Genomic DNA, 144179 nt, shown 5'->3' with positions numbered 1-144179 from the left:
CATTGTTTAATGCATATACTCAGCTCCCAGCTCATGCCAAATCAAACCCCAATCAGACTTCTGAGGGCTTCGGTGTGCTGAAAATGGAAATGCATTCGGCGCTCGCTTCCATTACCCACGCCAGCTGCAGGATATCGCAGGAAACATCAGGCAGCTGTCCCTCAGGTATACAGCACCTAGAGAAGAGCATTCATTCCCCAACAGGTTTTTCACATCATATAAATAGTTTTGCAGCCTTGGGCTTGGAGGCATTAGGTTCAGTGTGGCTTAGGCTCTGCATCATTTTCCCGATGAGAGAAACTCCCCTCCTAGTTTTCTGGCAGAAGTGCCGTGTTTTTATTCAGGCTTGCAGTGTATTGTATGTCAGTCATCTTTCCATAAGGCCTAACCAGCTGCCGAATGGCATCCCCAAACAATGACGCTGCTATCGCCCTGGTTTCTGCAGCCACATGTGATCCAGCTGCTGTGGGGTGTTTGAGTCGGTCCCCACAATCACCTGGAATTCAGGCCAATAAGTTCCACTGTGATCACATCGTACCACACGATTTCCTGCCACAGCTATCCAGTATCTTCTAGCTAACTAGAAACCTCCTCACATAATGAGATGCGTTCTGTCCCGGTCAGGTCTTTTTCCCACACCAGTCTCCTAAGATCCTTTTTTGCGAAACTCCTTTGAGATCATCGATCATGAACAAAGACGCAGCCCTCAGTCATCCGAGTGCAGAGCAATGTCAAACTCGAAACGGCCTCGAAAACTGCTTCCAGTCATTTGAAGAAAAGTGTTTCCATATATTGCTCCGAAGTCTGTGTCAAACTGACAGAGTTAAGCGGCTGCTGTGGGCAGAGCTTCATTACATCAGCCTCTTCCGAAATGTCTCAATTTGCTATAGGAAAATGGAACCACCTAAATAAATGGCACAAAATAATATCTAGGATCCCGGTCTGGAAATAAGTGCTACCTGACATCACTTGGAACAGCTACAAAGGCTTATGAAAGTTACATGAAGCCTGTCTACTTGTAAACCTCAGGTCTTTCCGAAGTCTTGCCTCAGTCTCTCGAGGGTCTTGTACCAAGCTGTGGTATTACTGCAGTCTGGGTTTCTGTGTCCTGCTGTTTTATTATCTGTGAGCTCCAACCTCTGCCTGAACACTGACCCCTGCCTTTGTACCAGTGTTGGGATTTGTAGAATAAACTGTTTTCATGGATCCGACCTGTGCTGCTACAACAACATGTATAACACGGAGAAACCTAGAAAAAGGCCCAGGTCTGCCCTATGGCATCACTTTGAGGGACACACTATGAAATGCTTGTCTCGCCATCACCACCTGACGGTCACAGCACCCTGACTGTTCTGGGGTCAGCACAACACAGTCAGGTGGTCCAGTGGGCCTACCTTCTGTATGTAAACACTGACGAAGGGTTTTTATCCTCACATGTCTATTATTAGATCATTAGTTTTAGCGGTGTTTTAAAATGTTTTGATAAACATTATACTAAGCAGGCACATGAGCAGTGCACCAAAGCTGAGGCATATTTAAAACTAATGCATGTTCAACCTGAATTATGATTTATTACATGCATATTAACACTTCTGCAGGCATCACACGATATGTTTTAATAATAATTTATTACTGGCTTGATTGAGCACCATTCGGCCACTAGATGTCACTGTAGTGCGTTGTTCCAACGTTTTGAAAAATCTAATGTTTTTCTGAATCAAGTGTCCAAATTGTTTCTCTCTCTCAGAATCCTGCCATCACTACTTAATAGCACTGAAGGGGGGTGTTCGCTGTCTTTATCCCAGACGTTTGATTCTCCATAATCCGAGCCTTAACTCAAAGAAACAGCACACTTTCCTCTACCATACATTGGGGGGAGGGAGGGGGGTGTTTGTCCAGATTAATTCAAAGCATGTGATCCATTATTAAGCGATTATATTAATTAACATGGTGTCCATTACCAAACTGTCTAACTTAAAATAGGCTTGCAATTTCAAAGTGTATTAATACTTTTGATGCTTTTAGTTTAATTTTAAATATTTTCTGACAGTTATAGTTAATTGTTTGTTGTACTGATGACTTCCTAAATTATTGGGCAAAAATCTAAATATTATCTAATTCAAATTCAGAATGAATCCCACACAATAAAATAAATGTTTGTGGGCTTTCTTTAACAAACTCTCCAGCTCTAACCCTATAAAACTGTCGACCAAGGATTTACCAAAATGTTTTATTATACAAATAATCCTGTCTATTAAAACATCTGACAGTCATGCAATGAACCATTTTTATAATATCCAGGTGAACAGATGTACTTAATTTAATCAAGCAATGTGTAAACTTTTTGCAGTCTGCATACTGCACTCTGTTTTAAAACTGCTTTACATGTATTGTTTTCAGAACAATGGCGTAATTAAATCCATCCGCCGCCAAATGAGATCCTGTATTTTTTTGCCTCATCTGACAACCTCAGAACACCCCCACAGGGCTTTGCAAATAAATGTGTTGTAATGAATTTCCACTTTCTCCTGGCATCTCATTTTATGGGAGCTACACAGATAAATAAGAACTTTTACGAGTCTCTTTATAACTCTTCTATACGAGCCGACTGTGACTGCGGTTTGAGGGAGAGGCTAGGCTGCCACACGCAGTCCAGTCTGTCTGGGTTGTGGGAAGTGAAATGACCCCCCCCCCCCCCCACATACCCAATGTCCATTTGCATTGACCTCGTGTTGCAGCTGCTGTCCTGCAGTCCATGCGTTATCACCATCTACAGTCAAGCACCCCCATGATCTGGGGGGTGGGGGGGGCAATGTTTTAGCAGAGCTGTAACTAAAGCAGGTGCTTTATTTTTCAAGAAGTGATGTAGCTCTTTCAGATGATTATCATGTCTGATTTGGAATAGAATAGAATAGAATAGAATAGAATAGAATAGTCTTTATTTTCAACAAACATTGAAATTAAAAAATGCCACTCCTGATCGGTGCAAACTCCACAAAAAACCACAGCTACAACACACAACAAATACAAAAATTCATAAAACTCTAAGGTTTCTGCACCGTAACAATGCATTCACATTCATTTATCAAGCTGGCTATTTTATCCAAACCAATGTACAACTAAGAAAACCGGGTCAGCCAGTCCCTGGAGTAACTCGGGTTAGGGGCCTTGCTCGAGGGCCCACTGGTGAAAGGAGCAAATGAATGAATCACTGGTTACATTTACATACCACTTTACAGAACCAATGGGGAGCCACTTGAACCACCACCGTGTGGCCCCCACCTAGACAGCTGCCATTCTGCACCAGTACGTCACCACGCAGTAGTTAAGGTGGTGAAAGGGCAGGAGAGAATTCACCAATGAGATGTAGGGGATGATTAGGAGGCCAAATCTAATACGGCATCACAGTGGGCCATTTTAGCTAGAACATTGGGGTACCATCCCTACTTGTTCGAAAGATATCCAGGGGTATTGTACAGTATGACCCAGTCACTGCTCTGGGGTATTGGGGTCCACACAGACCACAGGATGGGCTAACCTGCTGGCCAGTGCCCCCCAGCACTGCATTGGGGCATTGGGGTCCACATAGACCACAGGATGGGCTAACCTGCTGGCCAGTGCCCCCCAGCACTGCATTGGGGTCCACACAGACTACAGGATGGGCTAACCTGCTGGCCAGTGCCCCCATCACTACACTGGGGCATTGGGGTCCACACAGACTACAGGATGGGCTAACCTGCTGGCCAGTGCCCCCATCACTACACTGGGGCATTGGGGTCCACACAGACTACAGGATGGGCTAACCTGCTGGCCAGTGCCCCCATCACTACACTGGGGCATTGGGGTCCACACAGACTACAGGATGGGCTAACCTGCTGGCCAGTGCCCCCCAGCACTGCATTGGGGCATTGGGGTCCACATAGACCACAGGATGGGCTAACCTGCTGGCCAGTGCCCCCCAGCACTGCATTGGGGCATTGGGGTCCACACAGACTACAGGATGGGCTAACCTGCTGGCCAGTGCCTCCATCACTACACTGGGGCATTGGGGTCCACACAGACTACAGGATGGGCTAATCTGCTGGCCAGTGCCCCCCAGCACTGCATTGGGGCATTGGGGTCCACATAGACCACAGGATGGGCTAACCTGCTGGCCAGTGCCCCCCAGCACTGCATTGGGGCATTGGGGTCCACACAGACCACAGGATGGGCTAACTTGCTGGCCAGTGCCCCCCAGCACTGTATTGGGGCATTGGAGTCCACACAGACCACAGGATGGGCTAACCTGCTGGCCAGTGCCCCCCAGCACTGCACTGCGGCATTGGCGTCCACACTGACCACAGGATGGGCTAATTTGCTGGCCAGTGCCCCCCAGCACTGTATTGGGGCATTGGGGTCCACACAGACCACAGGATGGGCTAACCTGCTGGCCAGTGCCCCCCAGCACTGCACTGGGGCATTGGGGTCCACACTGACCACAGGATGGGCTCCCCTGTCAGCCACACCAGCACCTCCTCCAGCAGCAGCCCAGCTTTCTATACCAGCCAGGCCCAAGCCTGTGTAGCTTCAGATAGACTGCCTGCTCTGAGCTGCAGGCGGTGACTCTCTCTGCCAGCCCTGGCAGTCCCCTGCCCTATGTGCCTGTATTCCAGAAGGCGGGTCCAGCCCTGGTTGGCTGCACGGTGTTTATCAGAGCACCAAAACACTGGTTTTGCACAGAGAATTTTGGACAGGTCCTGCCCTTTTCTCACCAGATGTGTCAGACCTGGTCCAGGAGAACTCTGGTGTATTTACATAACAAGTAGAATTCAGTGTTTGAATAAATAGGATTTGGTAAAAGAGTTTCATCATAAAATGTATCATCACAGACTGGCCAATCACATTGCTAATTATACTGTCTTTATAAGATTTGTAGTGTCACCTGCTGCCTGATACAGTACAATATTGAATTTTTGTTTATGTCTGTAAGCTCTTTACGTATAAGACCATTTCCCCTATGGGCAATGAAGGTCTTCATTCGTAGTTATGTCTTAATTGTTAATCTTAATTGTTCATTTATGCTTTTATTCACATTCCAACACCTCACAACTATTAAACTGATGCACTCGTGATTAATGCTGTGGTTGGCTTTCTGTCCAACATACATTCCATGTACTATAATGCATTTTCCTCACATTCTGGAAAGGGGTGTCAACAAAATGAATGCTTGTAAAGCTGAACTATGTAATGCTGCCATCTCTGATTCTACTGCCTTGTCTTACACCTTATTAAGTTCTGTCTTTTCATCTAAGTGGAGTAATATTTGAAGTCAGTAACGCAGAAAGCACATTACAAAAAAAAATTATACTTGAAAAGTGAGACACCATCAGTTACTGAGATAATATAAATGTAACTGTTCACTACGAAAACAGGAAAAAGCTATTTCCAAGCAGTCAGGGAAGCTTTTATATCCAGAAGACACTGAAGACAGGCAGTGATTCATTTAAGAATTGTAAAGCACAGAATACAAACGTTACCCTCCCTTTTGTCTCGGCTGATGCTTGGGTCCATTTCACACACTGATTTTTTTTTCTTGTGTTAAAGGACACTTGTACTGATTCTAGGCTCAACAAATTGAATGCCACTGGATTTAAAGGGACATTACAAGCAAAACACAGGCTGCCGTACATTCAGGAAAAGGCATAAAGGAAAATACCTCCTGTAAGCTTTGATTGAGCGCTGACAACAAATCAATTCCCTTCACTGCCGTTTGACGGACCTTGGACTTCATGCCAAATGCAATGCGCACTCTTCAGCTTGACTGATCATTTTCCCATCATTTCACACAGCTAATCATTTTAGGATGGTTTATGGTCAGGAACTTTACATAATTTAGAAACAGACTAATGTGCAAATGCGCTCAATTTTTTAAAAATACATTTAGTTCAGAGAAATGAGCACCATCGCCAGTGCTAATGACAGAATATGCGTAAGATGACATTTGGCAGAATTCCAAGCCACTGCACCCAGCCCCACTAAGCAAAATGGCAAATAATCTGCCCCTTTGGCACCTTAATGTTCTGCAGGAGTCCTGTGCCATCACCCTCATTGGCCACATAAAAATTTTATGACAGCAGAACTAATGACCGCTATGGCGTCGGAATGGGACTTTCCTGGGATGCGTCCGCATTCATAGGTCATACTGTGCTAGGGCGAGGTTTATTTATCCATTTATTTCCAAATGCTTTTGTCTCTTACTGGATAAAATGTCATGCTATTGTTATGACCTTGCTACACTATATGGCCAAAAGTATGTGGACATCCTAATTAGTCAGAGGAATTTCCTGCTTAATCCACTGCTGACACAGATGTATAATTAAGCACACAGGTATGCAATCTTCTGCAACAAACATTATCAGCAGAATGGGTGGATGTTATGTTGAATGTGATGTTGGACAAGCTGGTGTCCATATACTTTTGGCCATGTAATGTACTACAGGTGGATATTTCAGATATTTCAGACAAGTATCTGAGGAAAATGACAAAACAGTTTGGCCCAGGAGTCTCCAGGTTTTTACAGTGGGAGGTGGGTGGTAAAAGTTGTCAGCTGGGTTGGGAAAACTACAGTAAAATTCATCAGATTTTTAGACAGTGTGATGCAAACTGCTGGGCTCCTGTTGTCTACTGGTAGATACTATTTTACATGTTGGTGGCCATTGGCTTAGCCACTAAAATACCATCCTTCCCTCTTATAACCACTTATTCTGTCAATCAGGGGTACAGCTCAGGATTGTGTGTCAGTGCCTTGTAGGACATGCACACGACCAATCATACTGTCCAATCACGACCAATCAGCTGCTGTCTACCACCGGGAGCCGCCATACACCACCCGTAGTCACCGTATATCACCTGCAGCTGTCATACACCACTCGGAGTCGCCGTGTACCACCCTAAATCACTGACATCACTACCAAACTAATAATACAGTACAACTAGTGCAGAAGTTTGACTAGTTAAATTATAGGTACCTCTAAACGTTTACCCACCTTCTCAAATTAACAAATACCCTTCGTCAGAGGCAAACAGCCTTCACCTCTGGATTTTACATATGAAGGGTGAGATTTCATTACGCCTCCTGGTAGAGTTCCTCTGATGGCATCCCTTACTGGTTCACATTCTGTATTGTTACACCTGAACCTACACGCAATCCAGTTCAGCTACAGATGAATAGAAGGCTGTGGCATTAAAGGAGGCACACAGCGTGAAGGCTCCAGGCCGCGGGGAGGGACGCAGTAATCGATGCGGGCAGGATGTTTCGGCGATGTCGTGATGGATATCTCACTGGGTCTCAGACGGATGATGCTTTGATCTGCAGCGATGATGAATCTACAGGCCTGACGGGCAACAGATGTGGGTTTAAGCTTCTTGAAACAGAGAAGGAACTCCAGAGACGCCGTTTAATTTAAGAGCGGAGGAGGGGAGATGGAAGTAGAGGAACTGACTCCTTTTATCTCGCCTGGTCTCTGAGATGGAAGCTGAAGAATTTAGGCCCAGGACTCTGTCAGAGTTCCTGACACTGGAAAGTCAAGATCAGAATCGGGTTTATTTGGCCACGTATGTTCACACATACAGGGATTCTGTCTTTGATTATCAGTGCTCACCCACAATAGGTATGAAAAGTTAAGACAAGGGTCACCTACAATTTTGTTGATTGTTCAAAATTAGATCACAGGATGACATCATCATGAATACAGTATAACATCATCTGAATTATACTTTGCCCTTACATGGAATTACAAACTTGTGGTTTCATTATCTCTCTCGTCAGAAAAACTGTGATGTTTGACTAGTTATAACTGAAATATGAAGTTATTTGTCCTGTAGAATTGTACACATTTTTTCTCTCTTTTGTGTACAACTTCTACGAGTTGCACTAACCAAGTGACACAAATATGCCTCTATCCATCTAAAACATGGAAAGTTCTACCCTGTATGCAAAGTAATAAGCATATAAAAGAAGGCAATTGGAATGAGACCTATTGCAGAGATTCATTTATTCACAACCAGTACACCGTTTTATTTCGAAGCAAACCCAGGACTTGCAAATTTGCTCTCCATTCCCTCAAGCTTTAAAAAAATCCCTTTGAAATAGCACCTTGTTATTCAGTCTATAAATTAAACAGTTACAGAACCAGTATGGTGACCTCTATTTAATTTACATCTCTTTAAACATCTCTTTAATTTATAGACTGATGAATTATAAATGTGGGAAGGTATCGGCCCCCCCAGTCAAAGAGAACTTATGAAAGTTTCTGCATGGAGAACTTTTTGCTAGCAGACGAAATATGTTTAGGGTTAGGGTTAGGGTTAGTCAAGGAAGGTGCTGCTTAGCAGGATTATGGAGACTTAGCAAGATAACTTCGATATCCGTTAGAATAAAAGCCAAACAGTTCAGTGCTAGCAGTCCGAGCCTGAGCTAAAACTGCAATAAAGGTTTTATTGTTTATGGGGTAGGTGACCAGATAAAACACGTTAGCTTAATGTTAGCATAAAGGCAAAAGGTGGAACATTGCAGAGAGCTGAAACGCTGACGAGACCAGAGACAGGTCTTCATCAGGGAGCTTCCTGATCATGCAGCCTGGGCTCCAGCAGAGCGGTTCACCCCTGAGGGCTTAGAAACTTGGACCAAAAACATGATGGAAAAATGAAAATGACCATTTACATCCTCATTACCGGCGGTTATAAAACCGACATGGACATCGCGCACATCCAGTTAATCTCACATAAAAAAACCAGTGTAATAGTGTACAAATGGGTACCAAAAAATAACACATTGGGGCTATTCACTTAATGTTCCTTAAAGACAGCCTGGGAACACAATCTTGGAAACGATCACTACTTTTCAAGTTTCATTTATAATTTAATTAACATTTAGAGGAAATGCTGTTCCTGGACCCTCTCTACCACAGCTACGGCTGCTATGTGCTTTAAATATTAACGAAGAAGAGAGGGGACTGGGGCAGATGAAAGAATGAAGTAATCCATCGCTGTGAAGGTACCTGTTATTTTCATCGCATTTCAGCTTAGCTATATGATAAAGTATGCTAATGAGATTGATGTGATTAAGCCGGGGCTGCCCTGCAGGATAGGGACTGGGACGCAGAGACCACACGACATGCCAACACGTGTCTTTTACAACACTAGGAGTGCAGTAGCTGAGTGGTAAGCCCTGTGACCTCACAACATCAGGGTTGTGGGTTTGAGTCCTGCTGTATGTACTGTATAGTTGGTGTCTTCTCATAAGTTGTCCCAGGAGATTCTACATGTGTGTTAGATACATTGGGGGCTCAGAATTAGTACAGGAAGGTAATGAAGCCTCCCACCAACAGGGTTTGGGTTCGGATCCCACCTATGTGCTGTAAATGTTCTTCCTGGATTGCACAGGGTTTCCAAAGCCATAGAAATAGGCATTTCTGTTTGTCTTCTGAATTGGTGTCCTTTTCCAACTGTATCTCTGCTACCTGGAATGGGATTTAGACCCTTCAGGATAAGTCATCAAAGATGGGCGGGTCTTCATGCCCTGTGACGGCCTAGCATCCTATCCAGCATCCAGGCTGCCTTTAGGGAGATTCTTCAGGTTTCTCCAGCACTGGATAAGTGGAAAGGTGGTGCTAAATGGATGGAGGAATACAATTATAGTGTTATAGTTGAAATTGCTACTGTATGGATGTTTTGGTGGCTTTTTTTTGAAAAACCCTGAAAATTAAGCTTGCACATTAAAATAATTATAACATTTATTTTCATTTAAATTAGCAGCAGGCTTTTCAATGGCTTTTGATAATGATGAATCTAATGGTTGGCAGGATCAAATTGTTTGGACAAACAAATATTACTAAGGCCTATAATTACTAAAGTAATTATAGCTGAGAAAGTACTGGTCTGGTGATCAGAGGCCCCCCCGCGAAGAAGCCTGACATTAATGGTTCCTCTACAGCTAAACGACGGAGAGTGTGGCTCCAACTCACTGTACAGCTCAAAGCTGGCGGGGGGTCATGTACCTGACAGATTCAAAATGCCACAAAATTCCAGCAGCACTCAGTATCGCACATCAGCTAAAAATGATAACCACTATTATCTCAGCCATGGTCCCCCAACAGCAGAGACATAATATTACGATTATTAAGTGTCCCAAAACTCTATTTTCAACTGTGTCCATGGCAGAAGTGATTCATTCTGATTGCAAAACATTAAAGGGCACAAACTTTATCAAAGTCAAACATTTTCATAAAAGGACATTTTAATCAACAATTACACATTCTTCGTTCACCCAGAGCCTCTGACGCCATAATTTACCAAAATGAGATGTGATGAGATACCATTAAATGAAAATTGACAAACACAGAAAACTGCTTATATATCATATATAGGCCCTTAAGTTGCTGGCAATAATGGTTTTACTTGTTGCTATTCATGGCTATTCACAAACCAAAGCCGGCAGCGGAGTTCATCTGTCATTCGCTGCAATTCTCAGTGTCACTGCCTTCAGTGAGTTAATTATATATGAAACGCAGATGAGATAATTACTGATAGGGTCTCTTCCTACTGTCTTAATGCTGAAATATTCATTTCCTGTTAAAAGTCCTGCTGCTTTCTTTCAAAACAGCATATGTACAATTTCATTAAAAAAGAACCTTATGTTCTAAGTTGATATGAGGCAGATGAATCTTAACACAAGTATCCAACACATTCCAGTTCCAGATATTTGCTATATTAGTTACATAATGGGATCTTTGTGAGTCTGTATTTCCACTCTGTCATTAAAATCTATAATCAAGTGATAATTAAATAATACATTTCATTCACTAGTTTACTTACACAAAATGTATATAAAAATTCATCCACCCTTCAGCAGTGTTCACTGCTTTTCCAGTTCAGGGTCGTGTGTGGGGCCAAAGAAGCACCGGATAGAAGGTAGTGGAACTCCCTGGACTGGAAGGCAAGTCCCTCGCTGGGGGGCACATACACACACGCACACGCACATACAGACATACCTACACACGGAGCATGCAGACACACACACATGCACACACACACAGAGCATGCAGACACACACACATGCACACACACACAGAGCATGCAGACACACACGCACACATACACACGCACACATACACATGCACACACACACATGCACACACACACACACAGAGCATGCAGACACACACACATGCACACACACACAGAGCATGCAGACACACACGCACACATACACACGCACACATACACATGCACACACACACATGCACACACACACACACAGAGCATGCAGACACACACGCACACATACACACGCACACATACACATGCGCACACACACACACACAGAGTATGCAGACACACACACATACACATGCACACACACACACACAGAGTATGCAGACACACACACATGCAGACACACACACACAGAGCATGCAGACACACACACACAGAGCATGCAGACACACACACATACAAACACACATGCACACACACATAAGACACACACAGACACAGGCATACACACATACAAACACAAATGCGCAGAGCTTGCACACACACTTTCCATCTGTATTGCAAATTAATTAATGTTTAAAAAGCATCAGTGTGGATTAGTGAACACAGTTGCAAATATTTCATGGAGGTAGTGGAGGTCAGCTGGAAAATTTTGTATCACCTTTGACCCTTTTCTACAAATATCGATCTATACCCTGCAAGTGGAGTTTTTCAAACCCGCCTCCCTGACCTGCCGCAGGTCCCTCCTGGGCGGCTGCTTCAGCACAGGCAGTTCCATAGACGCCCGAGTCAGAGAGAGTGATCCAAGGCCTGCCAGTTGGCTGGAAGGCTTTTCATTCCAGCATAGAACAGAGCTTCGCTACCTAATGATGCAGTCTCAGCATGTCTAATTTTTCCCAAAAGCCTTGCAGGGTTTTATCATTCAGACCTGAGATCCATTTCTAAAAGTATTCATGTAAACTGCAACAAAAAGTTGTCTGCGAAATAATAAGGCTTATATAAATATTAACTGCAGACTTTGAGTGAAGCGGGGCATGAGAAAACCACATAAAATGACACAGAAGGATTCTTTAAATTGTGCCATGCCACATTTTTGATTGTGTGCACAAAATTTACAAATATGACCTGAATTTTATTTAGTAGTTTCCATCATGGCCGCTTCCCTTTTGTGCTTTGCTTCATTCCAAAAGAGCAATGAAACAAACTTTGGCTAAAGAAAGATTGAAGATAAGCTAGAATTTACTGCTGGCTGTGTTAAACAGTATCTGTAAATCTGCAGTTCAGGGCACCTAATGGAAATGATAGTAGTTTTTCTGAGAGCTGTCGATGTTCGGAGTGCCCACCCTCCCCACTGGAACAGGCAAATTAAAAGCCTTCAAAGGCGTCTCACTAGAGAAGCACTCCAAGGCATGGAGGCTGGTTCTGCCTGCCGCACACTCCATGTGAAGACACATCGGCATGGAGACTGGCACCGCAAGATAACAGTATCTTCATCCACACTAGTAGCTGCTTTTAGTCTGTGACAACCACCTTGCCAAATTTCTCCTTCCATTATATGCTGGAGAAACCTGGATATAACTTGATGTCTTACTGACACCTTCGACTTCACGGTGTGGGAGACAGTAAATGGCATTATTGGAAGGCTGTTTGTAACACCTTGTTTTTTAGTGAATTATAGTGAAACGACACCAAGGAAACATGCAGAAGTAACACAGCAGAATCCCTCTGCCTATGTCTCAAGCATCGACTGTTCTCCTTTGGAGGGCAGACAGGTAGGACGCTAAGCAACTAGGTGCCTGGGGCAGGTACAGGGGTACTGGCCCCCAGCTGAAAGCTGATTGGCCCTCAGAGTATCCTCTTGCCTGTCACTCAATGATTCAAAACATATAATTGGCTAATGATAAGACTGGTCCCTCCATATGAATTATGGCCTCTGTTATGCCCCCCACCTCAAAAAAAAACCCTGACCGGAGACTCAATGTTTGTGTGTATTGCAGTAGGGGTTAAAGATGCACCGATTGCAGTTTTCTTGGTCAATTGCGATTTCCAGTTTTTATGCAGGTGTTGACCTGCCGATTTCTGCCAATTCCGATTTTCTAAGAACTATAATTAACAGTATGTACAAACAAAAATCTACTTTTCTTCAATGATTTTTTTTCCATATTAAAATAAATTGTTAATCTGTACTTTTCAAAATACTTTTTCTGTAACTGGAAAGAAGTACAAAACAATTAACTGAAAATAAGTTGCTGTACATCCAACTTTCCATCAATCCATTATCTACCGCTTTTCCGGGTCGGGTCGCGGGGGCACCAGTCTAAGCAGGGAAACCCAGACTTCCCTCTCCCCGGTCACTTCATCCAGCTCCTTTGCGGGAATTCCGAGGCATTCTCAGGCCAGCCGGTAGACATAGTCTCTCCAGCGTGTCCTGGGTCTTCCCCAGGGCCTCTTCCCAGTGGGACATGCCCGGAATACCTCACCAGGGAGGCGTCCAGGTGACACCCTGACCAGATGCCCAAGCCACCTCATCTGGCCTCTTTCGATGCGGAGGAGCAGCAGCTCTACTCTGAGTCCCTCCCAAATGACCGAGGTTCTCACCCTATCTCTAAGGCAAAGCCCAGTCGCTTCATACTGCTCCAGTAAGAGCCGAAGGTCACGGTCTGATAAGGCCAACAGATTCATATCATCTGCAAAAAAGCAGAGACCTAATCCTGAGGTCACCAAACCGGACACCTCAACGCCCTGGCTATACCTATAAATTCTGTCCATAAAAGTTATGAACGGAATCGGTGACAAAGGGCAGCCCTGGTGGAGTCCAACCCTCACCGGATACGAGTCCAACTTACTGCCGACAATGCGGACTAAGCTCTGACACTGGTCCTACAGGGACCGAACAGCCCTTATAAGGTAGCCCGGCACCCCATACTCCCAGAGCACTCTCCACAGGACTCCCCGAGGGACGCAACCAAATGCCTTCTCCAAGTCCACATAGCACATGTAGACTGGTTGGGCAAACTCCCACGCACCCTCCAGGACCCTGCCGAGAGTACAGAGCTGGTCCACTGTTCCACGGCCAGGATGGAAACCACACTGCTCCTCCTGAATCCGAGGTTCGACTATCCAACAGACCCTCTTCTCTAGCACCCCTGAATAGACCTTACCAGGGAGGCTGAGGAGTGTGATCCTCCTTCTTAAAGAGGGGGACCACCACCCCGGTCTGCCAATCCGGAGGCACTGCCCCCGATGTCCACGCGATGCTACAGTTGTGTGTCAACCAAGACAGCTCTGCAACATCCAGAGCCTTGAGGAACTCATCCACCCCCAGGGCCCAGCCACCGAGGAGCTTTTTAACCACCTTAGCGACCTCCGCCCCTCTGCTTCCTCATTGGAAGGCATGTTGGTGGGATTGAGGTCTTCGAAGTATTCCTTCCACCGACCCACAATGTCCTGAGCTGAGGTCAGCAGCGCCCCATCCCCACCATAAACAGTGTTGATGTTGCACCGGTTTCCCGCCCTGAGCCGCCGGATGGTGGACCAGAATCCTTTCGAAGCCGTCTGGAAGTCGTTCTCCATGGCCTCACCAAACTCCTCCCATACCCGAGTTTTTGCCTTAATGACCGCTGTGTTCCACTTGACCCGCCGGTTCTCATCAGCTGCCTCTGGAGTCCCACAGGCCAAAAAGGCCAGATAGGATTTCTTCTCAGCTTGACGGCATCCCTCACCATTGGTGTCCACCAGTGGGTTCAGGGATTACCGCCGTGACTTGAACTGACTACCTTATGGCCACAGCTCCGGTCAGCCGCCTCCACAATGGAGGCGCGGAATGTGGCGCATTCGAATCCAATGTCCCCCACCTCCCCTGAGTTGAAGCTCCTTCTGACAGGGAATTCCACCAGACGTTCCCAGCAGATCCGCACTATACGCTTGGGTCTGCCAGGTCTGACCGGCTTCTTCCCCAGGTGGTGATCGATTGACAGCTCCGCCCCTCTCCTCACCCGAGTGTCCAATATGAGTGTCTAATACATGCAGCCACAAGTCTGATGACACAATCACAGTTCGATCATCAAACTGCGGCCTAGGGTGTCCTGGTGCCAAGTGCACATATGGACACTCTTATATGCTTGAACATGGTGTTCATTATGGACAATCGGAAGTTCAATAACAAAACATCGGGTTCAGATCGGGGGCGGGGGGGGCGAATCCTCCCAATCACGCCCCTCCAGGTCTCACTGTCATTGCCCACGTGAAGTCCCCCAGCAGAACAAGAGTCTCCAGGAGGAGCGCTCTCCAACACCTCTTCCAAGGACTCCAAAAAGGGTGGGTATTCTGAGCTGCCGTTTGGCGCATAGGTCAGTCAGGACCCGTCCCCCCACCCGAAGGCGAAGAGAGGCGATAAACCCCAAGGTACAGGTGCCCAGCCAGGGGGCAATAAGTATGCCCACCCCAGCTCGATGCCTCTCCTCGTGAGCAACTCCAGAGTGGAAGAGGGTCCAATCCCCCTCAAGGAGACCGGTTCCAGAGCCCAAGCGGTGCGTTAAGGTGAGCCCGACTATATCTAGTAGGAACCTCACAACCTCGCGCACTAACTCAGGCTCCTTCCCCACCAGAGAGGTGACATTCCATGTCCCTAGAGCTAGCTTCTGCAGCCAAGGATCGGACCGCCAAGGTCCCCGCCTTTGGCCACTGCCCCACTCACACTGCAACTGACCCCTTTGGCCTCTCCTACAGGTGGTGAGCCCATTGAAGGGGTGCAACCAACTTTATCTGACATAATATTCTTTACCAGACAAGAGCAGGTGCAACAGATTTAAATAACAAATGTTATTTACTTGTCTTAAAATAAAAAAGTATAGGTTACAAACTTCCAAATAAAACTGAAGTGTACTATTCTCTTCCAAATAAAGATACTAGATGCAGGGTAGTATTATTAATGCCAACATCACGTTAAGCACATATAATTCTTATATCGCTAAGTTTCCCTAAAACATTTTTGGTGTTATAGGAGAAAGCCTTAGCTAGCTTTGCAATTTTAATGATTATTATTAAATTGACTAAAAGGAATAATCAGTTTACCTCTGATGTTTTACCATGTTTTCATGGTGGTTCCCCCACGGTTTGCCTTTAAAAATTATAAAGTGCAGTCTGTGTCGTCCTCCCTGACCGTGAAGAACTTCTGCGCTAATGACATGTTAGCATGTGTCTGTGATGTGCAGACAACTGTGAAGCTATTGCCGGGGCCGCTGGGTGTGTGACGTATGGCACGTGGGTAAAACAGACCGGTTCGGTATCAGAAATACATGAGATTGACCAGCCGGTCTCTGGTCTGGGCCGATCTATGGGGGGGGGGGATTTCCTGTGGAATATAACAGTGCTGCAGGTTAGTGGTTAGTGTTTAACAGCTCATTAACGATACATAACAATGCAGTACTACCACAGCCCATAAAGGCAATAGGAGCATTTTCATCTCGTTTAAAGCCAGTGCATCTATCCCACATCCTCCTTTCAAAACAGACCAAAAAGCCAATAATAGAGTCTATACTTCATATGGGTCTTATATTGTACATTGAGGTAGAATAGCTTAAAAAGACAGTTGAAGTTTAATAATTTGGATCAGGACAGAATGCACTTTGCGGGCAGGGAAACATGAAAGAGGATTATTGTTATACATTTCTGGTAGGTTGCAGAAAACATCAAGGGAGAGTTTAGTCTGCGATGGTCCTTCTGCTCTTTGCTTTGCACTGGTCGTTTCAGTGGCTGATTGACATTTGGTGCCTTTCCAGAAATAGCTACGTGACTCCAGTGTCTTTGGCAACACACTCATGATTTTACATAGTATAACATCCTAACCCTGATAAATACAATGCCTGCTAGCACAGAATCTTCAGGGATTTGGCGACTCATTTTGGTGACTGAATGCAAGCATTTTAAGGGGTAGCGTTTGTTGTGAGGAGTAGGTAAGTACACTATGAATGTTAAAGCCAAAAGATGATCTGCAGTATATATTGGTATGGCAGTCAAAAGTGGGTGTCATTTAGCCTTTTTTGAGATGCCATTCTCTACAATGGATAATGGAAGAAAAATGTTAGGTAAGCAGAGAGAAGATGCCATGGACTGGGAAGAGCCTGAACTCTACTCCTCAAATTTATCCTCTAAATAGCAACTTCTTAACCATGGTCTAGGTCTTCCAGGCATTCATGGTCTAGGTCTTCCAGAGCTGGGGGGGGGGGACGGGTGCCAAGGGAGCCAGAGCTGGGAGGGGGGGGGGGGGGGGGGGACGGGTGACTTGGGAGCCCCAGACTCCCAAGTGCTGTGGGAGCTCACCTCTGCTGGGGAGGTGGGGCTGATGGCACAACTGAAAGACTCGGAGGCAGTATACTTACGTACAGTATACTTACGTACAGTATACTTATGTACAGTATACTTACGTACAGTATACTTACGTACAGTATACTTATGTACAGTATACTTATGTACAGTATACTTACGTACAGTATACTTACGTACAGTATACTTATGTACAGTATACTTACGTACAGTATACTTACGTACAGTATACTTATGTACAGTATACTTACGTACAGTATACTTATGTACAGTATACTTACGTACAGTATACTTATGCGTAAAGCAGTTCCCTCACTGTGATCTGATTTTGAGGTTAAGTGTAGATTTGCATTACCTATTCGTAAATGTAACAGCTGGCCATGGGACCCTATGTTGGCCAAAGGAATAAACATTCCCACCTGCACAAAGAGATCATTTCCAAGCTTTAAAACCATGCACATGTTCCCCAGTTGAAGGAGGTGGAGTTGGTTTGAGATGCTGGTGAAGCATAAATGAGGTCACTGCAGCCAGATGTTTCCCTGCCTATACCACATTTCTCAACCCTGAATTAATTCAATTGTACTGCATCTGATTAATTAGGCCTATCACTGAATTAGCCCTGAAGGCTTCGAATACAAGCAATTTATTATTTTTAGTTTCTTCAATATAATAAAATAATCCAATTTGACCCTTATATTTATTATATGATAAATAGATGTGACAAAACAATAGAAAATTTATACAAAAAAGTGATGTGGTGTTATGTTGGCATTTGCTCTAGCATTTAACTGTATGTGCTCCCATCTATTTGGGGTTAAAAATCTAATTTACAGTTACACTTTACTTGATAAAATGAATGTTCATACTTGTTTGCAGAATGGTACTGAATGCATCAAACTATCATCTGGAGTTTGCTTTCATGACACTTTAATTATCCTGATAATACAAAACGCCTCATAATCTTACAGCAAATAACACTCCAAAGAAACGCAAAACGAAACCTCCGTTTCACGTTCAAACCTCCGTCTCACGTTCCACGATGTCACCTGTTCAATCCAACTAATGAAACATCTGCTGTGAGTGAAATAGCCTGAGATGTAAACAGTATTGCTGCAGTTTGTACGTATTTCTATGCCAAACAGGAATCTTTAAAAATGCAGACGTCGCACCAAAAGCCTGATTTATGGTTGTGCGTAATATTAACACCCTCGGTAGCTGCGTACCCTACGCCATGGTTGGGGGCACACCTCCCCAGAAACGGAGCCGCACATTGCAGCGATGCAGATGGCATATAGATATAATCCCTCGGTGTAAGCTCTGCGGAGAACCTACACACAACCATCAGTCAGCATGTAGGCCTATTTTCAGGCTATAGGCAAACATTTATATTCCTTTTTCGATTTATTCCATTTATTGTATATTCATATTATTTTCTTTATTTGTAACCTTCCTGACTTTTTGCATCGACAAGGATCATCTCCCACTTTCCTTGTACCTTATGCAATGACAATAAAGGCATTCATTAATTCATATTGATTTAAGGAAGGAGAGACAGCCAGAGCACTGGCCAGGCTTGGACGGTATTATAGTAATACCATTTGTTTACCACTATTTTCAGGACACGGAGCATCTTCTTTGGATGTCAGGGAGCTGTTGTCAATTTGCAGGAGACTCCGGGAACTTTGGGTGAGGTAGGATGTCTGGAAATGGGAAACTGCTACGTACGTATCAGAGCTTTGATTAGCACCTCGTAGCCATGAACTCAGCACGCTAAAGCAGCAATTACGATCAGTGGCTGATCTGCGGCAGTCATTAGCATGTCGGCCTGTTTCGCATTAACGCCACAGACGCTGATCCACCGGGTTTATAGGTGCAGAGAAAGAATTTGCTGAATTCTCACGCTGCTGTACAGGCAACAGAACAAAGGGACATCTGCAAGGCAGGTCTGTTTGTTCTCCACACCTGCAAATGGCAGTCGAACAGCAAAATGATTTGCCAAAGAAATAAATTACAGCCCCCCCAACTGTGAGCAGCAATCAGAGTGAACAACGCAACAACAAATACAGAGGGTTACACAGGGTCAGGTGCTTATATTGCTGGAAAAGTAATTAACTCTAGCAAATCCCCTCTGTGCCAATAAGTGCTCTCCCACTCTCTCTCTCACATAGACACACACACCCACAGACACAGACAGACACAAACTCAACGCTTATGCTTTAGACCGACACTGCTGCTAGGAGAATCTCTTATCATTTCACTGTATGTGCAGAGTATAAACTAACATTCATTTTATAGGTTGGTTAAACCTTTGATGTCACAGATGGAAAGAAGGGTCAGTGAACAGTGTCGGCACGTTTCTCAAACGCAGCACATTTTCAGCCATCCACTGCTACAAAACAGCTGACATTTACCCAAGTCATCTTCGAATGAAATTCAGCCAGAATGAAGTATAAGCTCCAATAATAGCACCCCAACACAGCTCCTGGGAGTGTTTGCATCTCTCAACCTGGGCCAGACATCCTCCTCAAGCCAATTTACCTCAGACTGGACAGCCGAGCATCTCTAAACCCTGGCTGTGTCATAAGCCTCTTAGACCAGCTCATTTTGGTCCCGCCATCTAAGCTGCCATTTCGCTGATAATCACATGATGTAATGGGCTCCGCAGATAAAAACCTTCCTCCTGCACTGCCAGCAAAAGGGTTTTAATTCCACAGTGCGGCCTTAGTGAAGATGAGATGCCATCTCAAAGCCAATCAAGCAGGATGTTGTAGTGAAAGGTGATGTGGGCCAATGAGTGGATGGATGCATATGTATTTCATCTTTTGGGTGACCGACTGGACCGTTCAGGCGTGGGGCACGTAGGGTGTGTCTCCTTTCCATAACGATCGTTCAGCGATGTCCTACCCTACCATACCATACGTAGCTTCACAAGCGCTCTGCGTCTCCTTCATAAAATCCCTGATCATGCTGATGGAAAATCATTTCTCATCGTAAACATGACATCACAGGCATTATTTAAACCATTTCAAGTTTAAAGGTGATGTCGATAACCTGACATGCTTTAACATGTTCATTTCATATCGTTCCCTTTAAAAGTTGTGTATTGACTGTTATTGTATATAGTGGGAGCACCAATCCCTACCTGCCCTGACCTTACACATTTCATTGATTAACACTGTCTAGCATATTACAAATCACAGTCTACCATAACGAAACACAAAGATTTCATGTAAACCACAACTTGTACAGATTTTCCATTTTGCTTCCAGGAAATCCAATTATCCAGACTCCAAAAAAAATTGGTTACTTTACACTGCATTCATTTTTATTTAGCACACAACCAAAGCGAAGCGCTAGTGAGGCGCATTACAAACGGACGTGCTTTCCAGAGTCGACTAGACATAATATCAAACCCTGTGTATTCATAAATATAATATCTGATTAAACACTATATAAATCACCTTATTTGCGTGAAACACCGAACTAAAAGCGTTAGCATTCAATGCAAGGGGAAGTTGCCCGTTTCCTGCATGCTGTGGCACACATATCTTGCAGATGAGGCCCTATTATCATTTTTGTCTTCCAACTCTTTCATAAAGAGTTATTATTACCTTTAAAAAGCTTCCTTAGTGGAGCAAATAAACAAAGACCCGTCATTTCTGATTTCGTCTCTTGTGATATATTTAGGGTTCAGTTAGCATAAGAGCCGGAAACACCATCTAATTATGGCTGATGCATTTGTGCTAAAAGGTGATAAATTCGTGAGCCCGCTTCTGTGTTTGTTTTGTATAATTTCATTTAGAGGCTCTTCAAAGTGTAACTCCGAGACCATATCTTGCATTTTTCAATTTGTCGGAAAGGCTGATGTATATGAGCGGTGCTGGATTGAAAACGTGAGTCACTTTTCCGCATGTTTTGTTGCCATTTATAAGACTAATATCTCTCCCTTCAGGCTCATGACAAAGTCATGGGAAACACAGGACACCTGAAGGAAGGAAATATCTGTATTTTGATTGGATAACTTTCTTAATAGCTACTGATAGCCGTATCTCAGGAAGCACTGGCACCACATTACATTATGCACAGCTGCCACAGGCAAAAACAGCAATATCACTCAAAGCATCACATTTTTCTCATTTGGAACTCATTTTAAATGGAACAGAATGCAACTTGCATCCCAAACCTTTACCACTATCAAATAATAACTATAACATCTAATCTTCATTTTAACTCCCTTTTCAAATCTCCGTTAATAGCCATAACTTAAAGTGACACACAAAACACATTTGCTGTGGGATTCATTTATACGATGTTCATGCCAAATAAATTAAATATCATCGCTGTCCTTATGAAAACCACCACATATGTCCACTTGTGGACCTTTTGCTGTAGACAACCATCCTGCTCTGTCTACTGATAGCGTTTGACATCGAATTGACCAGTGAAAAGATGTTTTTGTCATAGATTTACTAGTATTTATATTTGTACTAGTTAATGTTTATATTCATGATCGGTACTTGTATGGATTACTTTATATCGCCAAGTTTTACAACTTAATGTTGATGGCTAGATAGATGACTAACGGCTTTGTTCAATGTGAATATAAAGCGAGATTAGTTTGTGGCTTGTTGACATTGACATATTTGGCTCTCTGACAGCAGTCCGCGTAAGTCCATTTAAAACAACAATAAACCGTTCACTGATGGCTGCGTAAATACGGTTTTCTATCAGTTTTGTCTCATTACATTGTTTTAGGTTTATTGTTAAAGTAGTTTCTGAGGAAATGCATTTTTTTTCCTGCTCCTGAAATAATGGAGTTTTTTTTTCCAATTGAAGAGCGACGATACGTTAAGCCTTTTAAAATGAATGTATCTGAAGAAACGAACAAGTAGAAGGCGCCGGATACAGACCGGATTCCTGCACAGCTTTAGTGGTTTTGCCTCATTTCCCGAAAAGATTCCGGAGCTGAAGGAACTTGCGGGTCGCGCGGATGGGCCGCGCAGCGCGCGCGAGCTCCCCGTGACACGCAAACGCCTCTGTGAAGTTTCTCTCGCTGACATTTTGCAATCGCACGGCTGCTTGACTCAATCCTTTTACGGAGTGAGCTTAGTATGAAATTTTCAAGTCAAAATCTTGAATTAAGTTTCTTCTTCAAACTGCTCCTCCCAAAGCCTTCAAACTTGTAATTGGGACAGTGCAGTGTTTAAGCAGCATAACAACCTTCCGTCACCCAAGGTAATACTCTTCTCTTCTGTATATGCTTTAAAGTTACACACTTCACAGGCTTAGCATAACGTTTTTTTCCCATAAACTTCTTCTCACAGGAAGACATGACCTGGTACACATATCAACCTACACAAAAAGTATTTTATGGGAAATATCCTTCTTTCCAGTTAAAATGTGATATCAATGCAAATCTAAGCTCTTGTTTTTATACAGTCACAAACAGCTTTGTTTCCTGAGCTGGTAAACAGTCCTTAGTCACTCAATCAGTGACAGGCAAGATCTTCCATTTGCACCAGATTTTGTTCATTCTTCCTCCCTTTTGATAGGAGCACAGTCTATCATGTACCCAGGGACCGTCTGTCGTTGCTTTGACTCAGCTTGTTACCTTGACAGCCTGGAAAACAGAACAAGCCAGAAACAGTCCTTCAGGTAGAGGAACAGGAGGATGGTGCAATGCACGGTCAGTCGGTTTCAAGCACAGGAGCTTCATTGTAGCAAAGTTATAGTCTACAATGCCTTTCCCTCTAAATTCTACATTAACAAAGAAACACATTGATATGTCCAAGGAATGCGTGTCAATGCATAAAATCCAGATCAAAGAGCACTGGAAAATCTAATCTTTTTGTGCAGATAACACTGCAAATCATAAAGACCTGACTCTCTTCAATGACAATGTCTGACAGTCACCTGCTGATTTCACTAGTGAAACGCAAAACAACTACATTTTGTTTTAAGGTCAAACAATTACTTAAAATCAGAAGAAAGCCAAATAAGGGAAAAGGACTGTGCTCTGACTTCAGATGAACTTAAACCCGGGTAGGTAGGAGCTCCAGTCGAGTCGCCATTGTAAATAATGTTTTCTTTGACCAGTAGCTATGGTCACCGCCCATGCTATAAAAATGTTTCATATGGCCATGTTGACTTACTTCTGAATATAACTGGCTGTTGAAATATATATTTTTTGTGATGTCAAGATACTTCAATGTTGATTTGTATTCTCTGTAGTATAATTGAACAACAGGTTGCCTTAATTCTTCCCTAAATGATCATTTAGAGAAGCACACAGACCATATGAAACATCTATAAATGACTCGCTCCCTGGTTCCATGTGAGTTTCCTCCAAAAGGCATGAGGCTTTGTTGGACTGGTGCCTCGAAATTGGCATGACTGTGCCCTGCGATGGACGGGCACGCTTTGCAGAGTGCACGCTGCCGTATGGTGCCTGGACAGGCTCCAAACTGCTCGGTCCTGCATGGGTTCGGCAGTTAGGCCGAGATGGTTGGATTAGGGCTATCCAGGAGCAGAAAATAAAAACCAAGCCAGATGTTCTACAGATGCAAAAAAAAAATCCCAACGTTGCACACAAGTCTTACCTTGCATGTGCGTGGGGCACTGAGCATAAGCCTGGTCTCCAAAAGGTAAAACGAGGCAGCATAACAATCGGGAAATTGCAGGAAGTACATGAGGAAAAGATGTTCACAGTGTTTGATTACGGGCTGGTCAGCATCTCCTTCCTATACCCTAATAACAGCAGCAGACTTAATATGCTTTGGTCACATCAGCCCAAAGTCAGCCACGAGATAGGACTGGGTGGGGGGGGGAGGAATCAGCCATTTGCATTTAGATGATGTGTTTACTCTGTGACATGGGTGTGGGGGGGGTGCACCATTCTCTGCGAGGTTCCCGTCGAGTGGAGGCAGTTGTGGATGGTAATAGCCAACCTCTGTCAGCCCTGATGAAACCACGCAAGCCTGGCCAGTCACTACAGAGAGATACGGCCCAAAGCGCCCGGTGTCTGAGAGGCTCCGCAGAAACACTTAATAGGATTTTAAAGATTTTAAAGAGTGGAGGGATGGTAGGTTATATGTAATTATGTAATTATGAAAAGGAATCGAAAAGAGACTAATCCATTATACTAAGTGAAAATATAGATATACGCAGACTTCTTACAGGAATTTACACAAAGCTGTTGCAGTGACATTAGTGATTTGGCATTTTTTTTAAAAAAAGCGTGAAAAGTTGAATGCCAGAAGTCTGAAAATAGTATGCAGGTCTGCTTTTACTGGGTGACTGTAAGACCCAGGATATTCCAATGTAAGTTCAATAAATATCGAGGTGCAAAATAACAAGCAGCCAATTTTGACAGATTCTGAACATAAAGCTCTCTCTCTTTCCCTCACACACACACACACACACACACAGTTTGTTAAACAGAGTAATGATTTCTCATCAGGTGAGTTTAGAGCAGTAAACCATATTTACGGCTATCATCCTGTTGGTCGATACAGCCAAATTGCTATTCTTCAAACAAATGAGTAAAATATCAGCGCATTAAAACTGAACGCATCACATGAAATATTAGCACTTTGGTAAATGTATTTTATTTGATTAATTGAAGCAGAGAAATTAAATATTGCAAAACCCCCACTAGAGATCAGATTTTTTATACGCAGAGAAAAATAAATGAAGTTTTACATCAAAGGACTTTGTGTGTGCTGTCTGGATCAATGCTCGTGTTTCTGAAGCAGAATACTGCTGGGTAATTCTTCCAGGGAGGTGATGGCCTTCTTGACAGAACCATGAATTTCCACGCTGCCTCTGTGCTGCTAATATCGTCCTTATTTGCTTTTTTTAGCGTTTTCTTATACCGATTTATCAGGGAGGTACATAATGACTCCATTCCTCTCGGTCTAGAAAAACTGAGCGAGGCTACGCATCTGCTCACTATGAAAACAGCAAGCCCAAAGCCATTCACCTGGTGACCTTCCCCCAGGAGGGAGGGGGGCAGAGGGTGTGGGTTGACTTTGGGGAGGCTGATGGAGATTTAATCTAGAGGTACCTTCTTTTGTCTTTTTAACGCAATGCACTTAGCGGACGCTAGCGGGCACCCAGCTCAGTGAAAATGATGAAAAGAAAGAGGTTTAAAGACAAGGACAAACCCGCGACAGCGTGCTCCGGCTGACTCGGCCATGCCTGAAAGAGAAATTCCCCTTTCATATCGGCGCTGATCATGGACACAACCAGCATCACCGTCTCCTTGACTGATTTAGGAAGAGTCAGCGCCTCACTGTTTCATCAACCCCCGCCTGTCTGGTCCTTGGTGTTTAATGGACGGGTTATTCTGCACAAAACAAGACTTTAATACAGCGCGCTCATATTAGAATGACTCCTGTATTTTGTCAGTTACTCAAAAATCCAGCGACAAAATGCAAATGCTCATATCCGGCCTAATGAAGCTCTTTTTCATAATAGGCTGAAGGTGTAATGGTGATTTTCACAGCAGGCATCGGTGTCCTTCCAGGACGTGTGTGAGGCCCGTTCTGAATGACTGCCTGTATGATGGTCATGTGAGCAATGCGACGAACACTGTAATAACAGGTCATTTACTGGTTAATTGGCTTCTCCCCTCAGGAAATAAGGCAGTCGGACAGTTTGATGAGAGAACTCCAGCCACTATTCTTCAGAACTGCCTGGAAGTTAAATCGTGTTAATGTGTTGGGAGGCCTCATCTGGAGGACGGTTCTGTGGAGGAGGAGCAGAAGCTCACAGGCCTGAAGAGGGAGGCAAATTCCTCCCCACCACTATTGGGCACCAAGGCAGATCCATCATGGCCGGCGGCCTCATAGTTTGTTTACATTTGCTGTTGGTTTTCATGTCTTCAGAGGGATTTTTCTCCAAAGGATGGCCCACCTGAGCGCTTCATTTAAGAAAAATGGATGCCTCCTTCAGGCTCCTGGGCAGCAGGACCGAGATGTAACGGCTTGCTGAAGTACTTACATCTGAATTCCTGCTGCTAAAACATACTTCAAAATAATAGAGCCCTGTCTGCTAATACAAAGGAGTGCAGAGATGATTAAGAAACATGAACCCTCTGGAAGCAGCAGCCAAATCAGGAACCATTATGCTCAGACTCCTAACTCCAGAGACCCTCATTGTTCACTACAGACTTACTTAACCCAACCCCAGAAAATTTATATTAACTTACACAGATAAATCATACATTTCAGGTCATAAATTCTGTTTTGCCTGGGATGCCTTCCTGGGCATTCCCTGCCTTGTATGCTGTGCTTTTTGGGATACACACCAGGCTAACTGCCACCCGGTACAAGATACATTATGCATGATGGTTGGATGGATGGAAAATCAAGCGGGTAACAGGAAATTTAAAGGAGAAAATGTGAACGGACTTACATCCATACATCTTCCATTTAGCCTAAATATATTTGGAGAGCGAGAGCAAACCCACACACAATGCCAAGAACCAGGGGCAATTCTGGTATTTGAGGCAGAGAGCATAAGAAGGACCAAAGTTTATACAGAGACCCATGGCGTCACAGTGGAGCATCTACTCCCAGTGCAAGTAACAGGTGAGACACGTGGCATCACAGTGGAGCGCCTACTTCCAGTGTGAGTAACAGGTGAGACACGCGGCATCACAGTGGAGCGCCTACTTCCAGTGCCAGTAACAGGTGAGACACGCGGCATCACGGTTGAGCACCTACTCCCAGTACCAGTGAGATGCACGGTGGAGCGAGTTACATATAATATTGCAAAACAGACACTGTGTTAAATCATGTTTCCTTACTGAAAGAACAAATGCAGTTGAAATACCTTAAAGGATAGGAAATACAGCAAAAAAATCCAGCATTCAAGTAACCAGCACACTTAACTAACTGTAAAATGGGTTAGTAAGGAGCATGCACTGATTACAGTGTGTTTCTGCTCCCATCACATGACAAACCACCTCAGGGATGAGAATATGAGTGCAGACATGCAGCAGGTGACACCTCAGCACCACACTAGTCCAGCTTACCAAATTAAAAATACCGCTGATATGCATGGCGGAGCGCCTACTCCCAGTACCAGTAACAGGAAAGGCACACGGCATCATGGTGGAGCGCCTACTCCCAGTGCCAGTAACAGGTGAGACGCACGGTGGAGCGCCTACTCCCAGTGCCAGTAACAGGTGAGACGCACGGTGGAGCGCCTACTCCCAGTGCCAGTAACAGGTGAGACGTACGGTGGAGCGCCTACTCCCAGTGCTAGGAACAGGTGACATGCATGGTGGAGCGCCTACTCCCAGTGCCAATAACAGGTGAGACGCACGGTGGAGCGCCCACTCCCAGTGCCAGTAACAGGTGAGACGCACGGTGGAGCGCCTACTTCCAGTGCCAGTAACAGGTGAGACGCACGGTGGAGCGCCTACTTCCAGTGCCAGTAACAGGTGAGACGTACGGTGGAGCGCCCACTCCCAGTGCCAGTAACAGGTGAGACGCACGGTGGAGCGCCTACTCCCAGTGCCAGTAACAGGTGAGATGCACGGTGGAGCGCCTACTCCCAGTGCTAGTAACAGGTGAGACGCATGGTGGAGTGCCTACTCCCAGTGCTAGTAACAGGTGAGATGCATGGTGGAGTGCCTACTCCCGGTGCCAGTAACAGGTGAGACATGGCATCGCAGTGGAGCACCTACTCCCAGTGAGAACTGGGGCCTTTGACTCACTCATACCATCCGACTCTTCTCCAGATAGACACATTTACCTAGGCTGGCAGCAGTTATCCTGGGTCCTGAACTGGAGGCCGCCAAGCCCGCATGCCTCCCGCCTGTCTGGGTATCATTTGCTCTGCTGCGCATCACAGAACAGTGTCTGCAGAACATTCATAATGCCCAGGAGATTCCAGCGTCTGCATAATGGTGTGAGGAGGGAGATCGCATTTTCATCTGCAAGTCATCTGCACAGATGCATGCCGAGAATCGCCCAGATAATCTGTACGTCCTGCTGTACTTTCGGAGCTTTAAGGAGTTACATATAATACTGCAGAACACTACGTTAAATCATGCTTCCTTACCGAAAGAATAAACGCAGCTAAAATACATTAAATGATAGGAAATGCAGCAAAGAAAAAAAACCAGCATTCAAGTAACCGGCACAATTAACCAACAGGCACAAGCGTAATATGGCAAAGTAAGGAGCATGCACTTAATTACAGTGTGTAAGGAGCGTGCACTGATTACAGTGCGTAAGGAGCATGCACTGATTACAGTGCGTAAGGAGTATGCACTAAAGTAATTACAGTGTGTAAGGAGTGTGTTGCCACACCCACCACATAAACAACCTCAGGGATGAGAACATGAGTGCAGCCAGGCAGTGGGTGATACCTCAGCACCACTATAGTCCAACTAGACCAAATTAAAAATACCAAAGAAAAGCATTATGCGATACATGTGTTTGCCTACAGAACAGCATGCTTCAGTTGTCTTTCTCTCGTTTCACTGTTGCTTACCTCACTATCTGTTGTGTTGTATTGAGTATCTGTATACATCCAACATTTCAAGAGTAATATTCAACTATCTAGAAAATTCAACCGTCCGCCAGTGCCTGTATCTCGACGTGGCAAGAATTTTTATAACACATTAAGATGGGATGTTAGGGGACCAGCGACATGAAGATACAGCAAGTATGGGAGACAAAGGCGTTATGGCCGGTGTGCAGGCATCAGGAACACTCATATCCCTCCCCTCTGAGCACAGCTGCCGCCAGGTGTTGCGGTCAGCAGCAATGTTCTCCAGATCCCCCGGCTTGATGTTGCACCTCTTTTGTGCTGTTTTCAACTGGTCTTCATAGCACTTCTTTTGACCTCCAGCAGAGCACTGACCATGATCTAGTTGTCCATATAGCACTTTGCGAGGCAGATGATTATTGGGCATCATTATAACATGCCCTAGCCATTGCAGTTGGTGTTGGGTGATAGTTACCTTGATACTCACACAGCCTGTCTTGCTGAGTATCTCTGTATGAGGTACTCGGTCCCTCCAGGCAATCCCCATGATACACTGAAGACAGCGTATGTGGAAATGTTCCATGGCCTTGAAGTGCAAACTGTAAGTGACCCAGGCTTTAATGCAGACAGCTTGGTAGATGCAGATTTTAGTATGGAGATGTACATTTTTGTTCTGAAAGACCTGACGCCTCAGTCTCCCAAAGGCAGGTGATGCCTGATGGATTCGGTTCTGGACTTTGTTGTCAATACTATTTTCATCAGAGAGAATACTCCCTAGGTATCTGAAAGATGGAAGTGCAGACAGTTGTTTGCCAGAGAGAGTAAAGACAGGTAATGTGGATGGGATGTTGGTGCTCTATTGACAGACTACCTCTGTTTTGGCGATGTTCTTGGTCAGCCCTAACCTGCTATATACCTTCACTGCTGCATGAAGGACAGTCTGGAGGTCCTGTGGGGTGTGAGACACAAGAGCACAGTCATCTGCATACTGTAGCTCGAGGACCTTCACTTTGTGGAGCTTGGTGGTTGCTTGCAGCCTCCTTATGTTGAAGAGGTTTCCATCCAGCCTTTAGGCTACTGTTGCCCCACTGTTTTTCCTCAATCTCCTTGTGGAGAAGCAGGGTGATGCATATAAGAAACATGTTAGAGTACAGGTGCTAGAACCCCTGTTCGCACAGGAAAAGGGGCAGACTCTTGTCATCCTATTGTCACCCTAGAGGTCATTCCATCATGAAATCGCCACAGTATACTGACAAATTTGTTGGGGCATCCAATCCGGAAGAGGATGCCCCATAAAAGATCTCTCTGCACAGAGTCGAAGGCCTTGGAGAGGTCGACAAAGGCCATAAAGATGTCTCTGTGTTGTTCCTTCACTTTTCCTGAAGCTGCTGAGCTGTAAAGACCATGTCGACTATGCTCCTGTTCTTTCTAAACTCACACTGTGACTCAGGTAGCATTGAGTCCGTGATGTTGATGATCAGCCTCTGAGCATCACCTTAGCCAGAACCTTGCCGGCCAGAGTGAGGAGTGATACACCCCTGTAATTTTCACAGATGGCCTTGTCACCCCTGTTCTTAAAGATGGTGACGATATTGGCACCTCTAAATCTGCTGGTGGGGTGTTCTTGTCTGCCCAGGCCTTGACAATGTATTGGTGGAGTGCTCTTATGTAGAGGTAACCCCCCCTGCTTTAGCAATTCTGCAGGGATTCAGTCAATGCCAGGAGACTTGTTCTTTTTCAGGGAGTGGACAGCAGTTAGCACCTCCTGGAATGTTGGGGACTGATTGAGGTCGTCGATTTGTGGGTTTTCAGGCAGTTTGCTTAGAATGGTGCGGTCTACATCGGCATCCTGGTGTAGTGCTAAAGCATTCAGCCCACCAGGGAGCAAGGAAACTCATCTCTTGCCCTTGTGTTCTCAAGACGCATACAATCAAGCCGCCTCCCTTTGGGCCCATTTTTCCGCGGGGGGGGGGGGGGCACTTTCAGCTGAACTTTGGACATTATCATACGGATCATTGCATGAGCACATCACTGGTGTCACAGCGTCTCACTATGACGTAATCTGTCAGGTGCCAGTGTTTGGAGCGTGGGTGCATCCATGATGTTTTATACTTAGCCTTCTTCTGGAAGATGGTGTTGGTTATGGTCAGTTTGTGCTCAGAGCAGAGGGCAAGTAACCTCATACCATTTGAGTTGGCCTGACCAATCCCATGTTTGCCAAGCACTCCTTTCCATATCCCACTGTTCTGGCCCACTCGGGCGTTAAAGTCCCCAAGCAGAATGAACTTGTCGCTCCTGAGGATCCTGCGAAGAGCCTCGTCTAGTGGTGCGGAAAATGGACGGATGGATGGATGGATAGGTGTAGCATTATACAGGAGAAAACTGAACTCAATGGAGGTAGACCTCTACTCCCTCATAAAAGTCACACACACACACACACGCACGCACGTGCGCGCACGCACACACACACACACACACACCTCATTTGATCCATCATATGCATTGAGAACGGAGAGGAGAAATAACATCTGTCAATGCCGGGAACCTCTATGCAAATTGCAAATGAAGTTTCCATGAAAGTAGGATGAGGAGGTGAATCCGGGGGGAGCATGCTGGGGGCCGGCTTGGCGGACTGGTAAATAAATGAATTAAATGAAACCAGTGGGGCTATGGGAGGGGGCGGTGTGGGGAGGGGGAGTGCAGACATGACATTTCCACTCGCCCGGATTAATAATGAAGGAGATTAGCGGCACCTCACAAGGTACACAGAGATGAGGCGGAACGCGAAAAGATTATTAAAAGGGTAGCAGCAGATGTCAAACCATACGGAGGCTCAGGCGGCCTTGATGTCTCAGAGTGTCCGATACGAAGGCCTCTCCCTCTTACAACATGTGACAGTTTAAACGGACAAAGCTGTGAGGAGTCCTCTGTGCCCATACAGCTCTAGATTTTCAGGGTGCTGTTACATTACTGGCCTGAAGGGGGCAATGAGCGAAACAAAGCTGGCTTTGTCCCTCTGAGGAGCATGGACACCCTAACAGAATCAGGGGGCCAGGCATTTTAAGAGAAAGAGCCAACCCTATCAGTGGGGGCCCAGGGCGTCATTTTGTCAGGAGGGGCAGGAATTTCTAGTTCCGTTCCTGGCACTGACCATATCTGCCCAAAAAACGTGGCTCACTTGTCAAATCTTGAAATTTGGTTTTATTTTAAAACATTTTCCTTTATCGTTATATGATTTGTAACAACATAACACAAGTTCAGAGATTCTGAGTCTCCAAATCTCAGAGGGCTCCATCTAATTAAACAGCTTCATCCCGCAATCTATGAATAAATTAATTTATATACTTGACATAGAGAACCTTATATAAAAAACCTTAATTCCACATAAACCTGACCAGTTTCAGCTCACCTCCCGGGGGCGTCCTCCAGATCAGGGATTCGGCAAAAGCAAGCTCATTCAGAAAAATCAATTAAGGAAACATAGAATATTGTCAAATTGAAACCTACAGCACAGAAAATGGAGGGAAATGAATAACGGGCACAACCGGCAACAGCAAAAAAATAAATATCAGCTGCAGTGAGTAGAGTGGAAAGCAGTGATTAGCATATGAATGACATCACAGGGAAGAATGGCGGAAGGAGTTTGGAATGAAAGATTATTTAGAGTTTATTTGCACTGTAAACCTCAGTAAGTCGCCCCATCTGTGCACACACGGGTCCACCTGGCATCCACATAACACAGATGGGTTTCTCTACATTCTCGAGTAAGTCACTAGGAGGCGCTGCTGAGCACCAAGGAGATGTAAAGACTGGGGAACTCCCAGTATTAGGGAATAAGTTACATTAGGTTAATTTAAAACAGAAATGGGGGGCATTTTAAGTGTATTATTAGCTGGAAGACAGATTGATAATACAGTTCAGCATTGCTGGCAGAACCTATACCAGGCAGCGTCGGACACAAGGCAAAGGAACACCACGGACAGGATGCCAGTTCGTTACACAAAATGCTCCACAAAGCAGGTGTGAAACAGTGTTGCCCACAATTTAAACCTTGCAGCAAGTTCAAATGGATATTTTCAGAGAAGACCACCAATGTAGCAAAAGCGTGATATGAACAAAAGAGAAAATATCTATGAACACAATGAGCACACCCTCAGTGCGGTGTGCGATCCTGGAATGTTGTCCTAAACAGCCTGCATGAAAGATGCATCGATAGGTGAAGAGTAGATAGACTTATTAGATTTAAGAAAAAAGGCAAATGAGAAACGATTGTGGCTCAATCAATGTTTAAAATGATAGCACCGCATTCTAAAAGTAAAACCTCGTCATTAACCAGCTTCTGTCTGCCTGCTGCCCTTCTGATCTCTGATGCGTTAATCATTACAGTCGCACCTGAGCACTCTCATGTTGAGGAGCACTGGAGTGGCCAGATCAGCGCTTCCCTCCTCCCGACACGTGGGTCTCCTGGTTGTGGCATCACAAGCCATGCACCCCCCCCCCCCCCCCCCCCCCCCAGCTGAGGTCACCTCTCCATGGCGACACCAGTTCAAAGCGATACCCGTTTGTGAGGGCCTCGCCTCTAACAACATATGTGGAACGTGACATGCCTTTCTGAGATGGTCAGGTGATTGACTCTTCATTCCAGCAGACCGCAGTGATGTAGCCTAGCTGCGACTAAGCTGCTCGGCGCTGGGATGACGACTGTACTGGAACAGAGGGCTATTCCATTATGGTACCGGAAATTGTGAGGGTTGATTGATTTTTTTTTGTAGAAATACCATATACCCAGATTTATGTTTGCACTATATGTAAGGATGACCTATTGGTTGCTTTAGGTATTTGAGTATATGGTTTATTTATCCAGACACGAGATGGACATTGCAAAGCATGTGCTTTATGGCGTAAGATCCCTAAACGTTGTTGTCCTGTTTGGATCGCCGTCCCATCCCAGGTCCTCCCTGCCTTCTGTGCTTCCTGGAATGAGGTCCAGACCACAACCCTGCACTGCATAAGCCATTATGGAAAAGAAATGGATGGATAGGAATTCCATCCACGTTGCCTGGCCTCAAACCGAATTTATTAAAGTATGAGGAAATTTAAATGGCTTTGCATTAACACTGCACCTTGACCTCGGTGAGCAGGACCGAAGCCTTCAGCGGAAGGAGCTGCCATGTGATTTCCGCACATCTTATTAAATGTGAAATATTAACGCTGCCGTCACCCTTTCATTGTCGACGGGAGTTTCATTTACTGTATGTCTTTGGATTATTATTATTTTTGAGTGCAACTGCTTGCATGCTAGACAGAGGAGGTATTGGCACTGCATGATCGGAAGAGCTCATCTGAGATAATGGAGAGATGATTAAGGAAATGAGAATCATGAACAAAGCCCATCTTTGTTGAAGTCCGACATGATCATCCAGATTGTCTTATCAGTCAATATTAATGCCCTTTACCGTCCATGACTTTGGGGGGGGGGGAGGGGGCATTCGGATATGAACCACAGCCTATTTCCATTCTATGTTTACTCTCAGACAGACAATCCACAATATCCTACAATTTCCATGATGAGGCCGATTATCAGCACAATGCTACAGACATTAGCCAAACACGATCCAGTGCCATCTGTCTTCCAACACCAGCAAAGGCTTTCCATCCCAGATGTCAGTCCTTACTTAGATTAACTGCCAGGTTAAGGATTACACCAGAACTGCTGCATGTTTTAAGAAAAATAACAACCACCACAAATAAACTAACATGGAAAATACTTTGTAACTGCCTCTGGTCAGAAGTTTCTACAAAGATGACGACACCCACATGAAAGACAATGGCCCTCACATTGCAGTCAAGTTCAAATGCTCAGCACGGAGCACCATTTATAACACAATGCACACTGCAGTCTGTAACGACCAGTCCTTGTACCTGAAACGAATTAGGTCATAGCTCAATGCTTGTCACTGCTCATTTCGATTTGTCTGGGGCAGAATATTATAATACCCACACTTACATAATAAACACATTTAGGAAGAGTTATGACTGACTATGTCAACTGAGTATAGGTCAGATATATACATTTTCAGCAGGATCTACCTCTGTATTTGGTGCTGTCAGGAAAATTGAGACGGTACAGTGTGAATAGCAAGTGTGGCTCTTTGGGGAACAAAATGCAATTTAGGAAGCAATGTTTCCAAGCAAGTCAGTGGGTGTCAAATAAATAAGGTTCATTAAGTATGAGCACATGTGGAGTCTTACATTTTTAACGCTACATAAATAAATGAGTCAGACAAGTGCCATGGATTTACATCTTATTCGCCTGGTTCAATTTCTTTGTGAAACCAGTACCTATGTCAGCTGTTGAACGAGGGATTAGTTAAAATACAGCATGCCTTTTTTTGCCTGATGAGGGCATTCATGGTGGATTTTCCTGGTATACCAATCTGAAACAGAGAGAAAACAGTGGAATACCCTGACAGATGATGAGGAGAAAATTGATGATTATGAAGATGCTATCAGCGTAGACTAAGGTACGGCCGTCATATGGACTTTCAACAGAAATATCTGTACTGGCACGGATTTACCCAACTGCTGTGGCAGATAAGGACATGGACATGACAGATTTCAGATACAGTTTTACTCAAGGCAAAGAGGAGAATGTTTTTTTAGTAAGAGGTAAAAAGCCGTTTTATTCCAGTGTCTAAGAGAAGTAAACATCACATGACTGAGACCTTCTGCCAGTCATATGAGGCAATGTCACCTGTAGACAGCAGGTGACCATTCACTGGCTGTTTACCCGCATCTAAAGGACAAAGACAATCTTCTTTTCTGTCAGACAGCAAGCTTTTGTTAGCTTTGTATCCAAATCACATAAAAGGAATTCATTATTTCAGTTCCCTTCTTTATTAGATTGGTAATGTTATGATCCATTCATAAATAAAAGTGCCTGCACTTAGTCAAATGACAATAATCCCATTTCAGGTCGGCTAGCCTAGAGTTCCTGCGGAATAAGCAGCTGCTGCAGACGATGTCATTTAATGGTGCTGCTTGGGATGTCTTGCATTTTTAGTGGCCGTTGCATGCTAAGCACCTGCAAACGAATACGGGACACAGGAGATGGGAACACGCCACACGATGGGCAGGAAGATTCAAGGCTACCGCAAAAAGGATGGCATGACATTTTGTAATGTTGTCCAACTGAGCCCATAATAAATCCACTTTATGTGCCTTTTCCATCCATAAATCTTCCAACCACTTACCCAGTACAGGATTATGGCGAAGCCTGGAGCCTATCCCGGGATGCACAGAGCACGAGACTGGGAACACCCTGGATGCCATTCCAGTCCATCTTACCTGCCTCTATCTTCCTTTAATTCAACCCACAACACTAGCAGACATGGTTGGATATGCCATTAAATGCCTTTTAAAGTCAATAATACGAATCATAAAGGAGACAAATCGATGTGTGAACAACAGGAACATCCAAGCAATCTTGAGAATGGCCCTATCGTTAATTCTGCAAATGCCCTCCAGGGGGCGCTTTCTTGGAGCACCTTTAACCACTGACTCATTCCACCACAGCGTGCTAACTGCTACTGAGTATGTTTCTTCCTTCTGCCATCAGGCAGTAGAACATGCCCCTCCTCACCCCTAACCATAACACATGCCAGGACAGCCCCTAATCATAACACCAGGGCAGCATTTACAAACAGACAGACACCTGTAGGGCTGTGAGCCTCACATGTACATCCTTTGTTAATTTATATATTTTTTTAATCATAAATTTTCACAACCTTGTTTTCACACTAATCTTGTCACTTATCTGTTTACTTTATGTTCCTCTATTGCTCTCTACAGACCCACATTTTCCCCTTGGATAAAAAAAAAAAAAAAAACTATCATGTCTATTTGTTCATCCATCAATCTATCCATCTTAATCAATGAGTGACTGACATCAGTTCTTGAAGTAGGCCGGTACTCACTTCAATACTAGCACCTCTTTTGTTTCTCTCTTCAGAGAACCTGCACCACTCAATATCTGCTAGTACTGTATAATAAGGAGAGTACCGGCACCTGGTACTGAATAGCAAGGTGAGTACTGGCAACTGGTACTGAATATCAAGGGGAGTTCCATCACCTTTTCCCGAACAACACAGTGAAGTGTTGGCACCCGGTACCGAATTAAATGGGGAGTTCCGGCACCTGTTACCAAATAAAACGGTTCGAGTGCCAGGGCCCAATACCAAGACATAAGGGGAGTTCCAGCATCTGGTACCGAATAGCAAGGGAAGTTCCGGCACCTGTTACCAAATCATATGGTCAAGTTCTACCACCCGGTACCTCATTAGAAGGGGAGTGCCGGCACCTGGTACAAAGTTAGAAGGGGAGTTCCGGCACCCGGTACCTCGTTAGAAGGGGAGTTCCGGCACCCGGTACCTCGTTAGAAGGGGAGTGCCGGCGCCCGGTACTGAGTTAGAAGGGGAGTGCCGGCACCCGGTACCTCGTTAGAAGGGGAGTGTCGGCACCTGGTACCGAGTTAGAAGGGGAGTGCCGGCGCCCGATACCGAGTTAGAAGGGGAGTGCCGGTGCCCGGTACCGAGTTAGAAGGGGAGTGCCGGCGCCCGGTACCGAGTTAGAAGGGGAGTGCCGGCGCCTGGTACCGAGTTAGAAGGGGAGTGCCGGTGCCCGGTACCGAGTTAGAAGGGGAGTGCCGGCGCCCGGTACCGAGTTAGAAGGGGAGTGCCGGCGCCCGGTACCGAGTTAGAAGGGGAGTGCCGGTGCCCGGTACCGAGTTAGAAGGGGAGTGCCGGCGCCCGGTATCGAGTCAGAAGGGGAGTGCCGGCGCCCGATACCGAGTTAGAAGGGGAGTGCCGGTGCCCGGTACCGAGTTAGAAGGGGAGTGCCGGCGCCCAGTACAGAGTTAGAAGGGGAGTGCCGGCGCCCGATACCGAGTTAGAAGGGGAGTGCCGGCGTCCGGTACCGAGTTAGAAGGGGAGTGCCGGGGCCAAGTACCGAGTTAGAAAGGGAGTGTCGGCACCCAGTACAGAGTTAGAAGGGGAGTGCAGGCGCCCGGTACTGAGTTAGAAGGGGAGTGTCGGCGCCCAGTACCGAGTTAGAAAGGGAGTGTCGGCCCCCGTTACCAAATAACATGGTCGATTGCCAGTGCCCGGTACCGAGTTAGAAGGGGAGTGCCGGCGCCTGGTACTGAGTTAGAAGGGGAGTGCCGGCGCCCAGTACCGAGTTAGGAGGAGAGTGCCAGTGCCCGGTACCGAGTTAGAAGGGGAGTGCCGGCGCCCGGTACCGAGTTAGAAGGGGAGTGCCGGCGCCTGGTACCGAGTTAGAAGGGGAGTGCCGGTGCCCGGTACCGAGTTAGAAGGGGAGTGCCGGCGCCCGGTACCGAGTTAGAAGGGGAGTGCCGGCGCCCGGTACCGAGTTAGAAGGGGAGTGCCGGTGCCCGGTACCGAGTTAGAAGGGGAGTGCCGGCGCCCGGTATCGAGTCAGAAGGGGAGTGCCGGCGCCCGATACTGAGTTAGAAGGGGAGTGCCGGCTCCCGGTACCGAGTTAGAAGGGGAGTGCCGGTGCCCGGTACCGAGTTAGAAGGGGAGTGCCGGCGCCCAGTACAGAGTTAGAAGGGGAGTGCCGGCGCCCGATACCGAGTTAGAAGGGGAGTGCCGGCGTCCGGTACCGAGTTAGAAGGGGAGTGCCGGGGCCAAGTACCGAGTTAGAAAGGGAGTGTCGGCACCCAGTACAGAGTTAGAAGGGGAGTGCAGGCGCCCGGTACTGAGTTAGAAGGGGAGTGTCGGCGCCCAGTACCGAGTTAGAAAGGGAGTGTCGGCCCCCGTTACCAAATAACATGGTCGATTGCCAGTGCCCGGTACCGAGTTAGAAGGGGAGTGCCGGCGCCTGGTACTGAGTTAGAAGGGGAGTGCCGGCGCGCAGTACCGAGTTAGGAGGAGAGTGCCAGTGCCCGGTACCAGTTAGAAGGGGAGTGCCGGCGTCCGGTACCGAGTTAGAAGGGGAGTGCCGGCCCCCGTTACCAAATAACATGGTCGATTGCCAGTGCCCGGTACTGAGTTAGAAGGGGAGTGCCGGCGCCTGGTACTGAGTTAGAAGGGGAGTGCCGGCCCCCGTTACCAAATAACATGGTCGATTGCCAGTGCCTGGTACTGAGTTAGAAGGGGAGTGCCGGCGCCTGGTACTGAGTTAGAAGGGGATTGCCGGCGCCCAGTACCGAGTTAGGAGGAGAGTGCCAGTACCCGGTACCGAGTTAGAAGGGGAGTTCCGGCACCCCGTTTTCCTCACTTCAAGCACTTAGTAACAGCACTACAGCAACTTCTCCCATTTACACTGGCAGTCTTCTTAATGGCTGCCACACCTCTATGCCGTTAGTTATCACATCGCTCGTACATTAAGGTACACCACAACATGATATACGGCTGACTACAGACATTTCCAAGGCCACATCTCCTTATGCTACTTTGCATACAAATAAACACGAGACATGACAAAGTCCTGAAGTCCTTTCTGCCTTTCGCTCTGGTGATAAACACCACCTGACACAGTGACGGTTTAATGGAGACATATTTGCACTGCCCTCACACACAATATGTGTCCCTGTAGAAGCAGAACATGGTGGCAGTAACTAACTCTTTGCCAAGGTAAATTAGCGTGCTTAGTTTTCTAATGCACACATTTTCAGATCCCTTTACTGTTTAAGCAAATGCATTTCCAATTTTGGAATTTTGTTAATTTTATTCTCTAAATTCATCTAAACCATAACAGGGATGGCAGAAAAGCCTGAGGACACTGGCACAGATTGTATTTTACCATAAAGCCCATGTCTCCCAGTGTACATTTGTGTAATATGCAATACGCCGTCAGCAAAAACATGCATAATCAAACAGCAGTAATACTGCTGACTTCCTATTGCTTTCCCATAATCAATAGTTTATGAAAAATACCCTGTACTAAAGCAGTTATAATTGTGGCTAATGTTATTTTTATGGTCAAGAAATACAAGCACTTTGCCATAATGGACGTAATGGACGCACCCCATAAAAACCTGCAAAGGCTGGTCATCAACCTGCTATGAATCTTAAGTGTAGGTTGGCCACCCTGTCGTGGATCACAAATGCAGGTCACGAAAGAATGCGTTGGCCAGGAGAGTCACAAGGAAGTAGCGATGTCCCACTTTGGGCTGCTCGCTCAATCCGTTAAAATGAGCGCTTAAGGATGTAATCTGCCCTAACCTGCAGTGGATCCACATATTTTATGGAACTTAAACAGACAAGAGAATCTTTTTGTGAACAAAGAACACAAAGCATTTTTGGAAAAAAAAACTTTTTGTTGTTTGAGAACAAGCTGTTTGTTTCCATCCAGTGGCAGTGTAGAGGTGCAGTTTGCATTTGTTTAATGAACTGCTTCAGGCTACACCATGAGTGCATCCCATAACATTCAGCTCTGAAATCAAACAAGTCTTTCCAAAAGATTTCCCCTACAATGCCAAGTGCTGTGGAATCTGTCACTTAATCAGTCTTTTAACATTTGTACTGGTCACTTTGTACATGGTGCAAAACAAATACGGATGTTGAATATTTCGTGAGCCTGTTTGTTCATATATTTTCCATTTAACATAGTAGAAATGGTCATTCTTTTCGCATGGCTTCCTGAGTACATACAAAGCTTAATTAGGAAAGACCCACCACAATGGCAAGAAACAATTATGGCTCTAACAATAATAAGCATGGCAGCACAGTGGGAATCACCGTTACCCAGTTCAAAGGCAGGGGAATGCATGAAGAGCAGTGACATCAAGAGCAAAGGCACAACTTACATACTGATCAACAGCAGATGCACTGGCACCAAGCAAAGCTAAATGTAAAAAATCAGCCTGTTCATCTTCCATCAAAACATACAGTGAAACGACAACTTAGTCACTTCTGCCTTAAATACCGTTTTCCTTTTTCCCCATAAAAAAGAGGGAAAAACACACCATTTTGTACCAATGACTCCTCATTATACTAACATATTCAAAGCCATTTGTAATATACTAAATTAACAAATTGATGAGGTTTAGAACCATGAAAATCCCAGTTAAGTATGAAATTACATAGTAAAACACATTCTTTCAATAATGGGTTACATGTAAACAAGAACATTATATAACAATTCTTAGCAAACTGCATCCTCTATGCCAATATCATTTAAAAAATGCTTGTGCAATAACAGGGGATGGAAGACGAGATTTTACTCACACTTCATAAGAACTGTTCACTGATCTTAAACCAAAGACTAATAAAGGAAAAACAGGGACCTAACAAATGAACAAATCCACTATTTGATTGGAATGGACTTATCAGGCAAGGGAGACCATAATTGAGAAGGTGACTCACCCAATTTGAGGTTCGGCCATTGCACTGTGGCTATGTGGAACCCAGTTCTTTCCCCAAACGTGGGAATCTTGATCACATGATTTTTGGTGGTGGGGGATTCCATTCAGCCTCACCCACAGTGTACAGCTCAACAGGTTAGGGACCAGTACCTGTGCCCAGAAGGTCATGAGTTTGAATCCTGTGGCCAGCAGAGCAATCACATAACTGGGCCTGTGACCAAGTAATGCTGTGTGTTGGCTGACCCCATGCTCTAACCTCGTAACTCACTCTCACCTGCATATACATGCCTGTCTGTGTCACTCATGAAGAGCAGGGTGGGGTGGGTTTAAAACCAACAAATCCCTACATGCCTGTGCTCTGTAATGAACCGGGTCAAAGTCCAAATACGGAATGATCCATTCATCTAACGGCCAAAAGCACAATCCAAAATCCAGAAACTGTAAAGACAGGTGGGGATTGAAACTGTAGCAAGAAGACATCCAGATAGCAAACCATAATACCCAGTCAGGGAGCACAAGCATGGAGACGACATACACACGCGTGGGGACGTCATACACAAACGTGGAGACGACATACACAAGCTTGGGGACGACATACACAAGCTTGGGGACGACATACACAAGCTTGAGGACGTCATACAGAAGCATGGGGACGACATACAAAAGCTTGGGGACGACATACACAAGCATGGGGACGGCATACACAAGCATGGGGACAGCATACACAAGCATGGGGACGCCATACACAAGCATGGGGACGGCATACACAAGCATGGGGACGGCATACACAAGCATGGGGACAGCATACACAAGCATGGGGACAGCATACACAAGCATGAGGACGCCATACACAAGCATGGGGACGACATACAAAAGCTTGGGGACGGCATACACAAGCGCGGGGACAGCATACACAAGCACAGGGACGGCATACACAAGCATGGGGATGACATACACAAACGTTGGGACGACATACACAAGCGTGGGGATGACATACACAAGCTTGGAGACGACATACACAAGCTTGAGGACGACATACAAAAGCTTGAGGACGGCGTACACAAGCTACATCAGGAATAATCACTTGGGAACCACTTGATACAGATAAACTCAATACCTCACAAAAGGAAACTGGGTTGGAGCAATATTTATGAAACATACCCAAGTGAAATAGTACCTAAGTGTGATTCATTCACAGTAACCAGCTCTGTTTAAGGTGTGCACTGGATTATGGATCTAGAGTTTGATTGGTTGGTGGAACTGACATATTTAAATGACAAATAATTCATTCATTTTAGTTTGATCCATAATCTATGGCTTGAGCAAAGGTATATCTGTGACCAGTGGCACAGATGAAAGGGCTTTTATGTCCCCTGACAATAAAGAATTTAGAATGACATTGATCAGGATGATTGATTAGAAATGGGGGGGGGGGGCAAGTAGGTTTATGTCACTTTTTATTCGGTAATATCCATAACCTATGTAGTATCCAATAACTGGGTACCTGGTGAGTTAAACTCATTAAGTTGTAGTGTAATTTTAGTAGCCAGCAGACAGTATTTTTACCCACAAACAACTAAAACACAAAAATTTGTGGTGAAGTAGTTCTTGCCTTGTTAGCTCTACACAAAGCACATAAAAAGCATATTAGCTGAGCTGGCTTTCTTTAACTCCAATTAAACTCTTTAATTAAAATCCTGATAAACACATACAGTGAATGACTTTACCGAAACCACCCGGAAAGACTAGAACTCATTGTATGGGGACTTTATTGTGATTATTTCTTTAATTATCATTAAAGATTCAGGACCTTTTTGCTTAATTAGCCCCACCGTCATTTATTGTTCCAATTTAAGCTTGAATAAAAGAGAGAGGGGAATTATCAGAGTCTAGGGAAGCTTAAAAGTTGTACACCTTTCCAGAGCACGGGGCTGCTTTCATCGTGGGTCGGCGGTGTTTTCAGCTTGTGACTCCTCTGAATATTTCATGTTGTTTACGTGGCCCTACTGTGGCAGGAGAGTAACTGTATCCTCGACACTTAGCCTGTATTACTAGCGTACAAATAAATTAATTTAATCATATCCCAGGTTAGATATTTCCCCCCATTCGAATAACTCTAGCCAGGGACGCTGTAAAGGGGAGGTAAACGATGACGATTCTCGGGGCCCATGACTGAGAGGGGGCCCAGAGAAGCCCCCAATAAATGTGTTGGGGGCCCTGTCAAGATTCTTTTCATGGGGCCCAAAATCCTTAGCAGCGCCCCTGACTCTAGTGTCACCTCCGAAGCCTTGCTACTCACCTGAAACAGGTCATTAGGTGAGACAATGCCCCAGCATTTCTGCAGCAGCCCTACAAACCCCAGCAACACTAATAGACATCTGCCACTTAACAAGGCAGTAAGTTAAAAAATGTAGCGAATATTTCTTAATGTTACCCGCGCAGGGTAATTAAATTAAGATCAAAGCCGGAGTCTCGACGTCCATAATCCGTTTATCGAGCGACGGTCATGGCTTACTGGGTAACCTGATTACGGCCATTTCTCTGAACAGCCGGCCAGGCGCATCTGTAATTACACATCATCGCCGTCCTGTATAAAGGCTGGGTACCGCAATAAGGAACCTTGAATATGAACATCAGAAATCGGAAAGGTGATAATTATCGCTTGAATGATTTGACTGGATTCACGTCGTGAAAACATTTCGTAATGGAAATTCAGCCGTGATCAAAAAGATAGCCGGGCGATCGCTGACATTTATGTCATGCAGGGCATTAGGAGTATTAGATGAACGCGGAAAAATGTCAATGGTGTCACCGATGTACTTGTTTAATGCGCTTCTGTTGAGTCCTGCGGCGGCATGAACTTAATTACTTGGAAGAGAGAGTTGTGGATCTCCTGGGGCCGAGCATCCAGGGCGGTTTTTAACCAAAGCAGTGTTGATAATATGAATGAACAAATTAATCTAGAAGCCAGATTCCGGCTTGATTTGGTTTGACTGGGGATGAAAATGTGGGCGAGGCCGTATAAAATGCTACTCATTTGTGCTAAATGACACAAAACACCGTTTTCTTTTCCCAGTGAAGCATTAGGGAAAGAGTTTAATTACAAGGGCACCGTCATGCCGGGGCACCGGCGGGCTGCGGGTTTCGCCCACGCTGATCGATCCTCCAAGTCGGGCTATTTTAAAGGAGAGTCAAATGGCTTATTCAGAGATGAACTCTGCGTAATTTTTATGTATGAAGAAGTCCAGTTGATATGAATTAAAACCTTTATACGACCATTTTATGCGCGAAGAAAGATCCATTTAAATGAAGGACCTTATTACAAATGAGGTACATTTATAACGTACTGTATTTGCATAGTAATAAGACGAATTATGGCTATATTAGCATAGAGGACAGAAATAAAGGTTCCGGAATGAAAAAAAAAAATCAAAAGACATCAAACAGTAAAGGTTTTTAGTTTAAGTTGGGTTTCACCTCCTGGCAGCATAGTCGTCTGAAACGATGGTTTATCTGTGCATTTCTCAAAAAGAAAACAGTTCGTATATAGACCTGCTTGAATTCCTATGCCTACAGGTTGTATATGTTCTGGAAAAGAATACGTGAGTCAAACTGAGGAAAATGTATTTTAATTATTATTGTAATGAAAGGAATCGGGGAACAAAATAATGCTCTATTTCACAGCGAGATGTGCTGCCGGACATTAGGTTTTGTATATACAGGAGCCCACATTTTAACCCAAAGAGAAACACAGCATGTGCGCAGTTACTGCCAGAGCACTGTGCCGGTGTTACAGGCAAACAGGCGGCATGACCGGCGGCCGGCGACCGGCAGTTAATCCCCGGGTCCCCTAGCCGTCAGCTGGCCGCTCATGTACGCCTGCATGCTGCAGCATTATTACACGGAACCAAAGCCGCTAAGACTGAAATAATAGGACGTAGGAACTGCATTAACCTCAAGAAATGCACTCTAGAACAAGTCTATGGTGTTTTTCGTATTTTTATTTTAAATTACCACTCCACCATTTTAATTAACTAAAACCCCAATTCCCGATCATTGTCTTTTTAGTACAATGAAGCGTAGCATTAATATCCTTGTGTATTTCACTTGTCATATATCTAACGTGAGAGTCAGTCTTTCCATGACACCAGGCTCACTGAAATGATTTACTGAGAGATACGTTTTAATGAGCTGCAGTCACTCATGTGTGAGGGCATTTTAATTGAAATCTCCTTCTGCTTATGTATGATTAAAACTCATTTAACAAGTTAATGTGAAGAGAAAAGCAGGCGCGCGGCTTCCGGGGAGAATCGCGCCGAACCAAACTTGGGGACGGGGCTTCGTGTTAATGACGTAAAGCCTAATAAAGAGTCACTACAGCGCAAGTGGTGAAAATCGCAGTGTCTCAAAATCCCCAAGCAATTACGTGTTTTCTAGCTGACCCGTGTTTTTAATATAACAACTTAATCAGCATTTTTTAAGCTATCCACCACTGGACACATACATTCCTTTTACCCTGGAGTGCAACTGATGATATTGAAGCAATTCACGTCACACAATAGTGGATATTATTCTCGGTATCAGTCTCCCGACGTGAAATTCCTGCATGCAATCTCAGCGGCGATCATATTCTAATTTATTTAACGAACCTGCACTGCAAAACAAAACTGCTAGGCTAAATTCCACATTGGCATCATTTCTGCATATGCTTTTGTTCATATCACATATAAAGGCAATCACAACAATTTTCATATTCCGTTTAAGATAAACAATAGTTTATTTATATTTCTGATTCACAAATGCTTCTTTATCACAACGACACATTTACTGGCTATAATTTTGCCAACTACATATAATTTCAAATAAGACCATTGACAATTGACTTGGAACAGACACATTTACAAGATTTAGTCTGCAATATATTAATAAAAAACTTTTGCAAAAGAGTATGAACCTGCATATCCCCAAATCTTGAGAAGACATTGAGTACCAGTAGCATTTCACTGCTAAACTGCAATAAAATGCAATGCAATATACTGTTTGGCATTATTAACCAAGAAATAATAAAAAACCAAATCCCACAACCCTCAATGGTAGTTAAAATTTATGAGAATAATTACTGTACAATACATACAAGCATACAATCAATAGCAATATATTTATATAGATGGTAGGAAAAGCTTTTAAAAAAAGCTTCAGTCTTCTGTTCATAAAAATATTGAAAAACTCATAATTGTGAATGTGAAAGAGCATACAAGACAACAGTTGTCAGACGTTCTGGGTACAGAGTGTCCCTTTAAAAGACAATTTGGCACCACAGTTAAAACCAGGGTAGAAAAGAGCCAGACTTTGGGATTCTGCAGCAATACTGCTGTTAGTCATGTCAAGTCATGTGACAAGCAGAGTAACAATCACAGTTTTGTTTTAATTTTACTTTGCACAAAAGCATTTATAAGGCCAAAGAAAAGGAAAACGAGATGGCTGACAAGAAAATAATATTAAAACCTACGAATGCCAGTTAAAAAATTTTGTTTATAAAATGTTACCTGGGTTACAAATTGTTAAAATATCTTTTTCCTCATAAAAATGCCACATTGAACGAGGCAAGTAATTAACACCGCATGTGGTAGAGTGCGTCTCACACAGTGGTGACGGACAGGAAGGCGTTGTGCACCTTCGCCCCATCCGGAGCCTTGGCCCCATGCGTCATCAGTTCCTGGATGGTCATCCAGTTGTCCAGGATTTTCTTGTTACGTCGTTTCATCATCTTCTTGTGGCTGAGCTCGATGATGCTGACCTCATGGCGGGGCTCGGCTGCGGCTTGCGGCGCCTCCCGCAGGCACTCCAGCCGGCTGCGCTGCATGAACTCACGGCGCCGCCGCTGCTCCCGGGCCCGGGCCAGCTGCTGCTTGCGCTCCTCCTTGCTCCAGTAGCGGCCCAGCTTGAGCTCGCTGGCAGCGTCGTCGTCCGTGGTCATGCCGCTGCGCTCCTCGCGGATCTTCAGCGCCCGCTCACGCAGGATACGGTCCCGTGCTGGCCTCTTGGTGATGTACCGAGTGCCGTCACTCCGCACCTTCACCTTCCACTCCATCTTGGGCTCTACGGCCACCAGGCTGAGCTGGCTCTCTGCGTACTCAACAGCAGAACGCTGCTGGACCAGGTGCATGTAGCTCTGGTAGTGCTGGGCATGGGCTGGGATATTCGTGTGCCGGTGCTGGGAGCTGTGGTATGGTGACAGGTGGGCATCCGTTGCTACCTGGGCCTCATCCTGCCCGCAGCCCTCGTCATCTGCTGGTAGGGGCTGGTCAGACTCTGAGGGGTTGCTTGGTTCTGGGCTGCTGGTAGCTGCTGGTCCGGCAGCTGGCTGGCTGTGGCCAGCAGCACGAGTCCTGCTGAGGTTCTTCTGGTTGGTGATCCGGACTCGCCTCTGTAGGGAGTGGTCCGGCGAGCGGTCGACTGAGTGCCACGCATGGTCAGGAGAGCGGTCCATGACTAGGGGTGTGCTGCGGCAGCTTTCTGCCGTGTTGTAGGCACTCGAACTGTCTTTGTCTGACTTCTCAGGGTGCTCGTTGATGTCAGCCAACTTGCCTCTTGGCAGGTTGGTGCATCCTTGGCTCCGGGAAGCCCAGTCATGGTTTGGGTCCCGGATCTTGCGGAGCTGGTGAGCCTGCATGATGTTCTGGCACTCCAGCTCAATGCTCCTCAGCTCTTCGTTGAGGAGCTGTAGCTCCCGGCCCACGCCATCTTGCTCAGATAGGCTGCACTCAATGGTGCTGTGCCGGCTATAGTACAGGCCGTACTCGCCACTGTTCCGGATGTGGCACTTAAGCTCCAGCAGCTGCTGAAAGTGGTCGCACTCCGTTTCCTCATCTTCCTCATCCTCATCGTTCTCCTCTGGTACCTCAGGACAGAGCGAGTTCAGGTGTGCTCCTGACACAAGGGTCTGGACACACTGTGGCCGAGGATTGGACCAGAGCTGATCCTGCTTGTCCTGCACACACTGAGCCAATTTCTTATGGACTTGGGCTAAGATTGCCGGCTTGGAACACCCTTTGTACTGCATACTCTTGTCTGAACGACCCATCCCACTGTCCTGGTTATTGGATGAGCATGTTGCAACATCTGTAGTGATGTCATCTTCCTCCAAACTCTTGGACTACAGAGGAAAAATGTTTAAGTACATTAGATGGTATAAGCATCAATACACCATCTGTCTGTCTTGTTGCATAATAACCACCATATTGATATGAAGCACTCAGCAAGAAATCACTCACATCCATTGTTTATTTAGCCAGTAATACTGAGCATCGTTGCACAGCAGAGCAAACTTTGCATAATCAAGTAACTGGGGGTCTATAATTAAAAAAAGGCTAATTATAGTGAAACAGTCAGCTTTTGTATGTGTGTCCCCATGGCTTACATTGTTTAACTTGCAAATAAATTAATTTACAGTATGCTAATCCATCCATCCATCTTCCAGTGCCTCATCCTGGTGAGGGTCACAGGGGGCCGGCGCTGCCTCCCATGCAGCCCTGGAAGGCATGTGAGTAGAGTACACCAATACCTCGACTAACCATACACCATGAATGAAGCTTTTTTTTGTACTTGTAGAGGGCTATGTAGGTGTGATCCTGTTCCTTTTTTGGTGCATGACCTAAAGCCCTGAATTTAGATCGACTTCTCTAACAATACTGATCAACAGTCAGAAATGAGACATGGAAATGAGACTAAATGCATTTTAACCTGAATGGTTCTCATTGAGCTGCCGTCACATCGCAGTGCTGATGGCCCCTATGAAAAGCTGGGATAACCTTCACTGGACAATCCCCAACACTCATGATGAAGGCCTGAGCGATTAGGGGCTAGCTGACAGTGCGCAAGATCATTATTATTTCCATTATTGCAGAGTCATTAAGGTGATGCAAGGTAGTTTCCAGAAGTCTCACTGTGAAGGCTGGGAGGCTGGGAAGGGCTCCCGCCTTCACGGTGAAGGCCCAAGGCCGGGAAGGGCTCCCGCCTTCACGGTGAAGGCCCAAGGCCGGGAAGGGCTCCCGCCTTCACGGTGAAGGCCAAAGGTCGGGAAGGGGTCCCCCCTTCGCCGTGAAGGCCAAAGGTCGGGAAGGGGTCCCGCTTTCACCATGAAGGCTGAGGTCGGGAAGGGCTCCCGCCTTCACGGTGAAGGCCCAAGGCCGGGAAGGGGTCCCCCCTTCGCCGTGAAGGCCAAAGGTCGGGAAGGGCTCCCGCTTTCACCATGAAGGCTGAGGTCGGGAAGGGCTCCCGCCTTCACCGTAACGGCCCAAGGTCGGGAAGGGCTCCCGCCTTCACGGTGAAGGCCCCAGGTCGGAAAGGGCTCCCGCCTTCACGGTGAAGGCCAAAGGTCGGGAAGGGCTCCCGCCTTCACGGTGAAGGCCAAAGGTCGGGAAGGGCTCCCACCTTCACGGTGAAGGCCCAAGGCCGGGAAGGGGTCCCCCCTTCGCCGTGAAGGCCAAAGGTCGGGAAGGGCTCCTGCTTTCACTATGAAGGCTAAGGTCGGGAAGGGCTCCCGCCTTCACCATAAAGGCTTAGGCGAGGAAGGGCTCCCGCCTTCACTGTGAAGGCCAAAGGTCGGGAAGGGCTCCCGCTTTCACCATGAAGGCTAAGGTCGGGAAGGGCTCCCGCCTTCACGGTGAAGGCCCAAGGCCGGGAAGGGCTCCCACTTTCACCATAAAGGCTTAGGCGAGGAAGGGCTCCCGCCTTCACTGTGAAGGCCAAAGGTCGGGAAGGGCTCCCGCTTTCACCATGAAGGCTGAGGTCGGGAAGGGCTCCCGCCTTCACCGTAACGGCCCAAGGTCGGGAAGGGCTCCCACCTTCACTGTGAAGGCCAAAGATCGGGAAGGGCTCCCGCTTTCACAATAAAGGCTTAGGCGAGGAAGGGCTCATGCCTTCATCGTGAAGGCCCAAGGCTGGGATGGGTTCCCACCTGCTCCACCGAATGCTGCTCCTCCTCCAGCATCTCCCTCTTGAGCTCCTCTAGAAGGTCACTGTGTTCATCATCCAGCCAGACCTCCTCCATCTACTCAGCAGAAGAGGGGAGGAGCTCTGTGCAGTCAGTGCTGGGGTGCGCAGGACCCCATTCATTCCCGATATTTATTCTATTCACCACCAGGACATCTGATTCTGCTAATCTAGGGCTTGGTAAGGTGATTCAGTCAATGAGGCGGGTAGAAAGCTGCCTCTGAAACTGCTAAAGTCCTTAAAGGGATTCAAAACGTGGTACATTTATTTTCTGGAGGAGACACAAGCGTGTCTTGGTTTATCTACAGTGGTGACAGACAGTTATGAACTCTGTGAAAGAAACTTTATTCCTGTTATATTTTTACCTAGGATGGGATTTGATGTTTGCCTCATTATAGATAAAGAGAATCCATTTACACCTATGTCACATGATTCTGACAAAGTCACACTACAAACTGTAACAAAAAAAAAAATTATGCTGCATGACCTGAAGCAAGCATTTCACACAAGACCTACTGTGTCTGTGAAACAGATTTGAAATACTGATACCTATACGAAGTTTCATATAGAGGAACATCTCCAAACTGATTTATGGGCTTGAGTGACTAGTATTTGTCAACCCAGTCCTCGGGGATCCCCCAACAGTCCACATTTTTGCTCCCTCCCAGCACACCTGTACCACATATTCAGTGTTCTTGATTGGCTGGGAGCAAAAATGTGGGTTGACTGTGGGTCCCTGAGGTGTTGAAAATTACTGGTTTAGATTAAACCGACATTCTTAAACCTACTGGACTCCAGTGAACTCACCTGGACGTCTGGCCTGGCAACCAGCAGGATGAGATTCCTGCAGTCCTCACTGGAGAGAGCAGCCACTGCTTCCTGCCGGTCCTGCACGTCACGCCCGTTTATCTGCCAGGCATGCGTGTGGATACACACACACACACACACACACACACACACACACGTTTATATGCATATTGTGCATATTTGTGGGGACTGTCCATTCATTTCTAATGGAAGAACCCTAATCTCAACAATGATAATGTTAACCCCTAACCAGCCCTAACCTTCACCATAAGAGACCAAACAAAATGCAAGATTTACACACGCACAGACACACGCACAGACACACGCACAGACACACACAGGTGAGTGCTTAATCCCCTCATCCTTTGCCCCCCTCCCCCAAACCATAACACCAAAAGAGGCTGGGGGAAATCTAGGCACCCACTGCTACATCTCCAGCTCCAGTAAGCTCCTGAGATAAGCATCACCAGTCCATTATGCCCCTGCAGAGGGGGGTGGAGGCCCCCATTGATTGTGGGGGTGCCAACAGTCGCCGGTGGGAGCGGTCATGTTCATAAAAGCATCCTTCTAGCATACATCTGGCAACACAATTAACTGGTGGCAGACAGCTGCTGTTTGTCTCTGGCCGTGCAGAGTAATGTGGCTGTCACCGGTAGATAATGGTGCCGGATCTCCCGGGTCTGGGAATCTCCGTGCCTAAATCGGTCATGCCGCAGTGTCGCCCTGACGCACACGCGGCGGCTCAGATATCGGCAGCCCCAAACTGTACCTGCGGATCACGCCACCCTGGAAAGCAGCCCTGAGAAATGGCTCCCAGTTAATGAGGGAGGAGCTGCTCTCCAGCGAGGCTGCGGGAGGAGGGATGTCTCACCAGAGACATGAGGTAGAAGACAGAACCCCAAATGCCCCCCCCCCAATGTGTCATCTCCAGTTTGGTGACAGTTGGTGTTCAGTCTGCAACAGCTGAAAGTGTGCAGAAAGGCTGGTAGGAAGACGATGAGGCGCCGTTACCTGTACAATGCGGTCCCCCTCTCTGATGCGGCCGTCCTTGGCGGCAATGCTGTTCGGCCCCACCTGTGCGAGGAAGAGAGGGCAGTGTCAGCAGGGGGCCACGGGGCCTCCAGCCACTGCTCTCTGCGCGCATCTCCCTGGGAGGACGCCGAGAGCGGCCGCTCGGTCGCGGAGGTGCCTGCTCACTGCGACAGGAGAGCTGCTGAAGCCGTCGAGATAACGCAACATCTGCAGCAAATCCCGGAGACGGACGTCCCACTCCATCCCAAACGCTATTTCCATAAAATCCCCGGTATTTAGCTACTGCCATCTTTCACAGCGCATAATTAATTCATCGTACCGCCTGGTGTTTGTGTCCTTAGCAGAGCGGATACCAACGGGCTGTCAGTTACCGGCGACAGCCCACGTTTAAAATTCCTTACATGTTCAGCCGATTGTACCTCGCGGGCCTGAGACGACTTCAAACAAATCTGTGTCGCGGAGGCTTGATGGCGCTTTCTGTGTGTTGCCAACACGTGGCAGAAAAATCACTGTTCCCAGAGGGTACGAGCGCTACAAATCTGCCAACAAAATAAGTTTCCCTAAGACGAGACACGTCTCTGAAATGGGTGGAGAGGGGAGACACTTTCATCGTGATTCTCTGTGAGAAATGGATTTATGCTCATTCCATTTTGCATTTGCTGCATATGTACAGAATGTATATTTTTTCCTGTGAATTCTGCTTTTGCGATTATGCTACAGAAAGGATTGCATTCAACATATAACCAATAATAAGCATATATGTATAAATGTGTGTGTGTGTGTCTATACACACACACACGCACACTTATGTTCACACATTTATATATTGGAAGTAAACACGGATTAATCCATAAATATCTTCCAAATAATCACATAAATAAATATATTTAGAAAGCGTTACCAGGTTTAAGCTGCAAATCATAATGATATCTTATGTTATTCACACTGAATATTAACACGGTATTAACAAATCAAACTGCAAATGCATATTCCACAACAACCAGAGCAGAAACAATGGGGAGAAATAAAACGACAGTTTCTCGCGAGCAGAAATATAAAAGACGCACCTATAATGAGAGACAGCTAACATTCCCTTTGATCGGCTGTCTATAAATATCGCGGTGGGTTTGTTTTGAAAGCCTGATGCTATCCGCCGCTATAGCGGGACAGCTGGGAAGACAGCGATTCCCAGCAGGAGCACCACTCTGCCGCCGAGCGCCCAGACAGCGACGTCGGCGACCTGTTATTGCGAAAATCGTCTGCATATCTGTTTGTGTACATGTGTTGTGCCGTCAGGAATGTTAGTGCGAATACCGGTAATAAGGAACGTTGCCATTTTACACTTTGTAAGAAACGAGAAAGGTGTCAGAGAGACCTAATTAAAACCCACAATTTAAATATGGAGGAGAATATTTCATGATACATCATGGACTTGAATTTCAGTCTGCAAAGGAGAAGTGTTTGGGTATGCAGTCATGATAAAAGTTAACACCTGCAGTAATCCCTTACCAGACTAATCTCTGTCACTAGTTATTTCAAAATAAAAGCTAGTTTGTTGTGGTTTCATCAGCGCCAACCGGAAGCATCCTAATCAGTTTTGGATTCTCTGGACCATGAGTTCAATGCTACTTTGCGAAATGAATCATAATGAAGTACAAGTACCTTTCTTGATGGCGAAAAGCACCACAGCCTTCTGCAGAACTGAACCTGCACACAATATACTGATCATACTGATCAGGCTACTCTGCTAACTGCTTAAATATATATGATTCGACTGCAAAACCAGCAGGATGCCCCTGACAGGTACTCACCTCGCTAACGTAGATGGCCACATCGTCCTCGTCATCGGTCCGATAACAGAGCGTCAAGCCCAGCTTCTCCTGGCTGTTCAGCCGGCAGAGCTCCACTTCCTGTAGAGGTGAGGCCGTAAGGGAAGAGGAGGACCGGTAAACACAAAGCAGGAGGTGAAGGAATCACTGCAAGGGTGCCAATGAGATGCACGAGACACATGTCAATGCTGACTGCTGCCCTCATGCTAACCAACCAAAACGCTGCACTAGGGTTACTTATTACAATGCTTGCATTATTAAATCTTCTGGAATACCTTCAAGACAAATATGAACTTTAATTCATCATTTGAAACTCATTATGAGGCTGAGAATAACAGTTTGGAGTTAGAATATTATTGTGTATGTAAGTCTTTCTTTCACCACTTCTGCAGCCAGCAGTCATGGTGCACGTAAAATATTTATCATGTTCTCCAAGACTGATGAAAGAAACCACAATCTTAGTTTTACCTCGAAATCCTCCATGGGTCCAAACACCCATCACAACTGCCTTAGATTTCAGATTAACAAGCATCAAATTGTTATTTTATTCAGGGCAAAGTGATATTTTTAAAATAGAGCTGCATAAAGAATCCGCCAAGGCTTCATGAGAGATAACATTAATATAAAATAAGGGCGATCTGGACCTCATGGAATAAACATCTTTGATTGCACCCACATGTGTCCAGGCGGATTTTAATTTGTGCGAAAAAGCATTCTGACAAAACAACTGCTGCACTTTGAAAGCACCATACACAAGGATAAAAGGAGCCAAGGGACTGGTGAACTCCGATTTGCATCATCTGTCTAAATAATTAAACCGCAGTGCCTGTAGTTTACCAAAATAATGAAGCAAGTGGAGGCCAGGAAATGTATAGGACCTGACCCAACTCAATAGTGAGGAAACCAAGCAAAGGAAGATCCTAGAGGTCATTTGTTTTTTGACAGCTACTTTAGTTGAACATTCAAGTCAGTCCATGAAAAATGTGTAGGGCTTCCAGCTTAAGGCAGAGGCTTTCCACTACCGACATCCAGTGGCTGTTTCAGAAATGGGGAGATGTTTGTTTGGATGTTCCCTGTCGTACCTCAGAAGCAGATGTGCAAAGCGAAAAGCTCGCACTCCAGATCCATCTGAGAATGACGGATGATGAAGCACCCATCACTTAGCAAAGATGAGACCCAGAGTTTTATCCAAATTACTCGAGAGGTGAAGGTGGTTTCCTCATGCTGAAGGCTACTTTACAGGTATACAAGGGAATCCGCAGGGAGGATGTATCACTGAAAGAGCATCATGGACGACGTGGGTAAAATGGCCCAAGTGGACACATGGCTTCGCTTGCAAAGCCAGCAGCAGGCAGTGAAATTAATGGGTTTGAAGTCCCCTGGAAATTTGTTGGAGCCCCTCCTCAAAATTAATGTCTGGCTGCAGGATTCTCCAGCAGGGTGTGAAAACGTGGTATGTAACAGAAGGAATTTGCTTTGCTTCACTCTCTTTTTGGATGTCCTCCCAAAACTAGGAGCAGTGTTGGCCTAATTGTTAAGGAAGTGCACTTTTAATTGAAAGATTGCTGGTTCGAATCCCCAACCAGCAAGGCACCACTGAGGTACCCTGGACAAGGTACCGCCCCCAAGCCCTGCTCCCTGGGTGCTGAGTCCCCTGCTATGTCATGATGTCACATATGGGTTAAATGCAGAGGACACATTTCATTGTTGTACACTGCGAAGTCAATACTGATCACCTAATTTTAAATATAACCCCAACTTGCCATAACCGACTAGCATGTGGCCTCAGGGTTCAACACTGTGTCAAGTCTCCTGTGGCTGGCAGGTTGTATCATTTATACATGTAACATATAATGATAAAAATATATGATCAAAGTACCTGTACGCCTGCAAAGGGTGATAAGACTAAACGGAAACATAAGGTACGACCATGACAGAAAAGTAATGGCTGCTTCTGAAATCTAGGAAAAACCACCGGTAACATGTGTCACGTTCGTCTCCGGTCAGGGACACAGGGGTGCGTCGTGCTCCTGTTTGTCTGAAACGTGAGGCATGACCGTCGCGGAAAGCTACATTTCAATTGAGTTGTCCTTTAAGGAATTAGTGAACGTCACGCAGGCAAATGCCCGCGAGTGAGCTAATTAATCATGTATGCTAGCCTTTTTGGGGAGGCCACAGTGCTCGATGCATCCTGCTGGCCCCGTCCAGGATGCTTTAGTAGGGATGCACATCTCAATCTCCCTGGTTTTACCCATCAGGTTTCCCTGGCCGCCGAAAAGACCGCCGGGAGAGGCCCGTGCTAAATTAGCGTCTGAGGTCTTGTGATTACAGCGGATTAAAGCGCATTTTTGGCTTGCAGCACATACAGTCATAATAATCAGGCCTTTGAGTTTAAGAAACCAAAACAGCGGCTCCTGGGGTCCGCTGGCACGACTGTGGGGTGGGTGGTTACTGTGGTGCAGCTGTGCTGCGAGTGTCACCATTCAGGGCCGCTCATAACAAATAGCAAGAAATGCTGCAAAACTATTTATTTCTGATCAATACAGCGCCACCTGCTGGTTTATTTGCCACACATTTTCTCAAGAAGTTATACTCAAATGCCACTATCACCACCCAGCTGTCCCAATTGTATGGAGACACTGGTTGAATCAGTTAAATGAGTAAAACCAGGTCCTACTAAACAAAAGACCATCCGGCATAGATATTCAAAAGTAGAAAAGAAAAAATCCTTGGCTAAAAGAAACCAGACTAGAAGATTCGGGTTTAGTATACTTGGCCAGTTTGAGTGTCTATGGTGATAAAAAAAAATCACGAGGTTGGTAGAGGCTGTTCTCACCATGGCTGCTGACTGGAGGACAAATGGCCCAGAGCACTTGCCAGGCCGAACGGGCAATCGCACAGCTAGGGGCCAACCGAGCAAACGCACAGCCAGGGGGCGACCGAGCAAACGCACAGCCAGGGGCCCAACGAGCAAACGCACAGCCAGGGGGCGACCGAGCAAAGCACAGCCAGGGGCCCAACGAGCAAACGCACGGCCAGGGGCCCAACGAGCAAACGCACGGCTAGGGGCCCAACGAGCAAACGCACAGCTAGGGGCCCAACGAGCAAACGCACAGCCAGACCGAATGAGCAAACGCACAGCTAGGGGCCCAACGAGCAAACGCACAGCTAGGGGCCCAACGAGCAAACGAACAGCTAGGGGCCCAACGAGCAAACGAACAGCTAGGGGCCCAACGAGCAAACGCACAGCTAGGGGCCCAACGAGCAAACGCACAGCTAGGGGCCCAATGAGCAAACGCACAGCTAGGGGCCCAACGAGCAAACACACAGCTAGGGGCCCAACGAGCAAACGCACAGCTAGGAGCCCAACGAGCAAACGCACAGCCAGACCGAATGAGCAAATGCACAGCTAGGGGCCCAACGAGCAAACAAACAGCTAGGGGCTCAACGAGCAAACGCACAGCTAGGGGCCCAACGAGCAAACGCACAGCCAGGCCAAAGCATTATCCATCACCAGCCTTTGAGTTACCAAGATTTATTCACGATCAAAAGTCCCTCCTTATGAATTACTCAGTCTTTCTATTTGTCCTGTGATTGCACAACAGTGTTGACTCGCCAGTAAATCGTACTAATTTGCACAGCATAGCATTAAGCTGAATAGCACAGGACACCGCTTAGGTGGCCAGTCTGTAAACAGAGCATGAGGACCTGCAGATGAGGTTGGCTTCTCAGAATAACTCCAGGCTTTAATGTCAGAGCCTCTTCGCTTCACATTTTCCTTTTCTGGTCGGTTCTCACCAACGTTCTCTGGCAAATTATCCCACTGAAGCAATAATTAACATTAACAGTATTACTCTCTGTGTCTAATGGATGTAGGTTATTAAGGCCTCCTGTTTAATAGGAAAACATTTATTCCTATGTTCACTTTATGACTTTTCTTTCTGGAAGATGAAAGAATACTTTGATGGAGGTATAAAAGGTAAAGCAAAAGTTCAACCTTCAGTTATGGACTTTTCATAATAAAACAACACAATAAAAAAATGTAAAATAGAATTTATTAAATTAAATGAGGTCTGGAAAATAAACTTCACTGATATTTGCTTAGAATTAACATAGTTTGGCAACACACATGAATATATGAATTATATCTTTGGAGGGGAAAAAAAACACAATTCAGGATTATGGAAAGAAAATGTATATGAAATACGTTCTGTGGGCTGCCACCGTTTGTTCGTCCTGTGAGATGGAGAGAATGCAAGTAGGAGGTATTAAAAGCCAGGCCTGAGCTGTGTGGTGGAGATGATCCCTTATATCTGCAGCAGGATGCTGGAAGGGATCCCTGTGATCTCAGGCTGTCTTAGCGACTTACTCACTGGGATGTGTGGTCTTTGGAGTGTTTGCCACGATCCCTGGAGGCGGAGCCCCTCAAATAGTTCCGGAGGGTTATACGAATCGCTCGTGAATCAACCTCCATTCAAGAGGCAATGATCATTTTTGCTTGAACTACAAAAAGCTTGCAGGGTGACCCAGTTATTCAACCAATCCGTCTCATTCAAGCTAATGTGGAACCTTGCTGTGACCCAAGCATGAATTCATTAAAGGTGAAGATGATAACGGATTGCTGGGTCATCTGGGGGCCCCAGAAACCGGAAAGGCACCTCCTTGTCATTTTGACCATATGCTGTCACCACAGTGGACTGGAAAATGGCACCGTGAGGGCTGAAGGTGAACTAGGGGATTCCGAAGTTAGCCACAGAATGAAAAGAAGAATGAGGTCTTACCTCATACTCAAATTCCTCTGCTCTCTCCCCATCGGGCACCATGTTGGAGAGGTAGTCTGGGCTGCCGTAGCACTCACGGTCCATTGTGTGAAGGGAGTGGCAGCTGAGACGGACAATGGGACACATCACATTATCTCAGAGTTGATTTATTTTGTGCTTTTTTTCTTCAAAAGCCATGCAGGTATCCTACAAATTTATGGATGCCAAGTGGAAAGTCCTTTTCTCAAGGGTACAGCAGCTTCATTGTCTGAGATGTGAACCAGCAAAGATGCACACAAAAAGCAAGTTTACCTTACGCTGCTTGGTCTTCAAGGAGAAGAAACAAAAGTAAACTCCCCGTAAAGCTGGCTGCTTCAAAACAGGGCGTCTGAGAAAAGCCTTTGTTCTAATTAATTACTCCAGCCTCACACACGCTGTTAGCTTCTTATTTAATCTCATCTGCTTTTTATAAATTTAACATCCAGAGGGGAATTCTCCAGCATGTTCGACAGCTAAAAAGAGAAGTTATCTCCATACCATCAAACAAAGGTTTTTGATCTCAGAAGAACACCTCAAGAGACCCCTGGAAGAGAATCTCAGCAGATGATTCAGGACCCAAGATAAAAATAAAAATTAAAACACAAAGCAGTTTTGCAAAAAACAAGAGCAAAACATCTGCAAAATAAGACCCATATACGTTTGTGATGACATTGGGTCCAAAATTTAAACGAAAACTCATTAGATCCCGTACTTAATTAGCAGAGAAAATTCCACGGCCAATGAATAAATTTGCAAAATCATTTGAAGAAGAGGTTTAAGCAAAAGAAGCCATTAGGATGATAACACTGTCACAGTAAATGTCAGCGAGGGCGAGTGTTTCGTGCCTCATCCTGCATTTTAACTCTCCCCAATATGAAATGGAAAACACAAATTTTATGGTTTTTCTTGAGATAAGGGCTAAAAAGCAAAATCAGTAAAATCTGCCAATCATTCGCTTGGCACTTCCCCTACTTCCCCAGTCTTTTATCCTGAGCCTAATTCCCTATTCTGCTACTTCAAGTCTATCGAAAATGAAAGGGTTAATATGCATCTTGACACACGGGTACTTATGTCTGAAAGAACACAATTTAATTTGTAATTCATGCCCTCATAAATCAACATATAAATTTAGAATAGCTGAATAGCTAAGAATAGTTTTTTTGCACAGGATGATCCTTGTTTTTCTATAATTAATCATATATATCAGTAAGAAAGATGACAAATATTCTATCCAATGAGCTCTTGTATTGATTTGCTGAGTTGTAAGAAATTCTAGTTTTGGTTTTGATGGAACCGGTTTCCCCAGCCTGCTTCCTCAGCCTGCTTCCTCAGCCTGCTTCCCCAGCCTGCTTCCTGAGCCTGCTTCCTGAGCCTGCTTCCCCAGCCCGTTTCCCCGGCCTTTTGCCTGAGCTAGCTTCCTCAGTTTCCTGATCCTACTTCTGCAGCCTGCCTCCTCAGTCCATTTTCCGAGCCTGCTTCCTGAGCCTGCTTTCTCAGCTTGTCTCCTGATCCCATTTCCACAGCCTGCTTCCTTAACCTGTTTCCTGAGCCAGCTTCCTCAGGCTTCTTCCTTAGCCTGTTTCCCGAGCCAGCTTCCCCAGCCTGAATCCTAAACCTACTTCCCCAGCCTTTTTTCCTGAGCTTCTTCAGCCTGCTCCTGCACACACTCCATACCTGTCAGAGAGCAGGAAGGGACAGATGTCAGGCACCGGCGGGGTCAGAGGTCGCAGCTTGGCCAGGGCCATGATGTGCTCGAATGTGATGTCTGTCTGCGTGCACACGTCCACCACGTGGACTTCCTGAGAGGTGCCATTGCCCCTGGCGATGGGACTCCGGCGTAGCACCTGGACCACGATGGGGTCCTTGGCAGAGTGGAACATCTCCGCGGACTCATCATGACTGCCCTTGGAGAGGTCCTTCCCATTCACCTTTGTGGAGAAATCACACATCATATCAACATACAAGGATTATTAAACTGTAGCTAAATGCAAAAAACCAATGGAGAACTGAGATCTTTGAATATTCTTTAAATGCACAATCAGAACTGATGTGTGAATGTTGGTATGCGAGTGTGATTATGTGTTGCTTTGCAGGTAGGTCGTCTGTATTTGTGTTTGATTGTCATTTGAGTGACTGCATTGTTTATTTCAGCTGTGCATTAGTGAGCGAATGGTGCCATGGGAACAAATCACTGTGCAGCTAAGTGCATGTTTGACCAGAAAGAAACTGAAGGAAGAATGAAGATTGAAATTGTGAAAGCAATGTTAAGGACAGTACATTCAGAATGTAACAAAATGCAGTTACAATTCTTAGTACAAGTTCTTACGAGTGCTGAGATTCCATCTGCAGAATATCAAGGATTACCAGCAACTACTCAAGGATTACCAGCAACTACTGCTAAATGTTAACAGGAAAGCACTCGCACATGGAGCTACTGGAAAGAATCCCATTGGCTGTCGGTTCCTAAGGAAGATACTGGAGACTCGTAAGCTGCCATAGGCATCCCCTGCCAGTGCGTTGCCTGGCAATTGCAGGGCAATCACGGCTGGTCCTGAAGGAACGGGCAGATAGGTCATCCAGATCCACGCCGGGATCTTTCAGGGCAGGCGTCCAGCAATAAATAAGCGCTAATTCCCTGTGCTCAGGTGTAAAGGTGACCTTTGCGAGAGGGATGTCGCATTAATCACCAGCCAGGGGCGCCGTCCGGAGCACCGGCAGCACGCCGTGGCGGGGAAGCGACAAATAGAGCAGGTGCCACAGAAACAAGCAAACAGACACGTGAGCAGACTTCCTACACTGGGGCTCTCTGAGCACCGTCTGTGGCTGGACCCTGACGGAACATCTTAAAGGGGAAAAGCAAAAACTGAAAAATTAAAGAGATTCTCTAAGCCCTTTAAAGACAAAAAACAGGGAAAACAAGCCTATAAATGTAGAAATTGCAGATCAAAAAAAAAAGATCATAGATTATTGAAGTCTCTTGATCATGGCTGAATTAGATGGAGGGTCTTGCCATCACCATTTTTGTACTAAACATTATTAGACTAAGCTAATTGGTCATTACTCTGAACTCCTTTCAGCAAACAGAAATCTAAAGTTAAATACACTGACCCTCCTGTGCTATGTCTCTTGTCTGCAGAACCCAATCCTGACACAGAGAGATTGGAAACAAAGAAGCTGGATCTGATAAAGGAGCCTGTCCACAGCTGAAGACGCTCTCAGAAAACAAAGGCTTATAAGAAACATGGAGTGGGAGAAGAGTCCAAACCAGCACCATCTGGAATAAAGAGCCTGCCATGAATAATGGGCTGGTAGACTGACGCTAAGACGGGCACTCGCTAGTAGACCGAGGCTAAGACGGGCGCACGCTAGTAGACCGACGCTAAGACGGGCGCTCGCTAGTAGACCGACGCTAAGACGGGCGCTCGCTAGTAGACCGACGCTAAGACGGGCGCTCGCTAGTAGACCGACGCTAAGACGGGCGCTCGCTAGTAGACCGACGCTAAGACGGGCGCTCGCTAGTAGACCGACGCTAAGACGGGCGCTCGCTAGCAGACCGACGCCAAGACGGGCGCACGCTAGCAGACCGACGCCAAGACGGGCGCACGCTAGCAGACCGACGCCAAGACGGGCGCACGCTAGCAGACCGACGCCAAGACGGGCGCACGCTAGCAGACCGACGCCAAGACGGGCGCTCGCTAGCAGACCGACGCTAAGACGGGCGCTCGCTAGCAGACCGACGCTAAGACGGGCGCTCGCTAGCAGACCGACGCTAAGACGGGCGCTCGCTAGCAGACCGAGGCTAAGACGGGCGCTCGCTAGTAGACCGACGCTAAGATAGGCGCTTAGGACCATGGCTGGGGCATGTGCAGGCTGTTGGCAGTTCCACATGACCCACAAATTAATGTCCGCCAGATGGACGTAGCGCAGGGCTCCTCAGATTTGGTCTTGACCAGAAGCTATGGGTCACAGACTAGCATGATTTCACCTGGTAGAGTAAAAGGATAGACCAATAAATGCATTCACTCAAAATCAATGCCTTAACCTGCTCTCAGCAGCATACAGTCATGGGGTTGATGGCGCAGATGCACAGACGCCGGGCGGCACCAACTGGCACCGACCGACCCAGACTGGAACCGACTGCGTCATTAAGACAGAGAACGTCATACAGGCTGCATCCATCCCTGCTCCACCTGCTGGCCGCCCTCCTCGCCGTCTCCCGTGCCAATGTGTACTGGAACAGGTCCCGCTTCTGGTCACCCTACTGTCTCATACCTCTGACCCTGATTCCTCTTATATTCCCCCCAACCCGTGCTCATGCAGAACTGTAACATTCACGCAGACTCTGTGTCTCCAGAATCTCCGTGACCTGATGCCCGTCATTAGTGTGAAGTCCTTGTAGGTGTATCGCTATTGGGCTCACAGACGCTCACAGGTACACAAATACTGACCATATTGGGTACAGTGAGCAAACACAGGTAACATAAATATTTAGGCCAGCAACAGTCAGTCTATCCACTCCTGACAATCTGTCTCCTCTCCCCCGGCTTTGTTTGCAGCAGGCGATCGCCAGAAGAGTTGCTGTATACTTTGGAGACGGCCCAGAGGGGGCCGGGCTCCTGTCCATCCGCTGGCTGTTTGCTGAGCATAGAGGCCACTGGCGTCTGTGCTGTCAACCTGCTTCATCCACAGAAGAAAAGGAAAACGCCTTCTGCCTTTCGTGCACGGCTCAGGAAGTGGTCTCATCCATGTGGCCACTGACTGTGGGCGTTCTGCAATAATGCTGTATGGGGACTCTGGTCAGTCCATTAACATACTACGGGTGCTATTGACTTGACAGGCTGCATCGATTGGACTAGAGTGGAGACTCATCACATTGAAATTTACTTGAATTCTACCCGAAGTGAAGCGGGCAGAAACAGACACACACACAGCAGAGAGCTGGGCCAGCAGCGCATTCAGCCGCTGATTTATAATCGCCTGCAGGTGATTTACGTCCCTCCGTAAGTGGAGATGACTGCGGTGCAATCAAGTCTGGGCAATAGGGTCTAATACACCATTAACTTCTTCATGGTGCAGGATTAACCATGTATGTGGTTTTACAGCCTCTGAGCATTAAAACGTGCACTAATTGAATGTTTTTGTTTATAATCTGGCGGAGGCCACAGCTTACTCCTGTTTTAGCTACTCATAAATGACATGGACCGCAATGCGCCCTTCAAGGTTAATCTACCACAATAAACAAAGCAGAATAAACAAATTGTGTCCCACTGCCCATTGGAATCTGCAGAGGGCAGAAGGTGGGGGCACCGTGGGTAAGATGCCAGTCCAGCAGAGGGCACAAAAACACTCACGGGCTATGAGCAGCTCAGAGATGCCAGTTAGACTAAGCGCATGTCTCCATGGCCTTGGGGAGAACTAGCAAACTCCACACACACAGCAGGATCTGAACCCCCAGACCCGAAGGTGTCCGGCCGACCTACAAAAATATTCCCCCCCTTGCAAGAGGTCTCCCTTTTTAGATTCCGTTAGGCTGTCCTGCCCCCTCCCCGATCCGTCTGCAGTACTGCTGCTAGCTTCCAAACCTCAAAACTGTCAATAAAAAAACATCGTGAAGCAAAACAATTAAATCTGGCCAAAAGTGACTTCATTATATTAATATACACGTTTCCAACCAATAAAAAACATTATCCTGACATAAAATCAATACGATAAAAATAAAAAATATAAACACCTTCATAGTTTTCAGGGTAATTTTAGTCTGAATTTTAGCTAAATTTAAATAAATTAAAATAAAATTAAAAGAAATATACCCCTGAATATATAGCTTCTGTGATGCCACCACCAGTCTTCATCTGCGGATTTCAGCAAGTAGACTGTGCCTACACACGATTCACAGCGTAACGTGTTTGTGTGCTTTAAGCATTTCATTTTAGGACCGATCACTAGCATGATTTTCAAAGAGGGCACAAGATAAAGGGCTAGGAAACATAAGACAGTGTCTCACAAAAGCGTGAATCAACAGGAAACAGGCCAGTGGCCTGTGCTACGATGCGGGGTTACTGGCTTATCGGGGTAACTTGTCGGATTTAAGGTGCCACAGTTTAAATGGACTTCATATTCATTCACTTACATTTTGCCCAGACTCCCTTAAATCTGACAAGTTAAGCCAGTAATCCCACTTCGTAGTACAGGCCCCAGGCTATGGGAAGCCGCTGAAAGAATATTTATATTTATTTTAATATTATTTACTTTCAAAAATAAGTTATTCTTAAAATAACTGAAAACATTCAAGCAAAACTAATTTAAAACATAAAGCTGCAATTTCATGCATCCGTAAAACTAAACTGGCCCCTTATGTAACACTGGTGAAAACACTGGGCTATGGTTGAGACTAATTGTGAATCCTAGTGTAAAGCGACTGCACTACCCAGTGAGCCAGCATGCTGCCCTTGACAAAGCCAAGAGCTGTTTATTGCAATAGCAGAACTACACCAATAAATCTTAAAATGGAATGCAAGCCAGAGTCGACCGCGCTGGAGAGGACGAGTGCCCCTCATCACCATTTCCTAACAGGGGTGCATGTGACCGAAGCTGTGATCGGACGGAAGCGGCTGGGGAAAAGGTGCGGGCTGCAGGAAACGGGGAACGCTAAAGCAAGCTGCGGGACAGCAGAGCGGCATGTCACACACAAGCAGGAGCAAGGACGGCATGTAGGTCAGCCTTCCGTGGGGGTGAGCCATTGAGAGCCATTGAGAGCCACCGGGCACAGCCCCCTCGGGCCCTCCTCGCTAATAAACAGGTGGTACGTGCCGGCGGCGATACGGCCCAGCCGCTGTGAGCGGGGGAACAGGCGGCATCACAGAGATGGGCTGCGAGTCGCAGCAGCTGCTGGCATTGATATGAAATGGGAGGGAAATCGCTAGTAGATCAGGTGAAGGTGTGCGTGTCTGTGCGTGTCTGTGTGTGTGTGTGTGTGTGTGTGTGTGTGTGTGTGTGTGTGTGTGTGTGGGGGGGGGAGGGGGGATAATCAGGGGAGCCCAAGACGGACACAACCCACGCTTGTAGGCTTTGGTCCTGAGGCAGCTCTTTAAGGGACTTACTGAACACACTTCTACAAAACAAACAGTCGCGTCACTCAGCCAACAGTGTGCAAATCTGCATGGAGTCTGGCCCTTGCAGAAGCTCTCCAGCGATCCATGTAGCGCATCTCTCTCCTACCAGTCTATCACATCAGTCGCAGTAACACAGTAAAATGGTCTTACCAGCCTGTAGATACCTCCACATTCTGGCATAGTCAAGATGACAAAAAAGACCCCCGAAAAGAGCAGTACGGCATCCACAGCTGGCATCTACATTTTTACATTTGATGAAGGCAGCTTTGGATCATGCATAGAGCAAGACTGCAATAAGAAGGTGTGAGCCACTGTGTGGCCCAGATGGTCGGAACACTGCGTCTGTGATCAGAAGGTCGCTAGTTCAAACTGCATGACTGACAAAGTGACATCACCTGTGGCCCCTAAGCAAGGCCCTTTAACCCTAATTTTGAATAAAAGTTCCTGCTAAGTAAATGAAAATAATGTGACGATAAATAGGAGTGAATGGAGGCATGAATATTCCAGAAAGGACCTGGGGAGTGAACTGGGGAGAGATGTTTGCATAGGCAGCTAAATGGCCAAAATAATGTCTAATATCTAGGTGAAAAAGGTAAATCCTCAGGCACTGCTGAAGCCAGAAAGTTCATTATGTTGCTAGTTTGCTAAGAAAATCTGCCCGCACAGAAAACTCATTACCCAGATCAGATCATCTACCTCTGATCTGCAGCTTTCTCCTTTTAGAAGACATGTACTTTGGTGAAGGTGGACCGAGTTCATCAATCACTGGCCAGTCAGCGCTGGAGGTTTAACTCAGTCCCAGAGCTTAGAGGTCAGCTGCAGAGACAAGGAGGAGCTGTAAAAATATCAAGCCACCGGGGAAATGTGACAAATCCCACATCTCCACCGGCGAGAAACAGGCACCCTTTAACCTCCTAAAGCATGAAGCTCCTCCGATATACAGCCTCAGGACATTTGTCAAGTTATGATACCGACTCCTACACTGGGGTCGCCATACAGCTTCCACCTCGCATTGTTTTTCACCTTCAGATCACCAAGAATTTACAGCTTGTCATTGCAAATAAATAAAAATTAAACAAATAAAAATCTGCAACACCCTCATTGCAACACCCCCAGAAGGGAATGGGGGAAGGGGGGGGACAAACTCCTCCTCATTTTGCCTCAATCTGTGAGATGAGCACTTTGGATTATCTCACACAGGAATCCACTCAGGAGAGGATTAACTCCATGCAGAGATGGGAATCCATGCCGAGGAATCAATGCACGCCCATATGGGAAAGTGGCATTAGCGGGTGTCCAATGAGTGAGCGAGCAGGCAGCAGTGTTGTTGGTGCAAGCGCTAAACTGCCATTTCACCAGAAAGACATTGCTGAGGAATCATCTGAAGGCAGATGCTTGTTCGAAAGAGGGGCAGGGTTAGGGTTAGTCTTCATATTATGAGTTAAGCAACGTTCATCGCTGCAACATACATGTCCATAAACCTGAAGCGAAGTAAACAACAATATACTTACAATCAAAATATTACAGATGAATTTAAGGGTTTTTGTCAGGTAACTAAAACAGCAACACAAAGCCAAGCTGGAAAGCAAAATACACATAGCGCATAGAGGAGAGCATTTTCAATTCCATATATTATATATATATATATATATATATATATATATATATATATATATATATATATATATATATATATATATATATATATATATTATATATATATATATTTCCTGTGCACAATTGAAAAGCCCTTTCAAAAACATGCTTTCCAACTTCATAAATTATCACCTAGTGTCCAACCACCAGAGAAATGCTATTACAGTGCAAAGGAGTTTCAGAGCATCTGTCAGACACTGCCTGTGTGTTTCGGTCTTTATGTTTGATATGACGGCCAGCAGCAATGGGCAAACCAATTAACTGAAGCTTTGGAGCATGGTTCAGGGCCAGATAATCTTACAAATTGGATTCAAGATGTGGTTACAAGCCCGATTTTGCTCCACTACAATATTTAACAGAAGAAATGATAAAATATAACATTGTGAGTTATATACCGTGAATATGGATGATGGCAGCGAGAGAGCAAGTAAAAATCATGACACAGTCCTCAATGCACCAGTGCATCATGATATTAGACATCATCTGCCTTTCACAAAACATTAGCAGGACGCATATTCCTAAGTGCACAGGCAATACAGACATCTGTGTGTCAGGCAGTTAGGGCTGGGATAGAGATAACTCAGCGAAGGACAGAGGGGCTGGGAATCTTCCGGGAAACATACACCATATGTGGCATGGCGTCGGAGCTCGAAGTAAGATTCCCAGCAGCAGCAGATTTGGCTACAGCAGAGTCTCAAAGCGGGTCTTGCCAGGGTAACTGAAAATACCTAAAACATCACATGATTTATTTTAAACATGGCAGAAATGGTGCCTTGGTGCAATCAGCCAGTAACACGCATGCTGATGCTCAAATTAGCAGAGTACCTGACATCAGATGAGAGACGCTAGCAAAGTTCTGTGAAGAGCAGTGATCCGACCAGCTGGAGGCAGCAGCAGACAGGACTAAGCAGCAATAAAGCACAACGATTAAACACAGGATGGTATCAACCAAGTCCAGACTGTTCAGGAACACAGTGAGAAGTGTGTAGGCAAAGGAAGGAGATTATGGCATCCCCCATATCTATAGCAACCACAGCATGAAGAACAACCTCTGAATCTATCTGGGTCCATCCCATCTGACCCTGCCCTTTGTGTCTCCTCCCCGTTTGGCCAGCAGGTGTTGCTGGCCATCCTGTGCTCCACCCTGTCCCTGTCCCCCCTGCGTGGCTCAATGCGCTGCGTGTACGGGTTTGGTGTCGTGTGTTCAGCCCTCTGTGTTATGACTCCTGGTTCCCAGTTTTGCTGTATGTTAAGGTTCCTTAGTTTCATGCACCTTTAATTGTAATCAGCCCCACTTGTTCCTTGTTGTCCTGAGTCAATTGATGGGTTAATTTGATTATGCTTTGCACCCGTTCCTTGTTTTCCCTTGTGTTCCTGTGTATTTAAGTGCCTGCCTGTGTTCAGTACCCGAGTCAGTCCCTGTGTATTCATGTTGCTGCTTGTTTCATAATCCTGCTCCCTGTGTTACCCTGTTTTCTTGTGATGTTACTTTAGGATTTTTTATTTCGTTCCTGTTTTCCCTGTCTGAGCCCTCCTGGTACTTTTATTTTGTACTTGCCCCAGTGTGTTTCTTTTTGTCCATAACCCCTTTTTTGTCATGGAGCCGCCAGCGGACCGTCACCCTTTTCCTACCTGCCCCATGCCGCGCTGCAACATTGAAACTGGAGCTTAGGGCAGATCTTCCTGATTGCACATATTCTGTATAATTGGAAACCGTTAAGCTTGAAGCAGCTGTTTAAAAGTCATTCTCTCTGGCAAAAAGGAGCAATTAGTATCCCATCTTACATGCCAGGGAAAATAAAGTGCCTGACAGAAGGCTAATAAACCGCAGGTAAAGTGACGAGAAGCAGCTCCAGACAGACCAGCCAGAACCGAACAGAACAATGGGCTCGGATCTCCAACGGCAGCTCTGAGCCGCTACAGACACTCAGAAGGAATTATTCTGGATGTGAAAGCGATAGGATGGAGAAAGAGCGCGAGACAGTGAGAGAGCGAGAGCGTGTGTCTGACGGAGTCAAGTCTTTCAGATGATTGCTTAGGTCTTTGGTAAGATACAGAAGTTTGTGGCAGACAGTGCCACCAAAGCCCCGAGAATGCTTTCTGACTACTCAGAGGACAAGAACTGAGGAGGCCCATCTCCAGGGCCTCCTTCCATATGCTCTTCATAGTATGTTGGGGAGGCTGCACTAGGGAGAGGAGACGACTGGACAGGCTGGTGAGAAAAAGCTAGGTCTGTGGTGGGCATGGAGCTGGAGTCACTGACATCAGGTGCAGGTAGGAGGACCCTGAGGAGACTGCTCTCAATGCTGGACAATGACCGCCTCCCTCTGCACACCACTTCCTCCAAACAGAAGAGCATGTTCAGTGATAGGCTCCTGTCTCTGTCATGCAGAACAGACAGGCTCAGAAGGTCCTTTGTCCCTAGGGCCATATAGTTCTTCAGTGTCACATGCAAGGGGAGGGACTTAAGTGTTCAGGCCTATATAGCACACTGCCCTCCTGTTATTTTCCTTTGTATTGTTGCAGTATGTATGTGTGTGTGAATGTCATAGGCCTGTGTGCCTATGTGTATGTAAACTGTGTATAAGGTACAGGACACCTACATTTCCTTCTGGATAGAGTCTGTCTGTCTATCATTCACATGCGGGTGCTGTGTGGTTCTGTAATCAGAAGGTTGCCGGTTCAAATCCCACGGTGCGCAGAGTGAATTCACTGTTGGACCCCTGAGTGAGACCCTTAACCCCAACTGTTTGCAGGGACTCGAGTATCACTTTGGTTAAAAGCATCTGCTAAATGAAATAAATGCAAAGCATTTCAATATCTGTCAGCTTTTCCGGGCATTTCCATGTTTTAGCTGAACAATCAACCCTTTCCTGTGCTGTAGTTACATTAGGAAACACCCAGAATAAGGCAGCCATTAAAGATACCTGGCAGAACTCAATGGCTGGTGGTCAGATCCGGCTTCTAACCCCAGAAGACTGAACCTGCTCACCATAGACACAGCTGCTCCACCACAGAGAGGCAGCTGGAGCTCCGGTGGCCCCTAACATTAATGACAAAACAAAGCTGAAATAACTAACACAGGGAGAAGGGGGACTTCAGACATGTGGCAAATCACAACATTTTGGCAATAACAACAAAGCATGGTCTGTCAGGATATGACATCGGAAATCTTTGTAATTCATAGTTTCATATCATGAGATTCCTCATAGAGATTAGAAAAAATTAAAACAGTAACTCCTGCTATATGTTTCTGTTGGCCTTGGTGCGGTAAAGATAAAAGCTTATTAGAAAGTGACCGGGCAGATTTTATGAGTGGCTGGGACTGAAACCCAGCTCGCCACTGTCCTGATTAAAAAGACAAAAACACAGGTGAAAAAAGTGCAGCTTGGTCAGTCAAGGACAAAACGTCAGGATTGCATTAATATTGGGGGCATTAGCTGGCCTTGAATGACTGCAAAAACAGTAAGTTAGTTCACTGTGAATCCTCAGCGCACCCTCCTTATGCCATATTATTTACTGTTCACTCAATAGCACCACCTGTAAGCTCACAAACTGTACAATTTACAAACTGCATATAATGTAATGTAGAAACCTGACACCTGTTTTTGCATTTTGGAGTACAGACAGAATAATGAACTGAGAACTAACGCATGTGTCTTTGTGGGGTAATGAGACTTACTGTCACAAATGGGGCCATGGAGCAGTGCTGGCTGAGACTAGCTATGCTAAAATGAAAGCGTTAAAAAAAGTCCGCCCCTTTGCCCCCAAACATTATATTTTGAAATAGGAAACTCGAACAAGATGCATCGTGGCTTCAGGCTCAGTCCATTTAAGCAGACGGCATTTCGAGGAGAGATTCTGACCTCCTTGCAGAGTCATTATTTACGAGCCGCATGTACATATCAACTTTCCGCCATTCGGTAACGAATGGTTGCTATTCCGGTTTGGCTAGTTCACCCAAGGACTTTGTTCAATGAACTCAGTGATGTCCCCGTGCGGGCGGTGAGCTCTCCCGGCCTGGCGCGCGCGGTGCAGGTAAAGGGCTACCACAAGCCACTCATCATCGACACAGTGAGCGGAATACCCCCAGACGACAAATATAAGCTAACGGACATGAATCATCATCAACTGAGGCCAGAACAGCCCTTCAGGGTGGGCATGTCCCACCCGTCAACCTCTAATCGCGTGTGGCACCAAAAAAATAAATAATTATATGGCTGGAGAGTACAAATCAGGCCTTGGTGTTTGAGCAGAGAGAAGTGTGTGTGTGCCCAATGGAGGAGTCTCCATGGACCAAGAGGCCGTCAAAGCAGCTCTTAATCTTGATTATGATTTATGACCTGACTGGTTGACTGATGGCCACCTCCTGTTTGACTCCAGGTCCTATTATCTGACGTGTCGAGACCTACGTTATGGGCTGTTATTTTTTATATGCAATTAAACAGCCAGCCTCGGGAGGCAATGACACACTGCACAGCAAATCTTCATAAAAAGTCGAGTCAAAGAGAAGGGGTGTAATTTTTTATGGGACCAAACGACAGCAGAACTTGGAAACGGTAATAGCTTTGAGTTTTACGTGTATGCAGCAGCCAGTGGTGTGGCAGCTAACAATCACAGCCCGTGACTACAGGTTCAAAACTCACAAACGTCTATCGCTCTCTGGGAGCAAAGAACTGAACACTGAGTACTAAACGCAGAGAGCTTCAGCAGAAATACTGGGAATATCGGTTGTAAATAAAAAATGAATCCCTTGAACTTGCATTATATGGGTACAGCACTGCAGTAAGACTCACTGCATCCAGTAACAGTGGACTTGGAGATGCTTAAGCAAGGAAGAAGACACATTCTCTGATGGAGCAGACTGGTAAACAGACTTCCAGCTATATAGCAAGCTGATATTTCTTACACAGGTCATCAGCCAACTTGATTTTTGGCCATCAAAAGCACTCAATACTGACATCGAGGAATAGCTATAAAAACCCCACTTTAGTGATGGGCAGGTATGGCATAAGTGACCTGCATGGTTGGTTTGTAGTATCACCACTCTGCATTAATCATTTAGCCATCATTTGAGACAAGAGTCACACGGTTTTTACAGGTGCACCTAATTTGCTGAGTTGGCTAATTCTCAACTAGAGGCTAATTTAAAATAATAATTTTCCCCACTGAAAGAATTATTGACTTTCAATCCAGCAAACACATTGAGGCTGACTATCGGGGACACAGCCGTGTGAGCTGCCTGGGGTGTGACTGGCCACCCCTGCTTCATGAGGGAACCCTTCCTCATCCTTGTGATTTACATTGTTTACTGACTTTCGCCAGGAGCTGTGCACCACATGAGGCTGATGTAACACCAGAACTGGGTCAACTGGTCCCCATCCTCAGTCATATGGGCATCTGCTTCACAGTGGCATGGCGTTTTGACCACCGGAACTCAAGAAAAGCTCATCTGGCCCCATAATAGTCTACAGAGCAGCTCCTGGGGATGGCGGGGGCAACATCCCAGAGGCTAAAATGCTTAGCAAACTCAACGGTCATAACTACATGAGCCGTGTGGTGAAGCCTGCATGGTTAAGTGAGGCCTGAATGGATTCCGGGGAACCTGATGTTACCAGAGAAACGGTCTCCATGTTCATGACAAACACAAGGCCTCAAATACAGCTGCTGATACCGGCATGGGAGATCCCACCTACCCACACGAGATAAGATTTCCTGCGCAAAATGAGGCTTCACGCATCAGCAGCTTCTGGCAGCAGTATGGATGAGACCCTAAGAAATGGGGATTGACAAAGATGTTCACAGCCAATGTTTCTAAACACTGAAGTAAATAACGATTATCCCCCAACTGTTTTTTTCTTCATGAATTATTCCGTATGCATATATAATCAATTGTCCAAACTTACTTAGCATTTGTTTGCCTTGAAAAGAATCCACTTGGCCAAGCTCACCAGTGCATGGCTTCTTTCAAATGTGGACTCTATTATAGATCGTAGACTGTAGATTCTGTGCCTGTAAATCTCTTGCTGACCATTCCCAGACAATCCAAGGTGTGCTTATAATAAGTAATGGATTAGTTCTGAAAAACACAGGGTTCTCAAAATGTTTCATGACATAACTGGCATCGCGGTGTCCCTCTCCATTGTGTTCCTGGCAGACAGGACATTTTGCAGACCGCAAACATGTTATAGATCAACTCCAGCAACTGAATCATCCTTACCTAAGGAATACAATATGTCCCAGGCCATCCCTGAGTCTGTGCCACAAAGCGTATTAAATGGCAATGAGTGCCCCCAGAGCAGGAATGCACCATCTGCTGGTCCATGGTCCCGGTGAACTGCATTAAGTCAGACGGCTGGTATGATATGCCTTGACCACCATTTGACTTGCGTGGGGATTGATCTCATCACTACACAATGTTTCAGCTTGACAAGACAGAGATGTGTCACTTCCCCCTGGACCTGCTTGAACGTGTCCGGCTGTAGCCTCAGTTACAGAGACACAGTAATAAACCTCACATGAGGAAGCTTCTTTTTACAGCCCCTGTGAGTGCAGCTCTAGAAATAGACAGTAGCAGAGCTCCAGGGAGATGGGGCACTGAACAGAATTAGTCTCCGGGACTCTTGCTTAGCCTCTGGGTGAGGAATGGAGGGGCAGGTCTGCTTCAGGACGTCACTCAGTTGGGAGGCTCCTTTTCCAAGCCAAAAGGTCATGTCCCCCAGGATTTAAACATAACCACTTTTATCCCCAGAATAATTAAAATAAACTGATAAAAAGTGCTGCCCTCCTAACTCTTCAAAAGCTAATTTGGGGAGAACTTTTTATAGTGTGAATATGCAAGCTCTGAGTTTCCGGTATTGCAATATTATGACAAAATCATAGGTGATAAAATGCAGTGTGTGAGCACTCAATCAGGTACACCCAACGTTCTCCAGAATGGCCTGCTCAGTTGGCGACGGCATCATGGATGCAGACTGTGTTGCGTAAAGCAGGATCGTCAAGCACCTGCTCACCTAACAGAATGTAATTCGGAGGGGAGGGGGAGGGAGGGGGGGGGTGGAGGGAGGGAGGGGGGGCAGCAGCAAAGACTGGAGCCACTCTAAACATGAATTTGGCACCAGGCGCGCTGCTACAAACAAGCCAGAAACAGAACCTCCCGCTTGGCGTTTGCACACACCGTAGCGTGACGGGAATCACCACAGCCAGTGGACATCAATCAAACACCGCGGGCTGCTCACTGGTCAGGCAGACGGAGGCCGATGTCACACATGCAGAATAGCAGACGGGCTACGCTCAGACCAAAGGCTGAACAGGGCCTCTGTGAAACAGGGGAACTCTGCAGCAGATATACCTGAGAAGCACACGTGGACACCTGGGCCGCCGACACCTGGGCCGCCGACAGCGACCAGAAGAATCCCGTGTGACTGCAGGTATGGGCGACAATAATGTCTCCAAAAATAATAATAACTATGATTAAAACCTATTAATAAACAAACCGCTTCCAGGAAGCACACCCAGGAATCTTGGTCTGTGGAAATACGCACTGATGGTGATTGGGTTCAAGTAATAATTGATACAATGGCCAGATGGCAAATGGCGGTCAGGGAGATTCTGGGAGATCAGTAAACACAGGTGTGCGGTTGTATTTTATGATGAGAACATGACATGGCTCACCATCACGTCAACCAAACTGTGGGAATTATTGAATTAAATGTTCAATGTATTTTTTACTTATGGAATAAAAAGAAAAAGTACACTTAGCAGAAACAATGAGCATTTCATGAGATCAAGAGACACTTCAGTGTAATTGACAGAAGGCATTCTCTATTGCTATTGTATAATTCAATACTGCCACTATAATTCATTTTAGCTGCTGAACTCTCATTTGTAGCGATTCAAAGGATCTTTTTAACTAATAAACTGCTTCGGAGTCAAACCTAGGTCAAGAGGCTGAGGGAACAAAATTTCCTGCATTGACGTCATTTCCATGAGATGGGAAGCATGCAAGCTACAAGACCCCAAAAGCTGAGTGAGGCTTTCAGCCACGAGGAGATGCTGATGCTGAGTTAGCCGCTTATCACCTTCTGTGTGCCGGTCCGTCCTGCCAGCCCCCTTCCTCTCCCTCCCTCCACCCTGAACCTGCACCCCCACGGTGGACATCAGGGCCCCATTACTCCCTCCGAGACGCGTATTCCCGCTATCAGCGCTCACAATGGCGACCTCGGCAAGGATCATTTCACGGGAAGCACCTGCTGATAAAAATGTGTCACGGCTGAAACACCTGCTGACGGCTGTGAGGTGACGTTCCGTAACCTTCACACCGCGTTTAGCAGCATTTCCATGCACACTGTGAGCACTGGAAGACAGCAGCTTTATTTGGACAGATTTACCATTTCTAGTTTCCTTTCACAAAAAAAAAATAAAATTATCAAAACATTCTATTCAAAAAAGTGCCCAATGTGGATTAAACTGCCCTTGATCACTCCTTGTTATCAATCACCTGCTGTCTTATCAGGTTTCAGGAAAGCAGCAACACAAGCAACCAGGTCCAGGAATGGAAATCGGGTCGGCTTAAATACTCCAAGCCTCTCCATTTCAACTAAATTAATTAGGAATTCCATTAAGCATTCCAATAAACAATTACTCAATGTCTCATTGTTATTGATTTAAAGTTGCAGGTCTTTTTTCACGAAGTCCCTTCAAGAAACATACAGTATGATGATTCTGTTCCATTTTAAAAGCAAGACATTCACCAAACAGATGCCTCTGTTAAAATTCCCATTTGCTTAGCTAAATGTAGGGCATTTCTCAAAAAATAAGTATTACCGGTTTTTGGTTTGTTCGTTAGAAAAGGCCATGTGTATAATGCATGCACACATGGTGAGTTTCCACAGTGTTTCCTTTCCAGCAATCTTTTACCATATGACTGACAATGCAAATCAACAGTTTGGTGTCCATTTCAATAGCGTAATGACCTCTGTCTACTATCAGGGTGGACAGACCAACCTTATTAGATTGGGGGGTTTTTTTGGCTCATGAAACAGCAGTTAGTCTGAAAATGAGGCTGGCTGAAATATCATTGGTTAATCGCGTGAGCACAGTGACACTCATTATTATTACATGCAGCTCACAATGAGAACTAGGCTTGATCATGACATGTTCTTTAGAAGCATCCAATGTTACAGCTTCAATGGACAGGCATGGGTCAAAATGACACGGTATGAGGAACATGTCACTCTCGGCCTCAGGAATAAACAGCAATCTGACCTCAGGATAATAACACCCAAGGACTCTCTGATTCATACACACCTCTGTTGGTGGGGGGGGGGGGGGGTCAGGCTTGGGTCATCTTCCCATTTCCACTTAAAGGGCGCAACGCACAACTGTGCTGAGCTTGGAAGGTGGAAAGGACGCTACGGAGACGCAGCCCGTCAGTTTGACACCGGACCAGAAAATGCCATCTTAAAAAGCAACGATGAATTAATGAGGACAGCTTCTGGTGCGCCGAGCTAAGCTAATAGGCAGCCTCACGCGTAGCTGCCGACAAATGGCCTTCTGTGTGTGTGTGTGTGTGAGTTTTTCATGGCTCTTTGTCGCTTTGTTTAATCACATGTTCAAAGACTTCACCAAGCTGTTGGAGGCCAGACCCCCACCCGCAGAAAGCTGGGCATTCATTATCCCAAAGCAGAAGAACAAGGAGAAGAGGGAGAATTGGACGTGATAGTCAAATGTTTCACATGCCGGCATATTAACATCATTTCTGCACAAGGATGGTACAATGTGATGACAAGCCCAGTGGGCCTGGCTCCTGTTCTCTTCAGTCTTTCTGTTAAGTTTAAAGATGATAGATTCACTACGATACACCAGCTAAAGACACAGCAGCTCTGGGTGCCTGTGTGGTGTCAGTACCACATCAGATAGGAGCTTCCCAGGATGCACCTGGCTGCTTCCAGCTTGGGGCTGGTTCAGGTACGAAGAACCAGGCACTGAAAGATGCAAAAAAGCTCAGCCACGGATCTCCAGGTACTTATGGGGCAGCCAGAAAAAAGACACACATTCCCAGTGACTGGGCTCCCAACACCTGTCACCAGAGCCTGGAGATGACTGCCATACACTCCACAGGCCTTAAACTCAAGCTGCCAAGCAGAAGACGTGAAAACAAAGCCGCGATGGAGACATCATGCGAGCTGCACTGTCAGGTGCCACTGTCTCCGTGGACGGTACAGTGGCAGGTCATCCCAATAACACGGGCGGCAATCTGAGCACTGAACGGCATCGTCAGGATACTCAGAGCCGAGCCCCTCCTGCTCCAAGGCGGGCAAGAGAGACGTCCTGCTGGAAAAACCCACTCTGGGCCAGGGGGCTGAAGGCACTGGGAACATGACAGAAAAAGGTCAGCTGAGAGCTTTCCGGGCTAAGAAAACATGCAGAAAGGAAAAGGGCAACTCATCAGCTCCTTGCAGCGTCCTCAGAGATTTAACAGACCGCTGCGTCACAACGTTACCACACATCCAGCCTACTCCTGCGGCACCACTTACCATCTCAACAAAACTGTCAGGCTGAAACACTGGCTGGTTTTAGCTGCACCTTGTGTTTACCCCTCATAAGCTTGTCGGTAGTCGGGAATTTGTTTGCTTTCCCTGGAATGGATGCCGAAGCGCAACTTTGGGGTGTTTTTTATAGCAAGCTACCAGAGAGTCTTTGGCTCTGTGATAAAAGCAGAGTGTAACAGAAAAGAACACAGATATCATCAGACATGAGGGATTAGCGGGAGGCTGCCAGGCCAGCACACAAAATGGAAAAATACGCCGCTTAATATCCTAACTGAATATCACAAACGCTCACGCAACAATTCAATATAAAGTGACATCTATTTTCGGAAATACTGAAAAGCGCATGTTGACAGGTCTCGACCCTGATTAAAAGACGGAAGAGGTCTTTGCCATGCCATCCTAATCAAAGGAACGATCTGAAGATGGGAACTCCGGATATTCGCCATGACGGGGGATGTGATTCCATTTAAAAACGACTGCGAAGCCCACATTATATCTCGGGACGATCTCGCTGGTGGACACGAGATCAATCAAGGGACACATTTTTCTTTTTTCTCCCTTTTGTTCTATCCTATCAATTTTAATGGCCGAGGAACATCATTCACAAAAATGTAATAGGACAAGAAGATGGATGGGTACATTTGTAGCTAACAATTGGGGGGAGGGTGGGATTGGGGAGGGATACAGACCAGCAAGAGTTCAGAAGCATTAGTCCACTGAGGCCAGTTCCTCACGCACACAGACAGACAAACACACGCAGCGACATATATACATATATATACACACACAAATACAAACGTACACAGATACATACACACAAACCATCAGCACAGCGGTCCAGCTGCCTGCCCCCCCCCCCCCCCCCCATGGGGGATTAAGAAAGACAGTGACTGGTCGCCAGCCCCCCCGCAGACCCTCTGGGTATCAGCTCCCAGTCCCTGAAGCCCACGAGGCTTCACGCTTACCTCGGGCTGAAATTAATCCCCGCTCCGCCTCCGTGCAGCTCGCTGAGCAGGGCCCCCCCCTGTCCCGCGTGTGAACCGGGAGCGCGCCCCACCCGCAGAACAATGGCCAGATAAATCACTTTGATGTCGGCCGAAATATCTACAATCTGAACTGAGGAGCGTCTGAGCGATTCACTCCCGGAATCACCCTTTGTGAGCCAGAGTGCGACCTGAAGTATGAATCGGGCCCATTTTTCACGTTTTATATATCATTTAATTAGCTGTCGAGGGTGGGGGCTCAGCGGCCTATCAGAAAGACAACCGCCCTGAAGTGCATTCCCACATCCCAGCTGTGACTCCAAGACCCCGGCTGTGACTCCCAGATTTCCAGCTACATGTGGTGCCCACTGGGTGAAACGCCTGATATTTCGGTGTAACTGGGAGATGCCAAACATATGCATGGACAGGTGGCAGAGGCCGAGCTATGAAACACGTGGCAGACAGGAGACAGGAGCTGGCTGTGAGCGCAGTCTAGTGGTCAGGGGGTGACAGGACACATAAAATGCCTTTATTTTCACTGTAACAGGTTACAATGAAACTCAGTACATGCAATTCCCCAGAGATGCTTTGAGGTACATATGAATATTAAGGGCACAAAGATTAAGTATCAAAAATACAAAATATAAAACATGTAGAATGGGTAGAAATAAGTGACTGTGCTTATGGTATATGGCAGCATAGTTGAGAAACATAAATATTACCATATATATATATATATATATATATATATATATAGTATACTGTGCATGTATGTAGTATACATGTAATACATGTAGCATATAGGTCCGTAGTACATACTATATGCATGTAGTATATATGTACATAGTACTACTGGATGAATTATGGATTCTAGGCATGGGAACTTCAGGTCCCCGAACCAGCACGCTTCATGCCCTGTGAGTTTACCGCTAAAGCGTAAGCCGCTCGGCTCGCGTTAATATCCGCTGCTAATTAGCCGCGTTGGAGCGTCCCTGGAGACGGCGGCTCATCGCAGAAGCTCGGCAGAGGCACGCCGAGAGCTCGGGGGGGCCCGAGCCGGTGACAGCGGCATAAATCAGAACGGCAACGTATAACCGGGCGGGAAGTCAGCTGACACACCTGCTCACGGCCACAGACACGCACCGTACATGCGTGTGCAGTGAACATTAGAGGGAAGAGTGAAACAGCACAACATAAAGACTAACTATAAGAAATTTATGTCAGATACCCAAGTATCCATCTCCCAACTGCTTATCTGGTGAGCTGGGAGCGATCCCATGAAGGGGGGGGGGTAGCGATCCCATGAAGGGGGGGGGGCGTGACCTCAGATATCCATGCTGTTATTCCCCTCACATGCATCATCATTTTGAAGTTTCCGAGGCTTATGCAGCAAAACCCCAGGAGCACAATAAGACACCTGAAAAGCGTGTGATCGTGGTTTATTAAGCTCAGGCTGATGATATGGTGCTGATGGTGCGGTGCTGGGGGGGTCAGGCATGCAGCCGGGGACACACCCCCTGCCCGGCAAAAAGGGGGCCAGCAGGCTGATGGTGCGGTGCTGGGGGGGTCAGGCATGCAGCCGGGGACACACCCCCTGCCCGGCAAAAAGGGGGCCAGCAGGCTGATGGTGCGGTGCTGGGGGGGTCAGGCACGCAGCCGGGGACACACCCCCTGCCCGGCAAAAAGGGGGCCAGCAGGCTGATGGTGCGGTGCTGGGGGGGTCAGGCACGCAGCCGGGGACACACCCCCTGCCCGGCAAAAAGGGGGCCAGCAGGCTGATGGTGCGGTGCTGGGGGGGTCAGGCATGCAGCCGGGGACACACCCCCTGCCCGGCAAAAAGGGGGCCAGCAGGCTGATGGTGCGGTGCTGGGGGGGTCAGGCATGCAGCCGGGGACACACCCCCTGCCCGGCCGGGGTACAAGCGTAACTCAAGCCGCACATGAACAGAGACACCAGAGCCCGGGGGTACACCTGGGGAAGAGGACAGGCGGTCAGCATGGGGAGAGATGGCCCTTCTCCCCAAACTCTACTGACCTCCATGTCAGTGAACCCTACTAGTAGCTGGCTGACATGCACAGGGGGGCTGGCTGAGCACCGTGCATTTTGGGACCGTTTACAAACAGGTTCCCCCCGCCGCCGGCCGACCCACTCTCCCTTGGCACTCCCCGATCAGACAGACACACGCACGGCCGGTGAAACCCGCCAGCAGACCGCGGTCCGAGCGCCATGACCCGAAACTCCGTAACCGACCTGAAGCGAAAGCACCGTATTTCATGGACACAAATGCAGCACCGATCCGGGCGGAATCCCGGAGAGAATCAGGCACACAGCGGCTGTCTGAACGTGAGCAAAAGATCAAGTTTGAGTTTAACTTTTATATATTGCAAGTGACTTTAAAATGAAATGTGTACATCCCCAAGTGGAACACAAGACCCGAAAACCACAAACACACCTTTTCTGGCGTTCAATTTAAAACTATGTTATGCCTTAAATGAGTCTCGAGGCTGTATCTGCCGTTTTTTTCCTTTGTGTCAAAGGTTTTCATTATTCTGATGCAAACTGGTCCCAAATTCTTTTCCTTCCTCAATCAGCTCACTAACAGCAAGTTAGTCAGAATGGTCGGCCTTTTATGAGAAGATCCCTCACGTCCCTCCGTCGCCTTCGCCTGTACAGAAGAACACAGACCTAATAACCTGCCCTGGACGGGAAAGCCCCCACGACCAGGTGACGCTCACCTTTCCACTGTACAGCGGACCCAGGGAGAGCAGACATCCACAAACGGTGCGAGAAATAGCGCTTAACACGAAAGGGAGCATCGCAAGGGCTTCTGTTAGCGGACCAGCCGTGACACACGGCTAACAGCGACGTGCCTAACAGAGCCCCCCAGCAAAGCCGCACCGGCAGCGCACGGTCAAGGCGTCTCACTTCCGAGGACGATGGAAGCCGTCGCCAGGTCTCCTGCTGTGGGAAACTTGGCTGCTCCACGGGGGCACCTGCGCGGCGGCGCGCCAACGGGGGCACCTGCGCGGCTCCGGCGCTCGCTCGCTCACTCACCTGCGCGATCTCGTACAGCAGCTTGTAGTGTTCCTCCCGTTTCCGCAAGGAGCACAGACTGCAGCCCATCGTGGGCGAGCTTAAGATCCCCCACGGCGGAGCGGCAGCGGTGGCAGTGGCGGTAGAGCAGACGGGGAATCTCCCTCCACACCGGTGCTCTGTTTCTCATCAGTCACTCCGTGGCGAGGCTCTCTCTCTCTCTCTCCCCGGCATGCGCGCGCGTACACACTCACTCCAGCTTCCCGCGTGCCTGTGCGGCTGACTGGGAGAGGACTCGGCTTCTTCGCCAGCGGACCCCTGCACTCTCTCCCCTCCTGATCTCACACATGCACTGCCTGCGAGGCTCGAGCGTGCAGACCCCCCTCCTCAGTGGTGCAAAATGACTGTGTGGATTCCAGCTCATGAATAATGGCTCAGCCTTGCTGAATATTCATGAGGGGAGGCGGGGTGGGGGAGGAACCTACGAATGAGAGCGGTCCCTTACGCACACATAGCGCTGGGCATTAAGAACCTGTCACACCGACACAACGTTGCACTCTTTTATGCAAGGAGCAGATGTGTGGATTAAATGGCATTTACACCACTGTCATACACAGCTATACTAACAGACCATATCAGCAAATGCATCTTTTAGGTATTTAGTTACACACGTTACATCTACAAATGAAGCCTTCTTAACTGTACAAATTTGTGTATTATATTTTCTCTCTCTCTCTCTCTCTCTCTCTCACACACACACACACACACACACACACACAATGTATGCATATGTATATATGTAGTCTACATTGCCAAAAGGGGGACGCCCCTCTAAATCATTGAAATCGTTCCAATCGCTTCCATAGCCACAGGTGTATAAAATCAACCACCTAGGCATGCAGGCTGCTCCTACAAGCATTTGCGAAAGAATGGGTCACTCTCAGGAGCTCAGTGAACTCAAGCGTGGTACCGTGATGGGATGCCAGCTGGGCAATAAGTCTATTCATGAAATTTCCTCTACTAAATATTCCACTGTCAACTATTAGTGGTATTATGACAAAGTGGAAGCAATTGGGAACAACAGCAACTCCGCCAAAAAGCGGTAAGCCATGTAAAATCACAGAGCGGGACAACGCATGCTGAGGCACACAGTGTGCAGAAGGTGCCAACTGCCGGCAGAGTCCGTAGCTGCAGACCTCCAGACTTCGTGTGGCCTTCAGAGAAGCTCAAGAACAGTGCCAGGAGGACTTTGTGGAATGTGTTTCCGTGGCCGAGCAGCTGCATCCAAGCCTCACATCACCAAGTGCACTGCAAAGAGTCGGATGCAGTGCTGTAAAGCACGCTGCCACTGGACTGTAGAGCAGTGGAGACATGTTCTCCACTGAGAAGAGATGAATCATGCTTCTCTGTCTGGCAATCCGAGGGACGAGTAACTCTTAATGCTGCAGCATTCAAAGCCATTTTGGACAATTTCATGCTACCAACTTTATGGGAACAGTTTGGGGATGGCCCCTTCCTGTTCCAACATGACTGTGCACTAATGCACAAAGCAAGGTCCATAAGGACATGGATAAGTGAGTCTGGTGTGGAGGAACTTGATTGGCCTGCACCAGAGTCCAGACCTCAACCAGACAAAAAACCTTTGGGTTGAATTAGAATGGGGATTGCCAGCCAGGCCTTGTCCAACATCAGTGACTGACCTCACAAATGCTCTCCTGAAAGAACAGTCAAAAATTTCCATAAACACACTCCTAAACCTTGTGGACAGCCTTCCCAGAGGAGTTGGAGAGGTTATAGCTGCAAAGTAAGTCTTTGTATTAATAATAGGATGTCATTAATATTCATGTGTGTGTAAAGGCAGGTATCCCAATACTTTTGGCAATATAGTGTGTGTGTGTGTGTGTGTGTGTGAATATATATATATTATAATAAAAATAATCCATAGGTTGGGATGGAGAGATGGGTTAGGGAATAGGATTGTTTTGCTGATGGTGGAAGACAGTCTGTTTCCCTGCCTATAATGGTCCTAACTGCTAACCTGTGGGACACCATATGGTAAAGCCTGATTTGCTGAACTTATTAAAGGAAATTAGTTCCACACAGTGAGTCCTTCCGTTGTGGAGGAGACTAGGTCATATTAAACTTTAGACAATATTACTCTAGAAAATTGTGATACTTTAAAACCTAGAACAAATGCAAGAAAAACAACTCAACGGAACAGATCTTTGTATAGCACGTGTTAGAAAGTGTTGCCTCAAAGTGCTAATTAGAATTTCATTTTAACCTGTTAGAATGACAATAAAGGCAGAGACTCAGGCAACATTATCACTGACAAACGACAGTTCAAAGAATCAAACAACAGTCACTGACATACGACAGTTCAAAGAATCACACGACACCATCAATGACACATACAACAGTTCAAAGAATCAAAAAACACCATCACTGACATATGACAGTTCAAAGAATCAAACAACAGTCACTGACATACAATGCTTTAAAGAATCAAACAACAGTCACTGACATACAATGCTTTAAAGAATCAAACAACAGTCACTGACATACAATGCTTTAAAGAATCAAACAACAGTCACTGACATACAATGCTTTAAAGAATCAAACAACAGCATCACTGAAATCTGACAGTTCAAAGAATCAAAACACACCATCAGTGACATACAACAGTTCAGCCATGGAGTAGATGAATAGTGAATAATAGTCACAAGACAACAAAAGAAACTCTATAGTTTGATATAGGAGAGAAAAACCGGTGGGGGTCCAAGGTTACACCCACAGACATGCTACCACACATAGGAAGGTAAGAGGAGATCAATAATATGAGATGAGAAGAATGAAGAGCTAACAAATGCATTCTTGGTGTCCCTGAAGGGTGTGAAGCAGCACCTCCTTGATCTATGTAGTGTAAACATACCTGAAAAGTGCCTTCTCAGCTACAGAGTGTCAGCTCAGCCCCAGAGCTTTGACAGAGGTCTCTTTAAGAACAGTGTGATTCAGCTACAACCCCAGGCTCTTCACAATCTTGACTACTGGGACTACGGCAACAGCCTGTCAGTTACAATCTCCTGCAGCCTCCAGAAGAACTTCAGCACCTGGCTTCGTTGTGCCATTTCCTGTTTGTATCATGGATACTGTTGAATTTTAAGTATGGATACCTTTGCTGGCTCGGAGGGTAAGAACAGGGCTTCTAGTCTGACTCTGGCTCCAGCTCCATCCGTATGGTGTTTGCATGTTCTCTCCATGTTTGCCTGGGACCAGTCCAAAGACCCGCAGTTCAAGTAAACTGTTGACTCCAAATTGTGCTTGGTGCTGATGGGATTGGGTTCCCGTCAACAGTGTCACGTCAGGGTCAAACTCTTCCTTGTGTGTTACTACACTGTCACTCCACCTCCTCCTTGTTTATTTGCTTCCTGTCCCCTACAGATGACTGTCATCGTGATGCCACATTTCACCCACCGTGCAGCAAGGTACACCATGCTCAGTCTTTCCACTCTCCTGGGCCTGCTGGGCCATTGCAAACCCCTTCGTCCTCAGGGTATCATGGTTGTGTTTAGGCCCCTGAATTCCATATCTGCCCAAATATCTCGACCCTCCAGAGGTGTAAAATGCACACATACAGCTAAGGGAGAAAATGCCACAGATTGGCCGGAAGGCAGGATGCCAACAGAAAATGACCCGCGAAAAGGCATGTGGAGGCAGGGAGTCTGGTTGATTCAAGAGATGGGCTAACAGATAGTGGACGCCGTAAAATCCGTATTACTCATATAGCTGTATGTATTCTCCGGCTCTGCCGTGATATCTAACGGCTAAGGGGCAAGGCATACTCCCAGGAAAGGCTATGATCAAAATGGGTGAAGGCAGATTACAAAAGGTGTATTCCAACAGCGAGTCAGTGAGACACCGATAGGGGTTCCCAATGGTAGACGGGCATGATAAATAATTGAGAGAAAGTCCTCAGCTTTCAGTAGTGCAGATGATAAATAAAAAACGCTCACCATTTTCCTCCCAAGACAAGCCACAGGCAAGTTTTGTGGTCCGCTTAGCACGGTGTTCAGTACAGAGGCACTTTCACGACTGACATAAATTTCATATCCATTCAGAATATGTCACTGATGAAGATAACCGTTACTCCCCCAGTCCTGAATCTAAAAATTGCATGAATCAACCATTGTGACATCTGTCGCACTTGGACAGATACCAGGAAACTCAAGGCGGCTGGCTGTAACGACGTGGGCGACAACTCGGCTTAATAAAAATTCAATAATAATCAATCTAGCTTTGCTCTGGCGGTATTTACTTAGACTATTATTAAGGAGCCAGATATTAGTCAAGCTACCGTAGCACCAACAGAATATGTTTAAACGCACTTGGCTAACACATCGTTAGGCAGAAATCTTATACCAGGCCGTACACCCGAGTAGATCACCGTGTTACATTATGAATGGAGATCTCGCACCACTTTCAGATGTAGGGACTGACCAGAAATTCAGATGGCCCCAGCTTCTCACATGATGCCAGCCCATGAGCTGATCTTCAAGAGCATCTTCCCATGGGAAATTATTCCATAAGTCTGTCTTGAAGAACATCTTCCTATGGATCACCCAAACGTAGACCCGGAACTGAAGGTGCAGATACATCATGCCACACTGCTTCTTGTGGAGTCACCCAGTTATCCATGGTTCAGTTAGTTATTTCTTAACGATGACCGCAGTCAGTATAATTAACATGAGGAGAAGCACCAAACCAAAGGAACTGACATTTGGGTTTGCAGAGCCCGGACACCGAGAGGCCGCTGCTTTGGTGACGGCCCTCCCAGAACCACAGAGCTGCATCCTCCTCTGTGCTGAAGCTGCCTGCACTGCTGTCCTGCCTGTCACACAGGCTGCTGATTCAAAAGCAAATAAAATCAAACTTTGCTGGCCCAGCATGTCATACTTCCCTTTGGCGATGCATAATTATTAATGCGATCAAATAATTCATGCAAGTAAAAGTTGAACATAATAAATTTAGTGCAGAATAATACATCACACCAGCTTATTAAAATTAATCTAATAAATCAGTACTTGTGCACCTTTTCAGCAATCATCCCTGTGTTCACTTTTTCTTATATTTGTATTTTTATAATCCGCTTAATGAATGGAGGCTGAGGCCCAGAAATTTCAAACAGAATCCCCGATCCCCTTAATAATAGAAGAGTCCACATTTAAGTATGTAAGGAGAGTATTGCCACTGACACAATGATTATGGTTTATAAAATAGACCAGCAGTACCCCTCTGCATTAAAATGTCTTAGCATTTCATAGATAGCATTAGCCAGGTTCTTTGAAGAATTCCAACCCTACCTCCCAAACACCCCCATGATGCAACCAACTGAGATTTCAAATGGACAATGGGATCAAAAGCCCTGAAGGGAACTTTTAATAAAAATCTTGGGTGAAGCAAGATGTCTCACCCAGCTGGCTTTTAGCTCTGCGATCCAGGGACAAAGGAAATGCGGAGCACAGCATGCATTACAGGAGGGAGCCTGAGAGTGCGTCCTCAGGGCCTGTGTCACACAGTCGGTGATACAGCCTTCAAACTGAACAGGTGAACCTAAGTGCAAGGGCCATGTTGACTATGTCTACCTAGCATAAGGACATCCCAGATCTGCTATATACACACGACAATGCCCTGAACATGCTGACACAAATGAAGATCAAACCTGCAAATCATACTTTTGTGGAAACTTCTAGCAAGAGGCTGCACGCGACAGTGAAAGGCAGGAAGATGCTCTATACGCTATTGAAAGCGCAAGAAGCAAATGGTCACCGGAGGGATGCCAACGGTAGAAAGTAACTGCAGGCTATGACTCAGACTTCACCCTCAGGACAAAGCTGACTGCATGTCGCCTCGCAGCACCACTGGCTTCTCACCTTGTTCTCAGTTGCAAGTTTCAGCTCGACAGGCTTCCCTACCACAAAGTAACCTCACACAGTGTCAGCTTTAATAAGGCCCAGCAAAGATGGCAGTTACCCACAGTCCGCCGGACAGCTTCATATTGCGTTTGACCTCACCTACGGAGGGAAGAGGTGCCGAGGTCGGTCTTGATGACACCCTGGGGGTATTTTACCAGCAGGGCCCACAGATGTGTTAAAACACAAAGCTGCTCAAATAACAGCCATTAACAGGACCCCCCCTCCCCAACCCCCCCACATTTGTTGTGCATCTTCCTGGTCTGAACCTCATAAGAACCTTTGTAAACCTTTGCTCACATCTGTGTAGCTTAGATCTCATCTGCCAATATTCCGAATGCCTTCTTATTAACATAAGTCTAGAATAAACACTTTACAGACAATTATTCGATAAAGCTGCTGCCACTCGCTTGTTTTCACTCAAAGCCCCAAAGCTTGTTTAGAATTATGAATCCATGTAGAATCCACAGGCGACAGATGAAAACTCATCAGGCGGCAAAATACAGAGAGGAAGGTAGATCATTCTTCTTTTAATTATCTAAGTGGTTTAAGTGCAACTTGATCCTCCTGCAGCGACTTGTACTCCCCATCTTTCAGAAGACGACCTGACAGGGCGCCCTCTCAGCGTCTGTCCCCCCCAACATGACCTCAGGGCCAGCTTGCTGACCCAGCTGTCTTTGGCTGGTCTTCGTTGACCCCGCCCATTGTCTCGAGCTACAGGCTAATCCCAGTGTGCTCTGCGTGGCGAGGGCCAGATGTTCTCCTACTGTGTAGGCGAATAAAGGATCGTGCCACACAGAGTGTTAACCTGGCCCAGTGGAGAGCGATTTACCTGGAAGCAGGACGTTAGAGGAACGAGAAGGGATGCAAGACGGTAAGGAATGGACCAAAGCTCCATTTTTCCCCCTCTCCTCCAATCAGTCCTTCCTGATGGAGCTCAGCGATGGAAATGCAATCCTGGCTTTAAGGCAGGTAAAGGACTCGTCAAGCCAGTGTTAGGGGGCAATGCCGCACTAAGGAGCAATAAAACGGACATTAACCGGGACCTGAAGGCAAGATGGAGAGACAGGCTGCAGGATGCAGAATGGTGAAAGTTCTGCCGGTCAAAAAGCAAAGCTCAATGAGCGTTAGGTAAGCTGGAAAAGGAGACCCTGAAAAGCTACTGCTCTTCTTGATGGACACAATCGTGGGCTCACACCTTCAGGGCTATGAATTTGAGTCAGTTCATGTGGGTTTATTCTAGCAATGTCCAGTGTCTCCCCAAAAAGGTCCAGGTGGAGTGCTGAGATGGAATGTCCCATCAACGGTATCCTCTGCCCTGTGCTGTGTATTTCCCAGAATGCACTCCATGTCTGTAATGAGATGTCCACATTGCCTGTGGAGAGCATTCTATTTAAAGCATCCCCTTAGCTTCAGACAGTGAAATTGATTTCATTTCCTTTACCGCCTTCTTCAGACGCAACCAGGCAAAGTGAACGGCCACTTCTTTGATATTCTGGCCCAACAGTAACAGGCTGACAGATGTGGCCTGCACACTACTTCTCCAAATAAATTAGCTTTCATCACCTTCCACCTCATCTGGACTGGCACTGGGACTCAGGCGTCAGTGTATGAGAGCATAAACGAATTCCCACTACCACCAAAAAAAGAGAGAGATAATTTGGCTTAATCCTGCACATTTGTCATCTAAGCTTGTTTTATTTTTTAATGAAACAAGAGAGGAGCTACAGGAAGCTGCACAGCTGTCCACTCACACCTTTGGTGTCGTGGTCGTGGAACTCGCAGTATCTCAGGCCTGCTTCACTCTGCAGGCGGTATCATCCATTAGCTGATGTCCGGAGGGGCTACAGGGAGAGATTAAAGGGGGTAGAATGGCAGCCACACTCAGGACAGGTGACAGACAAAGACTACATACGTCCAACACCCAAGACATTGATCTGGGACTTTCAGTCACCTGCCAGGAGCAGCACAATCAATGCAGTCAATAAGCTCCAGATTGTAGAACAGAATTCCGCTCCCCGTGGCTGAGAAACAGATCTATAGCACAATCTCCCTGGAGGACAGGATGAGCACCGTGGTGCATTCTCACCTTCTAAAAGGGGAGCGACCACACTTTATGCATCGGAGGTTCTAAGTCAGGCATTTCACGGACCAAATCATAAAATTTTATAGTCCCTAGGCAAGGATTTCCTAAGCTATAGGCTGTCAGATTAAGGGTCGCCACTTAAAAAAACAATGATAATTCCCCTTGTGTTTGTACTCAGTATCGGAAAGAGCTGGCAGTAGCCGCTTCTGGGATAGAGACGCACAGTGCTACCGCATACACCAGAGACAGAGAAGTGATTTAACCGAATGGTGGCAACCCAACCATCGCTGCTGATGGGAAGAAAGTAAAGCCGAGTGCCAGTCTTACTTAGCATGGGCCTTCAACCAGAATGACGAAATTAGATCCAACAAAGTCATGTTGGTCTCTTGTCTGGAACACAAAACTACAGAGGAATGAAAACCAGTCATTCCACTGCTTCCCCAGATTGAATTTAACAGTTGCTGCATTTCACTTGACCTTGGGGGGAAACCAATTTGAGAGTCCTGTTCCGAGTGCTATGGGGTCTGGGCAGCAGGATTGAGTCATATGAAGGATGTGCGCCAAAGTGATTCCCTCCAAGGCTGTGACATTTCTTTTGTTCCTTGGGAAGACGAGAGGAACGGGGTAAAACTTTTTAAGGTACTTAGCAAAACGCAGCAGGTGCTGTGAATTAGCCGTGATCGTCAGAGACTGTGCGACTAGCAAAGGCATTTTATTTCATAGCAACTTCATTTTCATGCATCAAATAATCCAGAAAGCAATATATTCGTCCACCAAAACACAATGAAACGTGGAAAGCTGATGTGGCAGCAGCAGTCTGGGTCCGTACGCCATGATCATACAGCTACCCTCTAACCCCGCCCCCCCCACTCTGCTGCCTGTGTTATTTCAGAGTGAAATGGCTGGTTATGTCTTCCGAGCCCCATCTCGCCCCCCCAGCTGTCGCGTTTCCCGGCGATGTAACAAAGCCACGGGATAATCTTAAATTCCCACCTCGACATAATCCCAGCTCCATCGGCCTGCTGTTCTCCCCCCACATGTAAATCGCTCCACAATTATGATGATGCCCATGGGGCTGAAACCTTATTTTCTGCTTTTCAGATACAAGAGCGACAAACGTAATGGTTTTGAGTAGCGGAGCGGCGGTTTGGGGCACTGTCGCTGTACTGGCCCAAGGAGAAACAGACATTGGGAAACATATAAATGCAAAACATAGAATCTCATTAAAACAACACACTTCTCTCACCACCACGACTCTTACTTCTCTATCTGCTTCCCACTGCGTCACCTTTACTTTCTATACATTCATCCTCAGCTTGCATTGATGCATTAACCTGTGTTTAGATTTAATCTCCAGATGAAAGAGGAGACCATGAAAGGAACATGATGTAAGGCTGAGGCCATCCAGGGCTGGAAATTAAATTTGCGTTAAACAATCGGATTATTGATTGTTTGAAAAGAAATACAATGTCACAAGCGTGTCGCTTAACCCCTCAGGTCAAAATGCAAGCGGGGTCAGGTGACCTTTCTACTTTATATGTAAAGAGGAAGAAAAAGTATCAGCTTACAGCGCCCCCCCCCCCCCCAAAGCCACCAATGCTAGACCTCCATGAACCGTTGAAAATACTCCAGTCAATTGCAATGTGCACATTAGCATTAATTATAGTAAATTCTCTCATCGTATACGAACTGAGCAAACTGTAGTATATTTGGCCGCTGAATATTGTCTAGAAATGTAGAAGTAAAGACAGCTTGTCTGACCATCTGCCAAGGAAGCGAGTCCCTCAGCAGAGGAACAGACACCGATAGTGTGAAATGCTGTTATTTTCTGCTCCCAAGATCAGCGAAGCTAAAACACCCAGTGATAAGCAGAATGAACCTTCAGCTCCAGAAATCCTTACACTCAATCTGTGTTCAGGGCCCTTCTATCGCTTTAGAAATTATACCTAAAATATTTCATTGGTTTAAAAAAAATCCTTTATGGCTACATTCTAGAATACAGAGGCAATGAAATGACTTTCATGCCATTGCTATTAATGTACTGTATGCTACTTATGTATATGCACATATGTACATCACACTTTGCAAGTCTCCAGTACTACCAATACAAAGGTACAACAGCAACCACCACCACCAAAAACGCCACCCCCCACCTCCACGGGGTCTCGCTACAGGGCTTAACCTCTGCTCCAGGGATCCACTGGTACCCACCTGCCTCTCCAGGATGATCATGTTAATGGCTGCCAGGCCCACACCTTGCACAGTTACCACGACGATACAGGCAGGAGGTCACAGCGCCCCCTGCCTGCCACACTCACCAGGCCACTAAACCTTCTGTGAGGACGGTCACTGCATTCAGGGCTCTTTGAGACGACAGAGTGCTCATTCCTACAAGTACTTTCCCAAATGGGCTGTCTGGCTGCCGTCGTCATAGCGACCGTGCTGTTTGACAGAGCTTATGATGAAGAACCATTTGCAGAAATTCATCCACCAAAAAAAAAACAGTATCACTCAGCGATATGCTGGCTGGACAGAAAGGAGGATGTGTTTGCGGAAATGAATGCCCACCTCATCCAGCTGAATGAGATGGCACTGAAGTGGCTCTCTGCGTTCAGACTCACAGAAAATAAAGTTCAGAGGCAAGACTAGAAAGTGGATCTGCTCCATAGGGAACCACGGTCTGCTTGTGAGCCCCCCCCCCCCCCCCCCCCCAAGCAAGGACAAGTCACAACCAAGAGACCTCAATGGTGCCCAAAGCGTTACACCATCTTCCAGATTATAACATGTCAGTCTTCTTGAAAAATGCTCTTTGCAACAGTGATTATAAGTACCCGCTTTTACCACTCCTGCTCATGCATCCATAGATCTCGACCTTTCGCCTTCTCCTAATATGGCCAGGTCCAGCATTTACTAACAGCCCATTCACCAAATACGTCGTTGTTAGAGCGTTAGTCAGATGTCACAGCAAGGGGTCTGTGCAGGGTTAGGCCATGAAGAAAATGCCTTAGCAAAGATCATGAACTGTGACAGAAGCGGGTCCCTTGATAAGGTGCAGGGCTTTTAAATTCCTTTGTGAAACCACTGAATGTTACATTTATATGCTTTTCAAGACACAAAAATCAATATGTAGAACCAATGGGGAGCCACTGCAACCACCACCACCATGTGGCCCCCACCTGGATGATGCAGTGGCAGCCATTGTGCACCAGGACGCTCACCATGCAGTAGTGAAGGTGGTGAAGGGGCAGGATAGAATTTATCAATTAGATAAAGGGGACGATTAGGAGGGCAGATTTGATAGGACCACAGTGCCAGGACATCGAGGTACCACTCCTATTTGTTCGAAAGACACACGGGGATGTTTTATGACCTCAGGACAGTCAGGACACTTATTACTGTATCAGGACCAGGGAGTTTTACGCCTCATCTGAATGGCTGCACCATTTTTACAGCAGTGTCCTCATCACTACACTGGGACATTGGGATTCACACAGACCACAGGATGGGCTACCCTGCTGGACACAGTGTCCCCATCACTGCACTGGGACATTGGGATTCACACAGACCACAGGATGGGCTACCCTGCTGGACACAGTGTCCCCATCACTACACTGGGACATTGGGATTCACACAGACCACAGGATAGGCTACCCTGCTGGACACAGTGTCTCCATCACTACACTGGAACATTGGGATTCACACAGACTGCAGGATGGGCTACCCTGCTGGACACAGCGTCCCCATCACTACACTGGGACATTGGGATTCACACAGACCACAGGATGGGCTACCCTGCTGTACATTGTCCCCATCACTGCACTGGGACATTGGGATTCACACAGACCACAGAATGGGCTACCCTGCTGGACACAGTGTCCCCATCACTGCACTGGGACATTGGGATTCACACAGACCACAGGATGGGCTACCCTGCTGGACACAGCGTCCCCATCACTACACTGGGACATTGGGATTCACACAGACTGCAGGATGGGCTACCCTGCTGGACACAGCGTCCCCATCACTACACTGGGACATTGGGATTCACACAGACCACAGGATGGGCTACCCTGCTGTACATTGTCCCCATCACTGCACTGGGACATTGGGATTCACACAGACCACAGGATGGGCTACCCTGCTGTACATTGTCCCCATCACTGCACTGGGACATTGGGATTCACACAGACCACAGGATTGGCTACCCTGCTGTACATTGTCCCCATCACTGCACTGGGACATTGGGATTCACACAGACCACAGGATGGACTACCCTGCTGGACACAGAAACGCTCAACCAAGGCAACCAAGCCTTCCTAATTAGTCTCCCATTGAAAGAATGACCAGGCCCAAACCTGCTTATCTTCAGGTGGATAATCTAGTCCGAAGGGCAGGTGGCATGGCTGCTGGATAGGGACCTGAGCGTGGGTGCATGTATTTACCACATTGTGAAAGCACTCAAAAACAACAAAAAATGGCAAAGGTCCTGTATTCTGTATGGCTACTTATACTTAAGGTTAGGGCTAAGTAGGGGTTAAGGTTGTAGTTGCTGGGACTAAGGTCATGCTTGTAGAATTGAATGGAGAGTCCCCACAAATATATGAATTCAAATATGTATGTAGATGTGACATGTGTGTTTGCACATGTGTGTGTGCGTGCGCATGTGGAGGCTGCATTTGGGGGTCTTGCCAGAGACAGTCAGGTGACTTTGGTGAGCTGATTGAGTCCATCTATGCCTTGCTCTCCATGATGGGTATAAATCGGTGTTAAAATTGGTGTTTTTTCCTCCAGTTACCTGGAAGCCCCCTTAACCATTACAACCCAGAAACCCCATTCCTGACCCCTTACACATCTAAGCTTTCCTGCCCCACACCACATCCATTTGGTTTTCATTTATATTTGCTCTGAAAGGATAGTTTTCTGTATTTTATTTCCCAAAACAAAGATCACGTTCAATACTCATAACCACGTCACATGGGTACATCTGCTGTCCCAACTATAGAACGTTTCATAAAAGTGATTCTCAGAGTTCCTTTTTCCATTTAGTATAAATCTCTGCTGCAATCTGGTGTAGAACACAGTGCCGCGCACCTCAGGGCCTCCTGGGGCGGGGGTGGAGTGGCGGTCCTTGTCTCACACGGAACCAGAGCAAAGTGGAATCTCCAAAGCTTCTACCAGCTCCCAGAGGAAACCCACACACATTATCGAGTGCATTGGAAGAGCTTCTGATTCAGAGCAAGACAGAATATTAGCTACAGGTGAACTTCCAGCAAGCAAAAGCAAACACTTTATAATGATGCTATGTATTTATAATACATGCTATTAGCTTAAGCACATTTGCAATACACAGAGCATGTAAATGAAGTCCGGAATGTTCTCCCCAAAGAGAAAACACATGCCACACACCAGTTATAGTGCATATGAGCTACAAACAGCTGAAATCATATTAATTATAATTTAACCGCACATGTGTTTTTTCTTCCAGGTTGCTAATTTGCTACTAGCATTTCCAGATGTTGATTTAGACTAACCCCAATGACTTCTTATTGAATTAATAATGCAGAAACAAATGAGTGATCGCTGTGCTGTGTGCATTCCCTCACTCTTCTGCATATGCCTTGGTGGCTCTCTGAGGTACGCTAAGGCCACTGGCCTATCTCAGCCCACACTGCCGTTCTGCGATATTATTTAATTAAAAAAAACAGGCACGCTCGATTTCTGCCTGCATTTCTGGTGACCCGACAGTGGAAATGCAGACTCTTCAGCTTCTATGTAGATGGAAGACATTGTCCCAATATGAGTGCCATTAAAATCACAATTTCCCAGTAATCCCAGCTTAATCTCTTTGTTATTAAGGTTAAACCTAACGCTAAGGCGCTAGGGGTGGAGGTGCAGAATCCGGCTGACTGTGGACTAACAATCAGAGGCAATTTTCTCCGGAACAATACCCCAAGTGACGGCATCCTATAAATCAGCCAGTTTCTGGAATAGACCATGGTGATACAAGTTTCAGCTTTATGTGATTTTACAATGGAAACTTCTATATGCAAACACAGCAAAAAATACAGTTTATTGCATGTGACTACGAAAGCACATCTGTTTAAGTTGAACACAAACACACAGTAAAATGCAGCCTGTGATGTTGACCAAGTCAGCAAAAATAATAAATGAAAAGTATTCATCAGCTTCCAAGCCGGGCCTCAAGTAAGGGTGCAGACGAGGGGGGGTTTTGCTGGAGAAAAGGCTATTAAACATCTACCAGCGCTATATGGGCGACCTTCTCCTGGATCAGTGAAGGTCACATCACAAAAGAAACGCACGGATGATCCAGGGGAGAGGCCTTCTCTGGTTCCTGAGCGCAGTGGCCGTGAAGATCCACGTGAACGCCTTCCCACCAATGGACAATGGGGCCATAATCACAGCCATTAGAACGAGCACTCTCAGAGTGGAATAGAATAGAATAGAATAGAATAGAATAGAATAGAATAGAACACTTGATTTGCCAAGTAGGTGTTTGATGCGGTAGGTTAAATTCAGTATAATACCCACTCTTACATATAAGCTAAAAAGCAATACAGTACATTAGTACTATGTCTGAGGAATGAATATGTACAGATACATATAGATAGAGTAGCATCCGCATTTTAAAACAGAAGTGGATGTAGCTGGAGTATTCAGCATGAGTATTTACACAACACAGTTAAATAAACGTTTCTCTGGGCTGTATGTGTTTCCTAGATTGTCCTTGGAGATGTTTCCTGCAGGTCTAATAGACCGTTTCAGTGCACAGTGACTGAACCATCATCCAGTATGGCTGGGGGTGTTTACCTCCACACAGAGAGGCACTGCATCAGGGCAGGTATCTTCACCACTGCAAATGCTCCCCTCACACTGAAACAGGGCCGAAGGCTCATCACCACCAGCCTGGCATCAGCACATGGCAAATGCTATACCCAAGCAGCGGTGACGATACCCAAGCAGACACCCAGCAGCGATGACTATACCCAAGTAGTGGTGACTATACCCAAGCAGCAGTGATTATACCCAAGCAGACACCCAGCAGCGATTACTACACCCAAGCAGCAGTGATTATACCCAAGCAGACACCCAGCAGCGGTGACTATACCCAAGCAGTGGTGACTATACCCAAGCAGAAGTGACTATACCCAAGCAGACACCCAGCAGCGATGAGTATACCCAAGCAGTGGTGAATATACTCAAGCAGCAGTGATTATACCCAAGCAGACACCCAGCAGCGATGACTATACCCTAGCAGTGGGTACTATACCCAAGCAGAGGCCCAGCAGCGATGACTATACCCAAGCAGTGGTGACTATACCCAAGCAGTGGTGACTATACCCAAGCAGGGACCCAGCAGCGGTGACTATACCCAAGCAGTGGGTACTATACCCAAGCAGACACTCAGCAGCGATGACTATACCCAAGCAGTGGGTACTATACCCAAGCAGACACCCAGCAGCGATGACTATACCCAAGCAGTGGTGACTATACCCAAGCAGTGGTGACTATACCCAAGCAGGGACCCAGCAGTGGTGACTATACCCAAGTAGCAGTGATTATATCCAAGCAGGGACCCAGCAGCGGTAACTAGCCTACTGCACAGTGTAGCAGTGACACCACTAACAGCATGGTAGTATTTCAGAGGAAAGAAGGCAAGAATGAAAGAAAAATGTAGATTAGTGACAACGCAAAGAAGAAAATGCAATTGGCAAAACAAAAAAAAGTTTGTTAAATGCATAAAAACTCCTTTGGAGATTTCATTTTAAAGCGGGGGGGGGGGGGGGGTAAAAAAAATCAATAGTTTGAAGCTGAGATCACTGGCAGCTCGCCACTGCTGAAAATGAAACGATGAAATACAAACAGCGGATTTTCTTTGAAGACCAAATCCCCGCCTCACTTATTACACCTGAAACTCCACAGAGAGTCAGCAAAGCAATATTTCCAGCCACTGTTTTATGGTCACAGAGTGAATTAAAAAAGGAGCCATTTAACGGGAGATCAGCCCAGCTCTCCCCTGACTTCCTTCATCTCCTGCAGTGTCTTTGCATGCCGCATATTTTAATTACCCATAACAGGAGCTCATTTCACTTTCATTTCCAGCTCCCCAAATTCCACATTTGTTAGGCATTACTAAGGCCAGTCCTGCACCTCACAAGCCAAGAGCGACTTCTAAACACTCTCTTGCGTGGATATAGATGGTAGTTTAAGTGTTTTTTTATATCCATTCCTGATGCAATTGCTCTCTGCAAGCCTTTATAACCAGTTTCTGACTTAAAAATTGCGTTAATTTTTGCCAGGATTTAACACTCACTCATTGTTTCTGTTCATAGTGAATTTAGTCCAGATCCTTTCATTTCTGTTTGATCCAAGTTCTGGAACTCGGCATGTACAGCTTCCTCCCCAGAATTACAGAAGCTCTGCCTTACACCCCCACCCCCCCTTAGAAAGAGCTGCATCACTGCTTGATTCAGCTTGATTCAATTCTGTTGTGTTTAAAGAATTCAAAGAATTTTAAAGATTCAAATCATGCTAAACAGCATTTTGCATTTTGGCTATAATGCAATTACAGTATTCTATTAATCGAAGTAAGTAGATGCATTATTTACTTAAAATAAGTCAAATTCTAGTTTATTTACTTGAAAATGTTTGAGTCACAATTATGGGTGATAATTATAAATTATCACGGTTAGTGTTTTTTCATAATTGATTAATAATTGCTTATTTTAAATTAGAAATTAGTTCTTATTTATGGATACCAAATTCAGTTCAACGTGACTGATCCTGTGACACATACAACTTAATGTGATTTGAATTTAATGTAATTTGAATTGTCATTTTCAACCAAGGGCTAATTAATTAAGAGCTCAAACGAAACCAAAGCCAGAAACGACGGCGGACGGACAACACTGGCAGAACTTGCTAGAAGACAGCAGGAGAAGAGGCAGTAATAAGGACCCTAACTACCTGTCTACTGCACTGATAAGCGGAGCAAGCTATTCCGAGGGGTCACCATGGGGTCACCACGAGGTCACCAGCGCATTAGGGAACATTCCGGCGTCACGGTGTAACAAGCAAACCTGATGCCAAATGTCATCCACACTCCAGGCCGCAATCTGGGGGAGTTCAGCAAATACACACAACACAGCACCTCCTAGAGGACAAATACACAACAACAGCAATTAAACTCTACCTAATACATGACACTGCCGCTAACCACACACTCTGGAATAAATCTGTCGGTATAAGACTCAGGATGGACGATTGAAAAATGCATCCAGCCTGAACTGGGCCAGTAACACGATGTCACTGAGATAACTAATGAATGCGACACTGGATAACTGCTTTAACAGTGCTGTGTGATAATTAGCAGGCTACTTCTAAATGAGTGCTCATTAAACAGGATCACAGTGCTGTTCACCACTAATAGGACATGGTACTAAAAGGCTGTGAGATTTTCTGATTAAAAGCAGGGATGTTTAGCACCAAGCCCAGTTCTGTGTTCTGTATTACGTTTGCCTAGGTGCTTTATCCATATACTACAGTCAGAGTCCAGTGAAGAAGCACCAGTCTACAAGAACTGCATCATCCCCAGAACCAGTGACGTAGGTGCAGGGGTGTAACCCATGAGGGATGCCTAAGATCAGGGGTGCAGTAAGGGCATGGATACCCTGGTAGACTCAGGGGGCCCAGCACTTTACAGGGGCCCCACCCAGGGGTGCAGTAGGGGCACGGATACCCTGGCAGACTCAGGGGGCCCAGCACTTTACAGGGACCCTACCCAGGGGTGCAGTAGGGGCACGGATACCCTGGCAGATTCAGGGGGCCCAGCACTTTACAGGGGCCCTACACAGGGGTGCAGTAGGGGCACAGATACCCTGGCAGATTCAGGGGGCCCAGCACTTTACAGGGGCCCTACACAGGGGTGCAGTAGGGGCACGGATACCCTGGCAGATTCAGGGGGCCCAGCACTTTACAGGGGCCCCACCCAGGGGTGCAGTAGGGGCACGGATACCCTGGCAGATCGAGGGGGCCCAGCACTTTACAGGGGCCCTACCCAGGGGTGCAGTAGGGGCACGGATACCCCGGCAGATTCAGGGGGCCCAGCACTTTACAGGGGCCCTACACAGGGGTGCAGTAGGGGCACGGATACCCTGGCAGATTCAGGGGGCCCAGCACTTTACAGGGGCCCTACACAGGGGCGCAGTAGGGGCACGGATACCCTGGCAGATTCAGGGGGCCCAGCACTTTACAGGGGCCCTACACAGGGGTGCAGTAGGGGCACGGATACCCTGGCAGATTCAGGGGGCCCAGCACTTTACAGGGGCCCCACCCAGGGGCGCAGTAGGGGCACGGATACCCTGGCAGATTCAGGGGGCCCAGCACTTTACAGGGGCCCTACCCAGGGGTGCAGTAGGGGCACGGATACCCCGGCAGATTCAGGGGGCCCAGCACTTTACAGGGGCCCTACCCAGGGGCGCAGTAGGGGCACGGATACCCTGGCAGATTCAGGGGGCCCAGCACTTTACAGGGGCCCTACACAGGGGTGCAGTAGGGGCACGGATACCCCGGCAGATTCAGGGGGCCCAGCACTTTACAGGGGCCCTACCCAGGGGTGCAGTAGGGGCACGGATACCCCGGCAGATTCAGGGGGCCCAGCACTTTACAGGGGCCCTACCCAGGGGTGCAGTAGGGGCACGGATACCCCGGCAGATTCAGGGGGCCCAGCACTTTACCCAATGTGACATTTTGTCAGGGGACCTAGAATTTCTAGCTATGCGCTTGTCTAAGATTATTTAAGTCAATTATCAGTATTGAGCTTATTTTAAATGGGCTAAATTAGTTTGAAATAGTCAGATTGTGGAGCGAAATGCCAAACAGTCCTGGAAACAGGGACACACAGCCTCACATCCACACATGCATGTGTGCGCCTCCTGCTGGATGCTCCAGTGAAATACCTGAACACAGGCAATGGCCATGCGGCCTGAGCCTCAGAGCGAGCGGAGGTGACGCCTCACAGCGAGCCGCTTCAGGGACGTGTCAGAGTTACCGAAAATGGGGGCCGCTTTGGCCCTTCGCATATTAAACACCTCTCCCGCCTCTGAGTCAGATGCAGGGTACTTTAACGAAATGAAGAAGCATTTAATTAAGAAAAAAGGAGAGAGAAAAACAGTAGCGTTCCAATCCGTGAAGTGAATTGGGTGAATGGGAATGGTTTGCTGAGATGGAAAGGGCCGGCCTGCAAATGAAAGGCAGCCCAGAGCTAATGCCATCAGCGAGCCGGACGAGGAACATAAACCGCGTGAGCGGCTAACAAGGCAATCTCTTCAAGTGCACTAAACATTTATCAGCAGCGCATATCTGCATATCAAAAAATAAAGAAAAACAATCCAGAAGAAATATTATCCTTTCTGTATCGTCTAACTAAGGACCTGCCCAGCACCTGCTTCAGCGGCTAGAAGGATGGATGGACGGACAGATGGATGGATGGATAATTCAACTATGAAAGTGTTAAGGTGTACTTCTTCTAAGGTGCTTCCAAAGATAACATTCAGTTTGTTGAGACTATAAATGTTATAACACCCGGGGCCTGTATCATGAAATGAGATTTGCTGGTTAGCTAGATAACCTGTCAGATTTAATGTGCCCCAGTTTATACGGACATCATCATCGGTCACTTGCATTTATCCAAGACGACCTTAAATGACAAGTTCTTTCACTCACCCAAAAACTCAGCTCTGTGATACCGGGCCCTGGTTCCGGCCCCTGGTTCCTGCTGAATGTGTTAGTCTTGTATTAAAAACTTGATAATGCAAAAAAAAACTTCTATGCGAAAACAAGACTGCATCCTGTTAGTATTTGCAGGCCAGACGTCAACTTAATCTCTTGGCGGTGTTTATTCTGTCTGCGTTTGGAGGTGGCAGAAAGCTCTCTGCACCAGAAAGTGTCCTTCCTCCCTTCAGAGAGCGGTCTGAAGCAGCCAGAGCAATTACACTTCCTCTTTCATCAGCCGTGACAATACATTCACTGCTCTCAGATCAGCAGCCAGCAGTGCATTGCTTCGGCCCGCATTTATATTTAGATGTGGTCGTATATTACTCGGGATGATGCGATCTTGCGGAGTAGATTGGAATTTTTCACTGTCCTTTATAAAAATTAATTATTCTGTCAATAGGAAACGGCTGGTGAGCACTGTGCTCTGCACCCTCGACAAGTTTCCATTCCCTGCAAAAATGATTTTAATGCTTTTCGCAAAATGTATGGCCACTGCTGTTTCCATTATCTATTTAACAGCCTTTAAAAGCAGGATTTATCCCTGTAAATTAGACCACATACTGCAGAACACCGTCATGGGCCATAAACTCTAAGTCAATATGAAGCAGGACAATGTGGTCAGAGGAAGACATAGCGGAACGTGGGCGCACTTACAGCCCAACAGCATTATCAGAACCAAGCATGGACAGTCACATTTACTCGGCCCTCTGCAGCTTGTGATCGGAAGGTTGCCAGTTCAAATCCCAGGGTCGGCAGACTGATGTCACCCATTGGGCCCTTGAGCGAGACCCATCACTCGGAGTTTATCCAGGGACTGGTTGACCCTGCTTTGGATGAAAGCATCTGCATACAATGTTAATGCATTTCATGTGTCACAGTTAGGGTCAGGAAGAACTGCTAGCCAGTGCTATGGGGTTTTGATCATCCCTCTGTCGTGATCCAACCTCACACGTCGTCAAGCCACATCCGCCTCGCCTGGCCCGGCTAATCTGCCGAAGCACACGGGGATCCGTCATCCTCCAGACAGCATCGCCAGCAGAACAAAGGCCCGATCCCTTTGACTAGCAGAGCTGTGTCCCAAGATGTGCCAAGGGGCCAAGCATGTTTAGGCGTCTCTCTGAAAGCCACCGAACTGCTGTCGTCGCCCCTGTGGATGCTGGCTACCCACGCTGCCTCATTTTATCCCCCTTTCATCTCGTTCTTCAAAAAACAACAAAACAATGGCATGACAACGAGAGGATTAGAGCGATCGCGCCTGGCGCATTTCCGCTGTTTTGGTCTCATAGGGGATATAAACTTGCAAAAAGCTAGTTGCCGGTCGTCTGTCTCTCTCACGGGCCCGGCGTCTGACGGGAGGTTCCGCTCATTTGTTTCTGCCCTTCATTCCAGCAACTGCTGCTGCTGCTGGCATTTCAGCATCTGCATGGGGCGGCCAATTCCAGAGAACGCGAAACCGCGTCATTTACACCGAGAATCTAGTTTACATACAGCACAGAGAAGGTCATACTGACCACCGAACGAGTGAGAATATCTGGCCTCGTATTCAATCAAGTTCCCCTCTCACACATTAGATATCTTACCTACACTAATAGCTGGACTATAAACATTAATATATATTAATCAGATAAGTAGCTGAATGCCCTCTATCCTCTGTTTCATGTTCACTTCGGTGGTTCAGGGTGAACAGGGTGAGGATTAGAGACGGCATTTGCTAGCTGTGTTCTGACTGTCATTAAGACTCGATAAGCTGGCGCCGTCTGCCGATGTGATCGGTGATACTGCTTGCCTGGTGGTGCTCAGTCCCGCTCTCTAGTGACAATGCTCACCCAAGAGGCCCGGCTGACATGCATTAAGAGGGACCATCCGTCACAGATGGAAAGGGGTCTGCAGACTATAGCCACATGAAGCCACTCACACACACACACTGCAGATGCAGAAAGTGCACCACCATCCTAGTGGCCATCCAGTTAATATTCAACGAAACAGTAGCGAAACCACTGGGGCCTCAGTACCCACTGGCCGCTAAACATCCCAGTTTCTGTGAGAAGACTGCGGCTTGTTGCGGGGGGGGGGGTGGTCAGTCTAAAAGTACAAAAAAAAACAGGTGCTACTACCGAACTCAACGGCACTTGCCCTCAGACAAACTATGTTAAAGGAACAGTATTCGAGTCACACAACCCGGCCTTCTGCGGAACTGAGGAGCTTTGAACAATAGTCTAAAATGGTTTCTTCTGTGACAGAGACCAGTGACACCACTGTGTGACCCACGCCGATGCGGGATGTGGGACAGTATGTCAAATTTCCAGGACCTTTTTCCATTTCTCAGGCTGTCACTGGATCCAGTGGAGCTTAAGAAATCCATGGCTGATCTGGGAAATAAAACGCTAATTAATCATAACGTAACGGATGGCTGGACACATTGCTCTCCATGGACCACTGACGCTCGTCACCAAGCCTATGTGGAAGGTCCCTTCTACCAGCTACGCCTGATGGCCACATAAAGGGTTGTTTTCTTACGGCGACGATGTTTCTCACTCAATTTGCCACTGTGAAAGAAAGTTACAGAAAGAGAGGAGAATAAACATTACAGAACGAAAAATGCGAATGTGTAATAACACTGCGATATCTCGATCTGCATCCACCTCGATTTAATAGTCCTCAGGTCTAAATTTATTTATTTTTTTTTTTTTATCTGAAGTCCAGATGAATGCTTAACACTAGGGATTTCAGAGTGCAGCTGTGTTTCACATTTCATTTCTGGGCTGCTACGTTTCGGCATTAATGCTAATGCGGTCTGATATCCAGATCTCTCCCTTGCATGTCTATTACAGGGATCAAGGTAATAGACTGCGTCACTCTTCATGCTCCCAGGACAGCGCAGATCCGCGACGGGAAATCTCACGGTTGCATTTATATACATCTGCGATCCTTAGGGTCCCAGTTCAAAGACTGTTGAAATGGAGATCTTTTCATGCTGTGATAGCCAGAGATGGGGCTATTTATATTATGATACCTGCAGTGCACATGGAAACCCCACGAAACAGCCAGCCATGCAAAAATGTCGACGGGTATTTTAAATCATTTGCCGAAAGAGGCCAGCCCATATTTTACAAAAGGAGAATCCTCGCAAACGCAGATGAAGAATAGGAGGCAGCCCCATGGCTTGCAGTCAGCAAACACCTAATTTAGAACATGCTAGCAATTCACAGTTTTTATTTTGATGATTCAACGATATCCTCCAAAATAAAACGACTGTCTGGAGGTGGCGTTGGAAATTATCTGGGGCAAAGGGCAAAAATGCCGCAAGAAATCTCAGAATGCCCTTCAAAAGCTAACTATGTAATGCTATGTAACCCAGCAAAGGCCAATTATGTTTTTTAATATCTAATTCAATTCAATTTATTTTTATGTTTTCTCATTACATTACCGAATGGCAGCATATGGAGAGAAAACAATAAAGGTCCAAGCACTGACCCCTGTGGTACTCCATATTTGACCAGTGACATTGACTATGGAGTGTAGTTACTCGACACAAAGAGATTAGCCAAATAGGATTTAACCCTCTAGGGGTAGGGAACACACTTTCACTGACTGGGGCATGGTCACACATTTCATTCAATATCATAAACTTAATTCAGGGCAAATAAATTATTTCTTATATATTTGTTTTGGCATTAAACTTATCTTAATCTTAATGTACTTTGTAAATATGTCAGTCAGTTTGTAATTTGACATCAAAGTATAGACATTGCAAAATGTCTCACAAATATTTCTGGGCTCCTTTCATTGAATATGTAGCAGCTTTCATGTGTATGAATGAGTCATTCACACCTGGCCACACCCCCCCAGCCCCCCCCCCCCCTTTTATGGCGCTGATAGGGAGGCATCAGGATCGTGTTTCACCATTGCGTTGTTAATCAAATTACCATGCGAATGCGATTTGAATATGCGGAAATGCAGCTACTTATAACGTGAAAAGCGATCTTCAGGTGAGGGCGGCACTGCTTCCTGTCGGTTCACCAGTTTTCCGTCAAAGCTGCTACAGTCCCCAAAATCCCTGCAGCTTTGAGCTTAAGCAAGAGCCGTTTGTGGGGACTTTGGTGGAAGATGGTACATTACAGACAGGTCTGTAATGGCTGAGCTCCCATGGATACAATTTGGTTTCTTCAGTAGTGGCCTGATTCCTGTTAGTTTAAACTCATTATGGAATTTATGGGTCTTGTCAGAACTCCCAGGTGATCCCAGTAATCGGTAACAAAGGCATTTGATCCAAACACAAATAAGCTGATTTCTGATAGGGGCGTGGCTGCAGATCATGTGCTTCCCCCAGCTCCAATGAGCAACAGTTGCCTACGGCTGGGCGGTATATCGAATTTTCACGGTATATCAATATATTTTCAAAACGAGATATAGGATGAAACAATACCGTTTATATCAATATATCTTGTATGAAGACCAATAGCACACCATCATGGTTATAAACAATGTGAGAGCTTGGGTCCTGACGTTGACCGACTCTCAGATTTCACAACTCAAATTAAACTGCTCAATCAGCATCTCACTGGGGTTTGTCTTGGAGGCAGAGGATAATACTTGTTCCATTTCGTTTTAAAACATTGCTGAACTACTCACAGGTTACAAAGATCATAATTTGCAATATTTGTTTTATTTTGAAGGGATCGGTTTACATTTACAGTTGAAAAACACTGTCTGTCATTTAACCGAATATTTTAATACACCTTCCATTGCTTCTAAGGATATTTAAAAAAATAAACTAGCTCATTTGAAAGACTGTGGTGAAATTTTTACTTTTTTTATAAACTAACTGTACATATATTATACGCATATACAAAGGCTATTAAAAGCTAAATAAAAGCCAAAATATGTAGAACTGTCTCCTGCTTTCTCACACATGTATTCTGTATGTACAGAGATGATTGTACACTTCTTTGGAACGGCGATAGTATGCTTTATACTTACCCTTGTTAGCAAAAGGCCGTGATCATTGCATGCATTTTAATCTGGGATCATATCACATTACAATTTTATGCATTAATTGGTATATTTAAAAAGTGCCCCCAAAAATGTATAAATGACCTCATCTTTTACAGTTTTAAAATGTCCCGTCTGGAGGATTTCTTGAGAAATTAAAAGCTCAATTCCTTCATCCTTTCTCAGCCCTGCCAGGAAACCAGAACACATTTTGTATACTAACAGACTAGTAATGTGCTAAATATCTAGATCATGACGCGGGAGACCACAGAACTTTCAAATTGGACAAAACATAGAGACAGAGAATAATATTGAATAACCGACATGATGCCTATTAGATCTGAGGCCTATTAGAATTCCCTCACTGTAGTTAGCTTAACACCTTGGCAGCAATTACACAGCTGCATGCAAAAGCTCCGGATTCATTCATTTGTCCACATAGGTTAATAATACATCATTGAGGGGGCCTGGTCTTTTCCTCAAGCATGAAATAGTTCAATAACTGCTATAGGCCGGCATTGTAGTAACATAATACATTTCAATTAAGCCTATTTGAGATTAGATTTCTCCACACATTAAACATCCAGGCTTGCTGGCTTCCAGCCTTTGCTTCGGGATCCATCATTTCAATGCCATCCCAAGTCACATGATCCGCTCCTTGCACTATGATTTGCACATGCCACCCAATTAAATAAGTCATTTGAGGTTGAAGAAAAATCAGGCCATTCGCTGGCTGACAAGGTGTCGCCTAATGAATACAGATGACAACAGGTTCTCATCATTTTGAAGAGCTCTTCCTCCACAGTGCAATATTATGTGCTGGTCTTGTCCTGGAGGGCTATTTTGCAAGATCCCTGTTGCAAGCAGATCAATACGAGGGAAAGGCACCGATTGCGGTTGTAAATGTTGTGGTAGCTCATTAAAACCCGCTTATCCAGGGAACAGATGTACGCCATCGGTCTCAGTACCATTTCCAAGGCTGCTCCCCATGCCTGAGACCGCAGTGCTGTAAGCATGGCCCTGAACACCAGCTTTCCTAGGATAGTCTGGATTGCAGAGTTATCTTTTGCGCAAACCATGCATTAAGGAGACCGCGGTACAGCCAAACCTAGCAGAAAATGGAAACCATCCTGGAGTTGGGAACGACGGTGGAGACGGAGCGGAGGACTATACAGTCAGGAGAGGCTTGGAAGTCATGCCACTCTCCCTCTGGACTGGAAAGGTCAGCAGACCATGCAAATCATTCTGGGGGTTGGGAGGCCCTCGTCGTCACCTATCCCACATGGAACGACCCACCAGAAATGAATATAACCCATCTGCTGCCTGCTCAACACATTGGGTCAGGGGGTCATGGCGAATAAGGGCATTAATGACTCCAGCAGCACATTCCCTGATAATGCAAAGCTCACACCTTTAAATTGCACAGTCACATATTATGCTACATAGATCGTAAGGAGGGCACAAATTGCAACATGATGGGCGACACTCGAAACGGAATGAACATAACTGGAGTTCTCGCGGTGCCATTACTTCCAGCTCTGCTGTTCTTTATCTTCCTGTTTAATTGGCTTGATTAATGTGATTTTGTTTTCCATTATGCTCATGCACCTTCTGCCCGCACATATTATGTTGGAGATACATTCACATTTTAATTTCATTTAATATCCTCTGCCTGTCAAGTGCATTCCGAACCACTTTAATCATTAATTACCTTACGTATAAAGGCATCTGCTGCTAATAGCACACGGTCCTGCCATTTGGAAGGAGTACAAAACAAAGTGTCAGCACTGCACGGCTTCTGGGGGAAAAGCCACGACAAACGGTTAAATCATTGTGAAACTTCAGCTAGTCTGTAGCGATTTCCCAAAGTTCTAAATGCCATTTCAGCCTCTCACTGGCCGCTTCTCCAGTGTGTCATTACACAACGAATCTTCATTTTCACACCTCACCCCGAGGGGTCAGTTTTGGATATTCCATTACAGTCTAATTTCTGTAACAAGTGTAAAAATTGAAAGCTCTCGACAGAAGACACTCAGCAAAGCAGGGGGGGGGCGAGGGGGGGGCATTATTGCTTCCTTTGGGTACGCCTCACCGTCATGTCATTTCTCAATACCAATTATGAATTCTTACTCTACTGAGAGACTCGTCTCAAGCACCTTGGAAGAGTTCGAATAAAACATACAAATGTGTACAGATCCAGAGCATCACCTGCTTGACAGTCATTTCCTTTGAATCGCAAAGAAGTAACTGATTAAACCTCATTATGTATATAATACATAATAGACTATTAGGCTAATGTGTCTACAGTTGTGCAGGGTCTTTGAGTGAGATGATAGATGAATCTCACTTCATATAACGAATGGCTGAATCAGACGATACACAAGGAGAGACTGGGAAACTAAACCTGTTCTCCTTCTGTTTTAGCGACGTTATTTCCTCCCCTTCCTCCGAGATGTGCTATAATCTCTTCCTAAACACACGACTCCCATGCCAGGTGCACAAAAGCAGCCACATATTCTCTGATGTATGTTCTGTGAACAGCACACTATTTACTCTGTCCACAGCTAAAACAGGCACCCAATTCTTCAGGCAAAGGGTCCTGGTGTCCTTAGCCGGCAGCCTATCTTTCATCCTGCCTACTCAGATCTACAGCACCGATAGGAGATATTTATATATCACGATTACAAAACTGCTGTGTTAGTTCTGACTAAAGATTATGCGGGTGCTGATTTATAGAGCATCCACAGACCAGACTGGAGAAAACTGAGTAAGAAGGGGTGGTGTCCTCAAGACACCCAAGGCACTCCATCCTTCAAGCTACTCCTGGGTCAGCTATGAGGGGAAGCAGTCATATTTCCCATGGTCACCTTGGAATCTCCTACAGAAGGTCATTTCCATGGATTGCTTGCAAAAATCATGGTTTCTCATGGTCTGCTGCATTATTGCAGTCTGTCATAATTAACATAACGAATGACCTGAACACAGCCTTGGGTTCTAAAGTTGAATCTGAGCAGACTGCAGCTTCAGCTGGAGAAACTGACTTAATAAATCAAACGTAATAAGAGTCACGCTGCCTAACATGCACAACCGAGGCCCAGGTTTTAAAATAGCTCTATCCTGAAACGCCTGCCGAAAGACACTCAGAACAGCAAACTGAGGATCTGTGTTGCTTTTTCTGTTTAGCGACACAATTCGGGATTTGCAGTCACACATGAAGAACACGCATCACTTTCCACACTCTGCGTTTTTATGCTGGTTCTTCATACTGGTTAGGCCTAGTTTGGGCAGCTCAACGGATGATGAATGAAAACTGTGACCTTTGGCCCCAAAGGACTCCATGCCCCCCTCATCACTTTCTCCCTCAGATCATAGATACTTCTGATCTCACACTCAAAGAGGGAGACTGCAAAACTTACCACAGAACATTCTGATCAATGGAAACTTATCTGGGGCACAAATTAAAAACTAACAAATCAATTGTAATTAAGAGCGGTGCTGTTTTTCATGTCAAGGATGAGTAAGGTTTCTGGAACAGTTATCTGTTTTTTCCTGTGCTGAATGTAACATTCGCACATCTCTTTAATGTCACTGTTGAGTTTAAGCATGTGAGATTCAAGCAAGCGCACTACGAATTAGGCAAAAAGCAAAGAGCCTCAAACCACAAATCCAGCAGGTCCTGAGACAAAGCGTTATAAAGGGGGATGAAGGAGGGTGGGAGATTTCACTCAGGGGCCAGCGGCAGAGCCATCCATCTGCGCCAATGGCTACGACAGGGCTACATGTTTCGGACAGGAGATTATGTCCCCATCCACCCAGAGTCGGCAAACCTATCCGCTCTGTGACTCTTCTGAAGTCAAATGAAGGTCATTAGCAGGACCGACCAACCCGGGACAGGTGGGCGGGACATCTGCAAAGCCTAATTTGTGTAATGCACACAAACAAAAGGCGGGCATATGGCAGAGAACCAACAGGACATTACTCAGGGGTGAGCCGTCCCCCGTAACGGGCTGAGGTTTGGAAAGACACTTGGGCATTAGGCTGGTGAAAATGAAAAGCTACATAGAAAGGAGAAATCAGCACGGAGATAAAGCAATCCATTTATGCCGAGATCAAATTGAAAACTACTCATATCCCATTTATTATACACAAATGTGATTAAGTAAACCATCCTGTTGCCTGTGGCTAACTGTGCTATAACGTAATACAAAAGGCAAACACCATCCCCAAACACCAGCACTTACAATAAAAACGGCTGAGTTTCAGTTCACATATGAGAGACACATTCGTTTCACCAAGGAACAAAACAAAACAGTTCATTTGAAAACATACAACAAATACACACAACTTATCAGTGATTCGGTAATAACAGCAGACCACAAAACTCACATTGTAAATATACACATGTAAATGCCATTCCAGAATTATATATTATATTATATATTAGACCCTTGTGAATGGACTGAGATCTGGTTCATTTCCAAGCCTTTGAGATCTGAGTCTGGCCATTCAGTTCCATGTGCCATCGCAATAAATCATGGGAAAGACTGAGCATAGGTAGGCATCATAACAGGTGCAGCATGACAGGTAATGTGAACAACCTGGACTGCAGATGGGGGAGGATCACATCACACAGCTCGCATAGCTCCTCGTCTCACACACTGCATTATTCTCTGAACGACGCATGTGCTGCGAGACAGAGAAAGAGCTGTCAGCCTCCAAAGATCAACTGCAGATGTGTTCAAGTAAAGCAGAAACTGGGGCAGAGGCTGGGTGGAATTACCTTTCACTACAGTGCAGTTATAGGACAAAAGTATTAAGCATTAAAAAACAAACAACAACAATAATATATATTTATATAAAAGCTGTGGCAACCATAATATGGATTTTTGTCATACAGTAGAACCTCGGAACTTGACCGTCCCTTAATTCCACCATCTGGGACATCGAACAGGTCTGTTGAATTTTTTTCCCGACTTGTATCTCGACCGAAATCTTGGAACTCGCCCTTTCCTGCTCCAGATTGTATTGGTCAAGACACATTGAACTCAACTCATTTGGGTCTCGAAGGGGTCGGTCGAAAAAAACCGCAATTCAGCTGAAAATTCGGAACATGACAAAACAAAACAGAACGGCTAAAACTTATAGTGATGGAGACGCGTCTCTGAAGGGCTGACAAAGGCAAACAGACATAATGGGATGCTGATGCCTATGAATCGCTCTCGGTCTCGTGGTGCCTCTCCACTGAGTTTGATGTACAAAAGGCGTGAATTTTTTTGTGCTTTATCTACAGTACATTCAGTGACGCAGTAATCATGAGCCCTAAGAGAGTGAGCAGCGATAGCAGCAAACCAAAGAGGAAAGTATTGAGAGTTACTGTAGAACCTAAAAAGGAAATTATAGGGAGACTTGAAGGTGGCGCTCGTGTGTCTGCTCTCGCTTCGGAAAGTGGGATTGTCACTTATTTCTTGTTTATCACTTTTGTATGTGTGCTTTTTCAACTGTGTATTAGTTTTATATTGATTGTTAATGTTTTTATCATTAGGTAGGTAGATATGCTTAAATAGGCAATCATTTGGGGGTCTGGAATGGATTAAATTCATTCATATTATTTCTTATGGGGAAATCTGACTTGGACCTCAACAAATCGCAACTCGACCAGCCTCCTGGAACGAATTAAATTCATGTTCCAACGTACCACCGTATTAATAAATTCTACACAGCATTTGTATACTATATATCATGCCGTATTTAACTTTAATTGTTTATGCTTTTCACAAGTTCTTTCATTATATGTTATTGATCAGGGATGTGAATGCAATACAGGACAGACATCACTATAAGGGGAGAAACAGAAGTAAGAAGGGCCGATCAGGTATAGGTGTGAGAAAAATATTTTTTACGACTACAGTCCTGAAGTATCTTCTTGTTTGCATACTTCACAGACTTCATTTTCAAGTTGTTTTGAGAATATTTTTTGTTTGTGGTATTAAAAGAATTAAGCGTTGGCGGCATGGTGGTGCAGTGGTTAGCACTGTTGCCTCGCACCTCTAGGATCCGGGTTCGAGTCTCCGCCTGGGTCACATTTGTGTGGAGTTTGCATGTTCTCCCCATGTCGTCGTGGGGTTTCCTCCGGGTACTCCGGTTTCCCCCCACAATCCAAAAACATGCTGAGGCTAATTGGAGTTGCTAAATTGCCTGTAGGTGTGCATGTGTGAGTGAATGGTGTGTGAGTGCGCCCTGTGATGGGCTGGCCCCCCATCCTGGGTTGTTCCCTGCCTCGTGCCCATTGCTTCCGGGATAGGCTCCGGACCCCCCACGACCCAGTAGGATAAGCGGTTTGGAAAATGGATGGATGGATGGAAAAGAATTAAGTTATTGGACTGGAAGTGCATTCAAAAACTGATGTATCAAAGGCTGCACAAGATACAGGCGCATTAACTCTTTATCATGCACTTTATTTATGTTTTTTTACGTTATATTTTAATGTATCTGCTAAACTGATTTAAAATCTGAGTGTGAACTTCACACAAACAAAACAAAAATGCGTGGAGCATCAGAAAGCTCAGGAGGTATATCCTCTGTGCACGCAGTAAGTCCATTCACATTAATCAGAGATGTAATTAAAACTTCCAGGAGCAACTCCTACAACAGCCTGACTTTCGGCGTGTCGGTGCTGCTAATTAAGAATCTTTAAAGTGTTCTTAATGAACAAAGCCCACTCCACCCCAGGAAAGAAGAGGACTGTCCCTGATTAACTTCAATTAACTGATCCCTTCTTTCTAATGCAAATAGCTTCCCGTAGACCGGTAATAAAGCGTCTTGTATCTCCTGATGCGGTAGGATTAGATGATGTCCAGAAGAGGGGGGGGAAAGAGATGAACTGAGATTTGCATACGAGATCTGTACATGGGGGAATGAATCTCCATCATTCGTCGTCATCTGTAATACACCCATCACTAAAATTACCTAATTACAAACAGCACAGCGTGAGCTGACTTTTAAGCGTGGATGCTCTGTTTTTGTACAGCACTACCAGCTGGCCACGGGCTTCTTTCATCTTAGCTATGGAATCGGGCTTCAACAGATTTACTATGATTATCCTCTGCGTCAAAAGGAAGCTTCGAGACTCGGGGACAATAGGGGGCTTGCGGGGGGGAGATGCTGAAGGGCTCTACTGATTACAAGACGCCGGCAGCGTTCACCGGGAAGAGCGGCTTGTTTCCGGGCGCTGATGACCTCTCTCCTGGGGCCGAGATCGATGCTGGGAACCAACATCAGGCAATCAAGCTGATCTCTTCAGGTAGCCTCCACAATCAAACGGAAGCAAGGAGAGAGACAGAGCCGGCAAATTACAGCCACACAAGCGGCAGGGATCCGGCAGCTGCTTGCAAGAGACCGAATTCAAACAACAAAGTCCTTTTCCAAAGAACTTCTAAAATCTTGCCATAGCTCTGGACATATCACAGTGCAGCCATGAAGAATTCCGGGGAAATGTCACCTCAGTAGCTTTTCCAAACGATAACCCAATGATCAGTAACTGGGTCCTATCAGGATAAGATCATACTTCTATCATCCAGCTTCTCTTCGCCAATAGAAAAATACCAGGAACTACAGTACAGCAGGGACTTGTTTTGTTGTCTTTTGGTGTTGCTACAGTGGTAATATGACATGTCATTGCTTAGACAGAAGTGGAGCCAGGCCTTCCATACACCCTGGACCGGCTGGGGTTCCCCGGTCCCCCCACAGGCGAGGCGCTTACATACCGGCCCGCCCTCCACTCTGGCCTGCTGCTCCATTGGCTGACCAATCATTCCTAGCAATCTCAAGAATTTCAACTGGCCGACCACCAAAACACAAACACCGCTGATCCATGCTGATCCATGCTGACCCAAGTCACGGTCCATGCAGTCATGAGCCACGAGCAAATGTTCCTAATCCCATGCCTAACCCTAACCCTGAGAGCAACATCTATGGCAGAGGGAGGGCTGATTCGGCCCCATATCTGCTTCTGGAGAAGGGAAGTCTCTCTTTGAAGGCTATCTACAGGATACAGACATAAATGAGCTGGCCAGTTGCTGAGCTCTTAACCATCTATATCTACCTTAGTTAGGTGGGTACAGATATGGTTTATTCTAATTTCAGAAATACTCATTTAAAAAAAAAAAACCCCAATAAAGGTGCCCTTTAAAATATGAATGAGGGACACAGTCATTTAGACATATTTCACTAGATATATTATCTTGCCCTTATTATGCATAAATTCTGAGGTTTCAATAAAAACATGTCATGGTTTCCATGTCAAACTATACGAATCGAGATAAACAGATTCAATATACATATACATGAGTTTGAGCCGATGACCTCTGGATTCTGGGAAAGTGGTGCTTCCTGGAGGAAATACCTATAATAATGTCAAAAATCAGAAAATCCAGAGTTTGAGATATCAATTATCTTAACAGGCAGGGAATAAATACAACCAAACCGCGGCCGAGGTTGAAGCAATGACAGCCAGGCTCGACGGCTGAGCTCTCCGGGCACTCCTGGCACTCCGGGCACTTCTGGCACTCCGGGCACTCCTGGCACTCCGGGCACTCCTGGCACTCATTGAAGGCACTTTGTCGTCTTTCAGGAGCTGACCAAAGAAGGCGTGCGGCCACATTTGCTAGCGACACCGTTGCGTTTCTGCCCAGGATGTTCACTTGGCTTCAAGGTGTTGACAGTATTAAGTAAAGTTTTGATACAAGTGGCCACAAGGTGCGGGAGTTCTGCCCTCAAAATTGCAATTACAGACACCATTTAAATGAACATCAAGTTCATTTAGGGTACGATATACTAACACCACACACTGAGGCCCAGAATATCTCTTGGTACCTAATGGGAAGCCAGACCAGGAACCTGGCATGCTCCGGCTCCTCCAACCCCCATGTAACCACAGAATCCTTGAAGATGAAATCCAGCAGACATAGAGAATTGCCTCATCCCAAATGTCAGAGAAACTCAATGAAGCTTCCTCATGAAGAGAGCTGGGTCATCTGTACTTTCGTATCTATCATAAATCATGTTTTTCCAAACCACAGCGACAAGCCAGATACCACGTTTGTGGTTCTGAAAGGCCAGGCAGCAGAAGCCGGGACTGTAAGAGTGGAGGTAACCACAAGGAACCATTCGATCTGTTATAGCACCCTGTAACAGCATTCCTGCATCCTGTCCTCCGCAAGGCTAGTGAGCTGGTAACGGCTCACTGAAATGGGTGTGGTGAGCTGGTAACGGCTCACTGCGATGGGTGTGGCGTGCTGGTAACGGCTCACTGCGATGGGTGTGGCGAGCTGGTAACGGCTCACTGCGATGGGTGTGGCGAGCTGGTAACGGCTCACTGCGATGGGTGTGGCGTGCTGGTAACGGCTCACTGAGATGGGTGTGGCGTGCTGGTAACGGCTCACTGCGATGGGTGTGGCGTGCTGGTAACGGCTCACTGCGATGGGTGTGGCGTGCTGGTAACGGCTCACTGCGATGGGTGTGGCGAGCTGGTAACGGCTCACTGCGATGGGTGTGGCGAGCTGGTAACGGCTCACTGCGATGGGTGTGGCGTGCTGGTAACGGCTCACTGAGATGGGTGTGGCGTGCTGGTAACGGCTCACTGCGATGGGTGTGGCGTGCTGGTAACGGCTCACTGCGATGGGTGTGGCGTGCTGGTAACGGCTCACTGTGATGGGTGTGGCGAGCTGGTAACGGCTCACTGCGATGGGTGTGGCGTGCTGGTAACGGCTCACTGCGATGGGTGTGGCGTGCTGGTAACGGCTCACTGCGATGGGTGTGGTGTACCTCTACATCCTGTTCGCTCTTTTCACACTCACAGATGGCAACAGCACCACCTAATCAGCCCCTCTGTTCTATATGTGCCTCTGTCGTCAGATAAGAAATCGCCACGGTCCCCTCTGATAACGTTCACTTCTTTACGTGTGACAGCAGAAACACAAGCAATTGCTGTGACCACAGAAGGCTGATCTTGGCTGTCTTGAGGCCGCCTTGTGATTTATTTCATCGTTTACTCGACCCCGATAAGGCGAGTGCACTGCCTCCCAGACCAGCAGCACAAATAACCCCACGGCGTCTAAGCCCCTACTGTTTGGGTCTTTGGTCTGGTACACCATGGCAATGGAAACCGGCTTCACGTGCTACTTTCACAACCGCATTGCTCATCAGCAGTCAACATTATCTGATCTTACATTCAGTGTTTCAAGGTCTAATTTTTCTTCAACTGCCAATTTTATCCTTAGAAGATACAAAAAGAAACAGATGGTGTCATGGCACACCTGTCCCCACGTTCATATGGAAGAAATCTCATCGCAGTCCATCACACTTCCTACTCCAGCATGTACGCTCCTGGCCCCAACACTTTCCTACATCTCAGCTCCCTCTCTCTTTCTCTCTCTCAAGAACATAGGAGTCAGTGCCCAGGGCACAGTGACATGCAGTGATGGCAGTGGGAGGTATTTCTATGGGACCCATAGTCTCCAATTTTTGAGGGAAGGCTCATAGTCCGATAACCAGGAGAGCAGCACGCCAGGGAGGGCTGAACATAAAAGGCCACCAGGGCACCTTGAATTAATTCAGCTGGTGCAACCATGGTGACACACTTCCACATCTCTTTCATGTCTTTTGTGTGTTTGACACAAAGTGACTGAAACCTGAAACCAGGACCTACAAAGTGTTCTTCCAGTTCCTGTCATCTGCATCCTTCACTTCCTCCAGACGGCATCAGCTCTGTCAGACTGCATCCGTCTTCCAGTCACTTACCCAGTATGGCGCTGAGCGTGAGTGGCGGGATAGAACCCCAATCAAAGCCATGAGAACCCTAAACGCGACCCAGCCCTAACCTTAATCACGAGTAGTCACAGACTGATAAAACACTGAGGTTATACTTGTGGGGACCAAAAAAATGTCCCCATGAGGTATAAAGTTACATAAAGTTTTTATCACATTGTGAGGAAATCTGGTCCCCACAATGTAATAATTACAAGCACACCCACACACGCGCAGAATCATATTTTGCTGTTATCTTAGACATGCCACAGTGCCCAGAGAGAAACCCAGAGCATTGTGGGAGAAACTCCCCACACAGAGGAGGAAGAGGATCAGCTGAGGAGGTGCGTTACAGTGCAGCCACCATGCCACCATCCTGCCAAGCTTGGTCATGTAATTAACAGGGTCAAAGTGCCACTTAGTAAATATCTGGAATGTAATAAACCATGAGCAGGCAAAAATTCCTTTAATAAAAGTGCTTTATTGGCAGAACCATAATAAAGGTTAACGAATTGAATTGCATTGAGGCGTAACTAATGGGTTTGTTAAAAGGCCAATAAACGGCTGCTTGCTTATGAGATTAAGTCCTTGTCTTATTGATTCGTAATCTGAACAGATATCGGTTGATAATGTAAGAATATATGAAAAAATACATTTACTTAATGTTGCGTGCGACTTACTGAAAATACATTGTAAGCTTCTGGGGGGGAAACGGCAGCATGGCTACTTAAACGACCTCAAACAATATATCCTCATTTTGTTTAGCAGCCTATTTATTTCCTCATGTCACATTTTTTAATTTGCATAAGTATCACCTCAGATCAAAAAGGTACATGTGTGTCATTTTCATATCTGTGCATGGAAACGATAATCTATTTCAGAATATTAAAACTGTTATTCCATTCTACCATATACCCTCCTCCATAACCGCTCACCCAGTCCAAGGCAAGATGGTATCTCACTTAATCATGGCGCACGCCAAATTTAATCTGTGAGTCGGACTATGGAATAATGTCCGAGTAGCTAAAGGAAAGTCATAGAAACACAAGAACATGAAAATTCCAGACACAGAGCCAGGGCACCCCCCACACCCCCCATCCTAGAGGTGTGAGGCTGCGGTTTGACACACTGAGTCACCCATCAGCCCATAGGGACTTCTGCTGCTGCGTTATTCCTGACAAATAGTGGCTGGGCGCTTAAGACCAAAGGGCGTCAAATGATGTTAGCGCAGCGTTAGCAACACGTCAATACAGCAAACATGCCACGCACAACACACACAATCAATTCGGCTGCAGGTAAGGCGCCCGGGAATAGAGCGACCGGATCACCGCTCGGCGGTGGCCGGTCAGCCACTGACCAATGACTTTTGCTCATGCCACAGCCTGACAAACTGACAAATGGCCATGACGCTCGCCGGATGGTTCTCGTCTCGAGGGTGCTCTCATCTCGAGCTCACCGTCAAAGGATACACACCAATGGGTTGAATCAGGGATTTGCATAAACCATGCAAAATGGCAACTGGAGAGAAATCCGTAGACAAATGCCCAGTGGCATTCATTACTGTCTCACGCCTCTTATGTAGTCTTATGCGTAAGGCCGTGTAATATCTCGGACAAATGCTACTTAATTACATTGTAGGAAGGTATATTCAGAAATGGCAATAAAGTTTGACTTGGCTTAAGGTCGTCAGCAAATCTAGTGATGACCCAAGAGAGATGACCCCCAAAGTAAGGGACCACCGGCAGGGGTACAGTAGGGGGCACAGATACCCTGGCAGGTTCAGAGGGCCGTCAAATACATTATATAATATAATGAGTAGACCCAAGACGTGTGTCCTGCTGAACATTCTGGAAACGAGTCAACGGAAAGAAAGAGAAGAAAGAGAATTTGCGGATGGCCGAAACTGGATACCCCACAGGGATATGGAAAGTGAACATCAAGAAGCTTAGTGGCACGTGCTGGGAGGAATGGCTGGGTGGAGGAATTCCAGGAGAATACATGACAGCGTGACTCGTCAGCATATGACTAGTGACCTCAGCCCTCATCTACAGCGGAGAAAGGCAGGCTGAATGAGATCGCACCACCAGTGATCCGCAGCCCTCAGAGACTCACAAAGAAGTACTTGACTATTTCTGGCACTTCAATGACACCCAGGCGCTAGTTTTCAAAAGCAGGGAACATTGCAAACAGGCAGCACTCAGTCCTACACGCTGAGCATGTTTTAACAAGCCTGTGTTCTTGGGCAGTAATATGCCTAGTAAATGGAGCACCTGTTCAACCGATGGGAAATGGACCCTCGTTTAATTATGCCTTGTTTTTTTGGTTGGCTAATTGTGTTTTTTTTGTGATAATGAGAGCCCAATGTGTTTATTGTGTTTTTCTTGCTTAACATCCATGCCTCGGCCTGCTGAATATAATTAACATTTAAGTAAAATATGCTAATAGTATCTTTTGTAGCTTCATACTACTCATACGGAAACATACATGTAACTGCTGGTGAACACTAATACATTCCTTCCATCTAACCATTTTCTGAAACTGCTTGTCCTAGTCAGGGTCACACGGGGTTCAGAGCCTGAACAATATGGGCACATGGCAGGGAACAACCCAGGATCATCACAGGGCACAAGGCAGGGAGCAACCCAGGGTCATCACAGGGCACAAGGCAGGGAACAACCCAGGATCATCACATGGCACAAGGCAGGGAACAACCCAGGATCATCACAGGGCACAAGGCAGGGAACAACCCAGGATCATCACAGGGCACAAGGCAGGGAACAACCCAGGATCATCACAGGGCACAAGGCAGGGAACAACCCAGGATGAGGCGCCAAATCATCACAGGGCACACTCACACACCATACACACACACTCACGCACCACACACACACACATACACCACGCACTCACATACCATACACACACTCACGCACGCACTCACACACGCACACCTATGGGCAATCTGGTAACTCCAAATAACCTCAGCATGCTTTTGGGGGGAAACCAGAGGAAACCACATGATGACACAGGGACAGTGTTAACCACTGCTCCACCATGCTGCCCCACATTCCATTCAACTCAATTTATTTTTATATAGCGCCTTTCACAGCAGAGTCTCCCCAAGGTGCTTTACACGGGTGTGTTGTGGCAACACAACAAAATCATTAAGAGAGAAAAATATAAAAACAGGGAGAGGGGAAGACAAAGAAATGAGAAAAAACCAGACGACAAAGGAGGAGAGGAACCAAAAACTCCCAAGAAGGGGAATAAAAACCTCTGGGGGTCTGAGGTCAACTGGCTGCCCCCCACTGGGCTTGCTTGCTAAAAGCAAAATTTAGACTCTGATCAAAGTTCAACGTTGGCAATATATTTATGATATTATATATGTTCAACATTTCTAGCTCAGACAATAGAACAAGATTATTGTAGATTCTGAAACACCACAGGGTGTCATAATGTATTACAGATACTGTTATAAAATTATAAAACTGTACACCAGAAAGTCATAGTTTGTATATCTTTTAGCGGTGACTGATTTTGTTTTCTACAGAATTATGCCTTACATTGAATGACTTCTAAGCTGGTGAGATACAGGTCTTCTCAATCCATTCAAGCATTAATAAAACCAGCATACGCAAATTCACATACAGCATCATATACATTTGCCAAACTCGTCTGCAGGTACAGATGTGAGGCACACACACAAACACACACACACACAAACACACACACTGCTACATATCGATTGCCAGCATGGGTGCAGGGGGATCGTCTTCATAATTTTTTCCCACAAGATATTTGCAAAACACGCTTCCACACAGGTGGCCAAGACAAATATATCATTATTGAACGGGAAGATTTTCAAACTATTGGTAGCCTAAACCACCCGGAATTAAAATAAAACAAAGATGAGTGCAAGCATTAAAGTAAATCAGAAGAGCAATTAAGTAATAATTATATGCGAATAGCTGTTAATGAGCATATTATGCGGATGGTGCTCATGTTTCCAGGGCTGAATCCAAGGAAAAGGATATGTTACCGATTAACAGTCATGATGAAGAACATCTGCGATTGCACAGAAACACAGCATCCCACAAAGAATGAGGAGAGTGAAACTTCATTCACGGCAGAGTCAGCCAGCGGGCAGCACCCCGATAGGAACTGGGGTTAAGGGCCTTGCTCAGGGGATTTGAGCCAGTGACCTTCTGAGTCCTAACCCGCTGAGGCACAACCCTCCGAGTAAAGGTGAAGGTCCCATACACCCGGGAAAAGCTGAGGACACCCCGGCACCAAGGTAGGCGGCATTCAAGTCGGCTACACGTCCGGCCAGCGCGGCTGTTTTGAAAGCGAGCCTAATCCTCATGGCTGGGTCATGTGACTTTGACTGGCACTCAATGGAAGTGGAGAAGCTAATTTCATAAAGCAACTCTAATGTCATTCAGGTCCCCACAGCAGAAATCCGACAGGCAGAACTGATTATTACGCTGCTATTCCTGTTTTTACTTTGCTTGATGATTTTATCCAAAGCAACATACAATCTCCTCATATTTCCAGATTAATGTGAGGCTGAAATAAAACATTAGCATCTCAATTGCAGTGGTTACTGAATAACACACCCACCCACGCAGGTTTTCCTGCAGAAAACAAACTTCCAAATAAAACCTAACTAAGGTGGACAGCTGGAAAGAAGGAAACGAAGGGAGATAATGAATTTCCTCATGCCGAGTCTGTGCTGTGTAATGCCTACATCTCAGATGTGATATGAACACAAAGTGAGTTTGATGGCTAGTGTAAGTCTGGGTGTTCCCAGGTCAAATACCCAAAAATGTGAGCATAGGTAGCCTGCACAGGCCAAACAAGTCCTTCAAACTTTCTGCTGCAAATTAGAGGCCGAAGCCACGGTAGATCACTGGATCCCAAGGCTTCCTACAGCCCACACTGCGTTGGGTCAGCTGACTCCAGAGCCAGGGATTCGTTCTGAAATATTCTCATTTCCCAGCATGCTTTGCTTTTCAAGAGAACTGGAAACATCATAGCTGTGAAGTGCCCATTCACTATCTCAGGTATCGTCAGGGCCATAAAAACCAGCAAAGCAACCAACATCAAATCCAACCCCACCCCATGGAAATTGTCGTGGGGTGGGGATGTTGATAAATAATGCTGTTTGTCATTAAGCCACACTGCTGGCATGGAATAGCTACCCAGGGGGGACCAGACCATGGAGGGACAGGCTGTGCGTTCAAAATCTCCCTACCTCACGTTCCGTCCCCCCCCCCCAATTCATGCCTGCAGACCCTTGTTTGGCTGCCAGCAGCCGCGGCTAATGCTCGGCACTCCGCAACGTCCCGCTGGGCCCTGGAATGAGCATCCTCCTCACTGCCGCTGGCGTCCATCACTTGCCGACCGGCCACGGTCATGTGCGTACCTCCCCGCCATCACCGGGGAGAGTTATAACAAATGCATATTCTGCTCAAATCCCCAGCATGTGAAATATATACATGTTCAGTCTACGCATGGCCTATTTGCATATCCAAATCGCAGATGGTACAGAAAGTAAATGACACAAAAGGCTTTAAAGCGAATAGCCAGAGGAAATAAGCAATAAATCATTCTTGGCGATAGATATATTTAATGAAATATTACAGGGTCGCTTTCATCTAGTATCAGGGCGCCACAGCAGACTCTCCACCATCTAAGAACAAATAGACAGATAAATAGAAACGCACAACACGATCACATCAAATGCTTTGATGCATGCATGCCGAAGCCTTGACTTCTGAGAGCCAGATACCTGAAATGCATTTTTCAAGAATTATTTTTTACAATAAACAATGATGGAACAGTTCATTAAGCCAGCATCAAGGTGTCTTGAAGAAAAGCGCCACCCAGTGGGTAGGGGAAGAACTACTTTGGCAGGTTGTTTACACATCTGTAAAACGGCTTATTGATTCCCTGTTCCTATCTGGCTGCTGTAATTTATGTAATTTGTTTAGAATGCAGTTCCAGGGGGAAACGCCGCGTTCGACTTCCCTGGTAGCCAAACGACGCGCCGCAAATCTCCCATCTCCTGCCAAAACACCAGCAAAAGCCCATCTCGGAAAAGTGTCCAAATCGCCCCCCCCATGGATGATTTCCGGCCCGTCCTCCGGCCCAGCTGCTCGAGGCCACCCTCCGCTGGCTGACAGGCAAAGGTGCTGCTGCCAGCTAACTTCTCATGCTGCCACGTCCACGCAGCAGGGGACTAAGCACTTACCATCATTTCACGGTGGATTTTTAAAATGGAGTGAAGCCTGAAGAGTGCCAGCATATTCTCACTTTCCCAGCATGCTGAGCGAAGGGGAGGCAAGCAAGAGCTAATGTGGGCAAGGGAACCAAAATCTGCAAAGAAGCAGTGGGAGGGACACGCAAAGGCGGCATCTGAAAGTCATGTGACCGCGGCTTTCTCAGCCCCCTCTAAGCCTTGGTCTGCTTCCCCTGGTGGGTTTTGTCACCATATCTTTTTACAGACACACTGCACTGATTCACCCAGCGGTGAAATGCTTGGCACACTGTTCTGACGGTGGTGATGTGTCACCAGAGGCGTGTTTATTGTTTATGTGGCCCCACTTGAAGAGTCACGTTGGGGCCACATTCACTACTGTGGTGACTGCTTGTGGCCAACAGGGGGTCCCAAACCCCCAAAACACAATGGATGACGAATACACACTGCCGCTGGTCACTATGGTGTATGTGTTTGGGGGGGAGAGTTATGTTACCGTCAGAAAGGAGGTGCCTGTCTCTTCTATGGCTGCCTGTTTCCTGGGCATTAATACAGAATGAAGAAACTTCTCGTTAGAAGTAGCCCACGAGGTTTCTAAGGCGAGCACAAACGTCAGCTTCAAAACCAGGCGTGCCTGTGCCTTACGTCGACAGCAGCAGCTCCGGGAAGCTCGTCCTCTGCTCAAGTACAAGTCATCCTTCCTCTGAGCGCAAACTGGGCCGCAGTCTCCCTCCAGCCTCTCGCGTCTCATTACCGCAGAATGATAAACAATCGACGGCAAAATGCAATCTGCAAGCAACACCTCATTTCCGTTCTCTGACCTTGCACGGCAGAGTCTGTTTTTTCCGTTCACCTTTCGCTTACATGCCCCTTTGTTTAATGCGGAGTTTGCCACTCAGGCACTGTGTGAGTCGTACTGTATCGAGACACTGGATTGGCGAATTCTGTAATATGACTGCCATCTACTGATAGTGCCCCCAAACTGCAACTCCCAGATAAAACTGCAACAAAGGATTAACAATGCCTTTAGAAATCGTTGTAGCTGGTTGAGCAAATCATTGTTTTATACCAGAAACATTGTTATTCATATCTGGTCCCCCATGTTAAACAGGTTATATACAAACAAAGAAATGTCAACTACAAAAAAAATAGTACAGTGTGAGTGCGTGTTGTAAAAAAGTGTGTTATTTCACATGGAGATGCCTAAGGTTGAGTATTTATTGTTTATATTTGCAGGCTTCCCTCATTTAGTTTTGACCTCCCGCTTCTCGCTTATCATAAGGCCGTACCTCTCTTCTGAGCCGTGCCTCCAGACCAGAATGAAAGTGTTTGTCAGAGAGAAGCCTCACTTCCTGTAATCCCCAGCAACTGAGAGAATCCCTGTATTAGCGATATATTGTACAGAAACATTATAGCAACCTTGCACACATCTGACAGCTTTTATTCCAGCTAATTCAGCTACAAACGATGCTCTGCTCCTGGGCGTCACCTGGGAGCCCTAAACAAGCACAAAGGGATTCCCTCTGTTTTCAGGAATTCTTCCTCCCACCCAGGGGAGACCTTGCCCACCCAATACCCAATGAACCAATAAATCCAAGCTCAGTTAGCCAAACCTGCCACAAAAAACACAGGGGGGGGGGGGGGGCGCCTAAAACCGGTCCGACAACATAAAGAAAAGCAGATTAATCACTGTCAGCGCTAGAGGTATCCCAAATCCATACTGTGTCCTTGCTATCAAGACGCATGGATATGGTTAATGAGTAAGCCTCTGTGACTATGTATCCAAAGCATTTCTTTCTGTGCAGCGCCCTTCCGGGTATAACTATCCCGTAGCATCAGGAATGGCATCAAAAGGGACATGACAGTAAATTATGTTATATACTGTGTGTAAATGAGTGTATAATGCTGACACATGCATGCAGTGTCACTGGAGGGGGGCAGAGGGGGTCCAAAAACACACATGCAGGAGGTGCTACTTCACTGAACCTCTCCTGCTGCAGCCCCAAAACAGAACAGGGGCCTGCATCATGTTTTTTGAAGCTAGATTTCTTGCTTAGCCAGATAACTTCTCAGATTTAAGGTAGTCTGGGCTAAATGGGCCATTTTAATCGGGGGAGCCCAATAGGCCGATCGGGATCTACTGGTCGATCGGAAAGTTAGTGTGGGTAGATCGCATGGCATAAAGAAAGCGAGAATGGGCGATATCCTTTTATCCATCCGCACTATGACATTTGTCACTTGATTGACATACAGGGCAGCAAGTCTGACATCTGATCTGTTTTTGACACACGGATCATCTCACCAGCTGCAGAACTTTAACAAGCTACCGAGTCACCTAGTTATCCGCCAGTTAATTTCTACTAAACTTAGGAATGGATATAAAAATGAATGGGGGAGCTGGACCAAGTAAGAAGCCAAAGGGATCCGGAGGATTAAAATTTCTGTTAGGCTGTTCGGAAAAATAGAAAATCCAAGACTTAAACAAAATGGCTCCATTTTCTGTAGTCAAAAACAGGAGCTCATCTCATTTCATTTCCTCCCTGGTTAGAAAAAAAACATGCCCCCCGCCTGTCCTGCTCATTATTCACGTGAGATTAAGCTCGTCCCGCTGCAGACAAAGACCATAATGCTTTCAGCTCACAGCCTTGATAAGTTTAATTGTTAGAGCCATTATCCTCCACTTCGTAAAACAAAGGGAAAAGAGGGAACTCATTCATATTCAAACTCTTTAAAGGAACAAAGATTTTAAAAACTCCTGCTAAGAAACAGTATATTTATCTGAATGATTGAATGGCCATCTTCAACTGGTAGTCACGATAATGTGTGATGTGATGTGTGATGTTTTATGTGACGGACGCGTCCAATAGCAGAGCAGCTAGGTGTGGTCTCTTCAAAGTACCTTGATTAACGTTCCCCAGGAGTCAGTCATCATTAGCAGCAGTGGATGACAAATTTAAATTGTCTAAAAAGTTGTAGACTGTACTCATTTTTCATTATTGTAATACATTTTAGTGCTTCCTCTATGCAAACAAAAGATATGTGTTCGGTCGGGCATCTCATATTTGGGCTCTTATTCCCACTCCCAGTTGCAAGCACTTTGTTCTGTTCCAGTGCTGCACATCGCCAGGCAAATTGCTTCCAGTGACTGCAGGTGGATAGAGCAGAGCTTTTGGAAATGACCCTTATTTTTCGGTAAAGCTCAGTGTCTGTGGAGAATAACAAAAATATGAGTGAAGCCAATTTCAAGGCCCAGCTGTTTTCTGAATCGGCTAAAAATGCACATTGGCACACCGACAAGGGGTTTAGCTGAATACTATAAGCCTTGGTGTACAGATGGGGGGCTGTTACCGTTGCCTTATCGCAGGCCTTTAAGACAGGAATCATGCATCAGCAGGCACATATTACAGGGGATTTCAGCCACCAAAAACGCCAATCTGACTCAGCCTGACTGAAAACCCACCCAATGTCAGGCCTGTATACTCTATGAATGTCTAGGAAGTGTAAAGAGAGAATCTGTGCAATATACTCCCATTGGGGTCTCCTGTAGAGCCCAAGTCTTTTGGAGTTGGCTGATGCGGTTTCTTGGCCATGATTCAGCCAAACACATATTGACACTGAGGCTTTGATGTCAAGCTGCCAGCACTCCCATGAACAAACAAGTGAGAAGGCTTTGCTCAGAAACCGAAATGTCTTCTCTCTCAACAAATATCAATCAGTGCTACCAGATCACTGTTTGTTCGTGTCGATTTCTTAAGAAACCCCCTTATAACCTGAAATGTGAGACCCTGTCAGTGAGGACACATCGCAGGCTGGCTGTGGCCACAGTGGGCTGCTGTGGTCAGGATGATAAAGGTTCTTGTTTTCTCACTTTACCTGTGAGCTTGACGGAGCAGAAAGCAGGATTCTTACTGCAGTAACACCAAATTTCGCAACCAAATCTCTGCATTTTCGGTACAAGAGAATTGTGGCCACACAACCAACTCCTCACAAAACTTTGTGCATGTGACCTTCCTTTTCAAACCTAAGATCATCTCCAGTTTTTCATGTCACTTTCCAAGACTATTTAGAAAAGTGTGTCAGTGTTCCCAAATCCAACTAGGAAGAAAAAAAACACCATGTCAATATCACAAGACATCCCCCTTTCCTCTCCTGACCTCCTATACTTCCTTGCTCACTGATGACAGCATTTCTGATTTTGAGAACCTTTAATGGGGAAGCTGCGACGATGCTCATCCTGCACACCTTCTGCCTAAAACAGTAGACAAGGAAGACCTCCACAGGCCATACACCAGCACTCCACTCACTAAAGGGAAGTAACCCAGAGACTATTCAGACTGGAATCTGCGCATCAGAATGACATAGGAAACCTACAGGGATGAACCATCCAATTCCTTTAACTATAACCAAGAGGAAGCTCCTGTGTCACCGGCTGGATCTCTTTGGTTATTGAATTAGTGAGACATGAAGGCTTTCGGGCTCATTGTCTTTCACAGTGTAGATAGTAACTGTCAGTCCCCTGCAAGAATGAGCAGAAAAGCTGGTCTTGGGTTCCGGAAACCTTCTGACAGAAGTTAATGGCAGACAGTTTAACTAACCAAGGCATCTGGCAGATGTAATGAGTTCAGGTTCCTCGGCGCACATGTGACAACCTCAGCTGTCAACTGTCAAGTTTGGAGAAGGGTCTGTGAAGCACCATCAGCAGGCTACTGATGCATGCAGCTTTCAGAGCAGCAAGTATGCTGGGCTTCTGAGGAAATGGGTGACACCGCCTTTCCCACAGATCATTCACCAAGTCGGGGCAGAGGCTACCCTGTGCACCTCTCTCGTCGCCCTTGGTTTCTATAGAATAACCTGAGGATTTTCAAGCATTTCCTTGGACGGTAACCCAGGCAGCTAGTGCACAAGTCTTTCCATCACGCTTATTCCAGCCCTCTATTCATTTTATCGTCGACAGCAATGGTGGATTTCACAGTGGGCCATGAATGGACGGCTCGAGCACAGGGCACATTTCAAAAGCATTATTACTTATATGCATCCACTTGGCAGGCAGTCTTACACGGGGTCACACCAAACATGTGGGGGTTTCTTAGGACACACTGCAGCAGACTGTCAGAAATCTTCTGCTTTCTCTTATGCTTCTTGGTGCAGCTCCTGTTTCCAGGCATGTGAGGCCCTTTGTCTTACCCTCCACCAAACGTGTGGCCATATCTTATTCGATCGATCAAAGTTGTAGAAGCAGTGTCCAGAGAAAACCACCTTCCTCCTCTCAACAAGTGATCAGGTTTCCTCCTTTAAATCGGCTTTGATTTCACGACATTCGCTTCACTCTATGGGTTAACTTTGACCTTGAAAGTCAAACTCATTTATCTTATCTTACAGAACCCTTTCATTTTTCACTTACCTTTTATGTTGTCTCACTTTTGTAAGCAAACTAAAATCATCCAACAAGATGCAACAGGCCAGAAATATTTCCTTTTCATCCTAATTTTGGTGTCTTGGATGCACTGAGACTCAACAAAAAAACCTCCATTCAGTCCTGTAAGTGGAGATTGGATCTCGATGATATTACACTGTCTGTGGTCTCTGGGTTCCAATCCTTGGCCAAGGTCCCTGCATGTCACTGGGAAAAATGGCACAGCTCCCACGCAGGCCTCTGCCCAGGGACACTCTCACCGGACTCCTGGAAATCCGCATGCTGCCTTTCATTCCTGCCCCCCCAGTCTCATAAACCACATGTGACTTCAAGCACGAAAATGAGGAGCTTGGGTGGGTTTCATGCCAATGTGACGCAGAAGAACAGAATGGCCGGTTCTGACTCATTCCTTTAAAAATATAGTTTACCGATCTATGTTTGTGTAGTGCGGCAGCTCAGCTGACACATCTGTGGCCTCGTACTTCCAGGGATGTGCATTTGTTTCCTGTCCTGGCTCTGTGTATATGCGAGTCTGTGTTTGTCTGTATGTGTGTGTGTGTGTGTTTGTCTGTATGTGTGTCTGTGTGTGTGTGTGTGTCTGTGTGTCTATGGGTGTCCTTCCAAAGTCAGAACTGCCGACCATGCGGTTTAGGTGAACCGGCCAAGGTGAACTGAGGTGGGGGGCATCCTCTACAGGGTGTACCCAGTCACATGACCTGACCGCAGCTTCCTGGAATAAGCGTTATGAGCCTGCACTGGATAAGCAGTTAAAGGAAATTCAAATGGATGGAGATCTGTGTCTGTCGGAGAGCGACATGCCAAGTCTTCCCCTCAATTAGTCATCCTTCCCAAAAAGAAAAAATACCGGCACTCTGGGAAGAGAACAGAAGTCCCGAGGATTCAGAGATTCCTTCTTCCCAGTGACGTCCTTGCTTTTCTACATCAGTATCCCTCTTTTTCATGCCGGAGGATGGTTTAGAAAACTCTTTTTCTTTCAGAAACCATCAGCTGCATAAAGACAGCCTGTCTTGCATGTTCCTCTTCAGAGGCTGTGAAGGTCGCCCCCAGCCAGAGAAATAAATGACAGTTTCCAGAACTCCTCTTTGGAAAGGTGAGTTAATTCGCTGGGGGAAAAAAATGGTCTCCATCCTAAAAGCATACAAACTAAAACAACAGGCGGTCAGGAAATCCAGGAAATGAAAAATACACCTCATTCACATGTGCAGGTTAGAAATGTGTGTAGAACATTATCATATTCATTCCATTACATTCCTCTCATTTGTTTTAAATTCACAATGATATGCTAAACAGTTTGAATCTCAATTAACTACAATCTCTGTTTTTAAGTACTTCGAAATTAAAAGTTTCCAGAATACAAAAGCTGAAAAGCAATTAAATCAGGGGTCGTCATCTTCTCCTGGAGGTGGGTTTCATTACCCAGCACAAGCAACAGGAGGTAAAGGAATACGCTTCCTAATGAAAGCGAAATGTGCAGCCATTCAGACCTGCTAGAGGCTTCCAGAACATCGACGATGACCACAATTAATAGCAGCAAGCTTATTACACATAAGCTAATCCATGGTTAGAACCCTGTTATTTTAGAGTACAGAAGGAGGAGACGCCCTATTTCCACGTATAATCGCAACGGCCATAATGTGTCTGGAGAAAAATGAGACTAATTTATTTCTTGCAGATGGGGAGAATTTTCGCAATAAGTTTTAACAAACTATATATATGGAAACCATTTTCTCTGCAAAGTGCGATTCTTTTTAAAGGTCTGTCTCACTTCTGCTACCAGAGTTGAGAAGTGCTGGTTTAATAACTAAAAAAAATGGCGAAGGTCATACAACGGCAGGAGAGACAGGCCAGTGTGTCCCAGGAGGGCACTGAGCACACAGGGCTACAGACACGAGGCACTATACCTCCAGAGCTCTGCTGGAGACCTCAGGTCCCACGTTGTTCTGAGGGAAGAAACACAACAAGCATACATGAAAACACAGCACAGCCCCTTAAAAAAGGCAGCTGTCTCACACAGACCAAAAGTAAATGGTGACCACAGGTAGAATCTGATAAGCCAAACGGGGGCAGAGTGCTGTGCTTACCTGACAGGACATTGTACTCATGTCATTAATTGCCAGGGAGTCTTTATTCCTGGGGAGATTCACACTCACATGAGCCTCGTCTCCACCCTGGAAAAAATCACATCATCTGTAAACCAAAAAATATTCAAATAGAACCAACTAATACGGAAACTAATGGTGACTAGTTGGCCATTCCCAGTACAAAGTTAGGATTGCACTGAATATTTACTTTAATATGAAATAGCTTTTTAGTATTTTATAACCTTCACGGACTGCCTGGAGGAAACTGTCAATTTGTTAGCTGCATTTAGCGCTAAGGTCCAATTTCCTCCTGGACACAGAATGAGCTCTCGAGGAAAAATCCCAGCCAAGCCAAAACACAACGCGCCACATTTTCCCTTTCACGGGAATCCCGCTTTTACATACAATACTAAAGCTGACTTAAATCACCCGACCCTCCATGTTGAAGTACACAGCAGGACAGATAATGAAAGTTATCGGAACTGTGAAATTCTCTTTCGCAATTGACAAGTGTCGATTCCTACTGAATTTGCATTTTACTTACGATTACCAGAAGACCCCAAGCGATGTAAGCCAGTTGTGTTTTAAGTAATACATTTCATCTGTGAATCAATACTTGCCGGGTAGATTTTTAACGTTATGCATTGTAAATGCTCACCTTGAAACGCCCAGACACGTGTTGGGTCGCCTTCCTTATGAGGAACATGTACTGGTGCAGCTGGTGCCGGTACAGGAGCGCCGCGAGCCAGGCTTCCCCGCGCATCCCGCGCACCTGCGCAAGTAGGCACCGCTCCCTGTCGTGCCAGCGGACCTTCTGCTCCTTGGCCTCCAGGTCCAGATGAGCGAGCTTCGCCCTGAGCACGACGTTCCGGGCTCGGAGGGTTGATAAACAGCAGTGGTCGCCCCTGAGCAGGTCTTCGTGGAGCAGAAGTGAGCCGCATCCCTGCTGGCACATGCCGTCCGCCCTGTAGGCGCAGCGTTCCCGCATGTGCGCCTCTGCGTCCTCCATCCTAAGGGTCTCCTTACACCCCCTGCAGCACGCCGGACGCAAATCGCACATTTGACGCGATCCCCAAATTCTGCCACCTGAGGGTATACAGTTATATATTTCTAAAGCTCCTGAGGGAGATTATCTCCCCTGATGATCAGCTGACCGATAGGGGCAGGATTTAGCTGAGATCACTGAGTGAGACGGACCAGCCGAGAGGTGGACGGGTTTAAGCGGTGCATAAAAGCAATAATACAGCCGGCATGGAAAGCATTCTCGCCGGAGAATGGTCCGGAATTCGGGCGAACAGCTTGCACTGAAAGCTGGTTCGTGCATGTAACTTGCATTCAAAGCAATTCATGTCAAGTCCCACAAAACTAAAAAAAAAAACCTTGTCAGACGGTCAACACCGACATGCCGTGAGCGACTTAAGCGGAAAAAGTTTATTTGTTTGAAATGAAAGTTTCCGAAGGAGCCAGTCTACCGTATTTACCCTGAAATTGGCGCATGAGCGCAGATGTCCTCACATGATTTCACCAGATAATTGTGTATTGGCCGAGAAGGCTTTTAAAATCTAAGTTTTGTTATTTATTTATTTCATTTATTTATTTAACTTTTAAACTTTCTTGTAGGGACAGTAATTTAGCGGTATAAATTGCTAAAGGACAGCAGTCCTGTGTTTTTACCAGTAGATGTCCTACACACAGCTCTTTAACATACTATACAGCACGTACAATCGATGGTTTGATTTTAACCTTTGACCGCGTGTTCTATTGTCGAACGATATTTCCCTAATTCACTAATGTAGTATATTTAGTTAATAATTTTCTGTTTTTTGGAATGAATAAAAAAATATAGCCAGCAAAAATTTAATCATCGAGACCTCTAGGACTTAATTTTATTATAAATCAATGTTATTTTATCCGTTGTTACCAATATAAATTTGATGGGTTATATTCCACTTATTTTACATTTGTAATACAAAGGATTCTTTGAAGACTCAGCTTTGGTTCTGGCTGGGCAATGTAATGCTTTAAAACAACATTGCAATTTATGGTAATTACTGTACTTATTTGTGTGAAATGTCTTTTTGGTTTCCAGAAACCACTATCAGTAGAGCGGTTGCTAAGAACATTCAATATGTATTTTTCTTTTTTTATTATCAGAGAAGTGAATTGGGCAAAGTAGTTCAGAAAAAAATAAGCAGCAATGCTCTGTGATTATGCACTCAGCGGAGGGCACATTTGTTTACTGAGGGACCAAACAATTCTGAATTTGGCAAAAGCCAATTCAAACACAAGCTGCCTGTTTCTTCAGAGTCTGTTTCAGCTCTGTTATCGGTGCCCCCATTTCCCGCAGTTTAGAACTTACTGCAAACTTAAGTTAATGACTTTCATCCTGAGAACAGGAACAGATTTTCTTCTGAACGTTCACTTGAGAGGGTTTGGTCCATATTCTATGTTTTTAAATGTGATTTCATAATGAAATGACAAATACAGCATAACTTTCGATTTGGAAATACTTCGGTTGAAACGGGACATTAATATTAACGCTGTAACGACCTGTTAAAACATCTTCGAAAGGTCTGACGGAGAAAGACGGCTACAGCAAAGGCCAAGCGAGGCAACACATGCAGTGGAATCTCCTGTTAGATGCTTTATTGCTGCGAGAGAAGCAACAAGGAGGGATGCCTGCAAGAAGAATCAGGCTTTGCAAAGCTGCAGCTTGAGAGGAACTGAGAAGAACCTCGTAACAGAAAGGCTAGGGTTGACCCAAAGTCAGATGTTTCAAACAGCTTAGATGGGCCTCACAGATACACCCTTGAAAAAGCTATTTAATTAACATAGCAACTTCTGCTATATCCCAACTGAGAAGCCACAGGCAATTCAAATTCTGCCCCTGGATACTTTGGACTGCACCAGAACCTGGAAGGAGATGCTTACCCTGCAGTGCCTCTCCAGAATGGATGTCAACACCAGTGGTTCCAGAATGCCATCTTTGTACTTTAAAAAGCTTTAATATCTGTCTTGTCTGCTGCTGTAGAACCATTAACATTTGCAGTTGACGAGCTGCACGGACCAAGTGTCATTTTGTGCACATCTTTTTGTCATGACAGAAATAAACGTAAGAAATAAATTCAGCCGATCGACTATCTTTGAACAAACTACAGTTCAATACCTTGTTGCCAGGTACCATGTCTTCTAGAGAAACATTTTCATTAGACTGACAGCATCTCATTCTGTAGCCTTTATGTCCCAGCTGAGTATGTACCTCTGCACCTCAGCGAAAGAGCCCCACAAACTCACCTGAGCTTCACTGAAGGAATGTATCCCATGAGTCAGTAAGCGTTCTGATTGGGTAACGGAATGTATCCCATGAGTCAGTGAGCGCTCTGATTGGGTAACGGAATGTATCCCATGAGTCAGTGAGCGCTCTGATTGGGTAAGGGAATGTATCCCATGAGTCAGTAAGCGTTCTGATTGGGTAACGGAATGTATCCCATGAGTCAGTGAGCGCTCTGATTGGGTAAGGGAATGTATCCCATGAGTCAGTGAGCGTTCTGATTGGGTAAGGGAATGTATCCCATGAGTTAGTGAGCGCTCTGAGTGGGTCAGGGAATGTATCCCATGAGTCAGTGAGCGTTCTGATTGGGTAAGGGAATGTATCCCATGAGTCACTGAGCGTTCTGATTGGGTCAGGGAATGTATCCCATGAGTCAGTGAGCGTTCTGAGTGGGTCAGGGAATGTATCCCATGAGTCAGTGAGCGTTCTGATTGGGTCAGGGAATGTATCCCATGAGTCAGTGAGCATTCTGAGTGGGTCAGGGAATGTATACCATGAGTCAGTGAGCGTTCTGATTGGGTCAGGGAATGTATCCCATGAGTCAGTGAGCGCTCTGTTTGGGTCAGGGAATGTATCCCATGAGTCACTGAGCGTTCTGATTGGGTCAGGGAATGTATCCCATGAAACAGTGAGCGTTCTGATTGGGTCAGGGAATGTATCCCATGAGTCACTGAGCGTTCTGATTGGGTCAGGGAATGTATCCCATGAGTCAGTGAGCGTTCTGATTGGGTCAGGGAATGTATCCCATGAGTCAGTGAGCGTTCTGAGTGGGTCAGGGAATGTATCCCATGAGTCACTGAGCGTTCTGATTGGGTCAGGGAATGTATCCCATGAGTCACTGAGCGTTCTGATTGGGTCAGGGAATGTATGCCATTAGTCACTGAGTGTTCTGATTGGGTCAGGGAATGTATGCCAGGACAGCAACTCACAACTGAATATAGTAGCCTGTGCCATGGGGTGTGATGGGGTGGTTTAAATAGATGGTTGTGTGACCAAAAACCTAGTGACCAGGACTGTCTGCTTCTTAACAAGTTGGCTTTGCCTTGCCATCCCCCGGGGCTGTGCTTCTGCTTGAGATGTTTACTTTCAAGCTGAAATTAGTGAGGCATTGAAAATTAGCAGGGGGCGTAAACCAAAATTAAACCTGCATCGTGAAGCTGTAGATAAACGACATGCCTTTGATTTACTTTGCCCTCTTCTCTTTGCTTTACCGACTCCCAAGGGTTTTCATCAGATTACTGATTATGTGCCAAGATTGTCTTCCTCTTCAACTGTAAGATTCTTATATTTCTGGGCACAACTCTTTAAGTCTAATGGGCTATCTATACCGTTATCTGAAAACGTTTATATCCTTGGAATTGTGCTCCATGGAACCACAAAATTGTTTTTCTTGGGGGGGGCAGAACTTTGAACATTGAAAGAGCTTTGCTGCTGTGTGTAATCACATGTAGAAACAACAATTTACTCGACTGGAATATCATCGTTTGCCTCAACATTATCTGGTATCTGCAGCAATGCATCTCTGTCCCACAACACCACATAAATGGATTTAGCAACTCAACACAGTAGCCAATGTAGCATTTGTTAAGGGATCAAGCATGAACTTACAGGGTCAATGAGCCACTCAAGGTGCAGTGTGATGAGTCTATGGGGACATTGTAGCTTCTCAGAGAAGCTTTAGCATAAAATAATATTTAATGAGTGGCCCATTGTCCACAGTGTAAGCGTGTGTGTACCCAACTGGAGGTAGACGGCCATTTCTTACAGCGTGTCCCCTGGAAGGCTCCAGACTTACCTTAGGGAAAAGGCATTGAAAAACTAATGGATGGCTGAATATGTTTGCCATTTTCTGTGTCAAAATGTGTTTTATAGAGGGCAGCAGTTCCAGCCCATATGTATCCAAATTACCACCAAACGGCAGACAGATGTAACAACTGTTTCATTAATCAAGGAAGTCAGACATGTGGAGATGCATAAGCAGAGCGGCTGGCAAGCTGCGGGAATTGGCTGTACCATTAAAACACAGTGTGCAGACAGTTAGACAAACACTGGCTTTCAAACCTTGCAAATACACGCTAGCCGCAAAGCCTCACACATACACGCCCAGCTGCAATGCCTCACACACATGCACCTAGCTGCAAAGCTTCACAAATGCCCGCCCAGCTGCAAAACCTCGCACACATGCACCTAACTGCAAAGATTTGCAAACACGTGCCTAGCCGCAAAGCCTCACAAACATACATCTAGCTGCGGCGGTGAGTGACATCACACAGAGTCATATTTTGTTCTCTAAGTAAACTTTAATGTAGGAGACTCAAAGACTTGAGCAGATGACCAAATGGCTTCCCTCCCAGACCTCTGCAATGCAGACTGGGTCATGGGCATAGCTTCCAGCTCACAACCACATCACATGCAAACCCTCCACTTCCCTCTGCACAGCATGGTACATAACAGCTAAAGGCTTTCATGCAGTCTGGAAACTGTCTAGCTGCAGGAAAAGGATCAGAATGGAGCATCCCAGCTACTGGGCTGGTTTTGATTAAAGCACAATCAAAATGAAGCATTTGTGCACTAACACTGTAAAACAACTGTTACTTCATTATCAGTGAAACTGAAACATCACCCAGAACTACTAATACAGCGTCATCTTGGCATTTTAAAAGACCGCCATGGGGCTGTCGTAATGAGCACAAGGCAGAGAGGAAGGCCAGCAGGCCATCGCCCAGGCATTTAGGTAATTCTTGATTCTGTGTTTATGGCAGTATAACATGACAATGAAGCATTAGCCTACTGGTCTAGCCAGGTTACTTAAACTCAAGCTGGAACACCAGGGAAAGCCACGCGAGGTTAACCGCAGTCTCCTGTACGCAGCAACAGAGCGTAGCATGGAATTCCCAGCAGAACTCGCTGGGCTCCACGGAGATGCTCTCCTTGCATTTCTCTCTCTGGAGGTTTTTGAAACGTCATGGTAGATGCATGCTAGGCAACAGAACTGCACACAACAATCCTACAACACATTTTTCCTCACATGCGTTTCTCTGTGCCATTCACTACATTCCCTTTTGTATTACAGACTCAGCTTGGTCATGGACTCGTTCCATTTTAGATTCACATCCAAGTGCTTTTTTATGGCTTGTAGAGACAATGGATTACATACATGTTACACATTTTCTGTTCAGGGTTGATCTGATTTCAGATCTTTTATGTTGTGATTTTGTTCGAGGTATATCAGAGAAATACCATTCTTAATAACAATATGCTGTAATTTACCATTAATTATGTTTCCTAATAAACACATAAGATATACAATGTATTTCATTAATGTTGGACAATGTGCTATTGAATGCAAAATGACATTATTAGCCGTGTAAGAAAATGTTTGATGTAAAGCAAACCGTATAAATAGAGAAAGTGTTCTAAGATACACTTTAGCCAAAAGAATAGTTAGTAAAATTAGAAAAAATAGAAAATATTTACTTTTACACATCATTCACAGCTAATTACTTGGTTAACTTAATGAGTTATTGTATAGGTTTTTTTTCCAATTGACACTGTGCATGAACATGAACAAGAACATAAAGATATTTACATCTAATTTTGAAAACAAGCTCTTGTGGCTGTGGGGTATTTTTCATTATCTTACCACACTGGAATCCCACGAATCAAAATGAATGTATATATAAGGCATACTGAACAAGTCTAAAAAAAATTAAGTTACAGTGGCCTTGAATATTCCTCCATTTGGCAGGTAGGGATTTTCTGGAGAACCTTGTCTTTTCCACGGGCATCTCTGGGGACGAGGAAGCTGAATTTGCAATAAAACTGAGGAGGGCTGGCAATGGACCCAGGACCAGGCCGCCAGTCTCAGTGAGGACCAGGACCAGGCCGCCAGTCTCAGTGAGGACCAGGACCAGGCCGCCAGTCTCAGTGAGGACCAGGACCAGGCCGCCAGTCTCAGTGAAGACCAGGACCAGGCCGCCAGTCTCAGTGAGGACCAGGACCAGGCCGCCAGTCTCAGTGAGGACCAGGACCAGGCCGCCAGTCTTAGTGCTCCTCCGCAGCGTGGAGATGATGACCTTACATTTGGAAGCCCAGACAGCCGAGGGCGACGACGAGCAGGAGGGCCAGACTGAATGACTGTGCAGACAGTACTCCACCAGCTATAACCATGGAGAGAAGGAAGTGTGAGAAAGGTAATGCAAGCAGGGAAAGAGTGTCAGAAGGAGCAATGGAGCAATGGAGAATCACCGGAAATCCGGACGCGGGAAATGGGACCATCGCCGCCCTCGCTGCGAGCTCGGACCTCCACCAAGAAGTCGCCCTCTGTCGGAACCGGGAAGTCCATGTAGTGCTTTCCCGTTGTGTACAGAATCCCAGTCAAGTGACCTGGCTTCTTGAACAGCACCTGTGCCACAGATAGTAGGATATCAGGGATCTTGATTACATTTATCACTTTAATCCATTTTAATCACGCAATCAATTAACTAGCTAGTTAGTTGCTTACAGAAAGCAAAATTTTCCAGTGTATGTACAGTTCCACGGCTCACCTACCTTGTAACCCTCTATGTACGACTCGTTGTCTAAGGCATAAACATGGTCCCAGGCCACATTTATGTAGGTACCCAGTAAGTTATACGTCCTGTAGATTCTTGCACGTCGGGCTGGAGCTGTAAGGAAGATGGAGGAGGGGGTCAGTCAGGGCCTAGAACCCGGGACGTACTGTACCGGACTGTAACCAGCTCTGTCCTTCAGGCTTTACCACCATGATAGATGCAATCAGTTATTATTCAGATGTAGTACAGGGGCAAAGACCTCATCAAGAAGCATCTCCCATGGAGAGCGTCTCGGGGTGCCCCGGGGGGCTTACGTGCTTTCTTGGTGTACATCTCGTAGTGCTCGCTCGGTGGGCCGAAGCCTGCAGAGTTGTAGGCACGCACTTCCACCAGGTAGTGCGAGTCTGGCAGCATGTTCTCCAGCAGGGTCTGGTTGATGTAGTTGGGCACCAGCACGCGCTGGGCCGCCGCCTCATTGTCGTCGTACTTCCTCCAGTACTTCACCTGGGAGGTGGCAGACAGCAGGGGGAGGGTTTAGGTTACCAAAGGGCTAATTCTCAGTGCGGAAGGGTCACTCTAGATGAAAGCACCTTAATGCACAGTGAGTGTCCATCCATTTTTAATAACCGAATATCCCATAAGGCTCACAACTGCATCAGCAAATGACAGGATGCATTTGTAGACATTCATCGGGGCAGGGTTGTCTGGCTGTGCGGGGTAGCCATCTTTGCCTGTGTGAAATCTGTAGAAAATAATCATATCACTGTTGGGTTCCTGAGCCATTAACCCCATAATTGTTGTGGTGGACTGTGCCGCAGCCCCCAGAGGGGACACACGACCCGGAATACCAACCCTGCTGTACTATAAGTCAAGGCTATTTATCTGGGCAGTAAGTGTACATATGCGTAGGAAAAAACACAATTTAACATTAACAACATATGCAATCAAGTTGTAAAAACTGCAGAGAGAATCATAGGCTCCGACCTCCCCTCTTTGGACACATTATACACCCAGCATTCTGCCTGGAGGAAAGCTCAGGTCATACTCAGTGATCAACATCACCCAGCTCAGGTCATACTCAGTGATCAACATCATCCAGCTCAGGTCATACTCAGTGATCAACGTCACCCAGCATTCTGCCTGGAGGAAAGCTCAGGTCATACTCAGTGATCAACATCATCCAGCTCAGGACATACTCAGTGATCAACATCACGCAGCTCCGGACATACTCAGTGATCAACATCACCCAGCTCAGGTCATACTCAGTGATCAACATCACCCAGCTCAGGTCATACTCAGTGATCAATATCACCCAGCTCAGGTCATACTCAGTGATCAACATCACGCAGCTCAGGACATACTCAGTGATCAACATCACCCAGCTCAGGTCATACTCAGTGATCAACATCACCCAGCTCAGGTCATACTCAGTGATCAACATCACCCAGCTCAGGTCATACTCAGTGATCAACATCATCCAGCTCAGGTCATACTCAGTGATCAACATCACCCAGCATTCTGCCTGTTCAGGAGGATGAACATATGATTTAACCTAAGACACCACTGGCCAGAGAGCATCACCACCTACAAAACACGATTTCACACCAGCTTCTTCCCAGCCACAGTTAGACTGATGGCTTAGGACATTAAGTCCAGTAAATACAGCCCCCCCACTCCCCCCATGGACATTACCTGGACAGTTAGAGTAGCACTTCAAAGAGGCAATCAGACACATCAGAGGACTACAACCTCATTTTCATTCTGTGTTTCCTCTTAGTCAGTCAAATAACTCTCTCAGTGCAATAGCCTAACAAACATGTGCAATATTCCACTTTTATGTATAACATACTTTCTTATTATTATTTATGTGAAATAATTCAGGGGCGGCATGGTGGTGCAGTGGTTAGCACTGTTGCCTCACACCTCTGGGACCCAGGTTCGAGTTTCCGCCTGGGTCACATGTGTGTGGAGTTTGCATGTTCTCCCCATGTCGTCGTGGGGTTTCCTCCAGGTACTCCGGTTTCCCCCCACAGTCCAAAAATATGCTGAGGCTAATTGGAGTTGCTAAATTGCCCATAGGTGTGCATGTGTGAGTGACTGGTGTGTGAGTGTGCCCTGCGATAGGCTGGCCCCCATCCTGGGTTGTTGCCTGCCTCGTGCCCATTATATATATCCATCCATCCATTTTCCAAACCGCTTATGATATTGGGTCGCGGGGGGTCCGGAGCCTATTCCGGAAGCAATGGGCATATATATATCTCTGGGAGATACTCAAGAATTCCAGTGTACTTGTACTGACCTGTACCTGTGCAAATGGCAGATATCTATCTATCTGTCTGTCTATCTGTCTAATTGACTGTTGTGTGAGTGAATGATGTGTAAGTGAATTATGTGTACGTGAATGATGTGTGAGTGAATGATGTGTGAGTGAATGATGTGTGAGTGAATGATGTGTGAGTGAATAATGTGTACGTGAATTATGTGTACGTGAATGATGTGTACGTGAATGATGTGTACGTGAATGATGTGTGAGTGAATGATGTGTGAGTGAATGATGTGTGAGTGAATAATGTGTACGTGAATGATGTGTACGTGAATGATGTGTACGTGAATGATGTGTACGTGAATGATGTGTGAGACGCATGTCCAGTCTCACCTGATAACCTTCGACAATTTGCTGGTAGACGGGCAGCCACCACACCTTGGCTTCGGTGGCAGTATAGGCTCGTGCCACGACCTCAGTTGGAGCCTCCGAGGGAACTGGGGGGGACAGGCAGCATCACCAGACAGCCGAAGCAGCTCCCTGTTTCTGGCTGTAAGACTCATGGCACAAGTCTCTGTTTTTAAAAGACCTATAACTGGAATCACACCTTACCGCTGGGCCCAGTACAAAGTACACTGAAATGCTTTGACCAGTCCCTGTTTAAAGGCTTAAGAAGGCAACTAAGGAAAGGAAAGGGTTGCATTAAGGTAAAGGGGATCATGTGACCAAAGTAGCATTTTTATATTCCAATAGTAATTCATAATGGAGATCACTGTTCAGGAAACTCAATGCCATGGAGCAGCAGTGAGAGAGCCTGAACTCACAAGTGGGAGAAGCATCATTTGCGTATTAAAGCCCTGATGATATCAAATCATTCATTCCAAAGGGCTCCCTTCAGCCCCCGATCCCCGACTCGCATTCCTGGCTGCACGCATCCAAACCCTTGATGTTCTAGGATGCCGATGGAAGCAGGAAGCAGTGGGAACAAGGGACTACAGAACCGAGGTACAGGAATGGAGGGCATAGGGAACAAGGGCAGAGATGACAAGAAAGTAAGGAACTAGAAACAGGGAACAAAAGATAAGGGAATAGAGAATGATAAGGGAACAGGAACCATGGGGGGGGCAGACTCACCATCCTGTGCGGTGTAAATGACGGCGGTGAGGCTGTAGGGACCCTCTCCCTTGTTATTATAGGCTTTCACCTTCACCTGGAACTCCGTGTTGGGCAGGATGTAGTAGTCCTTGTGCACATAGCGCCTAGCTTCAGGGTCGGCCACCGTCACCCGTCTCCACTCGTACTCCTCGTGCTGTTTGAAGGCCACCACGTACCCGAACTTCTTCCCGTTGTAGTACTGCGGCAGCAGGGGCTGCAGGTGCATGTTGAGACGGCAAAGTTTTCTAACATTCCTGCCTTGGATGACGAGTGGAGGTTAAGTCTGGCTTGGGCCCAGGGCTCAGAGACACCGCACAAGTACAGCCCACGTACCACAAGTACAGCCCACGTAGCACATGTACAGCCCACGTAGCACAAGTAAAGCCCACATTGCACAAGTACAGCCCACGTAGCACAAGTACAGCCCACGTAGCACAAGTACAGCCCACGTAGCACAAGCCCACATCACACATCCCACAAACTCACATTGCACGAGTAAAGCCCACATCACACAAGTAAAGACCACATCGCACAAGCCCACATTGCACGAGTAAAGCCCACATCGCACAAGTAAAGCCCACATCGCACAAGCTGACACTGCACAAGTAAAGCCCACATTGCGCAAGTAAAGACCACGTCGCACAAGTAAAGCCCACATCACACAAGCTCACATTGCACAAGTAAAGCCCACGTCACACAAGTAAAGTCCACGTCACACAAGTAAAACCCACGTTGCACAAGTAAAGCCCACACTGGACAAGTAAAGCCCACATTGCACAAGTAAAGTCCACATCACACAAGTAAAGCCCACATTGCACAAGCTCACATTGCACAAGTAAAGCCCACACTGGACAAGTAAAGCCCACATTGCACAAGCCCACATCGCACAAGTAAAACCCACGTTGCACAAGTAAAGCCCACACTGCACAAGTAAAGCCCACATTGCGCAAGTAAAGACCACATCGCACAAGTAAAGCCCACATCACACAAGCTCACATCACACAAGTAAAGTCCACGTCACACAAGTAAAACCCACGTTGCACAAGTAAAGCCCACACTGGACAAGTAAAGTCCACATTGCACAAGTAAAGTCCACATCACACAAGTAAAGCCCACATTGCACAAGTAAAACTCATGCTGCATCACAAATAAAGGCCATGTCGCACAAGTAAAACCCACATAACACAAATGAAGCCATTCACATCTCAACGCAAACTTCAACAATCAACTCTGCTATATTTCTAGACCTACAAAAGGATGTTCACCCCAAAGAAAGATTCATTTTTCAAGCAGACATCACCCAGGTTATGAGGCCAATGTGATCTTGGAAAAAGACCAAGCACTAATTTATAAAGCAGTTTAACCTGCTAACCTGTTTTCCCACTTTAATTACACAACCAGGATGACTGAACCT

The 144179-nt window shown here is 46.2% G+C and overlaps 2 protein-coding genes and 1 non-coding gene across 8 annotated transcripts in view; 1 reads left to right on the top strand and 2 right to left on the bottom strand.

The window, feature by feature from the left end:
• The first annotated feature begins 41205 nt into the window (after window positions 1-41205).
• On the top strand, window positions 41206-41362 carry LOC125706147 (U1 spliceosomal RNA). Its single transcript, XR_007381910.1, has one exon. It is a non-coding gene; the product is annotated as a U1 spliceosomal RNA (small nuclear RNA).
• A 4631-nt stretch (window positions 41363-45993) lies between these two features.
• Window positions 45994-132504, bottom strand: LOC125739863 (PDZ domain-containing RING finger protein 4-like). 4 transcript variants are annotated; one of them, XM_049010388.1, is made up of 10 exons: window positions 132122-132504; window positions 131464-131550; window positions 131284-131322; window positions 60384-60637; window positions 58692-58794; window positions 53893-53991; window positions 52061-52123; window positions 51050-51151; window positions 50208-50300; window positions 45994-48404 (listed from the first exon to the last, which is right to left on the bottom strand). In XM_049010388.1, the coding sequence occupies exons 1-10, from the start codon at window positions 132470-132472 to the stop codon at window positions 46887-46889; spliced, it is 2709 nt and encodes a 902-aa protein (XP_048866345.1). In that variant the 5' UTR covers window positions 132473-132504; the 3' UTR covers window positions 45994-46886. The 4 variants fall into 4 exon arrangements, with proteins under 4 accessions (XP_048866345.1, XP_048866353.1, XP_048866361.1 ...); XM_049010396.1 differs by lacking the exons at window positions 131284-131322; window positions 131464-131550; window positions 132122-132504 and adding an exon at window positions 82068-82449; XM_049010404.1 differs by lacking the exons at window positions 131284-131322; window positions 131464-131550; window positions 132122-132504 and adding an exon at window positions 62752-63712.
• A 4570-nt stretch (window positions 132505-137074) lies between these two features.
• The window catches only part of cntn1b (contactin 1b), a 32466-nt gene continuing 25361 nt past the window's right edge, over window positions 137075-144179 (bottom strand). For all 3 annotated transcript variants that reach the window (XM_049010365.1, XM_049010371.1, XM_049010377.1), the window contains 6 exons: window positions 142745-142979; window positions 142004-142107; window positions 139662-139851; window positions 139346-139461; window positions 139043-139199; window positions 137075-138954 (listed from right to left, as the gene is read on the bottom strand). In XM_049010365.1, coding sequence (XP_048866322.1) covers window positions 138872-138954; window positions 139043-139199; window positions 139346-139461; window positions 139662-139851; window positions 142004-142107; window positions 142745-142979 — 885 coding nt within the window. In that variant the 3' untranslated portion in view covers window positions 137075-138871. The remainder of the gene's footprint in view (window positions 138955-139042; window positions 139200-139345; window positions 139462-139661; window positions 139852-142003; window positions 142108-142744; window positions 142980-144179) is intronic.

Source organism: Brienomyrus brachyistius, chromosome 1 (assembly GCF_023856365.1).
Source record: "Brienomyrus brachyistius isolate T26 chromosome 1, BBRACH_0.4, whole genome shotgun sequence".
NCBI lineage: Eukaryota > Metazoa > Chordata > Actinopteri > Osteoglossiformes > Mormyridae > Brienomyrus > Brienomyrus brachyistius.
Note: the sequence above shows the minus strand (reverse complement) of the source record. Positions and strands in the feature narration are given on the sequence as shown.

Coding starts and splice junctions, on each gene's coding strand:
- LOC125739863 (XM_049010388.1), bottom strand. CDS start 132,472: ATGGAGGACGCAGAGGCGCACATGCGGGAACGCTGCGCCTACAGGGCG. Junction 58,795..60,383: donor CCCTTCCTGCTCTCTGACAG/GTATGGAGTGTG, acceptor TGTCCGTCTCAG/CTGCCACTCCCTTCACACAA. Junction 52,124..53,892: donor TGGCCATCTACGTTAGCGAG/GTGAGTACCTGT, acceptor TTCCTCGCACAG/GTGGGGCCGAACAGCATTGC.